The 138211-nt window shown below is 50.0% G+C and overlaps 6 protein-coding genes and 1 non-coding gene across 31 annotated transcripts in view; 4 read left to right on the top strand and 3 right to left on the bottom strand.

Annotated features, from left to right (window-relative positions):
- The first annotated feature begins 963 nt into the window (after nucleotides 1-963).
- Atg4d (autophagy related 4D cysteine peptidase) lies at nucleotides 964-10727 on the top strand. 3 transcript variants are annotated; one of them, XM_006987011.4, is made up of 10 exons: nucleotides 964-1389; nucleotides 2411-2494; nucleotides 2576-2749; nucleotides 3700-3976; nucleotides 4057-4121; nucleotides 6507-6637; nucleotides 9262-9340; nucleotides 9426-9502; nucleotides 9581-9700; nucleotides 10192-10727. In XM_006987011.4, exons 1-10 carry the CDS (start codon nucleotides 1155-1157, stop codon nucleotides 10372-10374), a joined length of 1425 nt encoding a protein of 474 aa, XP_006987073.1. In that variant the 5' UTR covers nucleotides 964-1154; the 3' UTR covers nucleotides 10375-10727. The 3 variants fall into 3 exon arrangements, with proteins under 3 accessions (XP_006987073.1, XP_006987074.1, XP_042136432.1); XM_006987012.4 differs by having other exon boundaries at nucleotides 9608-9700; XM_042280498.2 differs by having other exon boundaries at nucleotides 981-1408.
- On the bottom strand, nucleotides 10400-24207 carry Kri1 (KRI1 homolog). The gene is made up of 19 exons (XM_006987013.4): nucleotides 24043-24207; nucleotides 23875-23951; nucleotides 22628-22733; nucleotides 21574-21688; nucleotides 19340-19394; nucleotides 19216-19265; nucleotides 19008-19104; nucleotides 18801-18878; nucleotides 18164-18282; nucleotides 17621-17747; nucleotides 17422-17517; nucleotides 16556-16726; nucleotides 13793-13868; nucleotides 13623-13711; nucleotides 13275-13401; nucleotides 13053-13183; nucleotides 12643-12707; nucleotides 12478-12576; nucleotides 10400-11221 (listed from the first exon to the last, which is right to left on the bottom strand). Exons 1-19 carry the CDS (start codon nucleotides 24134-24136, stop codon nucleotides 10894-10896), a joined length of 2100 nt encoding a protein of 699 aa, XP_006987075.1. The 5' UTR covers nucleotides 24137-24207; the 3' UTR covers nucleotides 10400-10893.
- An 828-nt stretch (nucleotides 24208-25035) lies between these two features.
- Nucleotides 25036-27274, bottom strand: Cdkn2d (cyclin dependent kinase inhibitor 2D). 2 transcript variants are annotated; one of them, XM_016005545.3, is made up of 3 exons: nucleotides 27117-27274; nucleotides 26690-26847; nucleotides 25036-25545 (listed from the first exon to the last, which is right to left on the bottom strand). In XM_016005545.3, exons 2-3 carry the CDS (start codon nucleotides 26828-26830, stop codon nucleotides 25186-25188), a joined length of 501 nt encoding a protein of 166 aa, XP_015861031.1. In that variant the 5' UTR covers nucleotides 26831-26847; nucleotides 27117-27274; the 3' UTR covers nucleotides 25036-25185. The 2 variants fall into 2 exon arrangements, with proteins under 2 accessions (XP_015861031.1, XP_076431905.1); XM_076575790.1 differs by lacking the exons at nucleotides 26690-26847; nucleotides 27117-27274 and adding an exon at nucleotides 26389-26513.
- A 3543-nt stretch (nucleotides 27275-30817) lies between these two features.
- Nucleotides 30818-46697, bottom strand: Ap1m2 (adaptor related protein complex 1 subunit mu 2). 2 transcript variants are annotated; one of them, XM_006987008.4, is made up of 12 exons: nucleotides 46283-46697; nucleotides 43705-43861; nucleotides 43273-43340; nucleotides 40243-40373; nucleotides 40000-40147; nucleotides 39788-39914; nucleotides 36917-37065; nucleotides 36753-36824; nucleotides 34467-34625; nucleotides 32881-33006; nucleotides 31734-31809; nucleotides 30818-31224 (listed from the first exon to the last, which is right to left on the bottom strand). In XM_006987008.4, exons 1-12 carry the CDS (start codon nucleotides 46322-46324, stop codon nucleotides 31202-31204), a joined length of 1278 nt encoding a protein of 425 aa, XP_006987070.1. In that variant the 5' UTR covers nucleotides 46325-46697; the 3' UTR covers nucleotides 30818-31201. The 2 variants fall into 2 exon arrangements, with proteins under 2 accessions (XP_006987070.1, XP_006987071.1); XM_006987009.4 differs by having other exon boundaries at nucleotides 36917-37059; nucleotides 46283-46528.
- Nucleotides 46698-57283: 10586 nt separating this feature from the next.
- Nucleotides 57284-92126, top strand: Slc44a2 (solute carrier family 44 member 2 (CTL2 blood group)). 4 transcript variants are annotated; one of them, XM_006987005.4, is made up of 23 exons: nucleotides 57284-57421; nucleotides 73746-73794; nucleotides 76957-77030; nucleotides 77153-77237; nucleotides 77446-77530; nucleotides 77667-77777; nucleotides 77861-77921; nucleotides 78003-78126; nucleotides 78223-78306; nucleotides 78395-78507; nucleotides 81024-81155; nucleotides 81652-81751; nucleotides 81832-81924; nucleotides 82583-82667; nucleotides 83645-83907; nucleotides 83990-84084; nucleotides 84883-84986; nucleotides 85069-85142; nucleotides 85276-85346; nucleotides 85484-85572; nucleotides 89696-89780; nucleotides 90204-90375; nucleotides 90799-92126. In XM_006987005.4, the coding sequence occupies exons 1-22, from the start codon at nucleotides 57391-57393 to the stop codon at nucleotides 90329-90331; spliced, it is 2136 nt and encodes a 711-aa protein (XP_006987067.1). In that variant the 5' UTR covers nucleotides 57284-57390; the 3' UTR covers nucleotides 90332-90375; nucleotides 90799-92126. The 4 variants fall into 4 exon arrangements, with proteins under 4 accessions (XP_006987067.1, XP_076431906.1, XP_006987065.1 ...); XM_006987003.4 differs by lacking the exon at nucleotides 57284-57421 and adding an exon at nucleotides 73106-73265; XM_076575791.1 differs by lacking the exon at nucleotides 90204-90375.
- Nucleotides 92127-113957: 21831 nt separating this feature from the next.
- The window catches only part of Ilf3 (interleukin enhancer binding factor 3), a 41577-nt gene continuing 17323 nt past the window's right edge, over nucleotides 113958-138211 (top strand). For 5 of the 18 annotated variants that reach the window (XM_076575792.1, XM_076575804.1, XM_076575797.1 and 2 more), the window contains exons 1-2: nucleotides 114031-114172; nucleotides 138114-138211. The exon at nucleotides 138114-138211 is cut by the window's right edge and continues 2 nt beyond it. In XM_076575792.1, the coding sequence (XP_076431907.1) occupies nucleotide 138211 (1 nt within the window). In that variant the 5' untranslated portion in view covers nucleotides 114031-114172; nucleotides 138114-138210. Of the gene's footprint in view, nucleotides 114173-114460; nucleotides 114705-114801; nucleotides 114823-138113 lie in introns of those variants that run through there. The other 13 variants (XM_076575795.1, XM_076575809.1, XM_076575793.1 and 10 more) reach the window with 11 other exon arrangements.
- On the top strand, nucleotides 132790-132908 carry LOC121831264 (5S ribosomal RNA). The gene has a single exon (XR_006074636.1). It is a non-coding gene; the product is annotated as a 5S ribosomal RNA (ribosomal RNA).

Here is a 138211-nt window from a genome sequence, read left to right on the forward strand (position 1 = left end):
CCCCAGGGGTGGCATCTGTTCTGGGTTGATAGACTCTATAGTGACGTTCAACAAGCTCTTTTGTTCTCATGAAGCCAGGCTGGCCTCAAACTCTCCGCACAGTGGAGGAGGAGCATCTGCTCCTGCCTCCACCTCCTGAGTGGTGGGACTGCAGGTATGCACCCCCCCCCCCCCAGTTAATGGGGTTCTGGGAATAGAACACAGGGCCTCATGCCTGGGAGGCAGGCCCTCTACCAGCTCAGCTCCACCCGCAGCAAGCTCAGGCTTTGAGTCGCCCAGCACTCGGGAGGCTGAGGCAGAGGACAGCCAAGAGTTGGGGGTCAGGGTAGCCTACACAGTGAGTTCTCTGCCTCGCCACTCAAATTTCACTGCAGCTGGGGCCACATCTTCTGGGTGTGACACCTGGGGTTAGTCATGCCTATGGATGGCTTGAATACACGGAACTTGCTCTCCTCAAGCCAGAGCGGTCTAAGTGTTTTCAAAACACTAGAGAAGGGCCTTCAAATGTCTCCGCGGGAAAAGGTGCCTGCGGCCAGACCGGGAACCTGAGTTGGATCCTCCCAACCCTCAGGATGGAAGGAGAGAAGAGACTCCAGCGAGTTGCACGTATATATTCGAGCCCTGCAGAAACATGAGAAGCCCCAGGTGTCTCACCCAGCAGATGTGACCTCCGCTGCAGCGGGATTTGAGTGGCCCGGCGGGAAATCTCGCTCTGGAGCGAGAAAAAGCCCGATGTCCGCAGCCTGAGGTCAAAACCAGAGTCAGCGAGGCTTCAGAAGGGGGACGCACCGGGGGTGTGGCAACGTGCGTGACTTCCCAGGCTCTGACAACAGATAAGGCTGCAGGGGCTCGCCTCGCGCCTGCGCGGTGAGATAAGGTGGGTGTGGTGAGTCCAAGGGAGGAGGGAGAGCGCAGGGCGTGGCCTGTCGCAGGGCGTGGCCAGCGGGCAGGCCACGCCCACCCGTATCCGGGTGCTCTGGGCCGCCAAGATGGCGCTGGTTATAGAACCCCGGGTACCTGCAGCGGCCGGAGCCGGGCCCGGGAGCTCGGCGCCGGGGACCGAGTAGCGCTGTTCTGGCCACGGGGCTGCGCTCGAGGGTTCGCAGTTCCCCTGACCTCGGGGGACACCTGCGTCCTTCCTCCCCGGCGCGTCCATGAACTCGGTGTCGCCGGCCGCGGCGCAGTACCGCAGCGGGAGCCCGGAGGACGCGCGCCGGCCCGAGGGTCGCCGGCCGAGGGGGCAAACCCGGGTCCCGGATCCCAACAGCCTGGGACCTTCGGGGTCGGGCGGGGCAGCTCTAGGGTCATCTGGGACCGACCCCGCCGAGCCCGACGAGGTGGACAAGTTCAAAGCCAAGTTCCTGACAGCTTGGAACAACGTCAAGTATGGTGAGGAGGGGGTGCAGAGGTGGGTGTCCGAGGGGTCAGGGCGAAGCAAACCAAACCTTAGCCCTGTCCTGCGGGTGATCCCACCTGAGGGAGTCACCGGCAGGTCCTCCTTCCTGCTCAGTCGGGGACCCGGGACAGGTTGGATCGGAATCCTTTTCAAGCCCCGCCCATTGCTCCTGTTTGACCTTGGCCGGATTTCGTCGCTTTCTTGCGGTCTGTTTACTCCCCTTCTAAAATAGGTGCTATAGTAAGAACGGAGCTAGCAGGTGGTGTGGTTCACGCCTGTAATCCCAGCACTGGGCAGGCTGAGGCAGGAGGATTACCAAGAGTTTTAGGCTAGCATGGGCTACATAATGAGTTCCAGGCTGACTTGAGCCTCTGCCTCAAAAAAATCGGAAAACGGGGGCTGGAGAGTTGGTTCAGAGGTTAAGAGAGGCCTGACTGCTCTTCCAGATGACAGGGTTCACTTACCAGCACCCACATGGCAGCTCACAACTGTCTGTAACTCCAGTTCCTGGGATCCAACGCCCTCACACAGCCATACATGCAGGCAAAGCACCAAAGCCCGTTTAAAAAAAAAAAAATCAGAAAAGGGCCAGTGAGATGCATCAGTACTTAAAGGCATTTGCCGCCAAGCCTCAGGACTTCAGGTCAGGACTCCTGGACCCACAGGGTGGAAGGAGAGAACCAACTCCTACAAATGATCTACCCTCCAGACCTAAGGTGTGGCACTTGTCCACACATACACAAATGTCCACTCACACACAAAAATGAAATGTACTTTACACATTTTACAACAAAAATCAACAGTCAGAATAGAATGGCCCCGATTCCCCGAGTCATTGGTGGACCCTTATGAAGGCGTAACTAAGCACCACCTGTGTTTTAGACAGATGTGGCATGGATGTTGCACAGCTGCCCCTGAGATCCCAGCTAGGACCAGGCCCATTTCACCGTTGGGGAATGGAAGGCCCATACTTGAGTGCTTTAAGTTGCTGGGAGCTGTCCTGTGTCTCCCCAGGTTGGGCAGTTAAAAGCCGGACCAGCTTCAGCAAGCTCTCCAGTGTTCACCTCTGTGGGCGACGCTACCATTTCGAGGGAGAGGGTAAGATGTCCAATCTGGGACCAGGGTTGGGGAGTCTCAGGCTTCTCCTTGGTTGGCAAGCTGACCAGTTGGCTCTCATAGGTGACATCCAGCGGTTTCAAAGAGACTTTGTATCTCGACTGTGGCTCACATATCGCCGGGACTTCCCACCCCTGGCTGGGGGCAGCTTGACCTCAGACTGTGGCTGGGGATGTATGTTACGAAGTGGTCAGATGATGCTGGCCCAGGGCCTGCTCCTGCATTTTCTGCCTAGAGGTGAGTTGTGTATGTGTGCGTGCGCACGTGTGCAGGCTGCAGGAATAGTGCCAGGCTTTTGAGTCAGCACTTTAAGATTGCTTTCAAACTGAGAAGTTGAACAGTGCATTGGAATTCCAGCTCATGAGGTGGATTTTGAACTACAGTATCCAGTCTGGGTACATAGTGAGTTTCAGGCTAGTCAGGGATAAGTAAGTGTGTGTGTGTGTGTGTGTGTGCAATGTATGTATATAAGTATATATATATACACACACTTATATACACACATATATATACATATACACACATATATACATATACACACATATACATATATATATGTTAATAAAATGAGACTTTAGTCGGGTGTGGAGCTACAGCCTGGGGACAGAAGTGTAAGGTTAGTTCCCTGGGCTACATGAGAATCTGTCTCAAAAAATTAGATAAATAATTAAGGAGGCGTGTCCCACCACGCCTTTAGCCCCAGTACTTGGCAGCAGAGGCAGGTGGATCTCTGGGAGTTTGAGGTCAGTCTGGTCTACAGAGTGAGTTCCAGGACAGCCAAGGCTACACAGAGAAACCTTGTCTTGAAAAACCCAAATAAATAAAAAAAGATGGCTCATCTGTTAAGATCTTTGCTGCTCTTGAAGAGGACTCAGGTTCAATTCCTAGCACCCACGTGATAACCTCACACCCATAGGTAACAAGGGTTTCTGGGATCTGACACTCTCTTGTGGTCTCTTTGATACCAGGCTCTCACAGAGCTCTTAAATACTTGGAGGCAAAACACTTCTGCACATAGACTAAAAATAAATAAATTTTTATTTAAGAAAATGAGTTTTATGTGTGTTTCAAAATGGTAGGTCAATTTGGAATTCACGTGAGTATTAGAATTATGTGTCGAATAAGAGGAAGTAGGAAGTTGTCCCCCAAACACACTACACGTCTTAACTACAAATTCTCTTCTGCAGACTGGAGGTGGATGGGGGGCACAGGCCTGGCTCCCCCTGAGATGTCAGGGCCAGCCTCTCCTAGCCGCTGCCGTGGGCCTGGTCATCGTGCGCCCTCCCGATGGACCCAGGGTGCACTGGAGATGGAGCAGGATCGCTGGCACCGGCGGGTTGTATCCTGGTTTGCTGACCATCCGCAGGCCCCCTTTGGGCTACATCGGCTAGTGGAGCTTGGGCAGAGCTCTGGCAAGAAGGCGGGAGACTGGTACGGGCCCTCTGTGGTGGCACACATCCTCAGGTGAGGCCCTTTGCAGGGCAGACAGGGGGGAGCTGCTTGTGACCCCCGGGACTCAGGCCTGTCTGCTTCCCTGCCCTCAGGAAAGCTGTGGAGAGCTGCTCGGAGGTCCCCCGCCTGGTGGTGTACGTCTCTCAGGACTGCACAGGTGAGACTCGGGCAAACTTGCACCCGGACCCAGGGCTGCCCAAGGCCCTCATTCCTCGGGCTGACGCGAGTTCTGGGTGGAGGGACACGGACAGAGATTCCACACCTGTGGAGGTGCAGTCAGGGTTCCCTCTCCTGCAGAACCCAGAAAGTCAGAATGGAGGAGCCAAGACAGGAGCTCCTCTTCACCCTCCTTCATGCCTGGCTCACTTTGAACAATCTCCAGTTACTTGTTTGTGTGTTTGGAAACCTGCTTCACGGTGTGCGTGACATTCCGGGGGGTGGGTATATTCTCCTGCGGGTTCCAGAGATCAGACTTGGGTCATCGTCATCTTGGCAGCAGGACCATCCCGTCAGCCCTGCTCACTCTTAACTCGACGAAACTATTCTGGTGTGCTGGCAAGTCTGGGCTCCTCAGCCCATCAGGTGCCAGAGGTTAGTGACTCAGTGATCCAAAAAATCCTGGGTTGGCAAGATGGCTCCGTGAGTGAAGGCACTGGAAAGGCTGGCAGCTCGAGTCTGAACCCTGTGGCTGGCGATGAAGCTGTCCTCTGACCCTGTGTGTGCTGTGGAGTGTGCACTCCCAGCCCGGGTCCATACAGACACAGTCAATGCCTTTACGAAAGGGCGGCCAGATAAAGGCTCGTTTGGCAAAGCTGAGCCTGAGAAGTGGGTTGGATTCCTGAACCCCCAAGGTTGAAGGTGAGCACTGAGACATCCGAATAAATAAAACAGTGCTCACAGCAGATTGACCAAAGGTTAGCTATTGCTTTCTTCCCGATTGTCAGCGGGTTGTACTTAGGTAGCTTTGTTTATGTTGAGGTAAGGTCTCGTGTAACCCAAGCTGGCCTCAAAGCTGTTATGTAAGAATTGTGGGAATAACCTTGACCTCCAGACCCTCCTGCCTGTAGAGGATTGCAGTTTAAAAGGGGCCCTTTGGGACAGGAGTGGTGGCGCACACCTTTAATCCTAGCATTGGACGCAGAGGCAGGCAGATCTTTGTGAGTTCTAGGCCAGCCTGGTCTACATATGAGTTCCAGGAAAAACAGGGCTACATAGTAAGACTCTGTCTCAGAGTAAAAGGGCACTGCAGTGGTGTTGCTTTTAGAGAGGAGGATCTCTGTGAGTTCGAGGCCAGCCTGGTCTACAGAGTGAGATCCAGGACAGCCAGGGCTACACAGAGAGACGTTGTCTTTTTTTTTTTTTTTTTTTTTTATTTATTTATTATGTATACAGAAGAGGGCGCCAGATCTCATTACAAATGGTTGTGAGCCACCATGTGGTTGCTGGGAATTGAACTCAGGACCTTTGGAAGAACAGTCGGTGCTCTTAACCTCTGAGCCATCTCTCCAGCCCGAGAGACGTTGTCTTAAAAAAAAAAAAGAGAGAACAAAGAAGTGGTGGTGCCTCTGTGTGGAGTGAGGAGGTGGCTTGGTTGTTCGCAAGAACTGATTCCATCCCCAGAGTCTAGGCACGGTAGTAGTGTAGACGAGGTAGTCTCTGGAGTTCTCTAGTAGCCAGCCTAACCTAAGGCCTAACCCTCAAGCACCAAGGTGGGGCCGGGCAGTGGTGGTCACCGAAGGTCACCAAAGCCGGTCACTTGAGGGCAATCTAAATGAGACAGTGGTGGCGCATGCCTTTAATCCCAGCACTCGGGAGGCACTGGCAGTGGTGTTGCTTTTAGAGAGGCGGATCTCTGTGAGTTCGAGGCCAGCCTGAGCTACAGAGTGAGTTCTAGGAAAGGCGCAAAGCTACACAGAAAAACCCTGTCTCGAAAAACCAAAAACAAAAAAAACAAAAACCAAGGTGAGGTGTTCCTGGGGGACAGTACTCAAGATTGCCCTCTGACCTCAAGTGCCCCCCACAGGCATGTACACACACACACACACACACACACACACACACACACACACACACACACACACACACACGGGCTGGGTGGGGGCTGGGATATAACTTAATGTAAAGGGTTTACACTAATACAAAGCTCTGAAATTCACCACCACCACCACAAGAAGCACTCAGAACCCCCGCATCACTGGGTTATGGCTCAGCATGTATAAAGCCCTGGGTTTCATGCCCCACACTGTTCAAGCCACGTTTGGTGGCCCACACCTGTAATCTCAGCACTTGAGAGGTAGTAGCAGGATGACCAGGCCTCACAGTCATCTGGCTATTTCAGAGTTCTAGGCCAGCCTGGGACACATGAACTCCTCAGGTCCTCACTCACCCTTTTCGGTAATGCCTGGAGGCCCCAGGATTGTCCAGGACTTGGTGCACTGGGTGCATCCTCTGCTGATGAGGATTGCTCCTCAGGAGTTGCAGGTGGGATGTGCTGCTGGGGTAGAAGGCTGGTGGAAAGTGACCTGCTGCCCTGTCCCCGCAGTGTACAAGGCCGATGTGGCACGCCTGGTGTCCTGGCCAGACCCCACGGCTGAGTGGAAGTCTGTGGTCATCCTGGTACCTGTGCGCCTGGGTGGGGAGACCCTCAACCCCGTGTATGTGCCCTGTGTGAAGGTAAGCGCCTCCTGGGGGGTTCCTCCATACTTAACAGTTGGGGGTCAACCACGGGTGTCATTCTTGCGACCTGTGTGCTCTATCTGTGTGTGTGCACATATGTGCGCGCGCTTGTGTTCTCTGTCTATGTAAGTGTGTGTGGTGCATACACGTGAGTGTGTGTGTGAGTGTGCACACGTGGAAGTGATGGGAGACACAGGATTTCTGTTCTGTCACTCTGCTTCATTCCTTTGTGACAGGGTCTCACTAGCCTTGCAGCTGGGGTGGCAGCCAGCATCCCCAGTGATACCCCATTTCTGCCCCCACAGTACTGGGTAGGAGGCTAGAGGCGTGTGTGGCCGTGCCCAGCCCTTTCCCTAGGTCCTGATGTTTTGAACTCGTGTCCTTGTGGTTGGTGAGCAGGTGCTTTTATCCTTTGAGCCATCTCCCCAGCACCCACCTTGTTTTCTGAGACCGTTATAGTCACGTGCTACCATGCTTTTGGCACAGGTTCTGGGGTTGAACACAGGTCCTCCTACTCAGCGCTACCCACTAGTGAAAAAGCTGCAGCGGATCCATTTACTGTCCTGGGGGCTGGGAGCCAGACAGGGAAATGAGTAATGTTGGGTAGAGGGGACATTCTGTTTGAGAACAAGCTGGAATGTTCTGGAAGACTGGGGAAGGAGCTCAAGATGGAGCTCTGTGCCAGGTTGCATCCACACTTAAGTGTAATCCCAGCACTTGAATATATTTTCTTATTAAAAACAGACACATCTTCCCGTCCAAGCACTTAAGAGGCTGAGGCAGGAGGATCTAGACTCCAAACTCATTTACCCAGCAGGTTTGAGGACAGCCTGGGCAGTGAGGCCCCATCAACAAAATTTAATCCCAGCACTCGGGAGGCAGAGGCAGGTGGATCTCTCTGAGTTCCTGGACAGCCAGGGCAGCATGGAGAAACGCTGGCTTGATTGGCGCTTCCATCTGGACTTCAAGGGCAGGGGGTGGCTGCAGTGGAGCCAGAGGAAAGCTCCTCCTCGGCCTTCTAGAAGGATGAGGAGCTAGAGAAGTGTCTCAGGGAAGGGGCAAGTTCAGCGGAAAGCCCTGGCATGTTTGCGCTCAGATGGAACCCGACTTCTCCCTGTGAGATGAAGACACTGTCACCCTCTGCCCCCCTCAGCCCCAGCACGCTGGCCAGTGATGTTTTCAGCCTTCCTGCCCAGGCCCATCCCTGTGAGCTCTTTGCTGAGAAGTCTCTCTATGAGGCCTTTGCCTTATGAAAACTTATTTAAAGTTCTGGCTGTGGCCGGGCGTTGGTGGCGCACGCCTTTAATCCCAGCACTCGGGAGGCAGAGGCAGGCGGATCTCTGTGAGTTCGAGGCCAGCCTGGGCTACCAAGTGAGCTCCAGGAAAGGCGCAAAGCTACACAGAGAAACCCTGTCTCGAAAAACCAAAAAAAAAAAAAAAAAAAAAAAAAAAAATAAAGTTCTGGCTGTGTATTGGTGTGTGGAGCTGTGTCAAGTACTTTTGTAGCCTGTGCAAAGCCAGATTTCTTTCCCAGCACCAAAATAATTCATAAAACTGGGTGTGGCGTCCACTCCTGTAATCCTGGAGGTTGGGGCAGGAAAATGTAGTGCTGAAGGCCAGCCTGGGCTACTTAGGGAGACTGACTCAAACATCAGTCGTCTTGGTACACTCCTGGCACTGTAGTGTAGTGGATACAAGGAGGATCAGAAGTTTCTGGCAAGCCTTGGCTATAATGAGAGTCTTACCTTAAAAAAGAAAAGTGCTGGCATAATGGTGGATCCTTTAATCTCAGCACTCGGGAGGCAGAGGCAGGCGGATCTCTGTGAGTTCGAGGCCAGCCTGGGCTACAGAGCGAGTTCCTAACTTGGAAACAAAACAAAAAACAAAAACAGGTTAAAAAAAAGTGGTTAAGAGCAGTGGTTCTCAACTTGTGGGTCTTGACCCCTTGGGGTTGTCACAGGGGTCACCAAAGACCATCAGAAGTCACAGACATTTACCTAACAATGCATAACAATAGCAAAATTACAGTTATGAAGCAGCAATGAAAATAATTCTATGGTTGGGGGGACAACATGAGGAACTGTACTAAAGGGCTACAGCACTAGGAAGGTTGAGAACCACTGGGTTAGAGGTGTTCAGTGGTTAGGAGGGAACACTGTTCTTGGGAAGGACCGGGGTTTGATCCATAGCACACATGAGCTGCTCACAACTGCCTATAAAACACCAGGGGTCTGACACCCTCTTACACTGCACTCAGGTGCGCATGCTCACACACAGATACACAAATGTAGTTTCACCCTTTAACTCCAGCACTTGGGAGGCAGAGGCAGGTTGATACCGGAGTTTGAGACCAGCCTGGGCTACACAGTGAGTTCCAGGATAGGGAGGACTACATAATGAGACCCTCTCAGAAAAACAAAAAACATAAAATCTCTTAAGAATGTATGCAGCCATTTCTACAGTCTTCCATCTGACAGCCAGGTTTCTGCTCTAGAATTTCAGTGCTGGCAGGCGGGTTGGTCAGCGGGACAGCTGCTGTTGGTCCCCTGGCTTCCCAGACTCGCGCACGCGCGGACCTGCTGTTTGTCGAGTCCACCTGATGCCAGCTTTCTCCTCTACAGGAGCTCCTTCGGTCGGAACTCTGCCTAGGCATCATGGGGGGCAAACCCCGGCATTCACTGTACTTCATTGGCTACCAGGGTAAGCCACGGCCCCTTCCCTGGTCACAGCCCTCGGTCTTCCTCTTACCCACCCGTTTACACTTGCCCCTGCCCCAACCCCACAGATGACTTCCTGCTCTACTTGGATCCCCACTACTGCCAGCCCACAGTGGATGTCAGCCAGGCTGACTTTCCCCTTGAGGTGAGCTGGTGGCTGTGGGTGGGAGCTGCAGGCACAGGCACAAAATTGGGGTACCTCAAACCTCTCTTATCTGCCCAGTCCTTTCACTGCACCTCGCCCCGCAAGATGGCCTTTGCCAAGATGGACCCCAGCTGTACCGTAGGGTTCTACGCTGGGAACAGGAAGGAGTTTGAGACTCTCTGCACGGAGCTGATGAGGGTGAGCTGTAATCACTGGGGGGGGGGGGGGGGGAGCTGATGAGGGGGAGCTGTAATCGCTGGGGGGGAAGCTGATGAGGGGGAGCTGTAATCACTGTGGGGGGAGCTGATGAGGGGAAGCTGTAATCGTGGGGGGCGGGGGCAGTGGTGGTGTATCTTGGTGGTAGAGCCCTTGCCTACCATCTGCTAGACAGACACTGGGTGCCATGCCCAGTCCTAGGACAGTAACACAGTGCGCATGCTTGACAATGGCAGGGGACATCAAGGGACAGACTTCTTCAGTCCAGGAAGCTCAGCCCGGAACAGATGAGAGCAAAGTGAAGGGCGCCTGAAAAGGCTTGGGCCACTGCTGGGGGGTGGGGTACCTGGGAGCTCATCACAAGTTCCAGGGCAGCTGTTCACAGGCCGGGCAAGTAGTTGTGCATTGTCCAACTGCTGCAGCGGGTTCTGGAAGACCCTGCACTGAGACCACTCTCCTTCATCCTCCCGCAGATCCTCAGCTCCTCCTCGGCCACGGAGCGGTACCCCATGTTTACTGTGGCTGAGGGCCACGCTCAGGACCACAGCCTGGATGCCCTCTGCACCCAGCTCTCCCAGCCCACACTGCGGCTGCCTTGCACAGGACGCCTGCTGAAGGCCAAACGGCCCAGCTCCGAGGACTTTGTGTTTTTATAGTGGGAAGGGATGGGGAAAGATGCCAGACTATTTATTTTTTTATTTATGTCATGTCAGGTATGGGATCTAGAGCTCCGATGGCAGTGCTGGATCCCTGTCCTCATGTCCCCCATCCTCCCCAACAGCTGACATCTGTCTAGGCCCCCAGCTTGGGGCTGTGCCCTTTAGCTGCCCCCATGCCCCCTCAGGAGCCAGGGATGGAGAGTGGGCTCCAGGGCACTCACTCAGGGCCTGATTCAAGTTCTGTAGCCTGCACTGGATCACTGTACTCACTGGTCCCAAGGTCCCAAAGCCCCCGTCCTGGGAGAACTGACTGGCTGCTGGGTGGAGGCTGATAAAGATGCAGACTTGAACACGCTGGGGTTGCTTACTTTCCAGGCTGTTCTATACACAGTTCTGACAGCCTGTGTCCACACTGAGAAGAGACGGCCAGCACCCTTGCCTACAGGCAGATTACACAGGCTGGGGGAGGCGTCCAGTCAACAGCTTGGTTACAGAGGTAGCCTGCTCCCTCGGCCCTCAGGGGTGGCTCTGCTGTTTCCTCCTCTGGCGACCCAACTGGCGGAAGTGCAGCCGTTTTGGGTTGAGACCAAAGGCTTGCAGTCTCTGTCGGCTGAACTTGTGACCTCCAAGTGTCACCGTGGGACCCAACAGCCTGGCCTTCTTGTTCTTCTGCCTCTGGGAAGCCGGCTTCTCTGGGCAGGGTGTGTGTGTGAACTCTTCTTCCTTGGCTACTTGGAGCTTGTGGGAAGAGGCCAGAGACTGAGACCCATCAGCCACAGACAGCCTTGCCTGTGGGCCAGCCTTGCCCTGGGACTTCCCCGTGGCTTCTGTGGGCATTTCCATCCTACAAGAGAAAAAGTCAAAGTTCACGTCAGCTTGCTGTTCAGAACAGGCAGTGATTCCCCCATTTTTCTTTTGTTCTTTTTTTGTTTGAGGAGGGTATTGTGTAGCCCAGGCTACCCTCAAACTCTGTGTACCCAAGGATGCCCTTTAACTTTTTTGTTTGCTTGTTTTTTTGAGACAGGGTTTCTCTGTGTAGTTTTGGAGCCTATCCTGGAGCTCACTCTAGCCCAGGCTGGCCTCAAACTCACAGAGATCTGCCTGCCTCTGTCTTCCGAGTGCTGGGATTAGAGGCCTACACCACCACCACCCAACTACCCTTTAGGAGTGAGGTGTTGAGAGGGTCTCACTAATATAGCTCTGGCTGTCCCTAAGCTCACTGTAGACCACACTGACCTTGAACTCAGATCCATCTGGTTTATACAGTGCTGGGATAGAACCCAGGGCTTTGTATGTGTCGGGTAAGCACCCTGCCCAGCCCCAGCCTGTTTTGTTAAGATAGTCTCGTTATGGAACCCAGATGGCCTTAGCTTCCTGAGACAACTGTCATAAACATGACAGCCACAAAGTAGCTGGACCAGCCGAAGCCCTTTCTTTGTGTCAGGCAACTCCTTGTAACTTCAGTGCAGTTAAGAGTTATCTGTCTCGTCGGGCAGTGGTGGCGCATGCATTTAATCCCAGCACTCGGGAGGCAGAGGCAGGCGGATCTTTGTGAGTTCAAGGCCAGCCTGGTCTACAAAGCAAGATCCAGGAAAGGCTCAAAGCTACAGAGAAAACCCTGTCTCGAAAAACCAAAAAAAAAAAAAAAGTCTCACCTGAATTGGGGAAGGAGTGGCAATCATCCTTGTAATAGCTAACAAGCCTGTGAGGTGCTTCTAAGAATGTATTTTATCATGCTAAACCATCTCACCAGATGTGGTGTGCACCTTCAGAGCAGAGGGAGATCTCCCAGTTTGAGACCATCCTGTCTACACAGGGAGTGTCTGGTGTGACACAGTCTTCACTCCATAACGACAGGCTGTTGCTGTGGACTCGGGTGGCTTCAGATTTATCCAACTCAAACCCTGCCTCTGCCTCCCTAGTGCTGGGATTAGAGGTGCGTGTCCAAGTCCCCTGATCCTTACTCTGAGTGTTTCATGCATGCACTCAGACTGAACCATGAAGTCCCCTTACTGAGAGGGACAGTGACTGGTCTAAAGATGACATGGCCGGGTGTCAGCTGGCCGGGCTGCTCCATCCTCCCCAGGACCCAGTGCTTACTCTTCCTGGCACAGAGATTTGAAGATCTGCCTCTTCTTCCACAAGTTCTGGGCCTTCTGGCTGTATACCCGCCTCTCCTGCATCTCTTCCTGCTCCGACCTGTGTGTCAGAGGTGTTCCAGAACTGTCCAAACTGGGTCCCCCGCCCCCACGCCCCTGCTGTCACCTGTACATGCAGGTCTTCTTCAGGGAACACCAGCGGTTCAGCTCCTTGTCATCAGCTGCAAGGATCTGCATGGGAAGGAAGGTGTCTACTGTGGGCCTGGGGCTGCCTCTTGAGCCTCACTCACTCAGTGGGGATGTCAGCTGAGTTCAGGGTTTCCCTGTTGTTGAGACAGGGTCTTGTGTAGCGAAAGCAGGCTTGGATCTCCTGATTCCCCTGCACCACCATGCTGGCTCTATTTTTGAGGGTCACTGTATAGGTCAGGCTAGCTTGTAATTCTTCTCTAGTGCCGGCCTACATCAGCCCTATTTCAATTCCTCCTGGTTCAAGTTCAGACCTTGCCTCTCCACAGAATGTTCACCTCCTTCCATTCTCTGGTCTCCTCTACTTTTCCCATCTGCCCTGGTCCTAACCTCCTCAGTGCTGAGCCCAAAGTCGCAGGGCACCACAGTACGGTACTTGAAGCGACAGGGCAGGTCGTCGATGATGTCCTCATAGTCCAGCCGGTAGTACTCGTCCAGGTATTCCTCAAAGGTCTTGTCCCCTGCACATGGGACACAACACAGCCAAGGTATTGAGTGTTCAAGGCCCTGTGAGCCATGCTCCCACACTACCCATCATGCCTTGTGTCTCACCAGGGTCAAACGTGGGTTTCTGCTGCCCCACTGCAGCTGCAAAGGGAGACTTGCGCTTCTTCTTGCCTGAGGAGGGGGCCTCACGAAGCTTCTTCCGAGGTTGGCTGGGGTCATAGTCAGCATCCATCTATCAGGAAGCGCTGGTTAGATCAGGCCAGTTCTAATGCCCTCTGGGAGGCTCCAGACCCCTACCAGGGACACTCGTTGTTCTTAAGGTCTCAACCCATGCTGGCCTCAAACATGCTGTGCAGCCAAGCCTTGAGCTCTGCCTCTCAGACAGGGCTTTGTTCATGGAAAGCTTCTGCTCTGCCAACTGCACCCGCTTGGAGCTCAGCCAGTGGCACTCACGTTAAAGTCAGGGTCCTCACAGTGCAGCTCCTGCTGGCTCCAGGCTCCATCCTGTTCAGGTCCACCCCATGTGTCCCAGTTCCAGTCATCTGCTTCCACAGAGGACAAAGTGAGGACTGCACGTAGGCTACACAGCCGAGCCCTGGTCCCCGATTTCTAAGGACACCCACCTTCAAGCCCTTCCTCTTCCTCAAACTGTGGCTTCTCTTCCTCCGCAGTGCCGTAGAAGGCATCTCCAAAGCATTTCTGCAAGGGAAGGCCAGGCCTAAGGACAGCAGCACCTGCATGCTTACAGGAACTCAGCTTCCCCATGCCAACGCCAGCATGCCTCACCAGTCTACTGATGAGTGTTTTGAGGCCAGGCTGGCCTCAAATTCACTAGGTAGTAGAGGCTAGCCTTGACACTATGATCCACTTGCCCTCACCTCCTGAGTGCAGGGATTACAGGTGTATGAATGGCAGTTTTTTGCTTTTAATGAGACAGTCTTTTAGCCCAGGCTGGTGATCCTTCTGCCTCTGAACACGCCCAACTTTATGTGGCTCCTGTGCCTTCCAAGACATAGCTCCTTGAAAGGGTCTCCTGTGTGCTGGGATCCTCCACATCACCACCTGTTGTCTAGGTTGCATTTCACACAACTACACTGTGCTCCAGCTCTGCAGGATTCAGACCCTGCCATCATCTGTGCCCCATGACCTAACACTAGTCAGACTCAACTGAGCTGCCATCATTTGTGACAGGCCGAGAGGAAGTTTCCTCCAAGATCCTACTCCACTAGATAGGGTACACACCTATACTTAGCACCATGGAGGCTGAGTCCAGGAGATCATGAATGAGTAGCATTCTAGCCTAGGCTACAGAATGAGGCTGGAGCTCAGATGGTAGGGTGCTATCCCAGCATGCACAAAGCCGTGGCACCATCCCTAATACCATAGTCCACATCTGGAGCCACAGCTGCAATTAGGATTCAGGGAGGCGAAGGCCACGTATCACTATCACTCCCCTGATCCCTGCGTCTTCAGGGACATGTCAGGAATAGTGTAGGCTCTTGATGGCGAAGAGGCTGGGACTGGAGAAACTCTGATATCCACTGGGGCATGGCAAAAGAAAGCATTTCAGCCTTTACTTGTACTCTGTGTATGTGTGGGTGTTTTGCCTGCCTGTATGTCTATGCCACATGCAATCCTGGTGCTCCTGGAGGCCAAAAGAGTCAGATCCCCTGAGACTAGTTACAGACAGTTGAGAGCTGCCATGTGGGTGCTGGGAACTGAACCTTGGTCTTCTGGAAGACCAGTCAGTGCTCTTAACCCCTGAGCCGCCTCTCTAGGCCTGTCTGCATTTATTAAACACATTCTATATGCACAACCCTGAGCAGCTTCTCAGGGTGATCCTTACAGCCACCATGAGCAACAGCAACTGGCTCCCCTCTATTGAGAAACCAAAGCTGGGAACCGAGAAGCCCCTAAAATAGTAAGAAAGCAGACATCTCCACAGTGCTCCCCCTTGGTTTTTACCAAGCCTACCAATGCCCCTTCAGCCTCCTTCCACAACTTCCTAGGCTTGGCTAGTGGCCTCTTTGGGGCATATCACAGTGCCAAACCTTTTTTTTTGTTTTGAGACAGGGTTTCTCCATGTAGCTATGGAGCTTATCCTGGAACTCTCTGTAGACCAGGTGGGCCTCGAACTCACAGAGATCCACCTGCCTCTGCCTCCTGAGTGCTGGATTAAAGGCGAGTGTCACCACCACTTGGCTCCAGGCTTTTTCTTACAGATCTCTCAGTACCTGTTTCCAAAGCATGATGCTATGTTCTCCTAATACAACAAAGGTTAGTGGTTCAGAGGGACGAGCTGAAGGGCTAGGCTAGTCAGTGCATATGCAGGGGTTCTATGGTCCTGTCCCTACGTCACCAAAAACACACCACAACAAAAACACACTCAAGGACTATGAGATGGCTCGGTGGATAGAAGCACTTTAGTGTGATCCCTGGAACCCATACGGTAGCCAGAGAACCAGTGCCACCAAGATATCTGCCACATAAATGCCATGGAACATGTGACACCCCCCAACATGTCAATGTTAGATAAAATTTACAGTGAATAGATAAATTCAAGATTCAAGCCAGGCATGGTAGCACACACCTGTAACCCAGTACCTGAGAAGCAGAGGCAGGAGGTGGTAAGATGGAGGCCGGCCTGGATGTGTGGTGAGAGTCTTTCTCAGAAAACCAAAGGAAATCAAGATATCCTGATGTATGTCCATGACTCTGCCTGAACTCCTATCCTCCTTGTATCACAAAGCCAGGCTTGCAGAATTGTATCTAGTGCTATCTGCCTGGAACCCTCTGCTGATGGCAAACAGAGCGGTGACTGAGTTACAGCCTCCCAGCCCCATAGTCATTAAGAAAACAAGGCTCAACTGTGCTGTGTGCTACTCTGGGTTATTCATTAGCTTTGTGGAGTTTTTCTTGTGGCACTGGGGCTGGAACCCAAAACTAGGTAGTGGCTCTACCACAGCCACGCCCCAGCCCCTCACTGGGGGTTCTACCACTGGGTCACACCCCAGCCCCTCGCTGGGGGTTCTAGGCAGGGTTCTACCACTGAGTCACACCCCAGGCCTTCACATGCCTCCCCACTCCAGATATTATGTAGCCAAGTGCTGATCTCCAGCCCAATATGTACCCCAGGCAGGCCTTGAATTCATGATCCTCCTATAGCAGTGCAGGAACTCTGTATACAACCCACAGTTCCTGAGCATGGATCCTTCTATTCTTTCAGGTCAATTCCTCCCATCCATCCTTTCCTTGGCCCAAGGCAGTGCTCCAATAAACCTTACAATGCAGGCAGGGGAAAGGTTCAGAGAGGTCAAGTCATTTCTGAGGCCACATAGCCAGGAGTTGACCTCTGGTCCCACAGACAAGTTCCGGAGCAGTCGTACCTGCATGAGCTGGTCATGCTGGGCAGGGTCAAAGTCATCCTCCAGGTCCTGCTCCTCAAGGCCCAGGGTCTCGTTGCCAGTGACCTGCCGCAGCTTCTCCAGCTTGGCCAGAATCTCCTTCCTCTTTAGGTTCTTTAACTGTTTCAGCTCCTCCCGCTTCCTGGCCTTCTCCTGTGGGTGAAAGAGGCTCGGCATTCCTGAGGTGGAGCCCCGCACACAGGGCCTCCCAACACAAGCAGTTTGCTGTTTTGAGATGGTCTCAGGCAGCTCAGGCTAACACTGAACTAGGGATCCTGCTGCCTCCACGTCCTGAGCTCTGAGAATACAGGCACTGTCTGCTGTACCCGGTTCCTTCAGGGGTCCCCCCTTCAGGGCTTGGATGACAACTGTGCTTTGTGCACAGGCAAGCGCTCGAGCCACCGAGTGGTAGTCTGTGTTTTGTTTGTTTATGAGACAGGGTCTCACTATACAGCTCAAGATGGCATAGAACTGTCTGTAGACCAGGGACCCTGAGGTTGTGGTGACCTGCCTCTGCCTCCCAGTACTGGCAATACAGGTGCATACCACCATGCCAGCTTAGTTTTACTATTTAGTGTACTGTTATTTTTTTCACACAGGGTCCTTGTAGCCCAGCCTGGTCTAGAACTCAGAGATTCTCGTACCTCTGTCTCCTGAGTGTTGGGATTAAAGGTGTATGCCACGAGCTTCTTTTTACTATCTTCTGGGGAGATGGTGTAATTAACTGTTCCCCAGCTTGGCCTTGAACGCTCTACCTACCTCGGGCAGGCCCGAAGTTTTCAGTCTGTGCCTTGGCTCTAAAGGGCTGGGGATGGCTGGCATGCACCGCCACACCTAGCCACACTCACCCTCTTCTTCCGCTCCCTAGTCTCTTCCCTCTTCTCCTTCCTGCGCTCATCCTTGCGGCGCACAGACGATGCAATGCTACGTGGGTATGTCTTGACCTGTGAGCAGGGGAGGAGACCACAGGGACCTCAGAGATGATATGGGGTGAAGGGCCGGACCCAGGGCAGGCATGTCCTCCCTGACCCAGGCCTGGGCACACACTGAGGCTGAGTCAGGCTCCTCAAAGCGGAAATTGTACTTGTGTTCAAAGTCTTCCTGCTTCCTCAGGAACAGCTCCCCTTCATCCGAGGAGTCGTCCACTGCCAGCTGGACTGGGGGGCCCGGAACCCTGAAGGATATGATGGAGCAAGGCTCAGGGACACTGAAGACCCCGGTCAGACATGAACTAATTTTACCCCACAAGACTCTACAGCAGGGGATGGTGAGAGGAATCAGCAGGCGCTTGCTGACAAGCCTCAGAGTCTAAGTCAATTTCTGTCTTTTTTTTTTTTTTTTTTTTTTTTTTTTTTTTTTTTTTTTCAAGACAGGGTTTCTCTGTGTAGTTTTGGTGCCTGTCCTGGATCTCCCTCTGTAGCCCAGGCTGGCCTCGAACTCACAGAGATCTGCCTGGCTCTGCCTCCCCAGCCTCAGAGTCTAAGTCTGACTCCCACAGGTGTGTGCTGCCCCACCCTGCACATACATAGACCTAACGAAGAAACCCGAAATAACTGAGGCACACCCTGGGAAGAGGAGGTGGCTGCTCACCCCTCCTCCTCCTCCTCCTCTTCTTCCTCCTCTTCGTATCGTTTGTTGAGAATGTAATCCCTCAGGAATTGCTCCCCCTCGTCCAGTCCTGGGCTGTTCCAGTATTCCTTGAGGTGTGTCTGTGGGGAGAGAGGGTGGGCACAAGCTCAGTCCCTGGAGGGACATGGAGGTAGCCTGGGATGGACCTCAGGAACTGGACCTCCACAGCTGACCTGGCACAGGCCCCTTTCTCCTTTTCTACAGCCCAGGCTGATTCTGCACTGACTGCAATCCTGTGTTAGCCTCTTGACTGAGATTACAGATGTGGGCAACCACACCTGGCCTGTATTAGCCAGAAATTGTTCATCTTTATCCTTAAAGAATGTGCCTTTGTTTTTGGTGCTGGGGCTGGCACCAGGGCCTTGTGCATGCTAGGTAGGCACTACCCCTAAGCCATGACCAGCTGCTCACTGGAGGGTTCTGGAAAGATACTCTACCACTGAGCCACACCCCCAACCCCTCACTGGGGACTCTGGGCAGGGCATCTACCACTGAGCCACACTCTAGTCCCTCTAGTGTCCTGGGGTATCTGGAAGCGGAAGGTAAGACACAGTTATCACAGACCGTTTGGCCCTGGGGACTGCATCTGAGGACTTACCAGTTCTTTCAAGGACTCGGAGCCGTCAATCTCCTTCTGGCCCTTCAGCCACTCAAGGTAGTCCACTTCCTCCCGGGCCTGCGGAAGGCCAGCAGTGAGTCCCTTGGGAGTCCTGCTGCCTATCAGGCATCAAAGCAGCCGGGCGGGCAGGCAGGCACCCCGCTGGCCGGCAGGCAGGTGCCCCGCAGCCCGGCACTAACCACTAACCTTCTCTTCCCCACTCTCAGTGTGTCTCTGCAGCAACCCAGAGGCGCCCTCCCCAGCGCTGTCCTCGTCACCGCTGTCCTCCACGAAAGCACGGAAGCTACACACGGAAGCCACGGAAGAGACGTCGCTCAGTGACACAGCAGCACTCAGCTGCTCCGTCCCCCCTTCCGGCCTGTCCCTGTAGCCACCAACCCCCCCCCAAGCTCACCTTTCCTTCAGCTGTTTTTGTTCTTCTACGTAAGTCCTGGTTGCTGTTTCCTGCGGAGGAGGAACTGGTGTGGGCCTCGGGCCGGCCATGAGCCCTCGTGCCCTCAGCCAGCTGTTCCACCCACCTTGCGCCTGGGGTCAAAAGTCTCCTCATCAGAGTCGTCCTCGTCCACGTATTTGCTGTACAGAGAACAGGAGACTTAGGACAGTGACGGATGCACAGCAGCTCAACCCAGTGTCCTGACTTTACAATGGGTTTATTGGGCATTAGTGTCTACTTAGGATTTACTTTTGCCAAAGAAATCTTTTATATGTGAATGTATGTAATGTGTGTGTCTGTCTGTGTGTTGCATGTACATGGCTGCAGAGGCCAGAGGTGCTCCCAGAGCACTGTGACTGGAGGAGTGTGCCGCCATGCCCAGCCCCTCCCCCGATATTTGGAGTCGGTCGCTCTCACGGCTCACGGTTACAGCTAGGCTGGCCCCACCAATCTCCTGCAATCCACGGTCTCTGCCCCTCAAAGCTGGGGTAACAGGTACACGCGTGGCCATGCCCACATCTAACATGGGTGCCAGGGATCTGAACCAAGTCCTCTAGCTTTAACAGTAAGTGTTCTTACCCACTGAGCTATTTAAGTCTACCCCAGCCCCTGCCAGCATGTGGTTCCACCTGAACTAGTCTGGCTTCAAACTTATGACGACTCTGCTGCTCCTGTCTCTTACAGGTATGCGCTCCTGAGACTGGCCAGAACTCTTGAAATACATTTTTACTTCACAGTGTTGAGAGCAAACCTATAGCTTTCCACACGGCAGACAAGCAGTCCACTGAGGTCTATTCCCCGACCCTTGTATGCTTACTATTACTTACTTATGTGTGTGTATGTGCATGTGTTTATATGCCACATGAGTGTGGATGTCTATACAGGCCAGAAAAGGGGTTGGATCTCTTGGAGTTGGAATTACAGGCAGGTGGTAGCCACCTGATATAGGTACTGGGAATTGAACCCATGTCCTCCGGAAAAACAGCAAGACTCCCCGCCCGGCCCCTCCAGAAAGGGTTTCTCTGGGTAGCCCTGGCTGTCCTAGAACTGGCTCTGTAGACCAGACTGGCCTCAAACTCACAGAGATCCACCTGCCTGTCTCCCAAGTGCTGGGATTAAAGGCGTTCGCCAACAGTGCCCAGTTCAGTCAGGTAAAGGCTCTTAGTGCCAAACCTGCAGACCTGAGGTTTGATTACTGGACCCATAGGTGGAAGGAGGCAACAGAGTCCCAGAATTTATCCTCCAGCATGTGCTGTGGAAAATAAATAGATTAGGAATGTTAGGGCTGGAGAGGTGGCTCAGAGGTTAAGAGCACTGACTGCTCTTCTGGGGGTCCTGAGTTCAGTTCCCAGCAACCACATGGTGGCTCACAACCATTTATAATGGGATCTGGTGCCCTCTTCTGGCCTGCAGGTAGACATGCAGGCAGCATGCTGTATACATAATAAATAAATAAATTAAAAAACAAAAAACAAAAAACAAAAAACAAAATGTTAAATTGGGGGTTGGAGAGATGGCTCAGAGGTTAAGAGTACTAGCTGTTCTTCCAGAGGACCCAGGTTCAATTCCCAGTACCCACGCGGCAGCTCACAACTGTCTACAGCTCTGATTCCAGAGAATCTGGCACCCTCATACAGGCATACATGTAGGCAAAACAACAATGCATATTTTTAAAAAATGTTAAATAAATAAATAAAATTAAGAATGTAGCCGGGCGGTGGCGGCACACGCCTTTAATCCCAACACTCAGGAGGCAGAGCCTGGTGGATCTCTGTGAGTTCAAGGCCTATCTGGGCTACAGAGCGAGATCCAGGAAAGGCACAAAGGTACACAGAGAAACCCTGTCTCGAGAAAAACAAAACAAAACTAAAGAATGTTAAAAAAGACCAGGTACAGTGGCATATGCCATTAATTCCAGAACTCAGGAGGCAGAAACAAATGGATCTCTGAGTTCCATGCCAGCCTGGTCTACAGAGTGAGTTCTTGTTTGTTTGTTTTGTTTTTTGAGACAGGGTTTCCCTGTGTAGCTTTGCACCTTTCCTGGGACTCATTCTGTAGCCCAGGCTGGCCTCGAACTCACAGAGATCAGCATGGCTCTGCCTCCCAAGTGCTGGGATTAAAGGCGTGCGCCACCACTGCCCGGCTACAGAGTGAGTTCTTGGACAGCCAGGGCTATATAGAGAAACCCCATCACAAAACAAAACAAAACAAACAAAAAACCAGCACCAACAACAAAAAACTAGCACCAACAAAAACCCCCGAAACCCCTTCACAGTCCCTAGAAAGCTGGAGGCTGATGGGGGACGAGGGCCTCCTTACCCTTCTTTCTCTAAGATGACCTTCCTCTCATAGTCCTTCAGGTACATGGGCTGTACTTTCTTCTGCTTCCCGGAGGCTGCTGGCTCCTCCTCACTCTCTGAAGATGAGGTTTCAGCTGTGGGCCAATGAGAAAATACCTATTCCTGCTCCCAGCTTCCCTCTCCCCATGGGCAGGACTGGGAGCAGACATGAGTTCTGAATCCCTGCCAGCCACTTCCAACTGTAAAACAGCAAATCATCCTTACTCTACCCTGTATTTTTCCAGGGACAGAGTATAATGTGGACCAGGCTAGACTAAAACTCACTATGTACAAAAGAAAGAAACCAATCAACCAAACAAAAGGTATGGCCTCCCAAGCCCCAGGCGCTCTGTCCAATTTCAGTTATGTGCACACACCTGGAACCCCAGCATTCTGGAGGGGGGAGGCAGGAGGATCACAGGTTCAATCACATTCTTGGCTACATAGTAAGTTATAGGCTAGACTAGGTTGCATGGGAAACTATCTCAAAAATAAAAAGTAAAAAAGCATTTCTGACCTGGTATTTTAGACTTACAAATTCATAGAGGGCTTTTTTTTTTAATTTAAAAAATTTTTATTTTATGTGCATTGGTGTTTTGCCATGGGTGTTGTGTCCCCTATAACTGGGGTTACAGACAGTTGTGAGCTGCCACTGGGTGCTGGGAACTGAACCCGGGCCCTCTGGAAGATGGTTAAGATGCTCTCACCCGAGCCATCTCTCCAGCCCCGGGGTTTTAAGTGAGTGTGGATGCCAGGTCATCCTGTGTGTCACTCCTCACACGCCATCCACTCACTCTTTTTATTTTGTTTTTTTAGGCAGGGTTTCTCTGTAGTCCTGACTATCCTGAACTCACTCTGTAGCCCAGGCTGGCCTCGAACTCACAGAGATCCGCCTGCCTCTGCCTCTTGAGTGCTGGGATTATGGGTTACACTGTCACTCTGGTGTCTGGCACCTCCCTCAGGCTGGGAAACAATCCATTCAACAATTCAATTCCATCAACACTAAGGAACTTAGAGAAGCAGCCCCTCCATACCCGTTCTCTGATAGAAGGTAGCATCTTTCTGGTAAATTCGGGGGTCCTTCTTCTTCAGCAAGGACAGAGTTCTGTAAAAGTCTCTCTCCTGCTGGGGGTCAAACTCCTAGAGCAGGAAAAGGAGTGGGCTGACTTCAGAAGGCTGGTGAGGAGGACAGGAAACAGCGGGGACAGGCAACCCTGAGGAGAGTCCTTTGAAGAGAAGCAGGTGGGGGCACTGGACCTGGGCAGATGTGGCCAGACAGAGGGCAGGGGCCATGGGTAGAGTGGGGAGAGGAGGTACATCCTGAAAAGGGCAGGGTGGGCCACTGAGCAGGGGCACTCAGAGTGACCCTCTTGGGTGGACCACTACAAGGCTTGGCTACGTTGGATGAAGCCAAGATTAGAGCTGCCATGGGAAGGCAGTGGTGCCCCACGTGGTCTATGCATTACAATGACGACTCGTGGGTTTTAGAAATGGGAAGGGTGGTTCTCAGCGGACAGAAGGGTTGGTGGGGTCAATCTGTGATGATGGAGGACCGAGTGATCATAAAGTAGAGAGCATATGACAACCCTTATCGGCGGGTAGGGCACTGTCTGTCACTTAAGGGATGGAGGTGTCTTGGAACTACCTCAGGGCTCTACAGAGTTAGGGGAAGTTTCCTGCTGCAAACTGATGGGCGGCGTGCAGTCAAGCAGTGATGATTTGGTGTCTCCTAGACAGGAGGAGGGTACCGCTGGCAACTCAAGGGGCCAGGGCGTGGGCCACATGTGATTAAGGTAGGGTGCTCTGTCCTTCTGGGGAAGTAGGGAAGATTTGGCAATTCCCTAGGGACAAGAATGCTGCTTGTTACTCAGGGATTGGGATGCAGGTCTTGGGTGTGCCTAGGGGACCCCATGTGGTTAGGGTCAGACTCCCGCTGTGTACCTAAGCAGGGGTGCTGTGCCAGGCCTGTGGCCAATTTAGGCAAGTAGGAAGATTCAGGGACCACTGGGAAGGGGCTATCTGTCACTCAAGGGGTTAGGAGCTAAATCTGGAACCATCCCCGTAGGGTAAGGCACTCGGGTGCGTCCAGATGAGAGATCAGCGGATGGGAGGCTGGAGATCTCTCCCAGAAGGAAGGGTGTCTTTGGCGATCGCGGGGTTGGGGGGAATGCCTGTCATTCACAGGATGGGGGCGGGCCTTACGGCTCCCGGACAAGGCAGCGGGTCAGGGAAGGCCCCCAGGACGCCGGGAAGGACGGGAAGCCTGGCCGCGGAGGCTTACCACGTGCTCGTCGCTGGAGTCAGACTCGGAGCTGGAGTCGCCGTCGCCGTCGCCCGGATCCCCGTAGCGATCCTTCACTGTGGGGTACACACGGGTTCTCCACGGCCACCATCGCCGGATGCACCGCAGCCCCCCACCCCCCGGCCCGCGCGGGCGCCCCTCACTCACGCCGCTGCAGTTCCTCGCGCTCGCGGTAACGGCTGTAGCGTGCGGCGAACGCCGCGTTCACCCTCAGCGACCCAGAGCCGCGCGGTTCCGGCATGGCGGCTGTGTGGCCCAGTGCGCACGCGCGCCGGGCCCCTCCTGTGCGCCCTCCCGCGGCACGCCCACTGAGAGCCCGTCTTAAAGGGGCCGGTCCCCCCGACGCGACGCGCTCCACCCCCGGCTCTTCCGGGACCCCGTTGGCCTTTCGCTCCGCAGGCCACACCCACGGGCCAAGCCCCTGCGGGGAAAGGCCACAAGCCACCGCCCACCCTTCCCCACCCTGCCGGCTCCCGGCACCCAGCTGACATCTGGGGGCCCCTTTCTCCGCTCGCGGTTTCCTGCCTCCCTTCCGTTCCGACAGCACCCGATCGCTGCCCCACCCAGCCCGGTTACCCTGACGCCTTGGGAATGACCATGTCGCCCCTTGGCCCCACCATCCCTCGGTTTCATCCCACACGCACGCACGTCCCGGAACTCCGAGTACCCCAGCCCAGACTCCCAAATCGGAAGTCACCCTCACCGTCGTCATGCCAAAGTCTTAACTTAATGGGTCCAAACAGTAAATGATCACACAAAACCATTTCTTTCCATAAAGCAATAAATACATATATTTCAAACTCTGTACAACAGACTGGAAAACAAGCTTCCAAGAAAAAAAAAATCAACTCACGCTATCCTTTTAACTGATTCGAAATGTTTGCCCTCCCCCTCCCATGCCCAAAGTAGGTGGCTCACACTTCAGGGCTCTCTAAGCACAGCCTGCCAAGGTCACCAGCTTCCAGGAGCCCAGGAGGTGATGACCTCACTCTGAGGCTAGGGTTTTAAACCTCTGCCCTGAGGTCTCTGCAGCCGGGTGCGGGGAAAACTGAACCGTTTAGGTGGCTGTCGCCTGTCGGAGCCCTTCTCTGTCCAACACACCGACTGGGGTGAGAAAAACAAACGAGAAACGTCCCCCAAACACACTCACTCAAGAAAGCAACACCAATAAACCACAAACTGCTCCTCCCACTCCCTCCTTCAATGGACGGGAGTGAGGAGCGAAAGTTTCTTTCCTCTGTTGGTGACTTGTAACCCAGTGAGACTCTGGCTGGAGACAGTGGCCCTGGGTCACAGTGGGATCACCATGTGCCCCTGCAGGATGTCCATGAGGTTCTGATCCCCTCTCTGCCGGGCCAACTCCAGGGGGGTGAGACCCGAAGCGTCCCTGTGATAGAGGTCAGATTCGGCAGCGAGGAAGCTGACCACGGAGCTATGGCCCTCTCGGATCGCCAGGTGGATGGGGAGCGAGCCGGCGCTGTCCAGGACGTTGACATCAGCACCATGCTCCACCAGGACCTTCAAGGTGTCCAGGAACCCAGTGCGGGCTGCATCATGCACTGGACTGGTACCAGAGGCATCTTGGACGTTGGGGCTAGCGCCTTGCTTCAGGAGTTCCAGAGCAACTGCTGGACTTCCAAACATCATGACCTACGGGGTTGGGGAGCAGAAAGTCGAGAGGTTCCCGCTGGAAAATGGTCAGGCAGAGAGGTCTACCAGAAATCCGGAGTGCCACTGGACGCCCCAGGAAAGACAGGCCCCCAAGGACCTGTTTGGGACCTGAAAGAACAGGTTCTTTGGAAACAAGGACCAGACACACCCAAAGCTCATGTAACAACACAAAGACCCTAACTCCAAAAGTGACTCATGAACACTCTAAGCGGCCAGGCAAAGTGCCCACTCCCGTAATCCCTGCACTTGGGAGGCCCAGGCAGGGGGACAGCCTCCAATTCAAGGCCAGCCTGAGCCACAGAGTGAGACTTTGTCTCAGAAATAAAGAAGCAATGAAGAAGAAAGAGAATGGAAAGGAAGGGGAATCGGAAAGGAAGGGAAGGACAGGAAGTGAGTGCCAAGAGCCTCTCTCAGGGGCAGGGCTCTCCCATAGGGGAGATCACTACAACCCTTAGACCCCTCCAGACAATGAGCCCATTTTCTGAGAACTACTTAGAATTTTTAAGAAAAGAGATGCTCTAGGGAACTTGGGTCCCCTTTGTCCAGGGAAAACTTCTTTAGAGATAAACATGATCTTCAGAATTATGAGCACCCATGAAAAAAGTGGAACCCCCTACAAATGCCACCTCAAATTATGGGGCCTTCAAGCAATAGGGATTTTTTTTTGTAACCGAGACACTCAAAAGATTAAAAAAAAATCCACATCACTTTCAGAAATGACCTCTCCCCACCCCCAAATAACCAGAGACCCTTAAAAAGGACTCCTACAGGAAAAAAAAAAAAAAAAAAGGCTATCTCGCTTAGAGAAGACGCACATCCTACCTTCCTGAGATCGAATGTCCTTTTAGAAGCCCCAAGAAATGTGAGCTGTCCTCAAGGACTGGCATGAGAAGACACTGAACCCCAACCCGTACCCAGGGAATCAAGGTCTGCAGCGAAACCGAATCCTCTAGGCTTGAAGACAAGGGATTCTTTAGAGCCGAAAAGTGACCCCCTCCCCCACCCTCCCTGCACCACCCCACCCAACACTGGTGCAAATAAGGAATGGTCCTCAGGGGATCGCCAAGGCGGGTCAGGACGCGGGAGGGTGGGGTGTGGGAGCCGGGCGTCCGCCAGGCCTCACCTGCAAGGCGGTCTTGCCGAAACGGTTCAGAGCGTCGGGATGCACCAGCTCCCGGTGCAGAAGGCGGCGCACCTCCTGCACGTCGCCGCGGGCCGCTGCGCCGCTCAGCCGGTCGCCGGCGAGGACCTCTTCCAGGAGCATGGTGACACGGGCGGTCTCTGAAACCCACCGAGCCCCGAGCCCAGCCCCGGTCACGGCTGAGGAACCCGCGAGCGCAGGAGCCCAACACCGGGGCTGCCCTTCCCGGGGGCTGCGGCGCCACTGGGGCCCACTCTACGGCTCCTCCCCGGCCGCAGACCCTCCGCGCTCGGTCCCGCACGACCCCGGCTGTCGCACCCGGCTCCTCCCCCTGTCACCGTGAGAGGCGGCGAGGAACCCCGCCCAGCCCCCGGCGCCCGCCCCTTGGGCCGGGTCTCCCCGGACTCACCCTCCCTCCTCCGCGTGCGCGGGCGGGGTCTGCTCTGAGCCGGCTCTCCCCGGCCGCCGCAGTCCGCCGCCGCCGTTCCCGGCCCCGCCCAGAGCTGCCTTGTTTTCTTACGAACTCGCAACACAGTAGCCGGAGCCGGTGTGCCCAGCGCCCGACCTCCGCGAGTCCCGCCCACCGGCCACCCCAGCCAATCAGCGCGCGTTGCTGGGAAGGTTTGTCTCGCCCACGGAGGTGGTGCGGCTCGTGATTGGCCAGCGGGCGGCAGCCGGTGGGGCGGCCCGCCACCGCGGGGAGTTTGGTTTTTCAAACCCGACGGGCAGGCGGGCGGGCGGGAAAGAGAGGGAAAGTTTAACTGACCCCGGGAGAGAGGTTGGAGACCGGCTGGCGCGGGCGGACCCTGGATCTTTAGCGCCTCCGAGAGGAATGGAGGCGGGACTGGAGGCTCCCAGAACTGGGACGTTCTGTTCCTTTGTGTGCCCCGGAAGTCCTAAGCAGCGCTTACTACGCGGCGGGGAACTTAGTTCATCCACTCGACTGCTGGGTTAAAGGAATGAATGGCCTCTGGACGGCCAAGTGCGCGCCTGCTAACATCTTTTTGTTTGCTTTAAAGGTATGAGACAGGTCTCACTATGTAACCTTGGCCGGCCTGAATCTCACCGTGTCATCTGGCCTCAAACTCAGGTATCCACCTGCCTCGACCATCCGTGCCGGGATTAAAGGAGTGGGCTCCTTTTTTTTAAAAAAAAAAAATAAGAAAGGATCTTGGAAAACCGGGCAGTGGTGGCGCAGGCCTTTTGATCCCAGCACTCCGGAGGCAGAGCCAGGCGGATCTTTGTGAGTTCAAAGCCAGCCTGGGCTACAGAGCGAGATCCAGGACAGGCACCAAAGCTACACAGAGAAACCCCATGGGGGGGGGGTGTCTTGGAGCTGGAAAGATGGCTCAAGGGCTAAGAGCATTTGACATTCTTGTAAAGAAGCAGAGGTTCGGTTTCCAACACCCATGTGACAACACTCGGCCATACATAACTCCAGCTCCAAGGAATCCAACACTCTTTGGACCTCTTCGTGCACATACAAATACCCACATAGTCACATAATTTTCCTTAAGATTTTTTGAGACATGATATTATGTAGCTCTGGCTGTCCTGGAACTCACTATGTAGACCAGGCTGACCTTGAACTCAAACAGATCTGCCTGACCCTGCCTCCTAAATGAACTATGCCTGGCGATTTTTTTTTTTAAAATGTGCATTGGTGTTTTCCTTGCATGTATGGTTGTGTAAGGGTGTTGGACCCCCTGGAACTGGAGTTACAGACAGTTGTGAGCTGCCATATGGGTGCTGGGAATTGAACCCAGTTCTTCTGGAAGAACAGCCAGTGCTCTTAGCTGCTGAGCCATCTCTCCAGCTCAGCATTTTAATTTTTTTTTAAAGGGTCTCATGTATCCCAGGCTGGCCTCCAGCTCCTTATGTAGCCAAGGATGACACCTGAGCCTCCTGAAGGACACTCCCAAGTGCTTTACAGACTGTCCATTCGGCACTGGGGATGGAACCCAGGGCTTCATGGATGCTTTGCAAACACTCTGCTAACTGACCTATAGCCACAGCCCCTTAACATTATTATTTATTGGAACAAGTTCTTTTTTTTTTCTTCTTGGTATTTTTTAGACAGGGTTTCTCTGTATAGCTTTGGAGCCTGTCCTGGAACTCACTCTGTAGACCAGGCTGGCCTCAAACTTGCAGAGATCCGCCTGGCTCTGCCTCCAGAGCGCTGGGAGAAACCTGGGATTAAAGGTGCACTTAAAGCCACCCCACCCACACCCACCCCGGCTGAAACAAGTTCTTATGTAGCTCAGGCTGGCCTCTAACTAAGTCTAGACTAACCTCAAACATCTGATCATCTTGCCTCTACCTCTTGAGTGCTAGGATTACAGGTATATGCCACCATGTCTGGCTTAACTTTAGACTAAAGTTAGAAATTGTAGTTGGTGAGAAAAGAATCATGGTCCTCGGTTAATCATAGCTCAGGTTAAGCAGTCCTTGCTGAAAAGAAAGTCCGCCTGCTGTCGGCCATGTGAGGTTCTGGGAGGCAAGTCTTGCTAAGAAACTCCTGAGGTGGCCATGCAGAGAGCCCACTAGACACCCACAGTCTAGGCCAGGAGATGTGACTGCATTTTTTCAGAGTAGTAAATGTTGTGAGGTGATAAAGGCAGGCCATTAAACCTAGTAATCTTGGCACTCAGGAGTCTGAGGCAAGAGGATTAAGTTGTAGGCCATCCTGGGCTAGATAGCTAATTCTCAAAACTATATTGCCAAGTGTGGTGGTAGATATCATTAATCACAGCATTCTGGAGGCAGAGGCAGGTAGATCTATGAGTTCAAGGCCAGGCCAGTCTACATAGTGAGTTCCAAGACAGCCAGGGTTACATAGTAAGGTTCCGTTTAAAAATCCAGAAAAACAAGACATCTCTGTGAGCCTGAGGCCAGCCTGGTCTACAAATCCAGTTCCAGGACAGTCTAGATGGTTACACAGAGAAACCCTGTCTCGAGAAAAAAAAAAAAAAAAAAAAAGAAGAAAAGAAATTAAAAGAAAAATATTAGGATATCGGCTGAGTGTAGGGTCACTGCATATGCAAAGGCCCTGAAGTTTGAAAGCATCTGGTATAATACGGAAAGAAAGAATGGGAGGGCAGGAAGGTGGGCAGGTGGTGGAGTAGTGTGCAGACCACTATAATAACTACTTTTAAGAAGATGGGGAGAGATGGCTCAGAGGTTAAGAGCACTGGCTGTTCTTCCAGAGGTCATGAGTTCAATTCCCAGCAACCACATGGTGGCTCACAGCCATCTGTAATGAGATCTGGTGCCCTCTTCTGACCTGCAAGTGTATATGCAGACAGAATACTGTATACATAATAAATAAATAAATCTTTGAAAAAAAAAAAAAAAGAAGATGGGAAGGAGCTGGGCGGTGGTGACACACACCTTTACTCCCAGCACTTGGGAGGCAGAGGCAGGCAGATCTCTGTGAGTTCAAGTCCAACCTGGTCTACAGAGTGAGTTCCAGGAAAGGAGCAAAGCTACACAGAGAAAGCCTGTCTCTAAATAAATAAATACATAAATAAATAAGAATAAAAAAAGATGGGAAGGGCATCAGGGTTAAACAGGGCAATGATGTACTGAGATTTTACAGTGACCTTTGGTGGCTACAGAAGGGACCAGCGAGTGATAGGGAATGAAGGGAGGAAGCATCAGCATCTTGTTCAGACCTTGTCATCACTGTGGAGCCGGCCAGCCACCCCATTCTAAAGATGACGCCCATGGTAAGGGATGGGTTTGGGGCTAAACATGTCAAGTTTTAGAACTGTCCCAAACAGAGCATCAAAGTCATCAGTCCACATGCCCTCCATTTTTCCAGGGTGGAAAAGAATGGCAAGTAGGGCTGGAGAGATGGCTCAGTGGTTAAGAACACTGCTTGCTCTTCCAGAGGTCCTGAGTTCAATTCCCAGCAACCACATGGTGGCTCACAGCCATCTGTAATGAGATCTGGTGCCCTCTTCTGGCGGGCAGGGATACATGCAGAAAGGACACTATATATTATAAATAAATTAAAAAAAGAATGGCAAGTAGTCAGTGGACACGCCCACCTGGACACGCCCACCAAGTATGGTCATTCCCAGTCCATAGCCAAGAAGCACACTCACAGCTGTTAGATTTATTTTAATGACACCCTAAAACTCAGATGGAGGGCCAGCAGGGCCTAGGCTCAGCAGCTATAAAAGAGCCCTAGAGCTGCCCAAGGCAGGTCATTGCAAGAAGGCACTCACGGAGCGGGAGGGGCAGTTCAGGCCCTCTTATATTTCTTCATATAAAATCAGGATGGGAGAGCGCCAAGGCTGAGGGACACAACCATCCTAGACAGCTGGGAGGTACAGGGGGTGGGGCACTGGCAGCAAGACTGTTGTTAGTACCCCAACCCAGCATGAACGCACGCACGCACGCACGCACGCACGTCTCTCATAGTCTGAAGCTGTGATCTGAGAAGGAAGCCACATGTTCAACTCATGTTCAAAGCCCCACGTCTTCCTTCTAGCTGGTACGAAGTTGATAATCTGCAGAAAAAAATGAGTGGGGGGACCATCTGAGAATTGAGAAAGGGGAAAGAGTCCTCCAACACCCACAAAATCTATCCTGGGTCCCAACACACAAAATCACCCCTGGAAATATTTTACAATGCTTAGGGATACAGGCTTGGGACATGGGGTGGCTGGATGGTAGAATTCCTACCTATCATATATAAAGCCCTGATTTCTGTCCTAGTATCAAAAAAAAAAAAAAAAATCTTGCTTAGGTCAGGATGGGTTCCACACGTGAGCCTCCATCTGGTCAGCATGCCCGCATTGTATGGAGATGCTAAGCATCAGCATCTTGTTCAGACCTTATCGACACTGTGGAATGGCCACCCCATTCTAAAGATGTATAAGCTGATGCCCATGGTAAGGGATGGGTTTAGGGCTAAACATGTCAAGTTTTAGAACTGTCCCAAACATAGCATCCAAGTCATCAGTCCCCATGCCCTCCATCTCCTTAAGCTCACTGTCCCAGAGAGCCAGGCTCTTACCCCCACTCTGGGTGATGTAGCGGACCCAGGGCAGGGCCTGGTATCCACTCTTCTCAATGATCTTCATGTAACGGACCTGGAAGACAATAGAAAGGAGTGGCCAAGGACTAGAGATGTATCTCGGCATCAGAGCTTCCTTCTAGAGTCGCCTGTGAGGAGCTGGGTGTGACTCGTGGGAAAGGCCCTGCCTAGCATGCACCAGTCCCTGAGTTCCATCCCAGTGTGGGGGATAGTGGGAGGGGGAGGTGACTGAGAAGGAAAAGGGATGGCCCACGTCAAGAGAACATACAGGGCACCCGTTAGGATACAAAATGACACAAGTTGGGAGTCTCTGGGCGTGGCATGGGCAAAGAGGAAGTGATCCAAGCCAGTAGGGAAAAGGAAGTACAGAGGGAAGATACAGGACAGAGTTGGGGACAGGTCAAGAGAATGGAGAATACTCTGCAGGTGGGGGAGGCAGAGGTGAACAGTGACTGAGCAAGAGGACAGCAGATGCCAATGTGAGAGGTAGAGGGACGAGCCCCAGCCGAGAACAGAAGAGGCAGCATTCCCTAGGGGAAGACAAAGAGGTGGACACCCTGGCATGGGGACACATGACTTTCATCCTAGAGCTTGGGAATCTAGACAGAAGGATGTCATAAGTTCAAGGCCAGCCTGGGTTGTGCAGTGGGTTCAAGACCAGCCTGGATTCAGAGTGAGTCCTCGGCTAGCTTGGGTGACAAAGTACAAATGCCTGGTGTGGTGCACACCTCTGGTCTCCGCACTTGGGAAGCAGAGGCAGGCAGGTCTCTGCCTGAGTTCAATGCCAGCCTGGTCTACAGAGTGAGTTCTAAGTCAGTCTGGCCACAGTGAGACCCTGTCTCAAAAAAACAAAGGTGGTTAAGAGCTGTGGCTGCTCTTCAGAGGACCTGGGTTAGAGTCCCAGCATCTGGATGGTGGATTGCAACTCTGTAACTCCAGTTCTAGGGGATCTGACACCTTCTTCTGACCTCTACAGGTACTGCATACACACGGTACACAGACATATATGTAGGCAAAACACTGATACACATAAAATAAGAGCTCAAATGAATAAATAAGATGTGAGATGAGAGGTGACTGAAGCCAAGAGGGAAGAAAGCAGGGACTTCCCCCCCTTGTTCCTCACCTGGATGCCAGAAACCGTAAAGTATGGAATCTCAAACTTGACCCCAATGGGTGGCCGGCCCTCCACCTCCTCAGTTTCCACGCTGGGGAGCCCAAAGTGGGCACGCATCAAGTACTCTTTGCCGCCCTGTGGACACACAGAGGCATCAGACTCTCTGACCACCCTCTGTCTCTCAGATCTCTCTCACAACAACCTCCACAGAGAAGGTCCGTTACAGAGACTTCAAAGTCAAGAGTGTTCTCTGAGACTCAGAAAAAGTCTTACTTGGGCTGGAGAAATGGCTCAGTGGTTGGGAGCAGTGGCTGCTCTTCTGGTAGACCCGGGTTCAATTCCTAGCACCCACAGGGCAGCTCACAACTGTCCCATTTCCAAGGAAAAAAAGACTACTGACCCATCTCTCTCCAGTTCAGAAAAGGAAAAAAAAAAAAAGTCTAACTCTTGTCCTTCAGTCTGGAGGAAACAGATCAAATCATCCAGTGGCTGGGTTCAGTGGCAAAGGCCCATAGTTCCAGCTACTCTGGAAACTAAAGCAGGAGGATCAAGAAACCAAGGACCAGGACTGCAGAATCGTGGTAGAACACTTGCACAGGACGTTCAACCCTGTCTGGAAAAACTAATAAATAAATAAATAAAATAAATTTAAAAAGTCAGTAATAAATAAAGGGCTGTCAAGATTAAGAAGCAAGAAAGCACTTCCTGCCAAGCCTGCCAAGCTGAGTTCAATCCCTGGGACCCACGTGGGGAAAGAGAACCAATCCTCTAAGTTGTCCTCTGACCTGTACCCCATGGCGCGTGCGCGCGCACACATACACATGCACACTAACAATAAAGCCCTCAATGCTCAGATGTGGAGAATATGAGTCATAATTAGACATTATGGCACACACACCTTTAATCCCAGCACTTGAGAGGCAGAGGCAAGCAGATCTCTGTGAGTTCAAGGCCAGCAATGGCCATACAGTGAGATCCTGTCTAAAAACATCAACAACAAAAAAAACGTGGGTCAACTGTTACCCATCCCATTTCACAGATGAGCTGAGTCTATGAAGGAAAAACCATAGGCCATATCCCTGAAGGACTTATGGGAGTAGGGAGATGCTGTTTGAGGAGGCCTCAGTTTCCCCACCTTGGTTTGGTTTGGTTTAGGTTTTCAAACAGGGTCTCATGTAGCCTAGACTAGACTTGAAGTAGTTATGTAGGCAAGGATAAGCCTGAATTCTTTTGTTTGTTTGTTTTTTGAGACAGGGTTTCTCTGTGTAGTTTTGGTGCCTGTCCTAGACCTCGCTCTGTAGACCAGGCTGGCCTCAAACTCACAGAGATCTGCCTGGCTCTGCCTCCTAAGTGGTGGGATTAAAGGCATGCATCATCACTGCCCAGCAAGCCTGAATTCTTTATCCTCCTGCCTCCACCTCCCATATGGGAAGAAGACAGACATGGCCACACATCAAGTGCCAATCAAGAAACAGCCTGGGTTCCCCATTCATCAGCCCCCACAGATTGCCATGTGCATACTGATGAGGTTCTCTGAGGCCCCACCACCACTGAAGTCCCCTCTCACCCTGGGCCCCGCCTTTCTCAATACTCACAGGGAAGGACTTGATACTCCAAATGACAACATTCTTCTCAGGCACATACTTGGCACTGCCCACACTGGTCTTGAAGCGTGGGGAGTCTGCATCACTGGGAACAGGCACAGATATTTCCACGCCATTGGCCACTGACTGCTTCTTAAATTGCCCCTTAGCCTGCCAGGAGAGAGCAGGAGGCAAAAAGAATTTACTCCTGAGCAAGACTAGAGGTGGATGCTTGTGATCCCAGCTACTCTGGAGGCTGATGCAGGAGGATGTCAAGTTCAAGGCCTGTCAGGATTATAAAGAGAGTGTTCAAGTTCAGCCTGGATATAGACACAACATTCAAGGCTAGAGAGAGACCTTCTTCAGAGGTGTGGCCACTGGTAAAAAGCCCACAGCCCTGTAAATAACCCCCACGAAACTCACTGGGTCACAAAAAGAAAAAAAAAAAAATAGAAAATAGAAATGGGAATGGTTGGGAAGGAAGAGGTAAGCAGATTGGGAGGGGAATACAGGGTGGGGAGGTAGATATGATACATCATATGTCTTGGTTAGAGTTTTTATTGCTGTGAAGAGACACCATGACCACAGCAACACTTATGAATGAAAACATTTAATTGGAGTGGTTTACAGTTCAGAGGTTTAGTCCATTATCATCATGGTAGGACATGGCATAGTGCAGGCAGATATGGTTCTGGAGCTAAGATCCTACATCTTGATCCACAGGCAACAGGAAGTAAACTGAGACCCTGGGCATGGCTTGAGCGTATATGAGACCTCAAATCCCATCCCCACAGTGACACACCTCCTCCAACAAAGCCACACCTCCTAATGCCACTCCCTATGAGCTTATGAGGGCCAACTACATTCAAACTATCACATCATGTAAACTATGAAAATGTCATAAGTTGGGTGGTGGTGGTGGCGGCGGCGGCAGCAGCAGCGCACTCAAGAGGCAGAGACAGGCAGATCTCTGTGAGTTGTCCTCTGTTGAAGCCCAGCTGGTCTATTTGGCAAGTTGCAGGCAGCCAGGGCTACCTAGAGAGACCGTGTCTCAAAAAAAAAATAAATAAATAAAAACCAAATAAATAAATAAATAAAAACAAAAACATGAGGCTAGAGAGATGTCTCAGTGGTGAAGAGAATTTGTTACTATTGCAGAGGATCCAGTGTTGGTTCCTAGCAACCACAGGACGATTCACAACCATCTATAACTCCAGTTCCATGATACAGAACAACCTTTTCTCTCATGCAAGGGTACTAGGCCCACAAGGTGCACACACATAAATGCAGATAAACAGCTGGAGAGATGGCTCACAACCAAAAAAATATAAATGCAGATAAACATCTGTGGTAGTTTGAACGTAACTGGCCCCATAAGCTATTGGCACTATTAGGAGGTGTGGTTTAATTGGAGGAGGTGTGGCCTTGTTGGAGGAGGTGTGTCACTGTGGGGGTGGGCTCTGAGGTCTCATATGTGCTCAAGCTGCACCCAGTGCTCAGTTCACTTACTGTTGCCTGTGGACCAAGATGTAGGATTCTCAGCTCGAGCACCACATCTGCCTGCACCAGGACATGTCCCACCATGATGATAATGGACTGAGCCTCTTAACTGTAAGCCAGCATCAATTAAATGATTTCCTTTACAAGAGTTGCCATGGTCATGGTGTCTCTTCACAGCAATAGAAACACTAACTAAAGGCCGAGCAGTGGTGGCACACACCTTTAATCCCAGGACTTGGGATGCAGAAGCAGGCAGATCTTTGTGAGTTCCAGGCCAGCCTGGTCTACAGAGTGAGTTCCAGGACAGCCAGGGCTGTTAAATGGAGAAACCCTGTCTCGAAAAAACAACAACAACAGCCCACCCCCCCACCCCCCCCCCCACCCCCGCCAAAATAAATCTTAAACAAATAAGGGCTGAGAAGATGCATTCATCTCTAGACCCAGCCCTTAGGAGGCAGAGGCAAGCAGATCTCTGAGCTTGAGGCCATCCTTGTCTACACAGAGAGTTCATCCAGGGTTACACAGTGAGATCTTCCTTAAAAAAAAAAAATAGATCTGGAAAGATGGCTCAGTGGTTTGGTTGCTCCTCCAGAGGATTCCAGCTTGATTCTCAGCACCCACATTGAGGTTCACAAACATCAGTGCCCTCTTCTAGTCTCTGTGGGCACCAGGCAAGCAAGTATCGCACATCACACATACATATGGGCAAAACACCATACACACAAAATTATGGAAAAAAGAATTAGAAACAAACAGAAACCCTGTATGCCCAGCCAGGAGCCTTCCCCTAGAGCTCACCTTAACCATGATCTCCACTCGGCTGTGGGAGAATTTCTCAATGACCGACTCAATCCAGATCAGGGGTTTGACCTGCAGGCAGAGAAGGCAGTTACCACAGATCCTGACGTCAGCCCTCGGTCCACTGCCCACCACCTCTTTGTGTTGGGCTGGACGCGGCTCACCTGGGTGCTGAGGCGGTAGGACATGAGTTCAAAGTCCCCATCCGGGGGGATGAAGGAGATGGTGCGGTCATTGTCAAAGCGCGAAAGCCTCACACACTGGTGGAATTTCACATCTTCCAGTTCCACAGACTTGTTCTTGCTGCCTGAAACTCGGAGTGGAGCAAGCAGAGTGACCCTGGGGTGAGCAGTGCGCTCCACCCCACCAACCTTCTCAGGGTTTGCAGAGGACCCCAGGACCTGAGTGGTGGTGCTGAATCAGAAGCCGGGCCTGCCTCTCACCCCTGAGCTTCTGTTTTCTCTTTTCATTTCATTTTATTTCGAGTATATCTTTCTAAAAATTTTAGTAGGATTTTTTTTCTTAAATTTTGTTTTTTTGAGACAGGGTCTAACATAGCCTTGGCTGTCCTGAAATTCCATATGTAGACCAGGCTGCCTTCCAAATCAGAGAGATCTGCATGTGCTGGTGCTCACAGAGGCCAAAACATGGTGTCAGAGCTCCTGGAGTGGGGGGTTGGGGGGTGGGTTGTGAATAGTTGTAAGCCACCTATTGTAGATGCTGGGAACCGAACTCAGGTCCTCTGCAGGAGCAAGAAATGCCCCAAGTCACTGGGTTGCCTCTCCAGGCCCTAATTTTCCCTTTGTGTGCATGTGTGTACTCCGAGAATATCATGTGTATGCACGTACTATATGGTTTCATGTGTACATGTGTGCATTAAAAACCAAAGATCAATCGCTCCCTAACTTCTTCCCTAGATTATTATTGCATTTATTTATTTGCTTGGGAGGTGGGGCATGCTTGCCCCAGTGCAAATGGAGGTCAGAAGACGACTTGTAGAAGTCAGCTCTCTCATTCCACCATGTGGGTCCTGGGGATTGAACACAGATGGTCAGGTTTGCTGGCAAGTGTCTTCAGTCACTTTGCCTCTTTGTTTAACATATTGCTGTGGGTGTGTCTGAAGTGTACAAGCACAGATGCATGGCTGCCAGGCTTCTTCCCTCCGCCTTGTCAAGGATCACTTGTTTCTGTTCTGCGATGCCAACCAGTTTAACTAGGCTATGAGCTTCTGGAAGATTCTCCAGTCTCTGCCTCCACGGAGCATAGGAGCCCTTAGACTTCATGGGGCTGGAAAGATGGCTCAGTGGTTAAGAGCCCTGGCTGCTCTTGTAGAGGACATGGGTTCAATCCCCAGCACCTTCATAGGGGCTGACAACCATCTGTATGTAGCTAACTCTGGTCCCAGGGAATCTGACACCCTCTACTGGCCTCTGTGGGCACTGCAGACACAGTGCACATACATACATACAGGCAAAATACCCACACACAATAAACAAACAAACACTAAATAAATAAAATCTTTAAAAGGAATGCTGAGATTTAGATGCACACCAGCACTCCCAGATTTCTCTGTGTGGGTTTAGGGATCTCATTCAGGTGACTATGTTTGTGGCCAAGAGATTTCCCTGCTGAGCCTTCTCTCATTCAACCTGGAGCTCACCAAATGGCAAGCAGGGCTGGCCGGAGCACTCCGGGATCTCCTGCCTTACTCCTCCAGGTTCACAGAACAGATAAAGACCACCATGCTCTCCCTTTGTAGTTTATTTGTTTTGGGGGACAGGGTTTCACTATGTAACCTTGGTTGTCCTGGAACTCACTCTGTAGACCAGGCTGTTCTGGAACTTACAGAGACCTAGCTGCCTGCCTCTACCTCCTGAGTGCTGGGATTAAAGGCGTGCGCCACCACCGCCACCGCCACCACCACCTGGCCTCTATGTCTGCTATTTATTTATTATTTACTTATTTATTTTTAATTGCATGTGCATTGGTGTTTTGCCTGAATGTATGTCTGTGTGAGGGTGTCAGATTTTGGAGTGGCAGACAGCTGTGAGCTGCCAGGTGGGTGCTGGGAACTGAACCCGGGTCCTCTGGAAGAGCAGCCAGTGCTCTCAACTGCTGAGCCGTCCCTCCAGCCCTATGCCTGCTTTTTATGTCTTCTGGGTCTGAACTGAGATCTTCATGTTGGTGTGCAGGACTATACTGGCTGAGCCTTCTCTTCGGTTTCTTTTCTTGTTTGTATCATTCCTGCTTTTTTTTTTTTCTTTGTGTTGGTGTGATCTTTTGAGACGGGGTCTTATGTAGCCCAGAATGGCCTCAAACTTCATAAGTTGCTGAGAATTACCTTCAACTCCTGCTTCTACCTCCCAAGGTCTGGGGTCACCCTTATGTAACACTATGCTCTGCTCCACTTGGTTTTTGTTTGGTTGGTTGATTTTATTTTATGCTGTGTGTGTGTGTGTGTGTGTGTGTGTGTGTGTGTGTGTGTACGTACATTTGTATGTATGTGCACATATATACACGGACACCAGAGGGCAATACCAGGCGCCCTTCCTCAGGTGGCATCCACCTTGTTTTTTTGTTTTTGTTTTTTCCTGAGACAGCATTTCTCTTTTGGCATGGAACTTGCTGATTAGGCTAGGCTGGCCCCCTTGGAATTTCTAGTGAACCAATCATTTGTCTCTGCCCACATCTCACAAGGATCCCACTAACTTAAGGAGATGACATTGAACTGCTAACTCCCCTGCCTCAGCCTCCAGAGTGCTGATATTACAGCTTGGATTACTATGCCTGACTTTGTGAGATGTTTAAATATTATTAACCTGTCTCCTCCTGACATGAGAATGTCAAGGCCAGAAATGGGCTTGGTCTGCAGCCAGCTCTCATTAACAAAGGAAGCATTTCCTAGGTGACCTTTGCTGCTGAGATGCAAGGCTCAATTATCAGAGGGCTTGTGAACACTTATCTCAGAATTGGCTGCAGTCTAGGAGGCCTCAGTCTAGCCCATCCCCAGGAAAGGGTCCCCCCCCCAATCTTACGGCCAGTAAGCTCAAAGAGCACTCGGTCATTGAGGCCCAGCCGCAGCTCTGGCATCCCAGACAAAAACACCTTCAGCTTGATGGTGCCCACAATCTCGCTGAGCAAGACACTGCCATTGGCATTGACCTGCAAAGGGGGTATCCCAATATGGGGTGTCAGCAGGTACAGAGTTACCTCTCCTGCCCCCAGGACATGAGGCACAGAAACTCACCAGAAGGTTAACAGACTCTATGACGTCAATGAAGACCTCATTCTTTTTGTACTTGATCCCCTCGGAGCGCCATGAAACAGCATTGGTGACCGTAGGTGGCACTCGAGACTTGCCTGTCTCCAGCTTGTTGCCCTGTTGTGTGATGTACCTATTGGGAAGAGCAGTGAGGGTCTGCAGCTGAACCACGGACACCTACCTCAGAGGGACCAACCTCCCGGTCACAGGCGCCTTTCCCGCACTCACTCCTGCAGGATCTTGCTGTCCGTGGTCTGTGGAAAGCCGAAGTCCATGAGCTCATCCAGCAGCTCATACACAATGACAAAGTTATCTCGAATGCTCTCCTCCTCCAGCTCCTTAAAGTACTCACAGAAGACCTGGGCGTGGGGTCCCAGGGAACACACTCAGCCAGCCAGTAAGCAATTACAAACCATCTACTGTGAGCCTGGGCTGCAAACAAAGAGACAGGCTCTCTCCCAGGGAGCAATTTAACGAAGAAAAGGGATCCTTGGTGGTGGGTTCAACCATATCCAACGTGTCAGCATAGGAAGGAGAGAAACAGCAGCGGAAACCTACACCTTGAAGAATCTGGACAGACAGCTAGAGGGGGGTGAGAATGGATTTTCTAGGTGTGGGTACGATACAGGGGCTGGAGGAAACCAGTATCTCGATTTAGATCAGGACTCAACAAATGAGCAACACCCCCAACCCCTCACTGGAGGAGTCTATGCAGGGGCTTTACTGAGGAGCCACACTCCAGACTTTTTTTTTTTTGAGACAGTCTAGGTTGGCCATGAACTTTCCATATTCTTGCTGTAGCCTTTAAAGCTCTAGAATGAGAGGTCTGATCCATCTTGATCTCCCTAAAAAAAGTGTGGAGGCCAGGTATGGTGATTAGTGTCTTTAATCCCAGCACTCAGGAGGCAGAGACAAGTGGGTCTTCCTGAGTTCAAGGCCAGCCTGGTCCATATAGCCAGTTCTAGGACAGCCAGGACTCAAATAGAGAGATGCTGTCTCCACAAACTAAACAAAACAAAACAAAAAGTGTGGGGCTGGAGAGATGCTCAGTGATTAAGAGCATTGGCTGCTCTTGCAGAGGACCTGTGCCCCATGTTCAGTTCCCAGCACCAAAATGGCAGCTCATAACTGTCCGTAGCTCCAGTCCCGGAAGATCCAACATTCCGTTCAGGCCTCTGTAGGCACTGATTACATGAGGTACACAGACATACATGCAGGCAAAACACCTACATACATAAAATTAAAAGTAAATAAATCTTTAATAAAGTATATAACTTAAATTTTTAAACATCTGCATTCTGCATATACATCATGAATCTGTGTATCTGCCAGGTGATGTATAGGGGCCAGTGATGTGAGCAAATAGCTAAGAATAAATTGGAGCCGGGCGGTGGTGGCACATGCCTTTAATCCCAGCACTTGGGAGGCAGAGCCAGGCGGATCTCTGTGAGTTCGAGGCCAGCCTGGGCTACCAAGTGAGTTCCAGGAAAAGGTGCAAAGCTACACAGAGAAACCCTGTCTCGAAAAACCTAAAAAAAAAAAAAGAATAAATTGGAGTGCATGGATGTAATTCTCTAGCTCAGGAAAAGCCAACATCAAAACAAAACAGACTAGACCAGATGGCTCAGCAAGTAAAGTCACTTGTTACCAAACCCGGGGACCCTAGAATCCGTGTGCTGGAAGGCTAGCTGTCCTCTGATCTCCACATGTGCACCCATGACACACACACACACACACACACACACACACACACACACACACACACACACACGCAAGAACTAACTGAATAAATGTAAAACATTCCAATATAAAACAACTAGGTACACCTGTGATCCTGGAAGTTCAGGGTCAGCTGGGCTGCGAGAGAGCCTGTCTCAAAAATAAATACAGACATGACTACCTGAACTAAACTGAGCAGGCAGCATTAATGGGTCTTTCTTTCTTTCTCTGTGTGTGTGTGTGTGTGTGTGTGTGTGTGTGTGTGTGTGTGTGTGGTTTTCTGAGGGTTTCTCTTCGTATTCCTGGCTGTCCTGGAACTTGCTTTGTAGACCAGGCTGTTCTCAAACTCACAGAGATCCACCAGCCTCTGCCTCCCGAGTGCTGGGATTAAAGGCCTTGGACACCACCATCTGGCAAAAACTTTTTTTTTTTTAATGGCCTTCCAGAGGCTGTAAAGATGGCTCAGCCATTAAGAGCACTGGCTGTTCTTCCAGAGGACCCAGGTTTGATTCCCAGAACCCACATGGCAGCTCACAACCATCCTTTAACTCCAGTCCCAAGGGATCCAGTGCTCTCTTTAAGCCTGTTTGGGCATGTGGTTCACAGAAACACATTCTAGCACACTCATACGAATAAATAAAATACATTTTTAAAAATTTAAAAATTATCTTTTGTCAGGCGGTGGTGGCGCACACCTTTAATCCCAGCACTAGAAAGGCAGAGGCAAGAGGATCTCTGTGAGTTCGAGGCCAGCCGGGTCTACAGAGCAAGTTCTAGGACAGCCAGAGCTGTTACACAGAGAAACCCTATATGGGTGGGGGGGGCGAGAAAGAGATGAAAAGAAAAAGAAAAAAAAAAAGCCTTCCGGGTGGATAAGGTATACATGTATACATCAAACACAAACTCATTTCCTGAAGTCTTTGGTACTGTTCCCAGGATGCCTCACTACACATCTGTAAAGATTCTAACATCTGAAAACATCTACTATCCAGCACCAAACACACTGATGCTCAGCCTGCATCTCCTGGGAGGGGAGACACACTCGGTCAACATCTGAACCTTGCTCTGCTCAAATCCCTTAGCCTCTATAATTTACTTTATTTTTTCCTTCCAGAGCTGAGGACCGAACCCAGGGCCTTGCGCTTGCTAGGCAAGAGCTCTACCACTGAGCTAAATCCCCAACCCCAAACCTCTATAACTTACTCTATCCAAGCAACTCTCGTCAGACATACTTGTAAGTGTATTTCTAGTCACACCTCAGGGCCTTTCTGCCCTCCGCTGGGGACACGTCCTCCGCATCACTTCACCCCCCCAGGCCGCCTTTTCAGCTACCTCTTCTCCCCTTCCCTTCCCAGGCACAGAAACAAGGGACTTCGTGAAGGTCACACAGCACAGAAGTGGGATTAGATCTGGGGGAGCCTCTTCCTCACCCAGGTGTGAGAGCAGAGTGGGGAGGCTTTAATGAGCATGGTCAGAAGGTGGCAACTGACGGGTGAGCAGACAGACAGACCAGCTAGCCAATGGGAGGCCAGCACCTACCTCCACGGTCTTGTACAGAAAGGAATACACCAGGGAGGCGTTGGCGTTCTTCAGGGTGGTGGCCACCACTGGCACAGAAAGGTCAAGGAACAAGGCCTTTTCGAGGGAGGGGTGTCACGAGTCCCCTGTGGCCCCCCACCCCATTTCTTTTTTTTTTTTTTTTTTTTTCCCCGAGACAGTGTTTCTCTGTGTAGCTTTGGTGCCTTTCCTGGATCTCGCTCTGGAGACCAAGCTGGCCTCAAACTCACAGAGATCCACCTGCCTCTGCCTCCCCAGTGCTGGGATTAAAGGCGTGCGCCACCACGCCCGCCACCGCTGCCCCCCCCCCCCATTTCTACTGGCCCTTACACCACACACTGTGTAAACTCTGTTCTCAGTACCCTGCCCTCTGGATGGAGTTCTGGGCACTCCTGACCAGTGCGGGGTGGATGCAGTAGAGGTTGCTGTGTTTGATCCACAGGAAGTGCACTCGGCCATGGCTCAGCAGTGGGGCCAGCACCCCCTCCTCCTCACGCTGCATCAGCAGTGGCATGAAGTGGTCGATCTCCGTCATGGGCACATCACCTTTGTAGTTTCGGCTAATCAGGGGCTAAAGAGAGGCAAAGAGGAGTCAGTCACCACCAGTACCCAGACCTGGGGACGGGGCCTTAGGCTGTCCATTCTCTTTTCTCATAGACACCCGCCCTCTATTTTGTTTTATGGAGGGGATGGTGAGATAGTACCTCATGTCACCTAGGCTGGCCTTGAATACAAATGTAGCTGAAGATGACCTTGAACTCCTGATCCTCCTGCTTCCACCCAGCTAGAGCTACGATTACAAACCCTCTACCAAGTAAACTACATCCGTAGCCTGTCTTTTCTTTTCTTATTTATTAGATAGTTTTTCTATGGAGCCCCAGCTGGTCTCAACTCTCAATCCTCCTGCCTCAGCTTCCTGAATGCTGAGATTACAGGTGTTTGCCACTAGGTCATGCTCAGTGTCTAATTCTCACAGAATTTGTTATCTGAGGGGCCTAGGTAAGAGTTTACCTCTCTATGCCTTAGTTTTTATGCCTGTTAAGTGGGTGCACAAGACCCACAGCTAAAGGTATCCTGGTCCATACCAAGCCCTATCAACTTTCTACTAATGAGTGTTATGCTGGGCATAGGTTTGGGAGGTGGAGGCAGGTGGATCAGAAGTGCAAGGCCACCCTTGGCTACCCAGTAAGTTCAAAGCCAACCTGGGCTACCTGAGATTCTGCCTCAGAAAAGAAAAGAAGAAAAAGGATGGTGGGCTAGAGCACAGCTCAGCGGTAGTGGACTGCCTACCACGCACGAAGTCCTTGGCTTCATCCTCAGCACTGCGAGGAAAGTCAGTCATCATCAACCAGGAAGACTGGCTGTGCTGGACCTCGCCTTAACGAGGGCCTGCCATCCCAGCTGCTGTGGAGTCTGAGACAGGAGGATGGCAAGTTCAGCCTAGCTAAGATACGGAGTAAATCTGAAGCAGGCCTGGGTAACTCAACCACTTCAAAACAAGAAGCAGACGGGCCTGTGGGAGAGCTCAGTGGTGAAGAAGGGTCTTACCACCAAGGCTGACAGCCTGAGGTCCGCCTCCAGCACCCACACGGTGGAAAGACAGAAGTGAGAGCCGGGCGGTGGTGGCGCACGCCTTTAATCCCAGCACTCTGGAGGCAGAGGCAGGCAGATCTCTGTGAGTTCAAGGCCAGCCTGGTCTACAGAGAGTTCCAGGACAGCCAGGGCTACACAGAGAAACCCTGTCTCGAAAAACAAAAACAACAACAACAACAACAACTAAAGTAAGAAGAGGATTGGATGTGATTTAGTGGTGGTGTTCGGGCTTAGCTTGGGGTCTCTCCCCACCACTGAGGAGGAAGAGAAGAAGGAGCCTTTGCTAAGGAGTTCAGTGCCTGCCTCATCTTGAGGAAGGTGTCTTTGCCTCCATTTTCCAGACTGAGAAAGTGGAAGATTTAAACTGTGTCCACAAAAAGTAGACAAGCAAAACCGGACCACCCCTCCCGAGCTGTTCTCGTTCAAGGGTATTTTGTGTCTCTGTTGTAACCCAGGCTGTTCTTGAACCCTGGGCTCAGGGCATCCTTCTGCCTCAGCTTCCAGAGTAGCTAGGATGGCAGGGGCGTGGTACTAGATGTGGCTCTCTTGTCCTTATTTGTTGTTTGTTTGTTTTTGTTTTTCCAGACAGGGTTTCTCTGGGTAGCCCTGGCTGTTCTGGAACTCTCTGTGTAGACCAGGCTGACCTCACAGAGATCTGCCTGCCTCTGCCTCCCGAGGCGTGCATCCCTGCCGTCGTCTGGCTCCAATGTCGATATTGTTCGTTTGTTTTTACATGCACCATTATTTCCTGTGTGTGCATGCTGTGTGTGAGGCGGTGTGGGTCCGTGGCCGGTGTGTACGCGGTCAGAGGACAACCTTGTGGGTTGTCCCCTTTCCCCTTGCTTGGGTTTGAGGCTGAAACTCAGGTCTCCGAGCCTGGGCAGCCTGGACCTCGCCTTGACTCGCTGAGCCTGTTTGACTCTGGGGCAGTGTGTCCCCACCCCCTGGTCTCCTGAGCCTTTGGCCTCCGCCACCCAAAGCTGGGGGTACGGGTGTTCATGCAGTGCTCTGGGAGCGAACCCCGCCGGCTCACAACTGAGGCCCTTGCCCGGCCCTGCGGTTTTATGGCAGGGCTCTTGTTTTCCTCCACCGCTCTGGCTGACAGCGGAGAAGGGCGGGCGGCTTGCAAGGGGCCAGTCCAGGCCTTCCTTCCACTCCAGTTAGTCACTGGGCGAACTCACGAGCGCCATGCTTTGCAGAAGGGCTGAGCTCACTGGTTCAGGGCGCTCATACGGTAGGGATCGTCCTTATTCCCATTCTACACACCGGGAAACTGAGGCAGGAAGCGGAGCCCCTCGCCACAGACGCTGGCTGGAGAGGGTGGGTCCCCAGCTCGGGCCCTGCGCCCTGGGCCCGCGGCCTCTCCCGGGGTCCCTCGCCCCCTCGCCCCCTGCCTCACCTTGCCCTTGACGTCCAGAATGAAGACTGCCGAGGCCGACATGGTGGTGGCCGGGGAAGCTGAGAGGCCGGAGCGAGAGGCAGAGGCGGCAGGGCAGCTTCCTTCTTCCTGCGGAAGCGCGCTCACCCAGGTGAGCCGCCAGGTGAGCGCGTCTTAAAGGGGAGGCCGCCAGGTGAGCGCGTCTTAAAGGGGAGGCCGCCAGGTGAGCGGCGTGGTCGGCAGCAAACGCCAATACTGCTTCAGGAGCTGGGAAAGGCAGAACTTGAGGTGTGACAGCTGCTGTGTCTCAGTTTCTCTCGGCGATCGAGAATGCCTGGGTGGACGGTGAGGCCCCCACGACATTGATCCATTGATCCGTCTACTCGCCCACCGTGCCTCCGTACGTCTGTTCATTCATCCTCTCACTCGCCTACCCATTTATCCGTCCGTCCATCTACCCTGCCATCCACCCACTTACACGCGTACATCCGCATCCGCCCACCCAAGCACCGGTCCATGCACCAGGGCATCGGTGTATCTATGTATTGTTCTCTCTCCCACTCGTGCCAGTCTCCGCGGGACTTTGCCCCGACTCACTGGGGCACGAATAGAGCAGATTCTGTCCGCGCCCCAGCGCCCACCACCAGATGCTCAGTAATGTTAGCCCCTCTAACTCACTCACTCACACTACACATCTTACTACCTTGGGTTTGTTCGTTTGTTTTTGAAACACGGTTTCTCTCTGTAGCCCTGGCTGTCCTGGAACTCGCTCTGTAGACCAGGCTGGCCTCAAATCCGCCTGAATCTGCCTCCTGGGTGCTGGCATTAAGGGCTCCACCAGGTCTGACCTGCTTTTTGTATTGTTTTTAATTCCAGAAGGAAGGTTGAGATAACCGAGGATGAGCTGGCCATTGTGCGGTTCAGACCGGCCTCAGTCTTACAAGTCTCGAGATTACAGGCACGAGCCACCGAATCCGACTTTGTTTTTTGTTTTCTAACTTCATTTATTTATTTAATAGCCCAGGCTGGCGTTAAACTCAAGAACATCCTATCTCTACCCTCCAGTTTCTGGGATACCGTGTCGCGGAGGTGGGTTGGGGGCGGAATACCCCAAACCTCCCCGGAGCCGGGGGCGTGGTGCTCCTGAAGAAACGTTCCCCGCACGGCCGTCAGGGGGCGACGCAGCCCGCTTGGGCCTCGCTGCCGCACCCTCCCACCCCACCTCACCCTACCCCACCCGACCCGGTCCGCTAGCCAGTCTCAGACCTTTATCAGGCCAGGAGTCCAGATGAAGAAAAGTCAGAGATCAGCTACAAGAACCGCCCGCGGGAATTGTCCTAAAGCAGAGGCAGGGCGCCTGTCCGTAGAGTTGAACAGCCACCACCCGGGAAGAATCCGAGCACAGGCTGGCTCAAGGCCACACAGCCAGGTCACTAAGTCACAATCGTGTTGTTCTAGTTGTTTTTGCGGTCCCGTGGGGCGGAAGGCCCACCTTTGCGTGTGCCAGGCAAGCGCTGTACCACTGGGTTACACTCCCTGCCCTTAAAATGTTTTTGTTGGGAGCCTCCATGTATAGATAGCACAGGCTAACCTTAAACTCCAGCTCTTCCACCCCACCGTGCTCCCTAGTCGCTGCACCATCTTCAGGCTTGCCATAAATACCCCCCAAGAAGAAACCCGACAGATAATCACACAGACCTTTTTACAAAGGTCCATGGAGCCCAGGCTTTCCGATACAGCCAAGAATCGCCTTGAACTCCTGATGAGACTGCTCTCTACCTTCTAAGTGCCGAGATGACATACACACCCCACCACAGTCCGCTGACACGATGCAGCGGTGGGGATGGACCCCAGGGTTTGCGTATGCATAGCCAGCACTCTACCAGCTAAGCTACAGCCTCCAAGCACCTGGGCGGTGGTGACACAGGCTTTGACCCCAGCACTCGGGAGGCAGAGCCAGGTGGATCTCTGTGAATTCGAGGCCAGCCTGGTCTTCAGAATGAGTTCCAGGACAGCCAGGGCTACACCGAAAAATCCTGACTGAAGACAAAAACAAACAAACAAACAAACAAACAAACAAACACCCTGTGAGGGAAAAGGAGAGCTGCAGTTATCTTCCCCTGACAGATGGGGAGCTGAAGTTTGGCTCCAAGAGGGTAAAGTTTTGATTGTCTGATTTTGTGTTTTGTGTTGTTACATAGCCCAAGATGACCTGGAAGTCATCATCCTCCTGCCTCAGAGCTGGAAGAATCACAGGAATGCACAATCACGCTCAGCTTGTGAGGTGCTGGGGATAGAACCCAGGCTTCTTGCCTGCTGGGCCCCGCTGTACCAGCTGAGCTCCAGCCCTGAGGTTTTAGGTTGTCTCTGCTCACAGGAGACCTTCCCGATCATCAGCTGACTCGGGCAACCTGGGCTCACCTCATCCCTGCTGGGAAGGGAGGGTATAGATCCCTGGGGCTCCCTGACCAGCCAGCCTAGCCTGGCCACCGTGACACACACACACATACACACACACACAACACACACACACAACACACAATACACACACCACACATACACATCACACACACACACAACACACACACACATCACACACACACCACACACACACACACACACACACATACACACATTTTCAAAAAACAAGGTGTGGAGCCCAGCTGGCAGGCAGCACAGGCTTTTAATCCCAGCAACACCCCCCACCCACCCACACCCACACACAGAGGCAGGCAGATCTCCATAGAGAGTTCCAGGCCAGCGAGGGCTACATAGTGTTACCTGACTGAAAACAGAACAAAACACCAAGGTGTGTTTATGGGGAGGTGGTCAGTGAAATGATTCAAAGGTGCCTGTCTCAGAGAGAGAACCGACTCGTCAGCTTGTCCTTTCACACACACACACACACACACACACACACACACACACACACACAAACACAAATCAAATACAGTTTAAGGAAAGGTGGAAGGCTCCTAAGGGTGCATCGGGAGTTGTCCTCCGGCCTCCAGACTTAAATGTGCACTGCAGAGCCAGCAACAGTCTCCTGGGGCCTGAGATGCATTCACACGGTAAATGGAACCCAGAAGCCTGGGCCCGGCGCCCTGGAATCTGAAACTCAAGGCCTATTTAGCTAAAAAATTCATGAAACCAAGCGCTTCAGTGGGGGCAGAGAACAGACTAGCTCTGTCTTGTCTCAGCCAACCCAGCCCAGCCTGACCTAGCCCTGCCCACTCTGGCCCAGTAGCCACCACCATCCCCCAAGAGGTGGTGGCTTTGTCCCAGTTTGTCCGAAATATCTTGTCCTCCTCCAGGACCAGCTTCTACTTACCAGCCTCCTTCCCTTTTCCCTCCTTAAAAAAATTTAACTCACCGAGATGGCTCCCTGTCATACCTTCTATGACCCCCAACCCTGCATGGTCAACTTCCTGCTGGCCTCAGGCACAGGGTTTCACTACACCAGGGCCCCAGACTTAGTGACTCCCTCCCCTTCCTGCCCCTGACCCCCATTGCAAAATTCTCTAGCCAAAATGGCTGGATTATCAAGGGAAGAGCCTCTGGGGGAGGGGCAGCCGAGCCCCTGGGCCGGAGAGTTCAGAGTAGAGGGCGGGGTGTGCCAGCCATAGGCTGGACAGGTAAGGACTGAGGGATGCTGGGAGAACCAGGAGGCCAGGTCTGCTTTGATATGTTAAATAGGCACCTCAGCCAGTTGTCCTGGATTTGAGACTTAATATTCACCATCTTGCTTTCTTTGCATCATTCTTTGTCTGAGGTTTCTCTGTGGAGAGGTCCCCCTGACTCCCACTCTGTGTCCAGGGCAGGACCCTCTCCTCTGCGCTTTCCTGTGCCCAGCAGGCTTGTAATCATGAGCTTTGTTGATTTTTGTTTGTTTGTTTGTTTTTTGTTTTTCAAGACAGGGTTTCTCTGTGTAGTTTTGGTGCCTGTCCTGGATCTCGTGCTGTAGATCAGGCTGGCCTCAAACTCAGAGACTCGTGCCTGGCTCTGCCGCCCAAGTGCTGGGATTAAAGGGGTGTGCCATGACTGCCTGGCCTTGTTGATGGTCTTAAGATGGGGTCTCATGCACCGCAGACTGGCCTTGAACTCCTGATTCATCAGTTTCCACCTCCTACGTGCTGGGAAGACAGCCCTATGCTTGTACAGTATATTTTATATCTATTTTAAAGCATTTACGTTTTTCTTTTGTTTACCTATTTATTTGTGTGTGTGATGGGGCAGCAGGGGCGAGGGTGGGCTGTGCCAGGGCACACATGGGAAGATCAGAGAGTAACTTACAGCGGTCGGTTCTCTCCTTCCACCAGGTGGGTCTCAGGGATCAAACTCTGGCCCTCAGGCTCGGGTCTTGAGCCCCACCTCACCCCATTTGAAGATGGCTTGGTGGATAAAGCGCTGGCTGTGCACGCCTGTTGGATCCCCAGCACCCACAGGGAAAGCCAGGCATGGTAGAAACATGGTGGATCCCTGGAGCTGCCTGGCCAGTCAGTGCAGTTAAACTGGTGAGCTCAAGGCTCAGGGAGAGGCCCTGTCTGAAAAACCAGTGTCAGGAACTGTACTAACCCCTCAGATGTTCTTGTTGTGGTTAAGACAGGGGCTCACTTTATAGCTCTGGCTGGCCTGGAACTCCCTATGTATACCAGGGAGGCCTTGAACTCACAGAGATCTATTTACCTGAGTGCTGGGATTAAAGTTGTGCAATGGAAAAGATGAAATAAATCTTTTTTTTTTTTCCTCTTTCTTTCCTTTGTTTGTTTTTGAGACAGGTTTTCTCTGTGTAAGAGGGATCGCCTGGAGATCGCCTGCCTCTGCCTCCCAAGTGCTGGGATCAAAGCCACCACCATGCCCAGTCCTGAAATAAATTTTTTAAAAGTCTCCTTTGCACCTGCACTCCCAGGTTCCTGTCTCTCAGAAAACCATTATTTGTTCCCGTCATTTACAAACAAATATATGCACACATGTGATGTCTTCTCAAACTCAGTTTCTTCTCATCCACCGCCACCCCCAACACACCATATGAAACTAAAGGACTAAATATATAATTTGCCCAAAACCATGCCCAGGAGTCTGCTGCACAACCTTGGAGAGGTTCCACTTCCTGGGGTTCAAGTCCTTGTTCCTCCCTGTGCTCACTGTGTGGCAGGGGGGAAATTGCCTAACCTCTCTGAGTTCTTTCCCCACACTGGGAAGTTGCTATAAAGACGTCATATGGCTGGGCGGTGGTGGCGCACGCCTTTCATCCCAGCACTCAGGAGGCCCAGGCAGGCGGATCTCTGCGAGTTCAAAGCCAGCCTGGGCTACAGAGTGAGTTCCAGGAAAGGTGCAAAGCTACACAGAGAAACCCTGTCTTAAAAAAAAAAACAAAACACAAAAACAAAAACAAAAACAAACAAATAAAACAAGCATAAGGCTTCTATTGCCCAAAAGCATTTTGCCCTACAGGATACACAGCATAAAATATATGCTAAATGGAAAGATCTAGAAACTAATTGATGGGAAGGGCCAGATGGTCTAACACCAGGGTGAAGCTATACTTGTATTTTTTCAGAAAATGAGTGAAGTCCCACATGGCTCCTGCTCCAATGCATCTGACCAGGACAGCATCCCAGAGACCCCCAGACAAATGAAGAGTCTGAAGATAGACAACAAACCCATCAAGAAGAGACACCCAAGAGAAAAATAAGCCGATGATTAGGGAGAAAACAAAGACACAATACTACTGACCCAAAAATGATGCTGTGATGCTGTTGCCTTTACCGACTGGGAGGGATGACGACAAAAAAACCCAACTATCTTTACGGAAGATGTCCCATATAGTCAATCTGCAGAACCCATTTTTTTTTTCAGATGACAAAAATGTATTGTAATCAAGCCACTACTGATCAATCAGGGCCAGAGAACAGATTCAGGAGCTGAACTGTGACCCTGCTCCAGAATGTCACAGAGCTTTTAAGGCTGAAAATTGCAAACATCTGTGCCATGTTACAGTTCCATTTTCCACCAATCAGGATTCAGGGATAAGGAACTTTCCTAGGAACACTGCTCTGTGGCACATTTATCTTGTCTTCATTGCCTGGTTCACTCTAGTGTAGTTTGCCGGCTTACCCACCATTCACGTCTCCTCTTGCCAAACAGGATACCAGTGATGTCGGTTACCCAGGGAGGTCTGGGGAGGTCTGGGGAGGTCTGGGGAGGTCTGGGGAGGTCTGGGGAACTTAAACTTTACTTGACCCGTATTCAAAATAGAAGTTTTATCCAAAATGGCTTCAGTTTGGTTCCTTCTTATACTTCCAGCTCAGATACCACCTCTCCCACTGACAACAGTGTTCAGCCAAATAAATGGTAATGTGCACCCAACTCCTCGCTGTTCCCAGGCGGTGTAGGGTAGGCTTACGATTCTGGTAATGTGATTCGGTGGCTGGGCGGCGCCTTCTTTTGTGTTCTCAGGTCACGGTTTGCTCATTCGTCAACTCCTCAGCTGATCTTGCTTCCTCAGACTGCAGGCTGCAGGATTCTGAATTCATCTCCCGAATGGATCTCAGCTGAGCAGGTTGTTCAGTAGGGCAATCTCACCAACACCTCCAAGTTGTGGGGTTCTCAGGATTGACACCTGGGCCCTGGGTTGGCCTCAGGCAGAGTGTTCGGATCCGTCCTCTCTCTCTCTCTCTCTCTCTCTCTCTCTCTCTCTCTGTTTTGTTTGAGACAGGGTTTCTCTGTGTAGCCCTGGCTGTCCTGGAACTTGCTCTGTAGACCAGCCTGGCCTAGAACTCAAGGATCCACCTGCCTCTGCCTTCCGAGTGCTAGAATGAAAGGTGTGGGCCACCACCCCCCAGCTCCATTTAAGTTTTTGAGATGGTTTCATGTAGCCCAGGCTTTCCTGAAACTGGCTGCATAGCCCAGGATGACCTGGAAGCTCTGCTCTGTTTGTACACCATGCCCAGCTCCTCTTTGCTTCTTTCCACAGCCCATGAAACCTCACACTCTCCTACCAGACTCTCTACAGCGCATGCCTCTTCCTCTCCCTCCTTTTCTCTCTTTCTTTCTTTGCAGTATCTGGGGAAGGAGGGCATGAGCCTTACACATGCTAGGCAAGCGTTCTACCACAAAGCCACACCCTCTTCTTTCTCATTTTAAGCATTTTCAATTTTAACTATTTCTCTTACTTTTTGTTTTTGTTGTTGTTGTTGTTTTTCTTTTCTTTTTGTTTTTGTTTTGGTTTTTTGAGACAGGGTTTCTCTATGTAGTTTCGGTGCCTGTCCTGGATCTTGCTCTGTAGACCAGGCTGGCCTCGAACTCACAGAGATCTGCCTGGCTCTACCTCCTGAGTGCTGGGATCAAAGGCATGCACCACCACCTCCCGGCCTGTTGTTGTTTTTCAAGACAGGGTTTCTCTGTGTAACCCTGGCTGTCCAGGAACTCAGTCTGTAGACTAGGCTGACCTTGCCTCTGCTTCCAGCTCTCGAGGGCTGGGATTAAAGGTGTGCTCCATCACTGCCTGGCACTTTTACATTTAAAAAACTTGTCTGTGCCGCCATGCACGTGTGGTGGTCGGATGACAGCTTGCAGGAGTTTCTCTTCTCCTCTCACCCTGTGAGTTCTGGAGATGGGACTCGAGTTGTTACACTTTGTGGCGAGTGCCTTTACCTGCTGAACCATCTTGCTGGGACCCACTTTCCATTCTTAAATGTGACAAGTACTAAAGGGGCAGAAGCCAAGTCCCCACACAGTCAACCACAGTCCCTTGATCGCCTGTCTCCCGGATGTCCCACCAGGCACTGTCACCTGCAGAGCAGCTGCTGATCTAAGTTCTGTTGAGCATTAACCCTTCTTATTCTAGAACATTATGGCAAAGATGTCTTCTCCCGTTCAGCATAAAGTGTTTAACACTTCTTTGTTTTAAATTGTGTCTGTCAATGTTTAACCTTCCACTGACCAAAGAAAATTGTTTTTGTTTACTGAGACAGGTTCTCATGTACTCCAAGCTAGCCTCAAATTCTTTGTGTAGCCGAGGCTAGTCTTGAACTACTGTCCTCCTTCCTCCACCTCCCAAGTGCTGAGATGATAGCTGTGTGATATTAAACATGGCTACAATTTTTTAATGGGCCTCACGGCTGGGGCAGTGGGTTTTTTTGTTGTTGTTGTTTGGTTGGTTTTTGTTTTTGTTTTGTTTTGCTTTGGTTTTTGCTTTTGTTTGTTTGTACCTTTGTGAGTACGCCACATGAATGTCTGGTGCCCACGGAGGTCAGAAGAGGGTGTCAGATGTCCTGGAACTGGAGTTATGTATAGTTGTGAGCTGCCATGAGGTTGCCGGAAACCGAATCTGGGTCCTCTGCAAGACCAGCCAATAGTCTTAACAACCGAGACATCTCTCCAGCCCCTCCACCTTATTTTTTGAGACAAGGTTTCTCACTGACACTGGCACTGGCCAGTGAGCTCCATAACTCCTCTTGGAGGGTGAGTGAATTGGGTAGTTTTATGTCAACTTGACACAAGCTAGAGTCATCAGAGAGGAGGGGACCCCAGTTTAGAAAAAGTCTCCATTAGATTGGGCTGCAGGCAAGCCTGTAGGACATTTTGTTAATTAGTGATTGATGGGGAGGGTCCAGCCCGTGGTGGATGTTGTCACTCCTGGTCTGGTGGCCCTGGGTTCTATAAGGAAGCAGGCTGAACAAATCATAGGGAGCAAGCCAGTAAGCAGCACCCCTGCCCTGCTTGAGTTCCTGCCCCCACTGTTTTTGATGATGAACTGTTGTATGGAACTGGGAGTGAAATAAACCCTCTTCTCCCCAAGCTGCCTTTGGTCATGGTATTTCATCACTGCAACAATAACCCCAAGACAGAGAGATAGTGCAGCAATTAGAAACATTTGCTGTTTCCGTAGAGAACCTGAGTTCAATTTCCAGCACCCACATGGTGGTTCACAACTGCGTGGAACTCCAGTTCCTGGGGATCCATCACCCTCCTCTGGCCTTGGAGAGCAAACATACATGTAGCCAAACACTCATACCCATAAAATAAAAATAATGAAATTTAAAAAGCAACCTTTACCAATGACTTATTTTTATTTGTTTGTGTGTCTGTGTATGTACATGCATGTATTTTTTTTTCCATGTTTTTTGTACTAATAATCAAGGCTGGCACTAACACTCTTTGCCTCCTTTCCTTTCCATGGCTTCTCTCATGGCTTCGCCAGTGACACCACTCTGGGATGAACTTGGTTGGAATTTCATCTTCTTGCCACTTGACTATTTTCTTTCTTTTGTTTTTTTTTAATCTATGTGTGTGTGTGCACCCATGCACACATGTGAATGCAGTGCCTGTGGAGGCCAGAAGAGGGCATAGATCCTCTGGAGCTGGAGTTACAGGTGGTTGTGAGTCTCCTAATGTGGGTGCTGGGAACTGAACTCAGGTCCTCAGGAAGAGCAGCTAGTGCTCTTAGCCGCGAAGCCATCTCTCCAGCCCCCCCCCCTCTTCTGAGACAAAGTCTTGCTTTGTGTAGCCCTATCTGGTTGGCCCAGAACTAAAGGAGATCTTCCTGTTTCTGCTTCTCTATTGCTGGGATTAAAAGATTAAAGTGAACCACCATTCCTGGCTGACAGGGAATTTACCACTCCTCAGCTTTTTTTTTTTTTTAAGAGAACAGAAAAATTATTTATTATCTCACAGTTACAGAGCCAACAAATTTGAGGTCCAGTTGTGCACAGATTGGTTTCCTAGAGGATGAGCCGTAGCGTGTCCAGCACATCTCCTAGTTCTGGTATCCGTTTGCCGTCCTTGGTGTTCCTTTGGTAGCCTGTGTCCAGTTGACATTCTTCCTGTCTAGTGCTTTCCTTATCCTCAAGTGATTTCTTCCAAGATGTTCAGTGAATGCCTGAAATCACTGACAGTTCTGAACTCTACATTTTGTTTTTTTTCTGTGGATAAATTCCTCTGATAATATTCTTTTTTTTTTTTTTTTTTTTTTTTTGGTTTTTCGAGACAGGGTTTCTCTGCGTAGCTTTGGGCCTTTCCTGGAGCTCACTTGGTAGCCCAGCCTGGCCTCAAACTCACAGAGATCCGCCTGGCTCTGCCTCCTGAGTGCTGGGATTAAAGGCGAGTGCCACCACCGCCGCCCGGCCCATCTCTGATAATATTCTAACAACAACAACAAAGAACAATTATAACACTATCCTAAAGCCGTTGTCCTAATAACCAACTGGTTACTGTGACAAGTGGTAGCTAACCTACACAGTGTGGATATGTAGGACAAAGGGATAATTCACATGGAAGTTTATCACACAACTTGGTACATCGTATGACTTAAAACTTACTTCTGTCTGGGGTTTTCATGTAATGGTTTGACTCCAATTGAGCATAAGCAGCTGGAACCATGGGAAGCACAAAGCACCGCTAAGGAGGAATGTGGAGGGCACTTGCTCAGCTATGTTCATAGCAGCATTGTTTGTAATAGCCAGAACCTAGAAACAACCTAGATGCCCTTCAACTGAAGAATGGATAAATAAAATGTGGTACATATACACAATGGAGTACTACTCAGCAGAGAAAAACAATGACATCATGAGGTTTGCAGGCAAATGGATGGATCTAGAAAAAAATCATCCTGAGTGAGGTAACCTGGCTCCTCAGCTTTTATTCCTTTTTGACTTGTGTTCAAACTTTCAAATTCTTGCCAATCTGATGAATGAACACATGACAATTTTTTTTTTTTTTCAGTCCTCTAGCTCACAGTCAGCTCAGGACCCGGGACAAAGAATGACTTTCTGGGCAGTAGTGGCTCACACCTTTAATCCCAGCAGGCGGAAGGCTGGTCTACAGAGTGAGTTCTAGTCAGCCACTGCTACACAGAGAAACCTTGCCTCAAAAAACACAAAGCATACAAACAAACAAGAACCACTGACAAGCAAATGCCACCCACTAGCTGCGGATTGGAAACTGGAAGGTGGCAGCCCGGCCACTCCGGGCCCTGGCCACGCCCCCTCAGGCGCGGGGCTCCCATTGGCGTGCGCCCTGGGGGCGGGGCCAGCCGGGGCGGGGCGGGGCCTGCAGCGCGCGGTGTCTCCCGCCCGCCTGGGTAGGGGTCGTGCTGTCTTGGACCCGGCTCCCCTCCGCTTGCGGCCATGGAGGACGATCGGAAGGACGCAGTCTATGGTAGGAATCTCCTCCGGCCTGGAAGTCGCCTGTGCCCACTTGGGAAGGAGAGGGGTTTTGAGGAAGGACGACATCTCAGAGCCTTAAAACAAAACACTCGTGGCTGCAGCCGGGACGAAGGCCCTTCTGCCCGCGCCCTCAGGCCTCTGCATCCCGCGCTGCCTCAGCCAGAGCGTTTGGCCGCAGCCCAGGTTGTCCCTTCCCTAGGATCCTCAAGCTTGCTCCCTTCCTCCTGAGCGATGGGCCGAGGAGTACGGCGCATGCTCCTCCCCTGGAGGTCCCGTTATCCGGGCGGATTAGGTGGTGGGCGGGGGAGGGGAGGTGCGGCGGTCGTAGCTTCGGGTGTGGGCAAGAACAGGGCCCCGACCTCTCCACATGTCCCGTCTCCTCAAGAGCCCAATGTTCTCTGCATCTCTGCCGTTTACATCCAGAAGTAGCGATCCCAAGCTTTGGTGGGGAAACTGAGGCAAGGTTGGACGCACCTGTCTACTGGAGTTGGGCGCTCATCCTGTCAGGGAAGGGCAGAAACGAGGGTGCCTTAGATGAGGGACAAGCTGGGAGCAATTCGGAAACTTTCTCTGCCTAAGCGGATTATTGCAGGTGTCTGTAATTTTAAGGGGCCCGGGAGACCGGGACCCGTGAGGTCTGAGGGCGGCCTCAGCTACTTGAAGCTGGGGGTGGGGCCAGGATGCGGCTTTCTCACCCCGCCCGACTCCGGATTCCCACGGACCGGGTGTTGAACTCTGAGCCTCCTTCCTCTTATCTATTTTGGGTTCCCTGGGCCCAAATCTGTCATGAGCCTTAAGTGGCATGGCTGAGGCTATTGCAGGGGGGCTCTATCCCTCCCCCGATCTCCTACTTTGTGTGACAGGAACTTCCTGGAAACTGCTAGACGCTAGAGTCTTGGGGAGTGGGCCGGAAACGGCTCAAAAATAACTAGAAAAGCAAGTAGGCTCTCCCTGAGCCTCCTCCTCGTTCCCCATACTGTGCCCTAAAGAAAAACGTGAATGGGCAGATGAGAGAGGCTGCGACCCACCCTGCCCAGCCTAAAGGACCTGGCCTCCCAGGGACCTCCTGGGGTGCCTGAAGTTGCCAGCCCCTGACCACCAGAGAGGCTCGCTGCCTGAAGCCCAGGCTCTGGGGTCGCTGGTGCTGTGCAAGTCTTGGGTGTGGCTGGCTGTCTCTGGTGTGGGAATCTCAGTCTGGGAGCCTGAGTACGCTTGGGTATCGCACCTGAGGGTATCGTTGGTCTTCTTGAAGTATGTTTGGAATAAGAATGGGGCAGAGGGAACAAAGATATGATTTGCCCAGGCTTGAATTTGGCCAAAGGGTGAGACTGTTTTTATGTGTACACGTGGGGGGCGGGTGCAGAGGGAAGCTATATATTGTGCTAGGGTGGAACTCAGGTCCTCGCGCCTGGTCAATAAACCATGGGACTGAAAGCTGGTGGTTCTTTTGTGTTGAGTGAGAACTGGAACCCAGATGGTGTCGCGCATGCTCAGAAAGCACTGGGGGGGTGGTGGCGGTGGAACCCAGGGCCGGGACTTCAAGGTCTCGCGGATGCATTGCTGAAACCCAAGGCCTCAAGCATGTCCCGCAAGTGTCTGGGTCTAGATCTCATTCTGCTGCTCAGCCAAACACCCCCAATTTCAGACCTCCAAGAATGGAACGAACCTTTCACAGGCAATGGTCTGCCAGGGGACACAGCAGTCCACTAAGCAGAGAAACCCCAGACTGCGTGGGAGTGGACAAGAGAATGAACGTGTAATTGTAGGTTGTTAAGGTTGTAGAGCAACCGGCAAGACGTCCTGCGTGGAAGAGGCACTAGGGGCTATTTTAGGAGATGATGCTGGAGAGGGAAGGCCGGTGAGATGAATGGAGACGTGTCTTCCAGGCAGAAGGAACAGCAAACAAACCACAAGCTTGCTTAACATTTTCCTCTGCAAGACTTGGGGAGCCTGTGAAAGAGACCTACCTGCCTTCCAGGCCTCCATCCTACTTGGCTGCTTGCAAGTCGAATTTTTCTCTTCCTTCCTCCCTCCCTCTCTTCCTCCCTCCCTTTCTTCCTTCTTTATGGATACTAAGGATTGAATGAACCCTGGGCCTCAAGTATGCAAATTGTTGGCATGAGTCTTGCTGTGTAACTCAAATAGCCTTAAACTTGGCCTTCCCTTTGTGCCTCAGCCTTTACGAGTAGCTGGGATTTCAGGTCACCATGCTGTACTGTATATAGGCAGGATCTTGTTTTGCCTGTAACTTAGCCCACCTCACCAAAGATGAAAAACCTGGACTTCGTAGACATCCCCATAACATTTCTGCAAAAATAGTTTAAGGTTTCTCTCTAAATTCACAGTGTAGCCAAATGACTAATCCTCTTCCCTTCGACTTCGGAATTTTGGGATTATAGATGTGCACCACCACACCCAGGTTATTCAGTGCTGAGGAAGGAACCCAGGCTTTCCTGTGTGCTGGATAAGCACTCTACCAGTTGGGCTACAGCTCAGTGTCAGACTGCGCTTGGACACAATGGCTAATCCTACGTACGAGTAGTGACTTCCCATTCGTCACTGTGCCCAATGGGAATGGCTTCAGATAGACCCAGCTTCAAATCAAGGTTCTGGTTTTTTTTTTTTTTTTTTTTGGTTTTTTGAGACAGGGTTTCTCTGTGTAGCTTTGTGCCTTTCCTGGGACTCACTTGGTAGCCCAGGCTGTCCTTGAACTCACAGAGATCCGCCTGGCTCTGCCTCCCAAGTGCTGGGATTAAAGGCGTGCGCCACCACCGCCCGGCCTGGTTTTTGTTTTTTATTTGTTTGTTTGTTTGTTTGTTTGTTTGAGACAGGGTTTCAGGGTTTCTCTGCATAGCTCTGGCTGTCCTGGAACTTACTCAGTAGACCATGCTGGCATGGAACTCATCTGCCTGCCTCTGCCTCCCAGTGCTGGGCGCCACCACTTCCTGTTAAGGTTCTGATCTTTACATGCTCTATGACTCTGGGTGACTGGATGAGCTCTCTGAGCCTGCATCATTATGCATAAGGCTAATGGTTGGTTGTCTTTTGACACTGGATCACAGGTAGTGCAGGCTGGAATTGAACTCACTACTTAGCCAAGAATGACCTTCAATTTATCATCTTGCTCCACCTTCCAAGTGCAGAGATGACAAGCATGTGCCACCATGCCTAGCTAGACTGGTGTTTTCAATATCTGGGAAGGCCTTGTGTGGTCAGGTGACCCTGGGGCTGGTGTCATGGAGGACATAGCTTATCTATGAACTAATGAACAGGCACACCTATGTCAGGCAGAGTGAGGCATGACTGGGCAGGGCAGGAAGTGCCTTTCCCAGCAGATAACATGATTCTGGAAGAAGGTAGCAGGCTCCACAGGAAAGGGAAATGGCTCAGGGCCTGGCCCGTGTCTTTAATGGTACAGCCTTCCTGCCAGCCAAGCCTTGGTATAAGCAAGAGAAGATTCTAGAACTCAAAGCAGGGGAAACACATAGAAGCTTGGCTGAAAAGCAGACTTCTTTGGCTGGGTTTGTAGCTATTGGCACAGCTCTTGCCAGGCATACACGGATCTCCAGGTTTCAGCCCCAGCACCTCCTGAACCAGGTGGTGGTGTCCCAGCTCCCAGGAGGCGGGGGCAGGAGGATTAGAGCTCAAGGTCATCGTTGGCTACACATGAGTTTGAGGCCAGCCTAGGCTGGATGAAAGCCTGTCTCCAAAAAATTAATTAATTAATTAATTAATTAATTAATTAATTAAGGACCTGATCAGATAGCTCAGTGGTTGTGAGTGCGAAATGCACTGGCAGAGGCCTGAGTTTGATTCACAGCACCCGAATGGCAGCCACCACCTGTAACTCATTCCAACTCTATCGGCTTTCACATCCTCCTCCAAGTGCACCACACACTTGAACACAAATAAAAATAAAGAAATAAAAGCTGGCTGTGGTGGTGCACATCTTTAGTTCCAGCACTGGGAAGCAAGCAGATCTCTGTGAGTTTGAGGCCAGCCTGGTCCACATAGTGAGTTCCAGGACAGCCAGGGCTCAGCAAGTGTTCTTAACTACTGAGCCATGTGCTCAGCCTCATGATGATATTTTATAACACACATGATATGCTTTGATCATATTCACCCGTCACCCCCTCTCGTCTCCTCCCACTCCTTCTGATCCCTCTCTCTTTCCAGCCAGTCCCTTTTACTCTGTGTTTTTTCACTCTGTAGACCAAGCCGGCCTCAGATTCACAGAGATCCGCCTGCCTCCGCCTCCCAAATGCTGGGATTAAAGGTGTGCAACACCAGCGCCCGGCCCATGTATTTTCCGGTTTATGTATTTGTGTGTGTGTGTGTGTGTGTGAGAGAGAGAGAGACACACACACACACACCCCCAGTGAGTGGTGGGGGTGAGGAGTGAGGGCTGTGGGCTCCTCACCAGTGGCCACATCACTGAGGAAAATCTCTCCCTCCCCAGCAACGGTTGCTGCCTATCAATCCTCAGAGGGGCAGGGCCTGGCGAGTGCCCCCTATCCACATATATACTTTTGGGGGGGTGTGCTCATGTGTACATATGTAGAGACCACAGGTTGTCACCTGGTGTTTCCCTCTGTTTCGCTTTCGTAAGATTTTAAAAATACATTTACTCTTGCATTGTGTGTGTGTGTGTGAGGACAGGCCGTGGAAGTGAGTTCACGTCTTTCACAGCGTGAGTTTGGAGGATGGTGCTCAGGGCATCAGGCCTGGCAGCAAGTGCCTTTGTTGTTGAGCCTTCCAGCTCGCTAACTTATTTCCTGAGGCAGTGTCTGTCCCTAAGCCTGGTACAGTTTTCACCCCCAGCTTTTATGTGGGGACTGGGGACTGGAACTCGGGTCCTTATGCTTCAGGCTAAGGCTTTTACCCACTAAGCTGTTTCTCTGGGACTCCCCCACCCCCACCCCCACCCCCGACACATCTATATCTTTTTAGACTCATCATTTTTTATTTAATGTGCATGGGTATTTTGCCTGAATGTGTGTCTGCCCCACGTGGATGCTTAGTGCCCACAGAAGTCAGACGAGGGTGTTGGGTCCTCTAGACCTGGAGTCGTGGAGGGCTGTGAGCCACTGTGTGGTGCTGGGAGGGGGTCCTGTGCAGGAGCAGCCAGGGCCCAGTGAAACGCAGTGTAGCAGCCTGGGGAGCTGGCTCGGTGTCAGATCACTGGCTGCTCCTGCAGAGGACCCTTCCTTTCCCAGCGCCCACGTGGTGACTCACAACCGGGGACCTGGTTCTCTCTTCTGACCTCTGCAGGCACCAAGCTCGTGTCTTGTGCACAGACGTAAGACGAGCAGGCAAGACACTCGTGTAAAATAAAACGAATAGACCTAATGTAAACATTTTGGGCAGGCAGTGATGGCGCACGCCTTTAACCTTTAATCTCAATGCTTGGGAGGGATCTCTGGGAGTTCAAGACCAGAGTGTTCAAGAGTGAGTTCTAGGACATCCAGGCTACACAGAGAAACTCTGTTTGGGGAGGAGGAGGGCGATAAAAACAAAACAACAACAGAAAATTGTTTAAATATATACTTTTTAGCTTTGTCCAAGGAGGAGACTAGCCCTGCTTTGCTGGGGAGGAACAATATGCAGTTTTGTTACCGTGTGAATTAGAGTGTGGGAGGGGAAACTAGAGGTGTGGGAGAGACCCCGGGGTGAGGCAGTGCGACATTCCTTTCCTCCACCCCAGCACCAAGATCACGGTGCTTAGGAGACAGAGGGTTACAGATTTGCTGGGTCTGTAGCTGGAGACAGCATCTGGAGGGAGAGAGAGATACTCACCTCTCCCGGTACAGGAAGTGAGGGTAAGGGCCTGCCTTTCTGGTTTTTTGTTTTGTTTTGTTTTTTCTTTTCTTTTTGTTTAATTCTGAATTGAAGTGTCTGTGTGTGTTTGGGACAGGTTCTCTAGCAGCTCAGGCTGCTCTCAAACAGGACTGGCTTTGAACTCCTAACCCACTTCCCTTCACCTTCTGACGGCTGGGGTGAGAGGCGTGCAGCTCCCTGCCCCGCTGGTGTGGTGCCCAGGAGGAGGAAGGACCCAGGTTTCTCAGCATGCAAAGCCAGTGAAGCCCAGGCTCCGCCCATGACACCTGTAGCTTTTATTGTACTCATTTATTTATTTGTTTGTTTATTCATTTGTTCGTTTTCTGAGACAGGTTCTCTCTACTTAACCCTGGGTGTCCTGGAGCTCAACATGTAACCAGACTGGCCTCGAACTCACAGAGATCTGACTGTCTCCACTTCCTGAGTGCTGGGATTAAAGGCATGCGCCACTATGCCCAGCTTTTAATTGGCTAATTAATTATTAATTTTTTGGGAGAAGCTCAGGCTGGTCTAGGATTCACTCTGCAGCCTCAACTGGCCTCAATTTTACCATCCTCCTGCCTCTGCTACCCGAGTGCTGGGATCGCCAGCCACCTGGCCCTTTCCTCCATCCTTCTCTCTTCATACCTTCACTGCATGGGCACTGCCCCCAAATCCTTGTCAGAAGGACTTGTCTGAGCGGCTGAGATTTCCATTTTGTAGGCCAGGCCCAGACTCCTGGGAAGGCAGGGGCTGTGTAGGCGAGGCCTTGGACACTGGAGCCCTTGACTTAGCCAGTGTTTGGGAGTTGTGGGGGTTGGGTGTCACTTGATATCCTGGCAAAAGCATTATGACAGGCTGCCTGTGTGGGTTTCCTTATCTCCCCCACACTGCTTGGGTGGATGAGCCCTCATGCCCAGCCTGGCGGGACCTTCCACACTGTCCCCACAGGCCAGCCTCCCCCTCCCCCGCCACCATTGCCGCTCCCTGAGACTTGGTCTGGTTTCTTTTGCTCTTAGCCTCAACAGAAGACTAGGTAGATTACACAAAACAAGGGTTAGCGTCCAGCTTGCTCCAGGGTCACGGGCCTTTATCTGATGGTTTTCTGGCTAGAAGAGATCCAAGAGTCGGGGAGCTACACATATGTGTGCTGTTTTTGTTCTTACTGTGACTAGGGCTCGAACCCAGGGCCACTGCCATGGGGGGCAAATGCTCTCCCTTAGAGCCACAGCTTCAACTGCTCACTGGGGGATTCTCAGCAGGAGTTCCACCACTGAACCACACCCCCATACCTTACTGAGGGATTGTCTTAGTTAGGGTTACTGTTGCTGTGATGAAACCCCATGACCAAGAGCACCTTGGAGAGGAAAGGGTTGATTTGGCTTTCATATCCTGAATCACAGTCCACTGACAGAAGCTGACTTCAGGAACTCACTGAAGAAGGAACTCAAAGCAGGCAGGAATCTGGAGGCAGGAGCTGATGCAGAGGCCTTGGAGGGGAGCTGCTCACTAACTTGTACCTCATGGCTTGCTCAGCCTGATTTCTTATAGAATCCAGGATCACCAGCCCAGGGATGGCACCACCCACAATGGGCTAGACCCTCCCCCATCAATCACTAGTTAAGAAAACGCCCTACAGCCAGATCTTACAGAGTCTGTATTAGGATTCTCTAGAGTGTAGAGTAACAGAAGTTACAGAATGAACTTCTCTATATGCGTACAAGGGGGATTTATTGGAATGACTTACAGGCTGCAGTCCAGCTAATTCAACAATGACTGGCTGTGAACAGAAAGTCCAAGAATCCAGTCGTTGCTCAGTCCACGCGGCTGGATGTCTTAGCTAGTCTTCAGTATACACTGGAATCCCAGAGAAGTCAGCTCCGATGTCTGTGGAGGAGTGGACTTTCCAGCACAGTAAGATCAAGCAATGGAAGAGCAAAGTCTTCCTTCTTCCATGTGCTTTCACAGACGTCCAGCAGAGCTCTCGATCCAGATTAGATCTGGGTTAAAGGTGTGTCTTCCGACCTCAAAGATCTGAATCAGAAGTGCATCTTCCAGCTGGGCAGCAGTGGCACACACTTTAATCCCAGCACTCAGGAGGCAGAGCCAGGCAGATCTCTGTGAGTTCGAGGCCAGCTTGGTCAACAGATCGAGATCCAGGACAGGCACCAAAAGTACATAGAGAAAACCCTGTCTCGAAAAACCAGGCAAAAAAAAAAAAACAAAAAAAAAAAAAACAAACAAACAAAAAAAAAAACAAGTGCATCTTCCTATTTAAAATTAAGCAAAAAATTCCTCACAGGTATACCCTCTATTTTGGGGGGTTTAGTTCCAGATGTAGTTAAGTTGACAACCAAGAATAGCCATCAGAGAGGCGTTTTCTCAGCTGGGGTTCCCTCTTAGATGACTCTAGCTGTGTCAAGTTGACATGAAACTGGCCTGCACAGGGACACCAGGCAGATGCTCTACCATGGAGCCGCACCCCCAGCCCCTCAATGGTGGATTCCAGGCAAGGGTTCACTGCTGAGTCATGTGCTTGTGCTCTCTCTTTCTCTCTCTCTCTCTCTCTCTCTCTCTCTCTCTCTCTCTCTCTCTCTCTCTCTGTTTTGAGATAGGGTCTCACTAAGCTGACAAAGCTGACCTTTTTTTGGGGTGGGGTACAAGGAGAAATTGTTTATTTTGGATCACAGTTCCCGTCCATCCCATGGGGAGGGTGAGACAGCGGAGCCTGAGGTGGTCGCATGGCACCCACTGTGTGGGAAGAGAACGGTGGCCGCATTAGGAGTGGCCTTGCACTCTTCTGTGCTTGAACTTGTCGTCCCCCCTGCTCAGCCTCCTCAGTAGCAAGGGTGACAGTCTTGTGCCACCACCAGACCCAGCTCTATTTTAAAGCCACTGGGGCTCAACTCGGAGGCACACTTCACGTTTCCTAATCACCTCCCAAAGGCCCAACTGTCTGCACTTAGTCATTGTCTTAATACCTCCCAGTGGGGCCGGAGCTGCAGATGGACAGGCTGCATTCAAACCCACATGCAGGAGCTACCAGAGAATTGCCAGATTAGACACTAAAGGCCTCTGTCTATCCGATCTATGTCACTCACCAGCTGTGTCGATAAACCAAATGGCCTCAGTTTCCCTCCCCATCAAGTGGAATCATACTTACATTAGCTCTTTTGCTCTTTCTTTCTTGCTTGCTTGCTGGCCTCGAACTACAGAGATTCACCTGCCTCTGCCTCCCGAGTGCTGGGATTAAAGGTGTGCGCCGCTACTGCCGGTCTACATTAGCCTTTTCTTATTTTCATTTTATTTACCACTCTACCCCGTGTGTGTGTGTGTGTGTGTGTGTGTGTGTGTGTGTGTGTGTGTAGGAGAGAGAGAGAAAGAAAGAGAAAGAGAAAGAGGAAGATGGAGGGAGGGAGGGAGAGGAAGAGAACAGCGTCTAGCAAGCATCTGCGTGAGCAAGAGCTAGAGAGCAGCAAGCACCAGAGGAGGCCAGAGGTGTTTGATCCCCTGGAGCCAGAGCTACCGGAAGGAACTCAGAGTCTCTGTAGAACAGTGTGAGCTCTTACCTACTGAACTATGTCTCTAGTCTCCTCGTTGCTTTGCTGACAAAGTCGCACGTACTCAGGCAGCTTTTGAAAAAATTTTACCTTGCCTGGTATGGTGGGGCACGACTTTTAATCCCAGCACTCAGGAGGCAGAGACAAGTGATTCTCTGTGAGTTCTAGGCCAGCTGGTCTACAGAGCGAGTTCCAGAACAGCCAGGGCTATGTAGAGAGACCCTCTCAAAAGAACAGAAAAAAAAATTATTTATTGTATGCATGTTTGTAAGGCCGAGTGCAACCTGCAGGCCTCCGCTCCTCTGGGCCATCTCACCAGGCCAAGGATGGCCCTGATACATACTGTTTTCCTTTTGTGTGTCGTGTGAGCGTGGAGTACCAATGGCAACCCAGAAGCCACCTGTCACACTCCATTGATGACTGAGGTGACAGGCATGCAAAGCTATGCCTTGCTTGCTTGCTTCCTTCCTTCCTTCTTTCCTTCTTTCCTTCCTCCCTCCCTCCCTCCCTCCCTCCTTCCTTCCTTTCTTTTTTTTAAGGGTGTCATATGTAGTCCTGGCTGGTCAGGAACTTACTGAGATTGATGGTGTGTGTCACCATGCCCAGCATGTGCCTGGGTATAACACTATTTCTTGGGGAGAGGAGACACTACTCACCCCAGAGAGGGAGCCCACATGGACTAACTTGGCGAGCCAATGAGGTTTTTTTTTTTTTTTTTTTTTTTGGTTTTTCGAGACAGGGTTTCTCTGTGTAGCTTTGCGCCTTTCCTGGAACTCGCTTTGGAGACCAGGCTGGCCTCGAACTCACAGAGATCCGCCTGCTTCTGCCTCCCGAGTGCTGGGATTAAAGGCGTGCCACTACCACCCAGCATGCCTCACTTCTTAAATGGATTCTCAGAATTCGACCTGGGGTCTCCATGGTTGGTATCCAGGGCTCTTACCCTGTTAGCTGTAGCCCTAGCCAGTGACCTTGAACTTCCGATTCTCTGTCTGTTTCCCAGGGGCTGAGATGGCCAGCATCTACACCCTATTTATTCAACCCGGAGAATGGAGCAGGACTTCCTGCCTCCTAGGCAGGTGCTTGGCCACTTCCTCCTCCCCTCTTTCACGCTCACTTTCTGTTCTTACCATCTGGCATTGTGGTTGCGAAGACCCAGCCCTTTCCCATCCTGTAAGTATTGGATCAGCCTTCATGATCAGAAACTGTTAGCTTTTGCGGCTTCCCACCTTTCTCATCCCCAAGTAGCTGAGCTTAATGAGAGCGACTAGAACCCATTAGATGGGAACGTTCTGTTTTTTCCTGAGAGGCCTCAGTGCCAGGCCTGAGCCAAGCCCATTCTGGATGCCTTCTCTACATTTAAACAAAGTTACATTTATTTATAATGTGTGTGGGGGCTGCAGGCAAGCGCTGCTCACTTCATAGCATGCACACGGAAGTCAGAGGTCAGGAAAACTTACAGGAGTCAGTTCTTTGCCTTTAGTATGTGGGGCCTGGGGATGGAACTCGGGTCATCAGTCCTGGCGGCAAGCTCCTGTACTTCTGAGCCATTTCACCCCTCCCCGGGTTCTGAATTCTGTCTGAACCCGAGTTCCGTCTGTCCCTGAGAGGGAGCTGTCTGCTGCAAGGTAATAGACTCCCGCACACTCTCTCCCTGGATAGGCCTTTCGTTCTTGCTCCGTCACTCTCCATGGCTCCCGCTTGCCCGTCAATCCTAAATTGGGGTGGACACTTAGAGCTGGCAGGGATGGGTTTCCCCGGGGGAAGTGGATTGAAAGGTGTCAGCAATGTCTCTCCGTGCGGCTGTTCCCCTCGGCCAGGCATCCCAGTTGACACTAGAAACATCTAGTGCTCCCTTATCTTGCCTCCCACTTGCCCGGCCAGCCTTCCTATCAGAGACGCAGTTTCCTGGAGCTTCTTCATGCTTCTAGTTGTTTGAGGTTTTATATATTTGTATGATTAATTCCTGTGGAATTTGTCTGCCTCTGAGTCAGGGCTATTTTCTTCCACTTACATATCAAGCATACCAACTTAAACATTTTTGCTTTATCTGTGGACTGGAAATTTGTAGCTGAGTTTCACTCTCAGTTTACTATGTAGCTGAGGCCAGCCATCAACTCCAGGCCTTCCTAAAGGCACTGTTCTTCTTCTTCTTCTTCTTCTTCTTCTCCTTCTTCTTCTCCTTCTCCTTCTCCTTCTCCTTCTCCTTCTCCTTCTCCTTCTCCTTCTCCTTCTCCTCCTCCTCCTCCTCCTCCTTCTCCTTCTCCTTCTCCTTCTCCTTCTTCTTCCTCTTCTTCTCCTCCTCCTCCTTCTCCTTCTGCCCAGTTTTGGAGACAGAGTTTCTCTGTGTAGCCTGTAGCCTTGGCTTTTCTGGCCTCGAACTCACAGAGATCCACCTGCCTCTCCCTCCCGAGTGCTGGGATTGAAGGAGTGTGCCACCACTGCCCAGCGAGGGCACCTTCCTAATGCTGGTCACAGGTGTGTGACCCAGGCCAGCTTTAAATTCTTGGTGTGGTTTGGCTTCTGTTTTTGACAGTATCTCACTGTGTAACACTGACTGACTTAGCACTTGCTCTGTAGACCAGCTGGCCTGGAACTCACAGAGGTCCACTTGTCTCTGCCTCCAGAGCACGGGGATTAAAAGTGTGTGCCACAGTGGCCTGCTCAAAGTTTTAAAATGTTTAAAAAATATCTGTTTACTTTTACCTCATGTGCATGCACGAGTGCCTGCAAGTATATAGTACATATGTTCACCGTGTACCTGGTGCCCTGAGAGGTAGGAAGAGGTGTGTGTGTGTGTGTGTGTGTGTGTGTGTGTGTGTGTGTGTGTGTGTGTGGAGTTTCAGGAGGAGCTGTCGTGTGGGTGCTGGGAACTGAACTCCAGTCCTCAGCAAAAACAGCCAGCGCTTCCAACCCCTGAGCCACCTCTCCAGCCCCAAGTAGTTATTTTATTTCAGCCTGGGTTTAGCTATGCCACCCAGGATGGCCTCAGCTCAAGGCAGTCCTGCTTCGGCCTCTCAAGTGCTGGGGTTGACGCTTGTGGGACACCAAGCCCAGGATTAGGGGAAGAGGTCCCTGGGGATTGAACGTAGGGCTTTACAGGAATCAGACTGCTAAGCACTCGATCTCAAATAGAGGAACTGGATATGAAGCAAGACCCCTTGGGCTCAGCTCTGAGCCCAGCACCAAAGGAGCAGTCATCACCCTGCTGGGTCATGTTGAGAGACAGGGGTTTGCAAATGACCTTCCCAAGAATGAGATGACACTGAGGCCTCCAGCAGCAGGGCTCAGGTGAGCCCATGTGAGGGAGCCATGTGAGGGCTGTCATTGAGGATGTGGTGGTTGGGGACACTTTGTTTGACTGTCCACAGGGACTGTCTAGCTTGGAACAGAAGCAGCTTGTTGCCTGGGACCAATCTGCTCCGTCCACTGCTAAATCTGGGTGAGGGCTGCTCTTGAGGCTGCTGGGGGCTCCAGGAAACACAGGGTTTCTTTGAGAGTCCTGGTCAGCCTGGGTCAGCTTTTAGCCCCGCCTGTTTGCTGAAGCTGTGGCTCTGGGGTCAGGCAAGGCTTCCTTACAGTGAGCCAGAGAAGGGGAGGTGGCCTTTCTCTGGGGACAGCTGATTAGAGAGCAGAGCCCGGCTGGGTGTGCTAGACTCTGAGGTGGCAGCTGCAGGTATTAATAGTTTTTGTGTGAGAGTACTCAGCTAGAACTCATGCCTTCCACATGTTAGGCTCTCACTGAGCCACGCCCCAGCCCCTCACTGGGGATTCTAGGCAGGGGCTCTACCACTGAGTCACACCCCAGCCCCTCACTGGGGGATTCTAGGCAGGGGCTCTACCACTGAGCCACACCCCAGCCCCTCACTGAGGGGTTCTAGGCAGGGGCTCCACCACTGAGTCACACCCCAGCCCCTCACTGAGGGATTCTAGGCAGGGTTCTACCACTGAGTCACACCCCAGCCCCTCACTGGGGGATTCTAGGCAGGGTTCTACCACTGAGTCACACCCCAGCCCCTCACTGGGGGATTCTAGGTAGCAGCTCTATCACTGAGTCTGCCTCAGTGTGGTTTGATGGTTGTTTTGGGTGTGTACTGCAGTGTACAGTAGTGATGAGGGGTACAGACAGGGACTCTCACTATGTATGTTGGGTGCCCTCATAGTACACACATATGATGGCATACACATTATACCAACTGTATACCCTGCTTCCGTGTTTTGCTTTTTTTTCTTCTTTTTCCGAGACAGGGTTTCGCTATGTAACCCTACTTGTCCTGAAACTAGCTCTGTAGACCAGGCTGATGTCAAACTCACAGAGATCCGCCTGCCTCTGCCTCCCAAGTGCTGGGATTAAAGGTGTGCGCCACCAGCACCTGGATACCCTGCTTCTTCAGTATACTTCCTGGTGGATTAAATGCCCTTATGGAGATGCACAATCTATACCTCCATGCCTACTGTATAATGCGACCCCAGCTGTGCCCCACACTGACACCTGCTGCGACCCCACCACGACTGAACACCCGACAGCTCACCTTTTGTGTCCTTAAGCCCAAGTGCTGGCTGCACACCCCTGGCATCCTGTGCCTGATCCCAGAGGCCAGGATTGGCATTTTTTGCTGCTGCTGCTACTGCTGTGTGAATCTCAGACTGGTCTTGAATCTCATCTTTTTTAAAAATTTTTATTTATTTTCATTTTATGTGCATTGGTGTTTTGTCTGCATGTATGAGTGAGGACATCAGGTCCCCTAAAACCAGAGTTACAGACAGCTGCCATGTGGGTGCTGGGAATTGAACCTGGGTCCTCTGGAAGAGCAGCTAGTGCTCTTAACCTCTGAGCCAAATCTCCAACCCTTGAACTTGATCTTACATGTGGTCTAGCCAGATTTTTTTCTTGTTTTGAAAGAGATTGGAGAGGCTGACCACTTACAGCACCTATAGACAAGCGAAAATTACCCACCCACATAAATAGAATTATTTTTTTCCGAGGCAGGGTCTCACTGTGTAGCTCTGGCTGTTCTGGAACTCACTTTGTAGACCATGCTGGCCTCAAACTCACAGAGATCGGAAATAAAAATTTTTTTAAAAAAAGAAGAAAATCCAGGTATAATGGTGTGTGCCTCTCACCCCAGCATTCTGGAGGCCAAACCAGGAGGATCCATGAGAGTTAGAGGCTAGTCAGACGTACACAGTGAGACCCTGCATCAAAACAAACACACACAGGAGGGACTAGAGAGCCGGCTCAGTGCTGGCTTCGTGCTCGCTGCTCTGGGAAAGGACCTGGGCTGCGTTTTCAGGACTCCCATAGTGGGTGGCTCACCGCAGTCTGTAACTCCAATTCCAGGGCATCGAGTGGGTGCCCTCTTCTGACTTCAGTGGGACCACGTATGCACACAGGGCACATATGTGCAAACAGGGAACACTCATACACATAAGATGAAATAAATAAATCTAAAGTCAATTCAAACTTTTAAAGAGAGATTGGAATTGAACAGCTTAGCAGTGCAATTGTCAGGATAGCGAGTTCCAGCCTGGTTTACACTGTGAGATAGAGGCTTCCAGGCCAGCCTGGGCTAACCAGTAAGATTTTTGTCAAAAACAAAACCAAACCCATCTAATCAGGAATAGGGGGTGGGGTTGTAGCTCAGTTCATCAATTGCTTGCCTAGTAGGTGGGAAGCTCTAGGTTCCATCCCCACCTCTGAATAAACTGCATGATTTAATCCTAGCACTGGGGAGGCGGAGGCAGTGAGTTGTATGCCCGCCTAAACTACATAAGACTCTAAAAAATAATTAAAAAGCGCCAATAGACCCCTGCCCCATTCCATCCATTTATTTGAGTTTTAGCCCAAATATATTCTCTTTGGTTGCTTGTTTTTTGTTGTTATTTTGTTTTGTTTTCCGAGAGAGGATTTCTCTATATGTCCTAGAACCCGCTCTGTAGACCAGGCTGGCCTAGAACTGGCTGGGATTAAAGGCTTGCGCCCACGGCCCGGATATCTGCCTGCTTTCTGTCCTCTCTGTGCCTCAGTTTCCAACTTGCATGGTGGAGCAGTCAGGATGATCATTTAGGGTTGAGGATTGTGCTGGATGCATTGTCGCTTGGGTGGGTGGAAGGTGGATGGATGGAGGAGAGGCCAGAGCCCCGAGGAGCCACCTCAGGCTCCTGTGTGGGGGCTGGGTGAAGGTGGGGGCGGGGAGGGCTAAATCTGGCCTTCCAGTGAGTGGCAGGAGCAGCTGCGGCCCCGCCCGGCCCGGCCCCCTGGGTGGGTCCCTCCCCTCTTGGTTATTTGGCTGGGGCCTGTCTAACCGGTTTGGGCCGTCCCGCCTGCCACTCTGCTTGGAGGAACTGCTGCGGGTGGCGGCTGTGTCCGGGAGGGCACGGACCGTCAGGGCGCCGTCGGGGCTGCACGGGGCTGCACCGCAGGGATGGGGAAGGATTCGCAGCATTACTACGGGAAGCACGGTATGCGAGCCCTCCGTGTGCACCCCGGGGAGAGCAGTGGGGACCTTAGACTGTCAGGGAAGGTTGCAAAAGGGAGGGGGAGTAATTGCACTTGAATCACAGCCCCCCCCCCCCCGTCCCCGCTCCCCGTCCCCCCTCCGCGGGCGTCCCATGTTAGCTCCGACAGCTGCCTCAGACACCGGTCCACTCTCCCGGGCCTGCACCCATCCCCAGAACACCTGCATCTCTCCGCAGTGGACTTCGCGTTCTTTGCTCTGATCCTTGTAAGGTTCCCAGGCATTTTTCCTGGGACAGTAAGCTGATCCATCAACTGGTTACCCCCAGGGACTCTAGTTCCTGCTCTGGTCTCTGATGACCTCAGAGTGTGAGGGTAGTCCCCGGAGGTAGGATGCAGATACAACTCAGCGCTTGGGGACCCTGTGTCCCAGCTTCCTTGCCTATGTCTTCTCACTTACCCCGCTTAATCCTGTTGACTTTCAGGGACGCCTCAGAAATACGACCCCACCTTCAAAGGACCCATTTACAACAGGTAGGAGGCCTTACCTTCCTGGGGAAGAGGGGGAAGAATGGGAGAATGTCTGTGTCCCTGCGTTCTCCAGCAAAGCGGGGTAAACCATTGCGAAGTGAGTCAAAAGCTAATTTCCTTAAGGTTCTGGACTCCTCCCGGTGGGGCTGGGAACAGAATTGAGCCTCACACACCGGAGGCTTGCGTTGTGCCCCTGCCCTTGCGTGGATCCTTTTCTGTTTTTACATTCATGTGTATGTGTGCATACGTGTCAGTATGTATAGGTGGGGTGTGCATGTGTCGCTGTGCATGTGTGGAGGTCAGAGGACAACTTGCATGAGTTGGTTTTCTCCTTCTATCATGTGGTCCCAAGGATCCAAAACAGTTTGCCCCCATCTGCTGAACCATCACCCTGACCCCTCCCTCTCTCTGCCTCAGTGCTAAGCAAGGGCTCTACCACTGAGTGCCAATCCCACCCCTACTTTTTGTTTGTTTGTTTAGTTTTGTGGGGTTTTTTGTTTTTGAGACAGGGTCTTTCTTTGTAGTTTTCTTTGGCCCGTCCTGGAACCCTGTATGTAGTAGACCAGGCTGGCCTCGAACTCACAGAGATCCACCTGTCTCTACATGAGCCTTGTACACATAAACAAAATTTTATTTGAGCTGGATGTGGCTTCCCGTCCTGTGATCCCTTAGGAGGCAAGAGGATCAAAAGTTCAAGGCCTTGGGGGGAGGGTAATACAATCATAATATATTGCAGGGAATTCTCAAATTATTAATACAAGTATTTAAAAAAGAGAGTCCTTGCCGGACAGTGGTGGCGCACACCTTCAATCCCAGCACTCAGGAGGCAGAGCCAGGTGGATCTCTGTGAGTTTGAGGCCAGCCTGGGCTACAGAGCGAGATCCAGGACAGGTTCCAAAGCTACACAGAGAAACCCTGTCTCAGGAAAAAAAAAAAGAGCCCTGAGCCTGGTCCACAGAGCAAGTTCCTGGACAGTCAGGGCTACACAGAGAAACCCTGTCAGAGTCCTGGGTTAAAGGCATGTGCTGCTACACCCAGCTTCTACCTAAATTATTTTAGATTTAATTTTATGTGGACGAATGTTTTGTCTGTGTGTGTGTGTGTGTGTGTGTGTGTGTGTGCGTGCGCGCGCGCGCGTCATATGGTGGTTGAAAGAGGGGCTCAGATCCTCTGAAACTGTATTGTTGTCTTGCTTACATTTATGTCTATGGTTTGTGTGCCTGCCTGGTGTCCAAGGAGGCCAGAATGAGGGGTTGGATCCCCTGGGACTAGGAGTCACCAGGTGGGTGCTGGGAATCAAACCTAGTGCTCTTAAACCTCAAGCTGCCTCGTTATCCACTCTCTTTTTATTTTGTGACTATTATTATTATTTTTTTTTTTCAAGATAGGATCTCTCTGTGTAGCCCTGGCTGTCCTAGAACTCACTCAGTAGTCCAGGCTGGCCTCAAACTCACAAGACATCTGCCTGCCTTTGCCTCCCGAGTGCTGGGATTAAAAGTGTGCACCATTGCCCAGCTAGTGACTATTAAAAGAAAAAAAGAAAGAAAGTTCAAGGCCTGCCTGGATGGTGATCTCATTTCAGAGATCCTTTCTCGGTTTTAAATGGATTTGTTTTATTTATTTTATGTGTGTGTTTGCCTGCATGTATGTCTGTGCATCACATGCATGCTTGCCTGCTGCCTGTCAGAAGAGGACGTCAGATCCAGTGGATCTGGAGTTAGGATGGTTGTGAACCACCATGTAGATGCTGAGAACTGAACCTGCATCCTCTGGAAGAGCAACAGTGCTTTTTGTTTGTTTTGTTTTGTTTTTGAGACAAGGTTTCTCCTTGTAGCTCTGTAGACCAGGCTGGCTTTGAACTCCGACATTCACCTGCTTCCACCTTCAGAATGCTGGGATTAAAGGTGCATGCCGCCACACCCAGCCTACAACAAGTGGTTTTCACTGCTGAGCCATCTCTTCAGCACCTCAGATTTTTGTTGTTGTTTTCCAGACAGGTTTTTCTGTGTAGCTTTTTGGAGCCTGTCCTGGATCTCACTCTGTAGCCCAGGCTGGCCTCGAACTCACAGAGATCCATCTGGCTCTGCCTCCTGAGTGCTGGGATTAAAGGCGTGCGCCACCACCGCCTGGCAGCACCTCAGACTTTTTTTTTTTAAAGCCAGGACTGGAGATGTAGTTTGGTTGGTTGGTAGCCTACTTAGTACTTCGCTAGAATGCAGGCAGCTCTGTGTCCACTTCAGCACTGAATTAACTCACTGGGTATGACCAGCCCACCTTATAACCTAAGCACTCAGGAAGTGGAGGCAGGAGGATCAGGAGTTCAAGCTTGACTACATAGCAAGTTTAGGGGAGCCTTGAGTATGTGGGACCCTGTGTTAAATAAGTAAATAAAAAGTTAAAAGGGCGGTAGGGTAGCTCAGCAAGTACAGATGGTTCAGAGTAGGCTGATGATCTATCCCTGGCAACCACACGGTAGAAAGAGAGAAGAGAGAACCAGTTCCAGAAGTTGTCCTCTAACCCAGACACACACACACACACACACACACACACACACACACACACACACAGTACACACACACACACACACACACACAGAGTACACACACACACATACACACACATACACACACACAGACACACACACATACATACACCATACACACACACAGACACACACACACACAACCAGGAAATAGAGAAGCAGCAAAATGCATATGACCTAGGACTGGAGCAATGGCTCAGTCTTTAAAAGCGCTGGTTGCTCTTTTAGAGGACCCAGGTTCAATTCCCAACACTGCATGCAGTTCAGGGTCCTGCTGCCCTCTTCTGGAGTGCACAGGCACTAGGCGCAAACACAGCTCACAGATGTGCTATGCAGGTAAGACACCCACATGTATAAGTACAAAACTTAAAAAATGCACATAGGCCGGGTGTGGTAGCGCATGCCTCTAATCCTAGCACTGGGGGGGGGGCAGGGGTAGGTGGATCTCTGTGAGTTTGTGGGCAGTCTGGTCTACAGAGTGAATTTTAGGCTAGCCAAGGCTACATGGTGAGAACCCTTTTCAAAAAAGGGAAAAATAAGGCACACGATCCTTAGCCCACCCTTCAGGTTCCTCATAAAAGGTGTGTGTAAGTCAGATGTGCTGACGCTGCTGTCCTCCCCAGGGGCTGCACAGATGTCATTTGCTGTGTGTTGCTCTTCTTGGCCATTGTAGGCTACGTGGCTGTGGGCATCATAGGTAAGTTCGGAAAGGGAGAGGACTTGGGCTTCTCTGGGAGGGGCCAGCTCAGCCTCTGGGGTACAGAGTGGCACTGTGGCTGGGAAGGGACAGAGCCTCTGTATCCCTGGGTCTCTCCTCAGCCTGGACCCATGGAGACCCTCGGAAGGTGATCTACCCCACTGATAGCCGGGGCGAGTTCTGTGGGCAGAAGGGGACAAAAAACGCGTGAGTTTATTTATTTATCTGTGTGCGTGCACTCAGGCCACAAACACCCATGTGGAGGTCAGAGAATCTGTACTTGCCTTCCGTCGTGTGATTCCCAGGGATGGAACTCAGGTTGGCAGGCCCGGGGCCAGGTGCCTAACCCTCTGAGCCATCTCTGGGCCCGAGAGGTGAGAAGCTTGACCAACTCTGTTCCCCTCCGCCAACCCAGGGACAAACCCTTCCTGTTTTATTTCAACATCGTGAAGTGTGCCAGCCCCCTGGTCCTGCTGGAATTCCAGTGTCCCACCCCTCAGGTGAGGTGTCCCACCTCTCCCCGTTCCCTTCCATGCTAACATTCCCATAACCCTGTCCTCGTGAACATCAGGGACCTCTGCCCTGGATGGGGTCTCAGTGTCCTGATTCCACATCCCCTTCGTCCCACTCCCCCAGATCTGCGTCAAGCAATGCCCGGACCGCTTTCTCACCTTCCTGAACGCACGCAACTCTCATGACTTTGATTATTACAAGCAGTTCTGCGTGCCCGGCTTCCAGAACAATAAAGTGAGCAGAAAGGGAGGGCACATGGGAGGGGACAGAGGAGGGTGCCTGCCTCAGGAGTTCACTTCTTCCCACTCTGTCTGCAGGGGTTGGCTGAGGTGCTCCGAGATGGGGAGTGTCCAGCCGTTATCACCCCCAGCAAACCGCGTGAGTATTGGGGACCCCACCGGATCGGGAGACACTGGGGAGTCTGCAGGGCTGGTGTGATAGTCTCTTCTGCTCCCACAGTGGTCCGGCGGTGCTTCCCAGCCATCCACGCCAACAAAGGGGTCCTCATGGTGGGCAATGAGACGACCTATGAGGATGGACATGGCACCAGGAAGAACATCACAGACCTAGTGGAGGGCGCCAAGTGAGAAGGCAGCCCTCTAGTAGACGGCGCCTGGGCGTGCTGGGTGGGGCTGGAGCTGGCTTCTCTGGGTATGACTTGAGTCTCTTCCGCCCCCAGGAAGGCCAACATGGTTCTAGAGGCCCGGCATCTGGCCATGAAGATCTTTGAAGATTACACTGTGTCCTGGTACTGGATTGTGATGTGAGTTGGAAGGAAGGTGGCTGTCCCCGGGCTGCCACACCTGTGAGCCTAAGGACAGTGTCGCTCATGCTCCTGTCTTATTCCCCAGAGGTTTGGTCATTGCCATGGTGCTGAGTCTCCTGTTCATCATCCTGCTGCGATTCCTGGCAGGCATTATGGTCTGGGTGATGATCGTCATGGTGATCCTGGTACTTGGCTATGGTGCGTCTCCCCCTTCCTCCTACTCCTCCCTGAGTAAGGTCTGGGAAGGGCCAGTGCCTTGTGCCCTGGTGACAGCTCATCAGAAATGTCATCTTGGCCGGGCGGTGGTGGCGCACGCCTTTAATCCCAGCACTCGGGAGGCAGAGGCAGGCGGATCTCTATGAGTTCGAGGCCAGCCTGGACTACCAAGTGAGTCCCAGGAAAGGCGCAAAGCTACACAGAGAAACCCTGTCTCGAAAAACCAAAAAAAAAAAAAAAAAAAAAAAAAAAAAAAAAAAAAAAAAAAAAAAAGAAATGTCATCTTAAGCCTTCAGATGTTTGTCACTGTTTAACTGGCATGCTTGTGAAAATGTTCTCGCTGCTGTTGCTGTTACAAGAGAGCTTGCTGGGACTAAGCCTGAACCTCAGGCATTTGCCCATCCATATCCCCCAGTGAGGGGCTGTGATTGCAGCTCAGTGGTAGATGCCTGGAATGCCCCCAGCCAGGGGCTGGTGTCCTGGCTCCGTGTGACAGTGCCAGCACATGCAAGGTCCCCTACCACAAAAAAAGAGAAAAGAAAAACAATTTCCCTCTGAACTTTGAGAACCAGGGCCCTGGTTGGTATTTTTAATCAACAATAAAAAACATGAAGACATCCACTTAGTCCAGTGAGTAGGCTTGTGCACTGTAGTGCCTAAGGTGCTGGGTTCAAATACTAGCTTCGCTGCTTCCTAGCTCTGTCCTTGGGCACATGACTAAGCCTCCCTATGCATAATTACTTCCACCATCTAGTGGGAATAATTAATGTTTCCTAGTTGGAGACTTAATGAGAAGGTGGTGATGTAGTAACCTCGTGAAGGTCTTATCAAGAGGAGGGCCTGGGCAGGGCGGAGGCCTGGTGAGGAACCAGTGGCTCATGTTCTGATTAAGTTTTCTTCTTTTGTGTTTGTTTGTTTGTTTGTTTGTTTGGGGGAGTAGTTTTTCAAGACAGGGTTTCTCTGTGTAGCTCTGGCTGTCCTGGAACTCACTCTCTAGACCAGGCTGGCCTCGAAATCAGAGATCTGTCTGTCTCTGCCTCTGGAGTGCTGGGAGTAAAGGCCAGTGTCGCCACTGCCTGGCTCTTCTTTTGTATTTTTATATTACGTTCATTTATTGTGTGTGTCTGTGTGCACGCATATGTGTGTGGATACACGTGCACCATGATGCATATGTAGAGGTCAGAGGATAAGCTACAGAAGGGGTTTCTCTCCTTTTCCCACGTGGGCCCCAGGGATTGCACTCAGGTCATCATCCACTGAGCCCGATTCTGATTTTCTTCCTTTTAAACTCCCTGAAATGATAACTGCTTGGGAACTCAGTCTGAAGATCCAGATCCCGAAACATTTGTGTTAGCATGGTGGTACGTGCCTGTTATCATCTGCCGAGGGAGGCGAAGTCAGGAGGATCATAAATTTGAATATAGATCCTGCCACATAGTAAGAGCTTGTCTCAAAAATAGAAAAAAATAATCATTCATGTTAATCATTGTTCGAGCTGTTGTTGGCAATTTAGGTGACTTTATTTTTGTTTTGTATTTTTTTTTTTTTTTTTTTTTGGTTTTTCAAGACAGGGTTTCTCTTGTGTAGCTTTGCGCCTTTCCTGGAACTCACTTGGTAGCCCAGGCTGGCCTCGAACTCACAGAGATCCACCTGCCTCTGCCTCCCAAGTGCTGGGATTAAAGGCGTGCACCACCACCGCCCGGCTTGTTTTGTATTTTGAGACAGGGTCTCAGTGTCTATAGCCCTGGCTGTCCTGGAACTAGCTGTGGTCATAATATTGTGTACCCTAATAAACTTTACCTGAAGATCAGAGGACAGAACAAGCCACTAGATTAAACATAGATGCCAGGCAATGGTGGCACATATCTTTAATCCTAGCATTCAGGAGGCGGAGATCTGTTTGGATCTCTGTCAGTTCAAAGCCACCCTGTACTACACGAGATTGACTCAGTCTAGGAGAGAAACAGAGCCAGGCAGTGGTGACACACACCTTTAATGCCAGCACTAGGGAGTCACATGCCTTTAAAACCAGCACTTGAGAGGTTGAGACGGGAAGTGATATGGCAGGAAAGAGAAAGGTATAAAAGGCCGAGGAGACAGGAACTAGAAGCTTTTCAGGCTGAGGAGTCCTAGAGGTAAGAGGTGGCTTGTTCCTTTGTCTCTCTGACCTTTTAGCATTTACCCCAATTTCTGGCTCTGGAGCTTTTTTTATTAAAAGACCATTTTAAGATTCGTGTTACAACTAACTATGTGAAGATCTGCCTTCCTCTGCCTCTCGAGGGTGGCTTTAAAGGACTGAGCCACCATACCTCTCTGGCTGCAGGTTGTCATCAGGTGGGCATCCTAACACCCATTCATTCTTTCAATCATGTATCGATCGAGAGCCTGGTCTTATAGCAAGTTCCCGGCCAGCCAGGCCTACACAGTGAGACCCTGTCTCAAAAAACAAAAAAAAAAAACAAAAAAAAAAACTACTGTCTGGTTGTGGCTCTCTGCAGGTGTATTTCACTGCTATATGGAGTACTCGAGACTGAGTGGAGAGGCAGGCTCTGACGTCTCCTTGGTGGATCTTGGCTTCCAGACAGACCTCCGAGTGTACCTGCACTTGCGGCAGACCTGGATGGCCTTCAGTGAGTTCTGTCATCTGCCCCCAGGCTTGCATTGTGGGAAATCCTGGAGGGGTTAGAGTGGGCTCCCAAAAAGCTTACTGTCAGTTCTTACAGAAATCATTTAATTGTTACTTTATTTATTTTTAAATCAATTTTTGTTTGTTTTGTTTTTCGAGACAGGGTTTCTCTGTGTAGCTTTGCGCCTTTCCTGGAACTCACTTGGCAATTCAGGCTGGCCTGGAACTCACAGAGATCTGCCTGCCTCTGCCTCCCGAGTGCTGGGATTAAAGGCGTGCGCCACCACCGCCCGGCCTATTTATTATTACTTTTAATTTTTAAAAATTCTGTATTGTATTTCTTTGTTGGGAGGGGACATCTATGCCAAAGCCCTGATGTATGGAGGTCAGAGGACAACTTTCACGAGTCAGCTCTCTGCTTTCACCTGTGGGTTCTGGGAACTGAACGCAAGTGTCTTTAGCTGATGAGTCACCCGATGGCTGCCCACCTTTCTCCACAGTGATCATTTTAAGCATCCTAGAAGTGGTTATCATCTTGTTACTCATCTTTCTTCGAAAGAGGATATTGATTGCCATAGCCCTCATCAAAGAAGCCAGCAGGTGAGGCCTGGAGGGCCAGGGATGCGCCTGGCTTCTCAGCCTGGGGCATCTGGCCCTGATGTCTGTCTGTTTCTCCGCAGAGCTGTGGGACATGTCATGTGCTCCATGCTCTACCCACTGGTGACTTTCTTCCTCTTGTGTCTCTGCATTGCCTACTGGGCCAGCACCGCTGTGTATCCACTGCTGGATTGTCAGTCTGGGGTTCCCAGGGACAAATGTCCCTAAATGTCCTGTGGCTAGGGTGGGATTGGACTGTGGTTGGGGTGTGTGGTCCTTTCCCCATGGCTCTCTTTATTTTAAAATTTTCTAGGCTGGGCGGTGGTGGTGCGTCTTTAATCCCAGCACTCGGGAGGCAGAGTCAGGCAGATCTCTGTGAGTTCAAGGCCAGCCTGGTCTACAGAGCGAGTTCCAGGATAGCTAGGGCTACACAGAGAAACACTGTCTGGAAAAACAAAACAAACAAAAATGTTATTACGTTTATATATTTTGGGTAAAGGGGCAGCAGTATTCAGAGGTCAAAGACAACTTGCAGGCGTCAGTTCTCCTCTGTGAGTGGGTCCTGGGTCTCCAGCTCTGCATTCAGCACTCAGCGTGGCGGCGGGTGCTTTATCAGAGGGGCCATCTCCCTGCCCCTTTTTTGCTTCTTTCAGACAGAGCCTTACTCTGTGGTTTAGATTTTCTGGAACTCACTGTGTAGCCCAGGCTGGCCTCCAACGCGCTGTGATTCTGTTACTTCTGTCTCCCAAGTCTTGGGATTGCAAGGGCGGCCGCTGCTCCTGGCTTCCTCCTTGGATTCTCAGTGGCAGATTTGTTTCCTTAACGAGGCTGCAGCTTCCTGTCTACCTCCAACGAGGCCGTCTACAAGATTTTTGATGACACGTCCTGCCCACTTGTGGGGAACACCTGCAAGCCCGAGGTGGGCACCCCTGTCGTGGGGAGGAGGCGTCGCCCTCACGGCCTCTCCTTGAAGATAATTCAGCAAACGTTTGGCACTTGATCTCTGTTTGCCTCAGTGGGGTGGAGCTCTCAAGCCATTGCTGGATTTGGTAGTTTTTCAGGGCAAGGCAGGAGCTGATCACCTTGGGCTATCCCTACCCTGCATGCTGAACGATGTACCTCTTTCCCTCTCTGTTGTCACTCTCTGTCCCTCTACCCTTTTCTTGACTTCTGGTGTGCGGGTGTGTGGTGTGGTGTGGTGTGGTGTGTGTGTGGTGTGGTTGTGTGGTGTGGTGTGTGTGTGTGGTGTGTGTGGTGTGAGGTGTGTGTGTGTGTGTGGTGTGGTGTGGTGTGGTGTGTGTGTGTGCAGTGTGTGTGTGTGTGTGTGTGTGTGGTGTGAGGTGTGTGTGTGTGTGTGTGTGTGTGTGGTGTGGTGTGTGTGTGTGGTGTGAGGTGTGTGTGTGGTGTGTGTGGTGTGGTGTGTGTGTGTGGTGTGGTGTGTGTGTGTGTGTGTGGTATGTGGTGTGTGTGGGTGTGTATGTGTGGTGTGGTGTGGTGGTGTGGTGGGTGTGTGTGGTGTGTGGTGTGTGTGGTGTGTGGTTGTGTGGTGTGGTGTAGTGTACGTATGTGTTTGTGGAGGTGCCTTGCTCTGTATTTCTCAGCCTATTTCCCCCAGACGGTATCTCTCACTAAAGCAGGAGCTAAGCTACCGTCTCTGCTCCTTAGAGCACGGAGTCACAGGCGCGCACAGGCCACGCCCACTATTTACGGGCTGAGTGACGAGGCTTGAACTCGCGTCCTCATTACGTCCCCTTACCTGCTGAGCCATCTCCCTAGCCCCCATTACTTTTGTAATGAGTAGTCTTGTTTCTAGGACCTGCCCTGTGGTCCAGCCTCAGCCTACTCTGACTTCTAACTGACCCTGTGTCCTGTCGGGGCCCCTCACCCCTTCCCCAGACCTTCCCCTCGGCCAATGAAAGCCGCCAGTGTCCCGGTGGCCGCTGCCAGTTCGCCTTCTACGGTGGCGAGTCTACCTATCACCGTGCCCTGCTGGGCCTGCAGATCTTCAATGCCTTCATGTTCTTCTGGCTGGCCAACTTCGTGCTGGCTCTGGGCCAGGTGACCTTGGCGGGAGCCTTTGCCTCCTATTACTGGGCGATGCGCAAGCCGGATGACATGCCCGCCTTTCCCCTCTTCTCCGCTTTTGGCCGAGCTCTCAGGTAAAGACGGGTGTCGGGATGGCAAGGGAAGGCACGCAGGGCCTCATCTGGCGGGACCACTGATCGCCTCTTTTGATTCCAGATACCACACGGGCTCCTTGGCCTTCGGCTCGCTTATCCTGGCCATCGTGCAGATCATCCGAGTGATCCTGGAGTACCTGGACCAGCGTCTGAAAGGTGCGGCCGCCTGCCGCTTCCGCTAGGGTCTGGGCTTAGTCCCGGCTGGGTATTGCTTGGGGGTGGGGGCCAGAGTAAGCCTCTACTGGGGTTCCGTTTGAGGAAGAGGTGGAGCTAAGAGGCAGAGGAGGAGCTAGAAGAGCCAACTGAACTGATTGGAGTTCCTGTTGTTGATGGGCAGGTCCAGGAGGAGCGGTGGGCCATTGGCTCTGGCTAGCAAGGCTGGGCTGGGTTTTTGGTTTTTCGAGACAGGGTTCCTCTGTGAAACAGTCCTGGCTGTCCTGGAACTCACTCTGTAGACCAGGTTGACCTTGAACTCACAGAGATCCACCTGCCTTTGCCTCCCAAGTGCTGGGATTAAAGGCATGTGCCACCAATGCCTGCTGGGTTTTAGGTTTTTGAGACAGCTTTTTACTGTGCAGTTCTGGCTGACCTCAGACTCGGTATGTAGACCAGAGTGGCCAGAACTCACGGGCCCACCTCCTCTGTCTCCAAGTGCTAAGATTGAAGACATACATCACCACCCCCAGCTGTCTTGACTTAAAAGGCTGGCATCCACCTCACTGAATAGCCAAGGATGACCTTAATTCCTGATGCTTGGAGATTCCTTTTGTGGGTCAGCACCTGGATTGATTGATTGATTGATCTTGAGGCAGTCTCACTAAGTTGTCCAGGTTAGCCATGTAGTTCAGGCAGGCCTCAAACTAGTAATCCTTAGCTGTCTTGGTGGACTCTAGGGATCTCCACCAAACCAGGCCAGTCTCTTGCCTCCCCTACATCCTTTCTATTCTCTTCCAGCTGCACAGAACAAGTTTGCCAAGTTCCTCATGGTCTGTCTCAAGTGCTGCTTCTGGTGCCTAGAGAAGTTTATCAAGTTCCTGAATAGGAATGCCTACATCATGGTGAGCGGCGGGGCTGTGTGCTGTCCTGGGTGGGCGTCCCCCATGTCCATCGCACAGGCCTCGGACCTTCTCTTCATTCCAGATTGCCATCTACGGCACCAACTTCTGCACCTCAGCCAGGAACGCCTTCTTTCTGCTTATGAGAAACATCATCAGGTTAGGGGACATCTTCTCTCGCCCAGCCTCCCTCCCGCCCTCGGCCCCTTTCCCAGCCAGCCTTCCGCTTATCCTGCCTCCTCCCCCAGGCTTGGAGTCCACATTCACACTTACCCTTTACTCTCCCCTACAGGGTGGCTGTCCTGGACAAAGTTACCGACTTCCTCTTCCTGTTGGGCAAACTTCTGATTGTGGGTAGTGTGGGTGAGTGGCACCTCTGGGCCTGTCCCTGCTGGGTATGGAAGCCTGTAGGGAGTGACCCGTAGACTGGTGTCAGGCTCAGGTCATCTTCTGCTGGGTCGTGTTTGAGGACTCAGCCATCTTGCTTCACCCCATCTTAGGCATCCTGGCCTTCTTCTTCTTCACGCATCGGATCAGAATCGTGCAGGATACAGCCCCGCCTCTCAATTATTACTGGGTCCCGATACTGGTGAGGACCTTGGGGGACCGATCAGGGTCTGGGTAGAAGCAAGGGTGGGGTGGATTTGCTTAGATTCCCTTGGTGAAAGCTAGAGGTGGGCCAGTCATTTGTTACTTGGTCCCCAATATTTACTGAGTACCTGCTTCATACAAGGCACAGGGATGGGGGGCTTTTCCTTAAGGGGTGCTGCTGGTGTTCTTCACTTGTTAGTTTGTGTGGGTGGGTGCACTTGTGGAAAGTCAGAGGACAGCGTGTGGAACTGGTCTCTTCTCTGACCATGTGTGTTTCGGGGATTGACCTCAGGCCTCTGGCTTGGTGGTCAGGGCCGCCCACTATGCCAGCCCTACAGGTCCGATTACTAGTGTTGTTATAGTCGGGTATTCAGTGTGCCGCCGTTATCCAGCCTAATTTTTTTTTTTAAAGATTTATTTACTTTCATTTTATGTGTATGGCTGTTTTGCCTGAATACATGTCTGTATACCACATGCATGTGTGATGCCCATTGTGGCCAAAAGAAGGCATCTAATTCCCTGGACCTGGGATTACAGATGGTTGTGAGCTGCCATGTTGGTCCTGGGAATTGACCCAGGTCCTCCCGAAGAGCAGCCGGTGCTCCTTCCTGCTGAGCCAACTCTCCAGCCTCCCTCCCTGCCTTCTTTTTTCTCCTTGGTTGAGATAGTTTCCCGCTGTGTCGCCCTGGCTGGCCTGGAATTTACTATGCAGACCAGGCTGGCCTTGAACTCAGAGATCTGGCAGAGAACTTTGGATCTTCCTGCCTCCCTGGCCTAGGATTACGGCCAGATTTTATCATGCCAGGCAGGGCCTTACAGTTTAGATGCATAGGGACATTACCTAGTGATGTACTGATGGCACATGCCTGTTGTCCCAACGCTAGGAAGTGCAAGCAGAAGAATCAGAAATTCAAGGTCATCCTTAGCTACACAGTGAATTCAAGGCCAGCCCTGGCCACATGAGAGCTCAACAACAACAAAAGTGTAGAGACTGTCTAGGCAGAGGGAATAGCAGAGACCCCGAGGTCTGGCTCCCCCAGAAACAGTGAGGAGACCACTGTGGCTTGTGTGGGAAGGTAAGAGAGAACCGAGGATAAGAAGCCAGACCCAGACCACAGATGTTTACATCAGCTCCTGTCTTTGCAGGTTAGAAGTGACTCAAAAGAGGAACTCCAGCTGGCAGCAGTGGAGCATGCCTTTAATCCCAGCACTCAGGAGGCAGGCACACAGCCAGGGCTACACAGAGAAACCCTCTCTCAAGAAACAAACAAACAAAAAGAGTAACTCATTTTTTGCATATGTATATGCCTGTTCATACATGTGACAGCGCATGTGTGTGCATATAGAGGCCTGAGGTTAATATCAGGGTGAATTCCTTGATGGATCTCTTTATTTATGGCAGGGCCTCCTGCTGGAACCAGAGCTCCCTGGTTTTTGGTTAGTCTAGGTAGCCAGCTGGCCCTGGAGATCTGCTATCATCAACCCCAAGTGCTGGAATTACAGGTGGGGCCACCACACCCATGTTCATGGGTGCTGGGATTCGAACTCAGGTCCTCAGTTTTGCACAGCGAGGACTTCATCCACTGACATCTCCTAGATATCCCAGCCAGTACTGAAACTTGCCATGTTGCTATGCAGACCCAGGCTGGCCTCAGACTCAGGCTGTCCTTGCATTGGAGCCTCCAAAGTGCTGAGATTATAGGCCCAATGGAATGTGGGATTCAACTCCGTAATGCCCCAAACACACATAGAGCCGCAGCTGGATGAAGCCGCAAGGGGATGTACACAGAGCTAGGACAGTGTGAAGTGGGGTCTAGATATCAGACACAGCTTCCAGAGACGCGTACCTGAGGACTTGCTGGGAGAGTTGAAAGCAGGAGGTGTGTGAGCTGCCGGGCGGTGGTGGCGCACTTCAATCCCAGCACTCAGGAGGCAGAGGCAGGCGGATCTCTGTGAGTTCAATGCCAGCCTGGTCTACAGAGTGAGATCCAGGACAGCCACCAAAACTACACAGAGAAACCCTGGGGGGGGGGGGAAGGGGAGGGCGGCATCACAGGAAAGGAGTGTGAGCTATAAACTGAACAGCATGTGCAAAGGCACTGAGGTTGGAGAAAGAAAAAAAGCATTGTGTAGCTGATTGGTTTGGTTTCTCCTAGCTGAGGTGTGGAAGATGCTCCTTCAGGTCAGTCATGGAGGCTCAGGCCTGTTATCCCAGTCCTTCAGAAGCAGAGGCAGGAGGTCAGGAGTTCAGTGTCATCCATGGCTACTTGATATTTTGAGTTCAGACTAAGATGTATGAGATAGTCTCAAAAAGAAAGAAAGGAAGAAAGAGAGAGAGAGAGAGAGAGAAAGAAAAAAGAAAATCTATTCCAGAGAGCTAATTGGACTGGGTGTGGAGGCTCCTGCTGTGGCAAGGGAATCGTGAGTTCATGGCCAGCCTGGCCTCAGAATGGTACACACAAGCAAACATACCATGTGTACATCTGTAACTCTAGTCATGTGCAGATCCCCAGAGCTCACTGGCCAAACATTCCAGCCAATCAGTGAGCACCAGTTTATCTCAAACAGCTAAGGTAAAGGTCCAGCAGGGTGGCTCAGGAACTTGTCAAACCTGAAGATGTGAATTCCGAGCTTTGGACCACATGGTGGGGGGAGAGAATCAACGACCACAGTTTACTTCTGACCTCCACTTCTGTACCGTGGTATGTGCACATACCCTGCAATGTATGTCCATTATATATATATATATATATATATATATATATATATATATATATATATATATATATATATATTATACACACACACACACACACACACACACACACACACACACACACACACTTAAGCTAAGTGGGGGAGGGACTCCAGACACTGGCCTGGCTTTCACACACACCGGCCACCAAAGAGGACTCAGCCCCCACAAAGCTGAGGCAGCCTAGACAAGTGGCTCTGCCGCAAGGGGGCGCGAGGCTCCTGCAGAGGACTCAGCTCCTAGCAACTGCTTTGGGCTGCCTGTGATTCCAACTCCAGGGGATCCAGTGCCCTCTTCTGGCCTCCCCAGGCAATTGCACTCAGGTGCATGTGTGCATATATATAAAATAAAAAATAAAGGCCGGGCGGTGGTGGCGCACGCCTTTAATCCCAGCACTCGGGAGGCAGAGCCAGGCGGATCTCTGTGAGTTCGAGGCCAACCTGGGCTACCAAGTGAGCTCCAGGAAAGGCGCAAAGCTACGCAGAGAAACCCTGTCTCGAAAAACCAAAAAAAAAAAAAAATAAAAAATAAAAAATAAAAAATAAATCTTTTTCACTGGGGAAAAGCAGGAAAAGATTTACTCAGTGTAGTCACACTGACATGATAATAATTTTTTTTTTTTTTTTTTTTTTTTTTGGAGACAGGGTCTCACTATGCAGCCCTGGCTGGACTGGAACTCTGTGTAGACCAAGGTGATCTTGTGCTCCCAGAAACCTGTCTGCCTCTGTTTTCTAGGTGCTGTGATTAGGCATGCACCACCACACCAGACAAAAATAAATGTTTTAAGGGGCTGGAGAGATGCCGCCGTTGCAGTCAAGAGTGCTTGTTGCTTTTGCAGAGGACCTGGGTTCAGTTCCCAGCATCCACATGGTGGTAGTTCACAACCATCACTCAAGTCTCAGGGGATCTGCTGACCTCTCCTGATGTTCATGGGTATCAGGCACACACATGATACACATACAAGCATGCAGGCAGAACGAACACTCACACATAAATCTTTTTTAAAAAGGTAAAAAGAGGCTTGGAGAGATGGCTCAGAGGTTAAGAGCACTGGCTGCTCTTCCAGACGTCCTGAGTTCAATTCCCAGCAACTACATGGTGGCTCACAGCCATCTGTAATGAGATCTGGTGCCCTTTTCTGGTGGGCAGGCATACATGCAGGCAGAACACTGTATACATAGTAAATAAATCTTTTATTTAAAAAAAAAGGTAAAAAGAATGTTTTAAAGATGAGGCAGGAGGATTGCCATGAGTGCTACAACCACCGACAGCCTCTGGGCTCATGAGAATGAGAGGTCTCTCATCCTAGGGAGGACAGAGTGATGGGTAACTGTAACGAGCTGTAACAATGTCTCCTCTTGAATAGACGGTGATCATTGGCTCCTACTTGATCGCACATGGCTTCTTCAGCGTCTACGGCATGTGTGTGGACACATTGTTCCTCTGTTTCTGTGAGTGACCCCTTTACCTCAGCCCACCAGGGGCCCTGACCCCCTTCTCCCCACTGGACAAGGAAATCCACCCCCCATGAAAGCACCATGGTCACCCCGAGTTCCCGGGGCCCTGGATGTCCCTTCTACGAGGCCCCGCATGCCTTTCTGCTTCCCACCGTGCTCCCAGCTAACTGCCTCCCCTCCTCCTCCCTGAGCGGAGCCGGAACACTCTCCCCGGGTCTTTGGCTTTGAAATCTCTGGCTTTGTTGGGAATTAGAGCAGGGCCATGGCTGCCACTAACTCTGGTCTCCGCGTGTCTTCTCCCTCTTTTCCTCTCCCCACGCCTGCTGGCTTCTTCCCTGTTTCCCTCTGCCCCCTTTCCCGCCCCCTCCTTTCCTGCCACCCCATTTTTCACCCCCTGCTGGTTCCTGGGGGGCCCAGGTGAGGACCTTGAGAGGAATGACGGCTCTCAGGAGCGACCCTACTTCATGTCGCCCGAGCTGAGAGACATCCTATTGAAGGGCAGTCCGCAGGCGGGCAAGCAGGAGGATGTGGAGGAGGAGGAGTAGAGTGAGGGAGACTGGCAAGCGGGCCGGGGGCCTCTGGAGACCGGGTTTGTGCATGTGATGGGGCTTCCTCGACTGGGAACGCGGGGCTCCCGTAGTCATTGCCTACCCCTCCCTCTCTTTCCCAAGACTAGGCAGTCCACCTGCCCCTGAGCCACGCCCCAGCCCCTCACTGGGGGTTCCAGGCAGGGGCTCCACCCCGAACTGTGCCTCCAGCCTTGTTTACTTTTTATTTGGGGACAGTGTCTCATTCTGTTTCCCAGGCTGGCCTTGGACTTACTGTAAACGCAGGCCTTGAGCCTGGAGTTGTCTCAGCACCTTGGTAACGGCCTTTGCTCCACGCCCTGCTCTCCCGGTTGCTTCCTAACCCGAGGCTTCTCTGCAGCCCTCTGACCCCTTCCCTGTTCCCCATCCCCACCCCTGCCTGTCGGCTCCCGCTCATGGCGCCCGCTCTGGGGCTCTGTCCACAGTGGAGGACCTGGAGAGAAACGACGGTTCCGCTGAGAGGCCTTACTTCATGTCTTCCACTCTCAAGAAACTCTTGAATAAAACCAACAGGAAGGTAGAATCCTAAAGACGTCTGCCTCTCGGCCCTCTCAGGAAGCTGCGATCCGGCGCTTGCCAAGCGGCTGGGTCAGAGCCCCCAGCTCATCGGACTTTGCCTAAAGTCACATCACTGCCTCTCTGCTACCCTCCCTGAATTCTCATTTCCAAGGACCCAGAGGATTTGGGGCATCTCTTTCCTATGCCCCAGGGCACTTGGGAGTTTTCAGTGGAGCCCTGGGAGGTGGGACAGAGTGGGTCCCTCCAGTCCTCAGTGGCTCAGATGGTGCCAACATAGTAAAGTAACTTGAAGTCGAGGGTGGGAGATGGCCCCGGGATGTCTGCAGCAAGCTTCTTTGTACTTCCGGCGCCCCTTCCAGCCGAGAGGGAAAGACTGGATGAAAGAGCCCCTGCAAGTGGGCTCCGTGAACCCCAGCTCCAAGCCCTGCCTGCCCCAGCTGGGACAGGGTTGGATCTCCGCGGCGGCAGATTCAGCCCAAGGGCCAACAGATGCATTTCTCATTCTTACTACTTTTTAATCTAGACTACAGTAAGGGTCTGTCTGCTTTTAGTCCAGCAGGCTCCACGGCTGGATGGGGCCACCGAGTGCCTTCATTTGTAACCCCACCTCCAGCCGGGGGCGCTGGGGTCCCAGGAAGGAGGAGCACACACCCAGAACTGAAGGAATCTTCCTGATAGAGTCAGTGTGGGGGGAGGGCCTGCTGCAGGGAGCGAGAGTGGTTGGAGGTGGTTGTGGGGAGCAGGCCTCTGGGGTCAGGTCCTCCATTAAGTGGCTAATGGCTTCTTAATGGAAACCTGAGGCTCCCGGTCCAAGCTGGAGAATGAATGAGGAAGGGCCTGTGCCCTCGGCCAGGAAGCCACACTGCTGTCTTTTTAAGAGGAACGAAGCTCAAGTTCACCCAGGGGATGAGCTGGGTGTGTTGTGTTCCGAGCTGACCAGGCCCACTCTGTTCTTTCACCTGACACTAGAATCTTTTTGCCAAACTTGTTGACCTTGGGAGCCAGGTGACTGAGCCTCCGCTCTACTTCTCAAGCTCAGACCTTCCCCTCACCCCTACTTTGCCTGTCAGTGAGATGCCAGACTCTAGGGAACAGAGCCCAGCCTGGGGTCCCGCAGGTTCCTGTGCCTGCCTCGTGTGTGCCATCCCACTCAGCCTTGTCCTGTGTGCCCAGCCCTGTGCTTACATGACTGCATTCCAACCATCTAATAAAGTGCCTCTCGTACAGACCCAGACCTGGTGTGTTTGTAGTGGGAATGTGGGAAGCTGCTGGGGGGAGCCAGGGCGTGCGGTGCGCTGGGCATCTCTGAGCTGTGGCGGCTTGCTCAGGAAGAGGAGGGACCAGAACCCAGCCCTGCTTAATCGCACCTCCAAAGCCGCCTCTGCCGCTTCTGTGAGGACTCCTGTAGGTCCCTAAGGAACAAGGTTCTGATTAGAAACTGTGAGGACTCCTGTAGGTCCCTAAGGAACAAAAGGTTCTGATTAGAAACTGTGAGGATGAGCCGGGCGTGGTGGCGCACGCCTTTAATCCCAGCACTCGGGAGGCAGAGGCAGGCGGATCGTTGTGAGTTCGAGGCCAGCCTGGGCTACCAAGTGAGCTCCAGGAAAGGCGCAAAGCTACACAGAGAAACCCTGTCTCGAAAAAACCAAAAAAAAAAAAAAAAAAGAAACTGTGAGGACTCCTGTAGGTCCCTAAGGAACAAAAGGTTCTGATTAGAAACTGTGAGGACTCCTTCCTGTAGGTCCCTAAGGAACAAGGTTCTGATTAGAAACTGACCAGGGGGGTGGAGAAACAGCCGCTTGCTTTCCTCCTCCTCCTCCTCCTCCTCCTCCTCCTCCTCCTCCTCCTCCTCCTCCTCCTCCTCCTCCTCCTCCTCCTCCTCCTCCCTCCTCAGTAACTTCCCTGGACGCAGTCACCTTGCCCTGTACCTGGTGTCTCACAGTTGAGGAGAGCTGCCTTTGTTTTTAGTTTATGTGTGTGTGAATGTTTTCCATGTGAATGCAGTTGCGCATGGAGGCCAGAAGAGGGAGCTGGAGCCCCTGGTGCTGAACTTAACCGTGGTCAAGAACCACGTGTGGGTGCTCCTCTGCACGAGCAGGATGTGTTCATTGTTTAGTTTTTGTGTGCATTTGGGGGTTTTGCCTGCACGATGTGCGTGCCTCCTTGGTCTTGGAGACCAGAAGAGGGTTGTGGGTCCTCTGGAATTATAGACAGTTGTGAGCCCTAAAAAATGTTTGTGTTTGTTTGTTTCTAAAGCTGCAAGCTGAGAGGGTGTGGGAGCCGGAGAGGTGGCTCAGCTGTTAAGAGTACTGGCTGCTCTTCAAAAGGACCTGGGTTCAATGCCCGCTCCCCAAATGTCACTACACATGTACAATAGTTAAACAAACAAAACCCCCAAAACAACAACAACAACAAAAATAAAATAAAATAAAAACAACTACAGGGCTGGAGAGATGGCTGGGGGTTATGGGTGTATTCTGCTCTCACAGAGGACCTGTTTGGTTCCCAGCATCTTTGGCAGGTAACTCACAACCTCCTATAACTTTAGCTCCAGGGAATGTGACACCCACTGGCTTTCGTGGACACAGGCACATATCCACACGCAGACCCAAACACAAGTAATTTTAAGAAATGCTAACTTTTAAATTTGAAAAATATGTGTATGAGTGTCTGCATATGATATCTATGTATATAGTTGTTGCCTGCAGGGGCCAGAAAAGGGCATCATATCCCAGGGACTGGAGTTACAGGTGGTTGTGAGTCACCCTGTGGGTGCTGGGAATTAAACCACATCCTCTGGAAGAGCAGCCAGTGCTCTTAACCAATGAGCCATCTCTCCAGCACCTTACATTTATTTACATTTATTATATGTGTGCGGGTGTGTGTGTGTGTGTGTGTGTGTGTGTGTGTGTGTGTGTGTGTGTGTGTTTGGTTTTTCCAGACAGGGTTTCAGCCCTGGCTGTTCTAGAATTCACTCCGTAGACCAGGCTGTTCTCAAACTCACAGAGATCCACCTGCCTCTGCCTCTTGAGTGCTGAAATTAAAGGAGTGCGCCATACTGCTTGACTACATTTATTCTCTCTGTGTGTGTGTCTCTGTGTGTGTGTGTATGTGTGTGTGTATGTGTGTGTGTGTATCTGTGTATGTGTGTGTAAGTATGTGTGTCTGTGTGTGTGTGTCTGTGTGTGTGTATGTGTGTGTGTCTGTGTGTGTGTGTCTGTATGTGTGTGTGTCTGTGTGTGTGTGTGTCTGTGTGTGTGTGTATGTGTGTCTGTGTGTGTGTGTCTGTGTGTGTGTGTGTGTGCGCGCGCGCGCACGCGTGTCCTCAGGTTCAGCAGCAAATCCTTCAGCCTGGCCGTCTTTGGGTAGGTCTGGCTGCCAGACGGCAGGAATACTGCTGCCCCCTGGTGTCTGCTTTTGTTACTGCTTCTAGCTCCTGAAAAATCTATCAACGGCCGCCATCAGCTGTCTCTGTGTCTGCTTTTCTTTTTTTTCTTTTTTCCTTTTTGTTTGTTTTTCGAGACAGGGTTTCTTTGTGTAGCTTTGCGCCTTTCCTGGAACTCGCTCTGTAGCCCAGGCTGGCCTCAAACTCACAGAGATCCACCTACCTCTGCCTCCCAAGTGCTGGGATTAAAGGCGTGCGCCACCACCGCCCGGCTGTGTCTCCTTTTCAGTACAGAGTATTGTATTGAACAGGACCTTTGCTCATGCCAGGCAAATGTCTTACCACTCAGTCATACATCCAGCCCCATCTTTTTTTTGGGGGGGGCGGGGGGGGAAAGTGTCTCATGTAGCCCAGGATGGCTTCTGATTCAATATGTAGCTGAAGACAACCTTGAACTTCTGACTCTCCTGCTTCCGTCATTCTAGCAGTGGGATGGCAGGCCTGTGACACCACGCTGCACTTACATGATGCTGGCGTTAAAACCAGGGCTGGGTGTATGCTGGGTCAGTTCCCTACCAAGTGAGCACATCACCAGCCCTCCTTTTTGAATATTTCTTTAATTTCAAATTTACCTTGACTCCAGCCCACCCCACCCCCCCATTTTAAAAACATTTTTGAGACAGGGTCTCACTATGTAGATCAGGCTGGCCTCAAATTCACAGAGACCCACCTGCCTTTGCCTCCTGAACTCTGGGATTAAAGGTGTGTACCAATACTCCCAGCCCCTAATTATTTTTGGAAATGGGGTCTACCTAGGTAGCCCAAGGTGGCCTGAAACTTACTAAGTAGGCCAGGTTGGCCTTGAACTTACAATCCTAGTTCAGGCCCCCTAGTGGATGACTACGGGCACAGTCCATCACTCTGGCTTTAGATAGTTTTTAAGAATGGCTGTGGGGCTGAGGAGAGGGCTCAGGGCTGAGAGTGTTGGCTGCTCTCACAGAGCAGCCAGGTTTGGTTCTCCGCACCCACGCGGTGGCTCACAACCACCAGTAACTCCAGCTCCGCGGCATCGGATGTCTTCTTCCATGTTCCTCTGGAACCCCGCAGGCACATGGTGCACAAACATACATTCAGGTAAAACACCCATATGTACAAAATAAAATATAATATAAAATATAATTGTTATGCACAGGTCGCAGGGACTCCCAAAAACCACCACGGAGACCGAATCCTGCATGTAAAAGCAAAAAACCTTTATTTTTCAAGCTCCGGGGCTTGGTCTCTCTGTCTGTCCAACACAACACTGAGATCAGAGAGCCCTGAACAGACCGAGAGACCAGAGCCCAGGTGGGGTGGGGTTTTTAATCACAGCAGAGGTTGGGGTGAGGGGATTTTCAGGGTTCAGGACCCCGATTGGTTGATGTTTGTCTAGGGTACAGGGAATATTTGGAATGTCAGGTATTTCCTCTTAGATGCAGGCCCCACTGGCCGGGTCATCTTATGGCTTTTCCTGGGTCCAGGTGTTGCCTGCCAGAAGCTGTGTCTGGGCCTCTAAGCCTGTCATGGCAGCTGTGTGGTCCAGCTGTTTGGGGCCCCCCACATCTGCCTTCCACAAATACATGAGCAAAGGAGAGGAGACAGTAGCAGACCTGGCCCTGGGTTTGAGTCCATCTTCAGTATTAAAAAAAAACAGAGTAAGGTCATTAGGTCACTAGCCATTATTGAAGGGTGAGGGGATGATGGGCGTCTTGGGAGGAAAGCTCCAGCAATCATCTAGTTGTCTGGAAGACAGGGATGGCTTGGGAGAAGGAATGTTGGAGTGATTGTTTGCCTGTGTGTTCCCCCAGTTCCTCCAAAGGCAGCATGTCCATGAGGGCCGGATGGGTGGGATGCTGAGGGGCTGTGCTGAGACTGGAAGAGCCATCTCCTGAGATGGAGATCCCAGGGGCCTGCTCTCCAGCTCCTTTTCTCAGGGATGGAGATGGAAGCCAAGAGCTCCATTACATCAACCATTTTGGCATTTGTGACTCTGGTGCAGAAAGAAACTTCAGAACTAATTGGTTTATGATGAATCGGAGAGTTTTATCAAAGTGTTTTTATTTTTATTTATTTTTTAATTTTTTTTTTCTAGACAGGGTTTCTCTGTGTAGCCCTGATTATACTGGAACTCACTCTGTAGACCAGATGGACTTGAGATCTGCCTGCCTCTGCCTCTGCCTCCTGAATTCTGGGATTAATTTTTAATTTTGTGAGTTTCTTTTTTTTTGAGTTTCATTTATGTGTGTGTCTTTGCCTGTGTTTTGGGAATCTTTCTGGTTTTTTGTTTTTCGAGACAGCGTTTCTCGGTGTAGTTTTGGAGCCTGTCCTGGATCTCACTCTGTAGACCAGGCTGGGCTGGAACTCACAGAGATCCACCTGGTTTTGTCTCCCAGGTGCTGGGATTAAAGGCGTGCACCACCTCCACCCGGCTTAGGAATCTTTCTGGAATAAGCACTCTGACGCCAAAGGGAATGGAGGACAGATGTCACGGGTGGACCAAAGCCAGGATGCCCCTGAAAGGCCTAGGTCCTAAATCCAGTCTGTGTTCTCATTTTATTCTCTGAAACCAGGTAGGGGTGGGCAAGCAAGTGGCATTTTATAAGAGCCTGCTTGGCGGGCAGCAGGTTGGAGCGGGCAGCAGGTTGACAAGGCAAAGACCCATTGTTTCAGCTATTCCCAGGTCATTCTGTCCAGGTAGCAAGTGAAGTCGGCTGGGATCCAGCTCCAGCAGGCTTCAAGTCCCAAAGAGGAGGTGTGGAGTTGGCAAAGGGAAGGAGGCAACGGACTTGATCAGGATGGCTGCCTGCCTATTGAAAAAATTGTATTCTATAATTGCACAGTAGGTTAGCCACAGGCAAAATTGAGAGCAGATTTAATGTTTTATAGCATTTTCCCTGAGACAAAAGCACTGAGTTCAGTCGGGCAGTGGTGGCCACGCCTTTAATCCCAGCACTTGGGAGGCAGAGGCAGGCGGATCTCTGTGAGTTCGAGGCCAGCCTGGGCTACCAAGTGAGGTCCAGGAAAGGCGCAAAGCTACACAGAGAAACCCTGTCTCAAAAAACAAAAACAAAACAAAACAAAACAAAAAAGCAGTAAGTTCAGCAAGTATCTATATGCCTGTTGTTTTCTAAGGTTCAGTAACTCCACCAGGCATCCTTTACATCAATGGAAGGGTCACAAGTTCCTCCTGCCAGAGATAAGGAGAACTGCTGCTTTTAGCAAGCAGGAACTTTCTTCAATTCCCTGAGGGAATGGAGGCCCTTATCCAAATGCCTGACCTTGGGGAAAGGATTTCTTCTGGGGACCAGACACTCCAGTACAATTTAAGAGCAATTTTCAGTCCTCAAGAGACACGACGCAGCATTTGTGCAGTATTTGCGCCCTGTAGGATCCTAAGCACTGAGCTGTTTCTGAATTTTGTTCCCTTGTCTTAGTCTTACTAAATGGGCCTGTTCCACTCCTACACTCCCAAAAGAGAAGGTCCTGGTGCCTCGCTCTTTTCCCATGCTAGGGCACCATTCCGATGCCTCTACACTTGTTAACTGAACTTTTTGCCCTTTAATGGCCTCAGGCTCTGCATCTGGATTGCAGGCGTTTCACCCTTGGGGTGCGGTGTGTCCAGTGAGTCAGTCTCTAACTTTCCTGTTCTTGGTGTGATCAGGAGGGCACAGTGGCATTGCTCGGTGCCAAGTCAGCACACCGTACGCTTCCACCTTCCACGTAGTGGGGACTTTTTCCAAAGAATTGTGTGGTGTAAACAGGCTGCCATTTTATACATTTTCATCCTTCAAAGCCCACACAGAATTTCCCGAAGGAAAAGGCATAAGAGAAACTCCCTCAGCACATAGTGAGAATCATTAAAAATGAAAGCAAGAAGAGAGGGAGGAGGGATTGTGTGAACAAAGGTGCTCAAGATCATGACAGGAAACCCACAGAGACAGCTGACCTGAGCTATGGGAGCTCACGGACTCTGGACCGACAGCTGGGGAGCCCACATGGGACCGAGCTAGGCCCTCTGCATGTGGGTGACAGTTGTGTAGCCTGGTCTGTTTGTGGGGCCCCTGGCAGTGGGATCAGGAGCTGGTACCCGGAACCTATGCCCCATGCTGAAATGCCTCAACCAGACTTGATGCAGGGGGAGGAGCTTGGCCCTGCCTCAACATGATGGGCCATGCTTTATTGACTCCCATGGGAGGCCTGCCCCTTGCTGAAGGAGGAGTGGATGGGGGTGGGAATTGGGAACTAAAGAAGGGAATGGGAAGAGGAGGGAGGAGAAACTGTGGTCGGTATGCAAAATGAAAAAATTTAATAAAAAATGCTTGATATAAAAAAAGGCAGTTCAGCTATTAACCTTTAAAAAAATGAAAGTAAAAGGTGCTGGAGAATTGTGATCTGCGATGCTGATATGCTGGAACTTTGTCCAACAGCACTAGCTGCCATATGGTCCATGCCAGAAGTCATGCTTGGTAAATAAAATAGACAGTACAAGTAGTTGTCGGGTGCATCGTGTAGTGCAGGTAGATTGAAGAAAGAAGGCACTCCAAGATATTATTTATTTATTTATTTATTTATTTATTTATTTATTTATTTATTTATTTTTGGTTTTTCAATATAGGGTTTCTCTGTGTAGCTTTGGAGCCTGTCCTGGATCTGGCTCTGTAGCCCAGGCTGGCCTCGAACTCACAGAGATCCGCCTGCCTCTGCCTCCCTAGTGCTGGGATTAAAGGCGTGCGCACCACCGCCCAGCCCAAGATGAAATTTTAAGGCCCAAGTGGCAGCAGAAAGGTCCAGCCTCTTCTGATGGACTGAACCCCAAACGGCCGTACAAAGGCGTATTTATTGAAAGTTATACGGAGTATTTCCTCATACCAAGGTCCCTAATCTAATTTACATGTCTTTCTAAAGGAGAGCATCACAGGCCCACAGGACTCCAGTCGTTCATGGTGTGTTGTTTGCAATACACAATAGTACAAGAGCCTCAGGTGTGCCTGCGACGTCTTGTGACCAAAGTCATGGCATGGTTGCAAAGCCCCTTCAGCAAAACAATCACTATTTCCACAAGGATTCCTCAAGGTCAAAATACTTTTAAAAAACAGCTATTAGCCGGGCGTGGTGGCGCACGCCTTTAATCCCAGCACTTGGGAGGCAGAGGCAGGCGGATCTTTGTGAGTTCGAGGCCAGCCTGGGCTACCAAGTGAGCTCCAGGAAAGGCGCAAAGCTACACAGAGAAACCCTGTCTCGAAAAAAAAAAAAAAAAAAAAAGGAAAAAAAAAAAACAAAAAAAAAACAGCTATTCATCCTAATATCTACCCCGATACAAGGACTCTGTTAAATTCCTACAACAAGCAGTGCTTAAGTGAATCACTAAATAAATCACTAAATCAGCATCTAATGATTTGTTTTCTGCCTTGTTCTGTTGTATCCCTCCACTTCACCGTCACAGCACCTCATGAACCTATCCTGAAGAGTGTGTTAGCACTCCTGGAGTATCATCTGCATTCTATTCCACTGGCTGCCTTTTGTACCTCTAGCATTAATCCTTTTAAATAACTTTGGGCATTTCTCTCATACTATTCCTGACTGGTTTGCATAAAAACAGCATTTCTCATTAAAAACCATGGATATGGGGGCTGGAGAGATGGCTCAGAGGTTAAGAGCACTGCTTGCTCTTCCAAAGGTCCTGAGTTCAATTCCCAGCAACCACATGGTGGCTCACAACCATCTGTAATGAGTTCTGGTGCCCTCTTCTGGACTGCAGGGATATGTGCACTGTATACATAATAAATAAATAAATTAAAAAAAAAAAAACAAAAACATGGAGCCGGGCGGTGGTGGCGCACGCCTTTAATCCCAGCACTTGGGAGGCAGAGGCAGGCGGATCTCTGTGAGTTCGAGGCCAGCCTGGGCTACCAAGTGAGTTCCAGGAAAGGCGCAAAGCTACATAGAGAAACCCTGTCTCGAAAAACAAAAACAAAAACAAAACAAAACAAAAAAAAAAAACATGTATATGCCTCCCTTTCCAGTGGTAATAAGTCTAATCCTCTATGGTTTTGTAGGCTGAAGTTTCCTGTCCTGATTGCCTGCTCCCAAATAACTCATAGACAATATAAATGATCGGCCAATAGCTCAGGCTTGTTACTAACTAGCTCTTACAACTTAACCCATTTCTATTCATCTGTGTGCTGCCCTGAGGCTGATGGCTTTTATCTCTATCCCGTTTGTGTGTCCAGTTGTTCTCCATCTGGCTGGTGACTCCTCTGACTCTGCCCTTCCTCATTCCATCATTCTGTTCGACTTTCCCACCTAACTTTATCCTGTTCAGCTATTGGTCAGTCAGCGTATTTATTAAACCAATCATAGTGACATATATTCACAGTGTACAGAAGGATTATTCCACAGCAGGTTTTGGAAGACCATTTCTGTCAATGACGTCATCTGATTCTGAAGAGTAACTATGCTTTCTTACTTTCCTGAATAAGAGTTAAACAAAAGTTTTTCTTGATCTGCGTAGAGAGCTGGCTACGCTGGATTTGTTGGATGCCAACTGCAGGAGCATTGGTGCCATGGACCGTGTCAAGGCCATTCCTAGCTGGACTGGTAAAAGTACAGGAACTTGCTTTTCTTTCTTTTTGGGTTTTTTGAGACAAGGTTTCACTGCGTAGCCCTGGAGAATTTTCTTACCTCTTGACTCTGAGGGGTGTAAGTACTGCTGACCTCACTTCCTGGAAGCATATCTAAGTCAAGGGCCAAGAGTCCAGTCTGCATCTGTCTCCCAGGGAGCAGGTGTCCATGTTATTTTTCCAGGTTTTCCCCTGTAAGGCCCTTTGTGGCCTTAACTCCTTGACCCTCTGCAGGAGCTCCCTACAGGCCTCTTTCATGGTGAAGTTCACATGTGACCAGTATTTAAGATAGTTCCCCCCCACAATTGTTCTTTTGTCCTCTGGCCACTCGCCCCACAGGCTGTCACTAGCTGGGGCCATCTTCAAAAGCAATCGCAGTCTGCTGTGCTGGTGTGGGCAGTTCCACTCATCACAGCATGATGCCATCCTAGGGATGAGCTGTGGCTGACGTGTCCCCATCAACACCACCGGAAGGGCACGTCAGAACCCCTGTGGGGGCAGTTGCTTATATTGGTGGGTTTCTAGGAATTGGAGTTGTCCTGGGACAAAGTTGCTCTCCAGACTGCTTCATGTGACAGAATCTGAGAGGCTGATTGGGGCTGCCTGGACTTGCATCTGGAGGACCAGGAAGGATATCAGGAGTCAGAGTAGGAGGTGAGCTGTCATCCCCATTCTGAGGTCATTTTGAGATGGTCAGTTCAGACGCTAATCTCTCCTGGCCCACCCCTGGCTTGAGTTCACAGCAGCCTTGGCTTGGGTGTGGTGTGCCCACAGCTTGATCCCTGCAACATGAAGAGCTGAGGGAGTGGGCAAATTTTGTACAGTGTCATCCAAATCTTTCAAGAACTCTAGAGGTGGGTGTACCCACACTCTTGGAGGTCCCCTGAGTCCTTTGGGAGCAGTGCATGGAGGTGGGGGCCAAACACAGTCTCAAAATGTACCCTAAATAATACAAGTGACGGATTTCTGGCCACGGGAGACCTGTTTCTTGGCAATGTTGGGCTGGTGCTGTTTGTTTTTTTGTTTTGAATTTTCAAGACAGGGTTTCTCTGTGTAGCCCTGGCTGTCCTGAAACTCACTACATAGACCAGACTGTCCTAGAACTCACAGAGATCCTCCTGCCTCTGCTTCCTGAGCACTGGGATTAAAGGTGTGCGCCACCACCATCTATCTGGCTCAATGTTGTTGTTGTTTTTGGTTTTTCGAGACAGGGTTTCTCTGCATAGCTTTGCGCCTTACCTGGAACTCACTCTGTAGACCAGGCTGGCCTCGAACTCACAGAGATCCGCCTGCCTCTGCCTCCCGAGTGCTGGATTAAAGGCGTGTGCCACTACCACTCAACCGCTCAGTGCTATTTTCTAAAGTCCTATTTATTCTGTCAACTTGGCATGAAGATGAAAGGCAGATACCGTGTGTGTGGGTTCCAAGTTAATCCTCTGTGTGGGTAGCAAAGGCTTCTACCTCTAAAAAGCGCACATCACAACCAGCAAGCATTGGTACTCTCTGCTAATGGAGTGTCAGTCAAGTCCACTTCTAGATATTCAAATAGGTAGGACACCTGGGTTTGTGTCAGCAGGGGCCTTGGGTCTCTGCTTGGGATTGTTCCCAAGCACACTGCAGACATGTGTCGCTAGCTTTTTAGGCCAGTGTTGCAACCTCAGGACCACCAAGTATCTTTGTAACAATTCTTGTTGGGAAGCTTTTCCAGATGGGTTGTTCCATGAGCTTGCCAGACTAGGTGGGGAGCAGTCTTCTCTGGAATTATTGTCTTCTGTCTGTGGTCATCAGCCAGCCCTCCTGGTTTTCAGGAGTCCCTTGTGGGTTGCTCTTTTTCTTTCTTTTGGCTTCTATGAGGGAGCTCTGGGAGCAGCAGGAATATAAACATACTTTCTGGGGAGGGGGTAACAGAGGAGACTGCAGGGTTGTATGTTCATGGACTAGACCTTGGCTCTTTGTGTGTGCCTGGCAGAGCACCAGTGCCAACAGCCATGGTGTGTGTGTGTGTGTGTGTGTGTGTGTGTGTGTGTGTGTGTGTGTGTGTTAGAGACAGGCAGCTTCTAGGAGCTTGAGGATTTGGTCTCTGTGTTAATTTCGTTGCTCCCGGAGGGAAGCAGCTAGCTCCCTTTCTCCACATGTAGCTGCTTTGAGCCTCTTGGTGTTAGGGCCTGTCCCCCTGTGCGGGCATCAGTTCCCAGCAGTCAAAAGTTTCCTATCCGAATTGGGAAGCAGATCATCCTTTCAGTTTGGCCATGGGAAGAAAATCTCTTATCGTTTCTCTGCAATCATGGAGGGGTTCTCCCTTCTCTTCAGGCAAGCATGTGACTGAAGTTAAGTCCTAGAAATGTTGCCATGTCTTCCTGGATGAGTGGAGAGCCCGGCATTTCCCTCAGTGGCAGGGTGGATGCTACTGAGCAGACAGCATCAGGAGGTCTTGTGATGGCTGTGGTGCTTACCTGTGGTGGGGACAATTGGAGCTTGCAGGGAGGCAACACTGTGGGTCAAATCATCCCCTTGGCCACTGGAAGGGAACCCCAGAATCCTTTCTAGTTCCAAAGACTCCCAGTGTGCTGAGAGATGCAGAGCATCAGTCTCTTTTGACCAATTTGGTCTGGTAAAGATCTCGCTGGGGGCTCTAGAAATGTTGTAGGAATCTTTCTGGAATCAGTACTCCAAAACCAATGAGAGTGGAAGAGAGGAGAAATCATCAGTGGACTAAAGCCAGGATGTTCCTGAAAGGCTTCAGTGCTGGGGCCAGTTTGCATTCTCATTTTCTGTTTTAAAAACCACAAGGTGGGGCAGGGAGACAGAGAAAGCCATGTGACAGCAGGTTGTTAGGGGCAGCAGTCCTGCCCTTTCTCCAGGCCATTCTTCCCCAGCTGGTGTGTGGAGTCACATTTGGGAAATTGGCAGTGCAAGCAGTGCTCTGAGTAGATCACCGAGTAAGTCAATAAACCGGGGTGTACTATTGGGTCTTTCCTGCTTGCTTCTACTTCGCCTGCAAGGGTGTCTATGCACCAGGTGCATGCCTGGTGCCTGAGGTCAGAAGACGGTGTTGCATGGCCTGGCACTGCCTTTACAGGCCACTGTAAGCTGCCATTTAGGAGCCGTAATCAAACCCAGTCCCCGTCAAGGGTAAAGAGTGCTTTTTAACCGCCGAACGCTTTCTCTGGCCCAAAGTGTTGTTGCTCTTGTTTTTAGACTGGGTCTCACTATGTAGCCCTTACTGACCTTGAACTTAGAGATTTGCAGGCTTCTGCCTCCTAAGTGCTGGGATTGAAGGCTTTAATGTCTATACCTAGCTAAAGATGTATTAAATTTTACTTTATTTTCATTAATTTACGTATGTTTGTTTGTTTGTACCTGTAGAGACCAGAAGAAGACATCAGAAGAGAATTTGAGTTACAGGTAGTTGTGAGTGTATTGATTTGGGTGCTGGGAACTAAATTTAGGTCCAGTCCCTATTAAAGATATACACACATACATACACATACAGGGTTTTTCTGTGAAACAGCCCTGGCTCTCCTGGAATTCACTCTGTAGACCAGGCTGGCCTCGAACTCACAGAGATCCACCTGCCTCTGCCTCCTGAGTGCTGGGATTAAAGGCATGCATCACCCCTGCCAAGCACTAAAGATAATTTAATATGGGCTTAAGCAAAGAACTGGCAGGTAAAGCTCCCCAGTGAGAATTTCCTCCAAGCACCCAAGGACTAATAAGGAACTGAACACAGGTCCTCTGCCAGAGTAACAGGTGCTCTTTTTTTTTTTTTCCCGAGACAGGGTTTCTCTGTGCAGCTTTGGCCTTTCCTGGAACTTGCTTTGGAGACCAGGCTGGCCTCAAACTCACAGAGATCCGCCTGGCTCTGCCAACCGAGTGCTGGGATTAAAGGCGTGCGCCACCACCGCCCGGTGCTCTTAACCACTGAGCCATCTCTTTCTCCAGCCCCTGTTTTCAATTTTACAAGTTGTGGTACAAGCTGGATGTGGTGGTACAGGCTTTTCATTCCAGCATCACAGAGGCAGAGGGAGTTGGCTCTATCTTCCGATCTGAGCTCAAGGCCAGCCTGGGTGAGAAGCTGTGTTACAGGGGCTGGTGAGGAAGCTCACTGGGTAGAGGTGTTTGCTACTAAGCTTGAGGACTTGAGTTTGATCCCCGAGGTCCACCTAGTAGAAGGGGAGAACGGACTCCCGAAAGCTGTGCTCCAACCGCCACACACCCTTTTTTTTTTTTTTTTGGTTTTTCGAGACAGGGTTTCTCTGTGTAGCTTTGAGCCTTTCCTGGGACTCACTTGGTAGCCCAGGCTGGCGTCGAACTCACAGAGATCCGCCTGGCTCTGCCTCCCGAGTGCTGGGATTAAAGGCTGGCGGAGCCACATACCCTTTACACCCCAGGAAGTGAACCAATACAATGTAAAAAGAATGTTTCAGTACCACACCCCGCACGAACTTGCCTTTCAAAGCCAGGCGCACTGGCTCGGCTCCTTTAGCCTGGGCGTTGGACGCTTAAGCCTGGGTTAGAAAGCGACAGGTCTTGAAAGAAAGAAGAGGGAGGGGCTTTTGAGATGAGTCAGTGGGTAAGAGTGCTTGTTGTCAAGCCTGGATTTGACTCCAGGACTCACATGGGGAAGGAGAGAACTGACTCCCCCAAGTTGTGCTCTGTCTCCACTTGTGCGTGTACACACACACACACACACACACACACACACACACGCACACGCACACGCACACGCGCACACGCACACAGGCACGCGATGGGCTGGAGAGATGGAGCGCTTGTTCTTGCTGAGCACTCAGGTTCGATTCCCAGCAGGCACGTGGCAGCTCACAACCATCTGTAACTCCAGTTCCAGTGACCTGACACCTCTTCGAATCCATGCTGCCTCCTGTGTGCATGTGGTGTACATACACACCCTTAGGTGCAACCCAGATGGACATAGAATAGACAAAATGTAAACAGAAAAATTGCCATCTGAAAAACTGTTTAGATTTATTCCATGTGTCTGGGCGTTTTCCTCGAGTGCATATCTGTGTACTCCATGTGTGTCTGGTGCTCACAGAAGTCAAAAGAAGGTACTGGATATCCTGGGCACTCTCTAGCTCCCAGTCATCTTTTTATGTTTTTGGTTTTTCAATACAGGGTCTCTGTGTAGCTTTGGAGCCTGCTCTGGAATGTTGTGCCCAGATCGTGACCCCCAGAGAGACCAACGAGGACAAGTGTACCAGAATGCAAAAGCAAGGTTTATTTCTGCTACAAGTCATGGCAGGGAACTCATCTCAACTCACTGGCAGTGAGGCAGGGAGGGGTGCTGCGGGCCGCAGGAATATATCATGAGAACTCAGCTGGTTATGGCAAAGTCACTACCTGGAGGGACCAGGGAATTCCTCCACAGGAAGCCAAATCCCAAGGAGTTTTTGGTGTTACTTGGCTTGTTATATATCAGCTGTATTCTGTTATGAAAATCATGTGTGCCTTCATAGCTTTCCCAATTGACTTTTCCCTAAGAAGGGCTAACAGTGTGAACTGAATACTCTCTGGACATACACATTCCAGGTATTTGGAGAACAGCCTCAGGAAAGGCTTTCTCTGGAATCAGATTCTCCCTTGGCCACTTTCAAGGATTAGCAGTAATAACAGTCCACATGCAAGTCTCCTGATTTAAGGTAAATTCCACAAGGAGACACCGCCTAGGTCAGGTGGGCGTTAAGTAATAGCTTTACACAATTCAGCTCGGACCCTCCTTTCTTACAGCCTTACTAACTTTATAGACCTTTAACTCTTTACCTAACCACTTCTAGGAATATTTAGATAACCTTCTGTGCTAACAGCTATGCTCAGCCAGAACCCCAGTTCAAGCCTCCCTGTAATCATCATCATTGGCAGCATCTGGCCAGGTCCATCCCCAGATGGAGGACAGTACCTTATCAGAGATACCTCTGTACTAAGAACAGACTTAAGCATCCAGTCTACCTGTTTGAGAAGGCCTGGCGGATGTGCCAATTAAGCTTAACTTCCTCCTTTCCAAATCTTACCTCTGGTTCCAGATCTCCCTTTAACTATCACCAGAGGCATCTAGCTGTGCACAGGTTGTCTAGTGACTGAGCACACTTTCCCCCACCCCGCAGAAAAACGGCAGACAGCTTGGACAGATAGGAGCCACAGGAAAAAAGAAGACAGTTTTATTTTCTCCCATTGACTTAGCAACTTATAGATTCTTAACATTTTTTTACCAATCACGTTTAAGATTTTTATAGTTGAGCACATAAGATCCCTCTTCTTAGATATTACCTGAATTTAGCCTTTAGTTAATTCATTTCCCCATTGGTCACTTCCCTTTGGGGTTGCAAATGATAATTAACAGTTATTGTCTCTCAATGTGATTCTTATCACCCCTCCGTTTGACCCTGGAAGCCTAGCTTTATATACCAGGACTTCCAGGGCACAGGAGGACAGAGAAAAGAGAATAGAAGAATTAGACAGGTAAGAACTTGAGAGGAACAAACTGAGATGGGAAGAACTAGATTGAAGGGCTAGAAGAGAGGACTAGGGGAACGAGATGGAAGATGAGGAAGAGCCAGATGGGGAAGTACTAGCTGGGTAAGAAGAAGGTGAAAAGGACCTAGATGAGGCAGAATTAAGATGAGAGAATTAAGATAGTAGATAAATATAGTGAGAAATCAGGCAAGACAGGAGCCAGACAGAACAGAACTGAAGCTGTGTATAAAGGATGTTATGCCACAGGAATTAAGGCAAGTGGACTATAGAGCTCGGTGTGCTGAGATTCTGTTTCCTGAAAATAGTCCTCGCCGTTAGTAGTTCTCTCTCCTGAGCTCCTGGGATGTATAATATTAAGGCTGGTCCCTCTAGTATTATATAAGAGAAGAGTTACTCTTTCTTGGGGAAGTTAGTTTTTATAGGCAAAACCCACAAAATTTCTTAGAGGGGAGGGAGTTAGTATGGGTCCATCCTTGATTGGTCCAGTTTTTCCTGGGCCTGCACTTTGTCTTATTCTAGCTTATCTGTTTGTCCTCTCAGGAGTTTTACAACCCATCTCCGGGTTCTGGTCATGTTATCTCCGGAGAGGGGCATCTCATGGTTAATCGGTTACCATCAGACATCCTGACTCTGTTCTTTTGAAAATACCTGACTTCATCCTCTCCAGGAAGAGGGAACTGACTCAGATTTGTTTATTTTTAAGATATCTCTTTCCTCAGCTCTTTTGGGTTTCTGGGGGAACTGTGTCTGGGTCTTTGGTGGGGGTCTTTCAGGAACTCACTCTGTAGCCCAGGCTGGCCTCGAACTCACAGAGATCTGCCTGCCTCTGCCTCCCAAGTGCTGGGATTAAAGGCGTGTGCCACCAACGCCTGGCCCCAGTCATCTTTATAGTTCTTATTTCTTTAAAGTGTGGAGTGGTGGTGTGTTGTGGAATATTAGTTGAAGATGCGTTTGTTACATTTGTTTATGCTGTGAAACATTTGTTTAATGATGCAAAGATGTGTTGCATTCTTTTATGTTGCATTTGTTTAACTGAAGCTGTATGACTTTGCTTGTTTAAAACACCTGATTGGTCTAATAAAGAGCTGAACGGCCAATAGCTGGGCAGGAGAGGGATGGATGGGGCTGCCAAGCAGAAAGAATAAATAGAAGGAGAAAAAGAGAACAGGGGGGAGCGAGAAGAGGAGAGAAGCTGCTGAGGGCCAGCAACTCAGCCACACAGCCAGACATGGAATAAGAAGGAAAGAGAAGACATACAGAAATAGAGAAGGGTAAAAACCCAGAGGCAAAAGGTAGACAGGATAATTCAAGTTAAGAAAAGCTGGCTAGCTGGGCGGTGGTGGTGCACGCCTTTAATCCCAGCACTCGGGAGGCAGAGACAGGTGGATCTCAGTGAGTTTGAGGCCAGCCTGGGCTACCAAGTGAGTCCCAGGAAAGGCGCAAAGCTACACAGAGAAACCCTGTCTCGAAAAAACAAAAAAACAAAAACAAACAAAAAAAAAAAGAATATGTCTCCATGTATTTATTTGGGAGCTGGGTGGTGGGCCCCCAAAGAGCAAATAGTAAACAAAACAAAACAAACAACCCCCCCCAAAAAAAAACCAACAGTGCAGTTTGAACTCAGGACCGCAGGTATGTTAGGTCAGTGTTCTTCTGCTGAGCCACACATGTTAGGTCAGTGTTCTTCTACTGAGCCACACATGTTAGGTCAGTGTTCTACTGAGCCACACATGTTAGGTCAGTGTTCTTCTGCTGAACCACACATGTTAGGTCAGTGTTCTTCTGCTGAACCACACATGTTAGGTCAGTGTTCTTCTGCTGAACCACACATGTTAGGTCAGTGTTCTTCTGCTGAGCCACACATGTTAGGTCAGTGTTCTTCTGCTGAGCCACACATGTTAGGTCAGTGTTCTTCTGCTGAACCACACATGTTAGGTCAGTGTTCTTCTGCTGAGTCACACTTCTGAGCTTCTGCATTTAGTCATTTGAGTTAGCTCTCTACCATGGTCACCTTACATTTATAAATTCTACTAAAAGGGCAGGAAAGCAGTGAGCACAGAGTAGAAATGAACAAACAAATACACAATTACAAAAACCACCCCAAACCACCCGAACAAGCCGAGTGGTGGTGGTGCACACCTTTAATCCCAACACTCAGGAGGCAAAGGAAGATCTCTGTGAGTTCGATGTCCACAGATAAACCCTGTCTCAGGAAGCCAAAGAAAAAGAGAGAAAGAAAGAAAGAAAGAAAGAAAGAAAGAAAGAAAGAAAGAAAGAAAGAAAGAAAGAAAGAAAGAAAGAAAGGAAGAAAAAAGCACCCAAACAAACAACAAGAAGGGAACCATCAAAGGACCTAACACACCCAGATGGGGCAGATAGCTCAGCCAATGTATTTGTTTAGTTTCTATTGCTGTGATGAAAAACACTGACTGAAGGCAACTTGGGGAGGAGAGGGTTTATTTGGTGTACAGGAGTCTGTTTGAGACAGGCTAAGGCAGGAACTCAGCACAGGAGCCCGGAGGCAGTGCCTGGATCAGAGAACAGGCAGAAAGCTGCTCCCTGGCTTGCTTCCCTGGCTTGCTCGGCTACCTTTCTTACCGAGCCCAGGAGCACCTGCCTAGGGATGCCACTGCCCACAACGGGCTGGTCGATGACCAGTTAAGAAAATGCATCCCAGCCATGCCTAGGCCAGTCTATGGAGGAATTCCTCTATTGAAGTTTGAAGTTCCCTCTTCCTAGGTCACTCGACGTTGTGTCAACTTGACAAAAAATCGCCAGCACGGTGGGTAAGGGCAGTCGCTGCCATGCTGCCAGCCGCAAAAATATACAGAGTAGGCTTTCAGCTGACTATGGCATGCTACACTTGGAAGAAGCCGAGGGCCTTCCAGAGGTCAGGCTGAGGCCCAAGGAGCCTTGGTGATATTTGGCTTTTGATTATCAGCCGTTTCCTGCTATGAGTTTCTCGTGTGCTATTGTAGTTTTCCCATCATTTATTGGGCACCATTTCCCCTCTACTAAAGGAATATTTAGATAACCTTGTGCACTGACAGCGATGCACACCCAGAACCCCAGTTCAAGCCTCCCTGTAATTATCATTGGCAGCATCTGGTCAGGTCCATCCCCAGAGGGAGGAAAGTACCTTTTCAGAGATACCTCTGTACTCTTTAAGAACAGACTTAAGCATCCAGGCTATTTTGAGAAGGCCTGGCGGATGTGCCAATTAAGCTTTACTTCCTCCTTTCCCAAATCTTACCTCCAGTTCCAGATCTCCCTTTAACTATCACCAGAGGCATCTAGCTGTACACAGGTTGCCTAGCGACTGAGCACACTTTCCCCCACCCCGCAGAAAAACGGCAGATAGCTTGGACACATAGGAGCCACAGGAAAAAAGAAGACAGTTTTATTTTCTCCCATTGACCTAGCAACTTATAGATTCTTAACATTTTTCTACCAATCACGTTTAAGATTTTTATAGTTGAGCACATAAGGTCCCTCTTCTTAGATATTACCCGAATTTAGCTTTTAGTTAATTCATTTCCCCATTGGTCACTTCCCTTTGGGGTTGCAAATGATAATTAACTGTTATTGCCTCTGAATGTGATTGTTATCACCCCTCCATTTGACCCTGGAAGCCTGGCTTTGCACTGCCAAGGGATTACTGCTTGTAAGTGGAAGAACTAGATGGGTAAGAACTTGAGAGGAACAAACTGAGATGTGGAAGAATTAGATTGAAGGGCTAAAAGAGAATACTAGAGAAATGAGATGGAAGATGAGGAAGAGCCAGATGAGGAAGAACAAGAGGAGGAAGAAAAAGATGAGAGAAGGAGATGGGAGAGGAGCTGATATGGGAAAGAACTAGATGGATGACAGTCTAGAAGGGACAGAGCTAGATGAAGGAGTTAAGATAGAACCTGGGGACAACTGATAAATGTAAAGAGAAATTGGGCAAGAAAGGAGCTAAATATGAGAACAGAGTATAAGCTTGTAGAGAGAAAATTGACAGAATAATAAAATGTATGGACTAAGGAATTACATGTACATAGATTCATTTCCTTTCTTCAAAGATTGTCAGCTGGTTGTAGATTCTTCCCGGACCCTGGGAGGGGACTATTGAGGGGCTGGACCCCCGTAGTCTCCGATACTGCCAAGCCTGAGAAAGTGAGTTTGAGCCTTGGTGAAAGGTGAGACCTGAGCCGGGTGGTGGTGGTGGCGGCAGCGGCGCATGCCTTTAATTCCAGCACTCGGGAGGCAGAGGCAGGTGGATCTCTGTGAGTTCCAGGCCAGCCTGGTCTACAGCCAGGTCTACAGCTTCACAGAGAAACCCTGTCTTGAAAAACCAAAAAAAAAAAAAAAAAAAAAGTGAGACTGATACAAGTTGCCTTCTGACTTTCACATGAGCACACTATTTGTACACTCAAGTGCACACACACAATAAATAAATACATGTAATATAAAGCGTTTCAAAGTCGATCTTTGTTTTATAGGGGTAGTGGGAGAAGTCTTTGCAGCTGAGAACAGTAACTAGAGTAACTGGGGTGTAGCTGTTCATGAAGGCAGACTAGGAGGACAAATGGGAGGGCATGTACAGCCGTGGTCACCAACGAGGACCGTGAGAGAAGGGGGCAGGGAAAGTTTATTAAGGGCAAGAGGCAAAGAGTGGCACATGGAGACCATAGTGAGCAGTGCCTGGACGGGATGATGCAGGAGGGTGGCAAATGGCACCTAGTTTTTTCAGCATTTATAGTGACTGAGGGGGACATGGACGAGAGGGTGAAGGGAGCAGCTTGTCCCAGTGGCCAGCGCCTTAGGTAGGGTGGCTTGGGCCTTGACAGAGGTGCGCTTTTTTTGAGATTGGTTCTTTTTGTTTGGTATACATGCGTTCACATGTTCCTTTGCGCACGTGGAGGCCAGAGGTCCATGTGTTTTTTTTTTTATCACGTCTTTGCTCTGACTCACTAATCCCAGAGCTAAGTCAGCTGGGTGGGCTGGCTCAGGAGGTCCAAGAGCTCCTCTGCCTCCACTTCCCCAGGCCTGGGTTTACAGGTGCGCACTATCATTGCTCAGTTTTTACATGCATACCTGAGTTCCAAGAGGAGAAGGTAGAAGGAGATAGACCTCTGTTAAGGCCTCTGAACTTTATACATTGTGTGGCTACACACATATACACACAGAGTCAGAGAGACACAGGCACTGAGAAAGATGGAGAGAATGAACTCACTAGTATCTGTCCGCAGAGCCTGGGAACGTGGCTGGAAGGTAAGAGCACTGGCCGCTCCTGTAAAGGATCCAAGTTCAATTTCCAACACCCACACGAAGGCTCACAACTCTCTTAACTCCAGTTCCAGAAGATTCAACACCCTCTTCTGGGCACCAGGCACACGTGTGGTGCACAGACACATGCAGTCAAAACACCCATACACATGAAGAAAAAATTCATCCGCACACCCACCTCAGGAAAACCTGGTAGCCCACCACTTGGTGGCGCTGTCAGAACAGGCATGTCATTTCAGATGGCCTCGTTTCCCTCCTGGGTCAGAAGCGGCTTCGGTCTGTCTGGTTGAGATCTCAAGCCACCTAGAAAGTGATTTACACATTTTCCTTCAATTTCAGCCTTTGGGTGAGACATATCCAAGACCTGTAACCGAGTGAAAAGACAAAGTTGACACCAACTCGTGTTACCTATTATTTATTGGTATGACGGCAATAAATTCCTGTAGATACACAGGATATGAAGGAGGGGGACCTGGGTGGATGAGTTTTGTTCTTTCATATTTTGTCTGGAATGTGGCCTTTTATTATTTATTTATTTATGTATGTATGTCTGTGGTACTGGGGTCCGACCCAGGGTCTCCTGACGTTAAGTAAGCACTCATCACCGAGGCAATGTATATAAACCCTGGGTAGCCTGGTGCCATGGCCTCGTCTGGAATCCAGCTACATCAGTTCAAAGTCAGCCGGGGCATCCTAGCGAAACCGCTTATTTTAAAAGAACAAAGAGGAGGCCGGGAGACGACTCGGCAGCCCGGGGATGTGAGTCTGCGCCCTCGGCCCGCGGCGAGGAGACCGGGACCAGTGCGATCGCCGCGCGCACGGGCCAGCCTCCCCGTCCACGGTCCCGCAACGTCCCGGCCGGAGCGGCAGGGCGCATGCGCACGCGTGCGACCCGGAGCCAAGGAAGGGCCGCCCCTGCTCCACTGAGTCACATGATAACGGTCGCTTGGAAAAACCGCCATTGGGAAAAAACAAAACAGATGAGTCTCATCAGGTGATGCCGGTCTGCCAATAGGGGAAACCAGACACGGAACGACAACAACAAAAAATGTCCCTGTCACATGACGAAAGCGGGGGGTCCAGCCACTGTCATGTGACTCAGCAAACCCGTGAGGACAGAGGCCGGGCACTGACGTCACACAGCCGGGCGCAGCCCCCGGGCCGGGGTCACGTGGCGAGGCCCCGCCCCCTGGGGGCCGGGCCTAGGCCGGTCGCCCACGTGACGCGGGGGCGGGGCCGGCCGGTCACGTGGTCCCGCACCTCCCCGGCGCGCGCCCGCCCGCCGCTCGCCCCCGGCCCCGGCTCCTCCTCCTCTCCTCGCCATTGCAGTTGGGACTGGAGCAGCCCCGGCGAAAACCGCGTGGCCCTTTTTTTTTTTTTTTTTTTTTTTTTGAGGGGGGTGGTGAAGACTCCGGACGGCCGGTGGCAGGAGGGCGGCGGCGGCCGAGGTCGAGGGCCCGGAACGCCGACCAGGTAAGCGGCAATGTGGCGTCTCCCGCCTCCGCCCCTCCCCCGCCCGTGCTCCCACTTGTCAGCGCAGGCTGGGCTGCGGGGACGCTGGTGACAGGGCCGCTGCCGCCCCGCCGGCCCTGTCCTCCGCTCGGATCTCCCGCTCCTCGGCGTCTCGCTCCTTCCTGCTCCTCCGGCCCCGCTCCCGCGCTCGGCCGTTATTCTCCCCCATTGTGCCGAGGAAACAAGATGGCGGCGGCAGTGCCCCTGTGCGCGCGCATCCGTTCTCCCCCTTCGTGGCCCCCTCGGCCAGGGCCGCGGCGCCGCTCTCGGGGGGGTGCGCACGCACTGCGATGTCCCCCGCTCCCCGGGCCGCTTGCTCTCCCCTAGGCCCGGCTTTTGTCTGTTGCTTGGGCCCCGCGCACGCGCGCACGTGTTGGAGCACACACCCCCTCACATCCCGGGCCTCCCGGCGGGCGCACCAGGGTCGCTCCCCTTCCTTTAACCGCTTTCTCTCCTCGTCAAGCCACATCCCTGGTCTCCAGGAGCATGACAGGTTCATCCCAGTTCCCAAGGCGGGAAACAGCTCTCCTTTGTCTCGAGCTCGGTCCTCTCCCTAGACCATGGTTGCGGGAAGCATTTATGGATTCACTGGGTCCTTAAAGCCCGGATCTGTAGGTTTCCTCCAGATCCAGACCCAAACTTAAGACCGTCCTTCTAGCCCGGGTGGTTTTCATTGATGGTGTTTCTCGGGTGGTTCAGGTTCTGCCTCCAGTCTCCAAAACGGTGATGTGGTTGGTGTTGGGGACTCTGATCTTCAGGATTGGCATGCTTGAAGTCTTTCGAACGTGCGTGCTTTAAATTTTCTTTATTAAAGTAGTTGAGTGATGAGAATTCACCTTAGGTTATTCCACAATTCGGATAAGCCATTTGGAGTTTATAACGGTCTATTTGATTCCCCCATTACGAATCCAAACTGGGAAGAGTAAGCCATCTCTTAGTAAAATTGCTGGTAAGTTGCTGCTTAGGACACGTGGTGGATCAGCACAGAGGCTTTAGTTTCTGTCCGTGATATGCTTCGCTGTTGGGATTCGAGTATTCTGGAAGTATCTTTCTGGTTCAAAGTTGTGTTGTATTTAAAGTGTTCTGTATGATGATGTGTCTTCAGAAAAAGGAGGTGTTATTCAAAGTTAGGATTCGTGTTTAGGGCTTCCCCGGTGTCTTTCCCGCAGGTTCTTGTGGATGGGACTTTGTGGACTGACCAGAGTTGTACCACACTGTTCTTTGAGTCAGTCACTCAGCCTGAGAATAAAGTGTGGGGAACCACAGCTTCAAAAGAGAAAGGCCACTAGTAGATGCTGCTACTCTTGTCTAGTAATGCTGAGGGGCTTTGCCCCTTAGCGTGCATTGTGGGTAGCTCCTGGTCACTGAGACTTCTGCAGGCACTGTGTATTGGCTGGAAGTCTGCAGTCCAGATGGGAGGCTGGTCATGAGTGCAAGACTGGCTTTGGCAGCACTGGGTGCTGTATCAGCCTCTCTGCTTCGAGTGTGGACTAGTGTGGGGATCCCCTCCTTAGGGAGCTGGAAAGTGCCTGATTGTTTTCAGTTTTTCTGATGGATACCTGTAAACAAAAGTTCTTTTGTCTCCTTTTAGTAGTTTTCTAGACTAGTTTAACTGTGAATAAACTGTGCCATTTCTTATTTTTCTCAAATTCTTCTGATCTCAAAGTCTTACAAGAATACTTGCTCAAGTTTCTCACTTTTTTTTCCTTTTTTTTTTTTTTTTTTTTTTGCCAGACAGGGTTTCTCTGTGTAGCCTTGGCTATCCTGGAACTCACTCTGTAGACTAGGCTGGCCTCGAACTACAGAGATCTTCTGCCTCTTATCTCCTGAGTGCTGGGATTAAAGGTGTGTTTTCACCACCGTCAGCTTTTCTTTCATTTTTGAAGTAGTGGCTCACTATGTAACCCAGGCTGGCCTTGATTTTGGAATCCTTCTGCCTCAACCCAGGCTGGAATTATATTTGTATGCCACCACATCAGGGTCTCCGCCATCCCCAGCATTTTGCTCTATGGAGAAGGCATCCAGGCATGGTGAGGATCTGTTGGAGGAGTAAGGTGTAGATGTGAGTTAGAAGAACATTTCTTTGGACAAGGTCCCTTTTAACCCTTGGAGATCCACCTGTCTCTGCTTATTGAGTGCTGGGATCAAAGGTGTGTATCATCACGTGTGGCTAGAAGTTCTCTCTGAACTGGGACAGCTTTACCTGTGCTCTCACAAGGAAGTCCAGACTGGTCTCAAAGTGCTTTAAGCCGAGTGCTGGGATTACAGGCTGTGCCAGTATGCCTTTATTGATTTCCTTGTTATTTTTCTTCTTATTATTATTTTGGTTTTTTGAGACAGGGTTTCTCTGTGTAGCTTTGTGCCTTTCCTGGAACTCACTCTATAGCCCAGGTTTGCCTTGAACACACAGAGATCCGCCTGCCTCTGCCTCCCGAGTGCTGGGTGTGCCACCACCGCCCAGATTTTTTTTTTAAAGATTTATTTATTCATTATGTATACAGTGTTCTGCGTGCATGTATGCGTGCAGGCCCGAAGAGGGCACCAGATCTCATTACAGATGGTTGTGAGCCATCATGTGGTTGCTGGGAATTGAACTCAGGACTTCTGGAAGAACAGCTAGTGCTCTTAACCGTTGAGCCATCTCTCCAGCCCCAGGAAGTGGTTCTTATCCTGAAGAAATAAATGTAGATTTCTCTTTCTCTTGCTTATGCTGCCTTTTTTTTTTTTTTTGGAGACAGGGTTTTTCTGTGTAGCCCTGGCTACCCTGAAACTCACTCTGTAGATCAGGCTGGCCTCCAACTACAGCGATCCTCCTGCCTCAGCATTCCTAGGGCTGGGATTATAGGCGTGCACCGCTACTGCTGGCTAACACACTCTGCTACTTTTTTATTGTAAGCGATACATTTACTTGCTTAGAGTCAGGATCTGCTACATAATACCCAGTTCTTGATTACTTGAGCCATTCTGAAAGATGGGTAATCTCATCATTAAGTATATATGTATGGCCCATTAACTTGTGACTTCTGCCCCTATTCAGGGTCTCTCTAGGTAACCCTGGCTGTCCTGGAGCTCATCCTATAGACCAGGCTGGCCTCAAACTCAAGAGATCCACCTGCCTCTGCCTCCAAGTGCTGGGATTAAGGGCGTGGTCCAACTCTGCCCTGCTTAATTTTTCTTTCTGAAACAGGTCATGTGTTGTAGTCCAGGTTAGCCTAGATTCAGGCCCCTGGTTTAGACTTTATAGTGGTTGGGCTGCCACCCTGCGGGTGATTGAGTATTTTTTGTTTCTTTGGTTTTGTTTTGTTTTTTAAAACAAAATCTCAATTGTTTGATTTTACCAATAAAGACTCGAGGAGCCAGATGCTGGAGTGAGAGCCTGCCAGCTCAGAGAGGCAGAGAAAGCACCCAGCTGAGCTTCCTCCTCAGCCTCTCTCTTCCCCTATGCCTTCTCAAATCAAACTCTTCAAACTGAGTGTCCTCCCTTTCTACTTCCTGTGTGTCTGTCTGTCCTCCTGACTCAGTCTTACTCTCTCTGCTCTTGTTTTAATAATCCTAGGTCCACTTCCTGTCAACTGCTCTGCCTCTTGACCTGTGGTTGACTTTATTTAATCCTGTTTACAGTATTCAAGCAGAAAGCTCTAGGATTAAAGGTGTGTGCTAGAGCTGAGCCACACCACAACCAGACACAAGTTTTTCCAGTAAATAATGCAATCTTGGGGTTCACAGTATGATCAAATTATCCTGCAACATTTCCCCCTTTTTGTCTAAATAAAAAAGGAAAGGGTTTTTTGTTTGTTTTTTTTCCCTCAAGACCGAGTTTCTCTGTTTAGTCCTTGCCATCCTGGAACTCACTTTGTAGACCAGGCTGGCCTCAAACTCAGAAATCTGCCTGCCTCTGCCTCCCGAGTACAGGGATTAAAGGCGTGCGCCACCAACGCCTGGTCTTTTTTTTTTTTTTTTTTTTTTTTGGTAAAAGTAAATCTAACACAGTAAAACTATTTACAGTAATGAAGCTGTTTCTGCCAAGCTTTCCGCAGTGTCCAACTTGGTTGTATTTGGCAGTCTTAAGATTTTTAGCTTCAAAGTGCTGTAAAATGTCAGTCTCATGAACTCAGCAATTTGAATGTCCTGAGCAGTTTGTAGTCAGAAGCTGATCTTTGGGTGGTGTTTGTTTAGTGGCAATTTTGACTAGGTAGAACACAGCAGTCAACCCAAAGGTATCCATTATTTGCATGGTGCCAGAAGAGGCATGGAGCAGTTTTGCCCAGTGGTTAGCGTTACCACAATCAAGGTGGATTCATCTTTTCAGGGCCCCATCATTTTGGAGACCTCAAAGGTTACTGTTAGGAATGGTCACAGTTTATTGTAGAAAGCTTAAACATTTTAAATGCCATATTCAGCAGCTCTCCGAAAGGTTTGAGGACTACAGTCTATTGCGTACATCTAAGGTACACAAACTTAGTTCCTAGTTACCTGCTTCAGACTCAAACCCAAAAACACGTACAGGAAGTTAGAGGAAGCTTATTTCTAGAATTAGTACTCTGTATGACTACTGGTATCACAATGGAAAGTTTATGTATGCATCATAATCTTTCAGATTTTGAGATATTTATACCTTAAGATGTTTTAGAGAGTCAAATGAAAACAAGATTATGGTAAGATTAGTGGCAATAGAATAGTCCCTTATTTTTTGTGTTTTCTTCTGTCCCATACCCGGTGGCTCTTCTGATATGAGACAGATTTTTAGATTTTACTTTAACAAGCATGCATGGGTTTATTAGAGGAGAGAGCAATGCTCCAACCCCAAAGCCAGCTTTAAATTTTTTTTAGGAGATTTATTTACTATGTATACAGTGTTGTGCCTGCATGTATGCCTGCACACCAGAAGAGGGCACTCACTAGACCTCATTATAGATGGTTGTGAGCCACCATGTGGTTGCTGGGAATTGAACTCAGGACCTCTGGAAGAGTAGCCAGTGCTCTTAACCTCTGAGCCATCTCTCCAGCCCCTGCCAGCTTTAATTTTTAATTGAATTGGGACCACATAAAAAACCATTTGTCACTCATGTCTATAGAGGGCAGCAGCGACAAGCTTTTGGGAGTCTGCCATGATTAGACCAGCCACATGGGGGGAGGGGAGAAGGGAGCACCCTCCTGGTTCTGCCCCAGACCCCTGATGGTTGCCTGAAGGGAAGGTTGTCTGGTGGGAGAGGTTAGCCGCTCAGGCAAGATGGTGGAATGGGTGCCAGCTCTAGCTAGTCTGGGGCTATGAGCCAGGATTTCAGGCCAGTTAGCTGGAGGTGGGTGATACTGCTTGGCTCTTTTACTCTTTTTCTTAGGACATTTTCTCTTGATTGTTCTTTCTCTTCAGATGTTTCACTTGTCCATGGTCTCTGGATTCCTTAGTTGGATGCTTTTATTCTCCTGGATAAAAGCAAAACCCTGCCCCAACCTTAACTCTGGGAGGTTCCTTTTTTGGCAGACTATATCTATCCTAGGGAAAAATGTTTTTTTTTTTTTTGTTTTGTTTTTGTTTTTTTTTTGGCGACAAAGTATTATCTTTCATTTGAAAATATTCTTTTGAAAGTTGGAAAAAAAATCCCTTATTATGTGTGGATAAATATACCTGTATTCACCTTTGTCTTTATATATAAATTCAAGGTTTAAGTGTATTTATTTTTAGATCATAAACATTCAATTTGAATTTCAATCTACCTTTTGCAAGTGGCTTTTAAATTTAAACCATTATAATTCTTATGTGCCTGCCTCTGCCTCCCAGGTGCTGGGATTAAAGGTGTGAACCACTGCCTGGCTATGGATTTGTAATAGTAGATATTCTCATAGGGTTGTCTCCATCTCCCCTTATTTTTTAGTGTTAGAGGTAGACGTTGAAGTTTTTTGAATGTGTAATCTGTCATTCTTGTTGATTTATTCTGAATTTGTTCCCTGGCAAAATTTAATATCCTAGTTTTAATTAAATATGATGCTAATTTGTCCACTATTTTATTATTTTCAGACATTTTGTCTGTCTTGCCTGTATGAGCTACATAAAGTTTGACATCTTTTCTAAGTTTTGCTAGGTTTTGCTGTCTCCATCCATTCTTCCCATGACCAGGTATCTTTACTATTTGTCTACCAGTGAGTGGTTTCCATTTTGATGACCACATAGCTGTACCACTGCACGTGCACCATGAAATGGGGAGATGGAGATTTTCCTTTTGCTTTCCTGGTTGTTTGTTTTGCATAGCCAGTAGTGCTGTGCTGATTTTGTCGTCCTTCCTCAGGATTGGCCATTCCATCATCTCCTGGTCTGTAGGCCGCCATCCAGTAAGTTTTGGTTCCATCAGTGGTTGATGAGCAGTCAGTAAACCATGCCTTAGCCAAATGCTGTGACCATTCTGTTAGTCCCCACAGTTCAATAGGTGCCTCTCGGGGAGGGGTGAGCAGTTTAGGGATGGGGCTTAAGGGCATCTGAGCTATTTCCTCAGTGCGGGAAGGCACAGACCCCTTTGCTACCACATCCTGGTCACAAAGAAATTCAGATAGGTACCGGTTCCACTGTAATACCTTTCCTTCTATGGCTAAGCCTGAGAAGGACTCTGCCTTTGAACTGATCCAATCCATCATTGTAAGAGGTGCCCTTATGACCCTAGGGTGGTTGGCAATGACTTGAGTATAACGTTCTCCAAGTCTCATAAGATGTCCAGATTTGTTTCTCAAAGAGAGAATATTTATTTTCCATATATGGAAGGAAAGTGTTTGCAGTAGAAGCCAACAGGCAAATGTTGATGGATTTCTTTTTGCTTTATGAAGAGCCCCCAGTTTCCAATTCATCAATAAATATAATATCCACAATTAGGGTATACTTGGGTTCAATATTGGTCAGGGTTACATGCATGGAGAAAAGCTTACCGGCTGTCACAAAAGCTGTTCTTTGTTCCTGTCCCCTGTCCTCATTGGAAATTAGCTGACTTTTTAGTAACCCTGCAGAGGTTCTGTGCCCATCCCATCCTGTGTCCCCCACCCCGCCCCTGTTTCTCTGTGTAACTTTGGGGTCTGTCCTGGAACTCACTGTGTAGCCCAGGCTGGTGTTGAACTCACAAAGATCCACCTGCCTCTGCCTCCCCAGTACTGGATTAAAGATGAGCACCACTGCCCGGCTTTTCTGATTTTTTTTTTTTCAGGATTTTTATAATAATTTGTAAATAAGATACGTGATTTCTCTCGTGTAAATGTATCACTTAGGAGCTGTATCAGAGTTTTGTCCCTGGGTGGTGGGAATAAAGGGGTACACCGCCACTGCCTTGTTCACTGTACCTCTAGAATTCAGAAAACAACTGATTATAGAGATTCCCCGTCTCTGCTGGAATTAAAGCTCAAATATTTTAGCTTCAAATCACTCCACCTCTTAGAAATTTAGAAAACAACTATGAACTGTAGTAACCCTTTGAATTCACTTAACATATTTTAAATCTCTTAACTGTGTTCTTAATACCAAACAACAGAAATCCCACCCCACCCCCCCTTTTAGTTTTTTTGAGACAGGGTTTGTTTGTGTCATCTTGGTGCCTGTCCTGGATCTCATTCTGTAGACCAGGCTGGCCTGGTCTTTAAGCAAATTTTTTAAAGTGCTATTAGATTTTTCTATAACTGCTTGTCTTGGAGGATTTTGTGATTGATTATACCTGTAATATGCTTTGTATTGTAATATGCAAAAGCACTACATTTTACTAGAGACAATGCTGGAGCATTGTCAGTCTTAATTTGTACAGATATCCCCATAATAGTCATAATTTCTAATAAATCAGCCCTTGCAGAACTTAACGTTTCCATTAGGCATGATGAAAACATTGTATAGATGGAGGGAGAATGGTGATGGTTGACTCATTAGTATTAAAGTCCTTAATACCCCTGAACTGTACAATTAAATTGTTAAAATGAGAAGCTTTTATGTTATACATGTTTATGATATAAAACAATGTGTTTTTTAAAACAAAATCTCAATTGTTTGATTTTACCAATAAAGACTCGAGGAGCCAGATGCTGGAGTGAGAGCCTGCCAGCTCAGAGAGGCAGAGAAAGCACCCAGCTGAGTTTCCTCCTCAGCCTCTCTCTTCCCCTATGCCTTCTCAAATCAAACTCTTCAAACTGAGTGTCCTCCCTTTCTACTTCCTGTGTGTCTGTCTGTCCTCCTGACTCAGTCTTACTCTCTGCTCTTGTTTTAATAATCCTAGGTCCACTTCCTGTCAACTGCTCTGCCTCTTGACCTGAGGTTGACTTTATTTAATCCTGTTTACAGTATTCAAGCAGAAAGCTCTAGGATTAAAGGTGTGTGCTAGAGCTGAGCCACACCACAACCAGACACAAGTTTTTCCAGTAAATAATGCAATCTTGGGGTTCACAGTATGATCAAATATCTTGCAACAATTGAGCCTTTGAAGGGATTTGAACTTAATTTTCCCATGTTCTGTATATTTGGTGTCCTCCCCCCCATCATAGCAATGTCTTGGCAGAGAAAGATTTATTTACTGTTTGCAGTGGTTTAGAGTTAGAGCAGACAGGCTTGACTGAAATCTCCATAGTGATGAAGAGGGCTCTGGTCTCTGGAGAGATGGACTGGACTTGAGTCTTGCTGCAGCCTTCTGCAGCTGTGGTGGCCTCACCTCCCTTCTTCATTTGCAAGTGTTGGAGGGTACAGAAAGGCGAGGCTGTGTGAGCCTCATTTGTACTACCTTTTCTAAGTACCTAACAGTTTGGATATGTTGGGTCCTTGAGAGTTTTACAAGACATCATTGTCATAGGTGATCCTATTGATAGCAGTGGAAAGCTGGACACGTGGAAATCACTGCTTTTTCTGTATGTGTGGATGTTTTGCCAGCATATGTCTGTACCACTTCTGTGCTGATACCTGAGGAGATCCTGTGAAGTCGGAGTTATGGATGACTGAACTGCTTATGTCCTGTGCAAAGGATGTCCAGTTGAAACTTTGTTTCTCTTATTTAAATGTCCAAATAATGAAGATACTGAAAATACAGCTGAGGGCAGGCAAGATGGCTCAGTGGGTAAAGGTACTTGCCACCAGGCCTGACAACTTAGTTCTGGCCCTCGAACCCACATAAAAGGAGGAGTCCCCAAAATTCCCTGACCTGTGCATTTCTGCTGTAGTATGGATATATCCACACCACATACACAACGAACAAATGTAATTTAAAAAAATTTAAAAAACACAACTAGGTTAGTTAGTTTTGTCTTGCCACTTGTACTTGTGTATGGTTTTGGGAGCTGGTACCCAAGGCCTTGGGCATCAGGTTCTAAACTACTGGCTATGCTTTGCAGCCCTTCAAAGTAGAACTACTTTGAAAAGAAAACTGTATTTATTTATTTAGAATTTTTGATACAGGGTTTCTCTGTGTAGCTCTGGCTGTCCTGGAATTGACACTGTAGACCAGGCTGGCCTTGAACTCAAGTGATTCTCCCTGCTTCTGCCTCCTGTGTGCTGGGACTAAAGGTGTGAGCTACCATCAACAGGCAAAAAAAAGTATTTATTATTCAATGGGTTTTCTTTCTTTACATTAAGTTCTTTTCTAATGTCTGTGTGTGGGTACGTGCAAGTGAGTACTGGTGGCTGAGGGGCCTCAGGAGTTTGTTGGGTTACCCTCAGCTGAAGTCTGAGGCAGTTGTGAGCCACCACCCGTTGTGGCTGCTGGGATTCAAGCATGGGTCCTCTGCAAGAGCAGTGTGAGTTCTTAACCACTGAGCCTTCTTTCTCCAGTCCCTCAAGGTCTCTGTCCCCTTTTTTGAGTCAGGGTTTCACTGTGTAGTCCTGCCTGGTCTGGAAATACTCCTGCCTCCACCTGCTTAGTTTTGGGTGTGTGGCAACTTTCTTTTTTTCTGTTTGTCTTCCTTCCTTCCTTCCTTCCTTCCTTCCTTCCTTCCTTCCTTCCTTCCTTCCTTCCTTCCTTCCTTCCTTCCTTCCTTCCTTCCCTTTTTATTTATTTTTTAAATGTAACCTTGCTGTTCTGGCACTTGCTATGTAGATCAGGCTGACCTGATCTACTCACATAGATCTACTAGTCTGGGATTACAGGAGTGGGCTACCACACCCAGGTTTTCTTTCTTAAAAGATTTATTTTATTTGTGTGTGTGTGTGTGTGTGTGTGTGTGTGTGTGTGTGTGTGTGTGCGCGCGCGCGCGCGCGCATGTATGCATGTGGGTGTTGGGTGTTTTCAGAGGCCAGAAGAGAATGCTGGGTACTCTGAAGCTGGAGTTAGATGGGTGGTGGAAACTGACCTTAGGTCCTCTGCAAGGGCAGTACATGCTCTCAATCACCCTGCCTCCTCCCTTCCTCCCTCTCTCTTTTGAGACAGGGTCTCTCTGTGTATTTCTGGGTAGCCCAGAACTCACTGTGTAGACCAGACTGGCCCCAAACTTATGAATTCAGATCCACATGCCTCACCCTTTTAGAGTGCATGTTGGGAGAAAATAACGTGCCCCATCCCACCCAGATATTATCTTAATTTTTGAAACTGTATCTCATTTTATAATTCAGGCTGGCCTCCAACTCACAGTCCTCCTGCCTCATCCTCCGGAGTATAACTACAGACATCTGCTATTATGCTTGGCAGGGTCATTGTCTCCTGGGCCACATCTAAGCACCAAGTATCATTTAATTCTGTATCCTGTCATTTGGGTCTGCAACTGTGTATGACCCTGGGTGGTTTAGTCTGAAGTGGCTCCACTGGCATTTTTGGAGTGCATGACTGGGTTCTCAGGCATGCTGCACAGCTGTCGCTCGTCTTCATGAGGCCTGGTTGGCTCAGCACTTAGGTGTGTGTGTGGGATCATTAGTCTTTCTGACTGCTCTGCTGCTGCTTTCCCTGTGACTGCTAACACTTGGTTTCATTTCAGTGTCTGTATGCTTGGTTTGTGTGTGTTTCTTTAATTTGTGGTGTGTGTGTGTGTGTGTGTGTGTGTATGTGTGTATGTGTTTGGTTTTTCGAGACAGGGTTCCTCTGTATAGCTTTGAGCCTTTCCTTGTTCTCACTCTGTAGACCAGGCTGGCCTCAAACTCACAGATCTGCCTTCCTCTGCCTCCCGAGTGCTGGGATTAAAGGCGTGCACCACCACCGCCCAGCTTGTGTGTGTGTTGAGATGGTCTCATGCAGCTCAGGATGGCTTGCAGCTTGTTGTATGATTGGGATTGGCCCTGAACTCCCGACCCTTGTCCTCTGCCTCCCAAATGCTGGGACTTCTGTCTCTGATCACCATGCCTACCTTGTGTGTAGTTTTAAAGAAAGAAATGTTGCCAGTTAGATTTGCTTCTGGGTGTAGTGTTTTAGAGTTTTTGTAGTTTAATTCTTGCTCTTTATTCATAATTTATTTAAAAAGCCTAAGCCAGAGGACTAGGTCTGTAGTTTGAGGAGGCTGTGAGCCCAAGAGCTGGAGGGGAGCAGAATAAGACCCATTTAAAGTGGTACCAGAGTGTGGATGCCAGCATTGCAGAAATCAGCCGCTCAGTCTCCGCACACAGGGATTTGGGTAGCCTTGCAGGAAGGGGTCTCTGGTCACTGTTCTTGGGTACTGCAGGATGCCTGACCACAGCTGTACAATTAAGGTGGGTAGCTGACAGGTGCGGAGGGGAGCTTGAATTGTTTTTGGTGTTTACTTGAACCTGTTATTTATTCACCTAATTTTCTTGTGCCATTAAAAATGAAACCCAGGGCTGTTGTTGGAGGGCTTCTCTCCAGGTTCCACCAAACCCCGCAGTCCCACAATCCACGTATAAAATAATCACTCAGACATTCATATTACTTATAAACTGTATGGCTGTGGCAGGCTTCTTGCTAACTGTTCTTATATCTTAAATTAACCCATTTCTATAAATCTATACCTTGCCACGTGGCTGGTGGCTTACTGGCTTCTTTACATGCTACCTGTCCTGGCGGTGGCTGCAGTCTCTCTCCCCCTTCTTCCTGTTTCCCCAATTCTCCTCTCTCCTTGTCCCGCCTATACTTCCTGTCTAGTCACTGGCCATCAGTGTTTTATTTATATAGAGTGATATCCAGAGCACAGGGCTCCACACATGCAAGGCAAAGGTCTCATGTAGCTTAGGCTGGCCTTGACTTGCTGATCCTCTGCTTTACCTCCTAAGTGTTGGTGGCAAAGGCGCATAAAGCAGTATGGAGGCTGAGACAGGAAAGTATCAAGTTGGAGGTCAGCTTGAGCTACCAAGTGACACACTGTCTCAAAGCAAAATGACTGGGACAGTGACACATTCCTTTACTTTTAGCATGGAGGAAGCAGAGGCAAGTGGTCTCTGTGAATTGGAGATCAACCTGGTTCATTGTAAGTTCTATTCCCCCCTCCTCCCCCTAAAAAAAGTAAAGATGGCTTATAGTTAAGAGCACTTTGTGCTCTTCAGGACTTGATTTCAGTTCCCAGTACCCAGGTCTGGAGAGTACTCCCAGTTACTGAAAGTTAAGCCCTGCAGACCAGCGCTCTGCCGACACCTGCACACATTGGACATCCACTTACACATTTTCTTTCTTCCTTCCTTTTTTTAAATGTTTTGGTTCTAAATTATTTCTTTGTTTGTTTGTTTTTTACATCCTGACTAAGTTTCTCCTCCCTCCCCTCCTTCGATTCCTCCCCCTACTCCCCCATCCACTCTTTCACTGTTTCTCTTCAGATACAGGTGAGCCTTCCATGGATGTCAGCCAGCCAAGGTATATCAAGCAGTAGTGAGACTAAGGCTCCTCCTCTTAAGACTGGAGGAGGAGTGGGTTCCAAAAGCAGACCTCAGAGTTAGAGACAATGTAATGTGGTCTCTGTGAGACTCCACATACAGTTAAAAAAAGATGGGCCTCTGGGGTGACTTGGAGGGCTAATGGCACTTGTTACACAAGCCTAATGACCTGAGTTTGATTTTTGTTTTTGGTTTTTCGAGACAGGGTTTCTCTGTATAACAGCCTTGGCTGGCCTGGAACTCACTCTGTAGACCAGGCTGGCCTCATACTAAAGGATCCATCTGCCTCTCTTTGCCTCCCAAGTGCTGGGTTTAAAGGCGTGTGCCACCGTTGCCTGGCTTGGCTTCACTTTATGTGAGATGTATGCTTGTGTGTGCACCTGTGTGTGCATCTGTGCACATGTCCACTGAGGCCAGAGGGCGGTCGCATGTTTGGCTGCTGTATCATTGTTGCCTTGTTCTTGAGACAGGTCTCACTTGGTAGCCCAGGCTGGCCTCGAACTCACAGAGATCCGCCTCCGCACTGCTGGGATTAAGGGCGTGCACCACCACTGCCCGGCTCTACACTGGTTCCTTTTGCAGTTCTGGGAAGCAAACCTCTCCACATAAAGATTTGTGCACTCTTGCACCACAGCCCCTGTCCATCCTTAAGAGTCTACCCCTCTGACCCCTCTGTCACATTTCATCTCTGGGTTTTCTTCCCATTAAAAAAATAACATTTCTATGTGTATGTTTTGCCTGCGTGTATTTGTGCATTGAATGTGTGCAGTACCCAAGGAGGCCAGAAGAGGGTGGCTGATCCTCTGGAACAGATTGTTGTAAGCTGCATGTGGGTGCAGTAACTGACTCTTGGTCCTCTGCAAGAGCAGGCAGTAAGTGCCCTTGACCACTGAACCATCTCTTCAGCCTCTTTGAGGTTTTTTTTTTGTTTGTTTTTTGGCTCGTTTCTTTTGGTGGTACTAGGGATTGAATGCAGTGTCTTTATATGCTGGACAAAGCTCTGCCATTAAGCTGTGTTCTGGGCCAACATCTCCAAAACCCACCTCTACCCCCTTTTTTTCTGGTCTCACTGTGTATCTCTCAGAAATCCCCCTGCCTTTGCCTCCTGACATTTGACAGACCCTCACTTGATAGACCCTCCCTGAAGCTAGAGTTGTAGGGAGTTGTCAGCCACTCAGTATGGGTGCAGGGAACTGAACTTTGGTCCTCTGCAAGTGCAACAACTCTCTTTTGAGACAAGGTCTCTTGCACCGGAGGCTTGCTTGAACAGATGCTCATGCCTTCACCTGAGTGCTGGGATTACAGTGCATCCCACACAGCTCAGTCATTCAGGACATTTTAAAAACAAAGATAGAGTGGCATGGTTTGTCAGTTTAGATTGGTGGCAGCTGGCTGGACTGCTTTTCAGTTGTTGGGGGATCTGTGTGGGATGGAAGGTGAAGGAAGGAGCTGCTGAGTGCTGCACAGTGCTGTCAGCTTAAAGCCCCGTTTCCTGTAAGACCATGCTTCCCCACAGTGTCTGGGAAGGAAGGCTGGATGGTTTTCTGGTTTGTTCTTTGGCAGCACAGTGTTGCAAGCCTTACCTTATATATAATTAGAGGTGGAATGATGGCTAGCATATCATAGCCTTGTGGTGTAGACTTGCAACCTTGCTTCAAAAATAAAGGGAGAGACCGTGTTTCTTGTCCCTGACTACTTGGAAGTGGTTTTTTTGTTTCTTTGTTTTGTTTTTTTGAGACAGGGTTTCTCTGTGTAGCTTTGGCTGTCCAAGAACTAATATCTGTAGACCAGGCTGGCCTCGAACTCACAGAGATCTGACTGCCTCTGCCTCCTGAGAGCTGGGATTGTAGAAGTGCACCACCACTGCCACCCAACATTTGGAAGTTCTTTTTTTTTTTTTTTCTTCTTCGAGACAGGGTTTCTCTGTGTAGCTTTGCGCCTTTCCTGGAACTCACTTGGTAGCCCAGGCTGGCCTTGAACTCACAGAGATCCACCTGGCTCTGCCTCCCGAGTGCTGGGATTAAAGGTGGGCCGCGGCGGCGGCCCACCACCACCTGGCCATTTGGAAGTTGTTTTTTTTTTTTTTTTTTTTTGGGTTTTTCGAGACAGGGTTTCTCTGTGTAGCTTTGCGCCTTTCCTGGAACTCACTTGGTAGCCCAGGCTGGCCTCGAACTCACAGATATCCGCCTGCCTCTGCCTCCCAAGTGCTGGGATTAAAGGCGTGCGCCACCACTGCCTGGCAATTTGGAAGTTCTTAATCTCCATCCCTCATTCACCCCTTGGCTTCTCAGAGAGGCTGGTTGGTGTCCTGGTTCCCTAGCTTGAGTCCCAGCCCTGGAGACAGGTGTGGATTTTGTGTGGAATGATGTGGGCTGTGGGCCTCTAGCCCGCTTTGTTTCTTCCTAAGAACCTTGTATTTAGGAAGTCTCTGCCCCTGGGAAGGCTGCTGGTGAGCTCGTGAGATGCGAATCTGGGCTCTCAGACAGCGAGGCTTGCTTTGAGGATGTGCAGGGCAGCCCAGCTCTGGGTATTGGAGACACTGGCATTATTAGAGATAACTCGTCCTTTTGTTTGCTTTGTCCACCTGAATCAGAAACATCTCCATGATAGTTAAGTCTGAAGGAAGAGGGCCCAGGGAGAGTGCACCACAGGCTGCCTAGATGTGGTCTTTGGCAAGCTTATGGTGCCTCCTGAGTCACCGTGGGGGGCTGTCTGTGGCATCAGAGGATGAAGTTTAGGCAGCTGCTGTTGTTTCCAAGGCAAGCCCATGACCTCTCCTCCACACTGATTGTGGTAAGCTGCAGTTGACAGTAGCTGCTATGAAGACAGTACTGGGCTGGTGCTCCCTTGATGCTGTAGCTCACTGAACACCTAGATTCTTGTTGGTTCCAGGTGATCCGTTGTTTTTTCCCCCCCTCTCCTTTCTCCTTTCTTCTCTCACTTTCCTTCTCACAGTGTCTCAGCTATGTAGCTGAGGCTGGCCTTGACCCTCGACCTTCCAAGTGCTGAGATTACAGGCTGCTGCCACCTCACCCAGCTTATGCCGTGCTCTGTGGGAACCCAGGGCCTCCTGCATTGCTGCACCAGTGCTCTCCAGCTGAGCGCCAGCCTCCCTCCAGTAATGTTTTATTAAAGATCCGTCAGTCAGCTGGGCCACTTGTCCTCTTGTATCTAAAAAGCATTCAGAATACAGTGCAGTGAGTTGTTTTCCTCTTTTCAGTATCTTTGTGGACTTGTAGATTTGTATTTGGCCGTCCTGAACCCCTTTTCTGTATGGTTTTGTAACTTGTATGTAAAAACATTCAAACAAAACGGGTTCAGGTTTGCAACAGAGAACTTCCTGTCCCAGAAAGCGTAGCCGAGTTGCTCACTGACGGTGCTGAGCTGGCCTGGAGTCGACTGTGTACCATCTGTAGGTTCTGTCCATCCCTCAGGTGTTCCAATTCTCCCCTTTTTATTTTCTTTGGTGTGTATGTGTATGTGTGTTCATGGGTTTGCTCACTCAGATACATGTGAAGGTCCAAGGCTAGTGTAAAGTTATCACCCTCAGTTGTTTTCCACCTTAGTTTCTGAGATACTCTCACTCACAGAACCTGGAGTTTGCTCTTTCTGCCAGACTGGCCTGCCAGCGTCAGGAATCTGTCTGTCTCCCCTCCCAAATGCTGGGGTCACAGACGTGCACTGCTGTGCCTTTCTTATGTGGGTGCTGAGGATCCGAACCTAAGTCCTCATGCATTCAAAGCAAGCCCTTGACCCACCCAGCCATCTTCCCAGGCCAACTCTTCATTTAAAAAGATAATTTATTGTGTGTAAGTATGTTTGAGTGCAGTATGTTCGTGTGCATGCCTGTGCATGTGGATGCAGATGGCAGAGGAGGATATCAAGTGTCCTGTTCTGTCACTCTTGACCTTATCTCCCTTGAAAAGGGTTTCTGAACCTGGAGGTAGGCTGGAGGCCAGCAAGCCCTGGGATCCTCCTGTTCTCACCTCCTACAGCAGGGGTTTGTAGGCGGGATAGCTATGCCCCAGCGTCTTGCATGAGTGAGTGCTGGGCTCCACTTTGAGATCCTCGTGCCTTGCATAGCAAGCACATGTGACCATCCAGTGACCATCTCACCCAGCACCTCCTTTATTTTATTAATTTTTTTAGTTTCTTTATGATGCATTTAAGACCAAGGAGCAGAGTGTTGCCACCTTACAAAGTTATTTGGAGTTCAGTATTTATTTGCAGTTCTTCTAATTTGAGATGTTTTAAGTTTTGTTTGTTTCTGAGACAAGATGTCATTTAGAAAAAAAAAACTTTATTTTATTTTTGTGGGTATTCACTTGCACATATGTGTACCATGTGTGTGCAGTGCCTGCAGAGGTCAGAAGAGAATGTTGGATCCCCTGGAACGGGAGTTACAGGTGTGTGAGCCACCATGTGGGTGCTGGGAACTGAACCTGGGTCCTCTGTAAGAGCAGCAAGTGTTCATAAGTGCTGAGCCATCTCTCCAGCCCGATTGTTTTTCTTATTAACATTGATTCTGCTTTATCCCAGTGATACTTTATAGTGTCTCCTAGGATGAAAAGTTTGTGGCTGGAATAAATGCTACATTAAAGTTTAGCATTAGTAGTTGTTACCTAAGAGCCATCTACTGGGAGACAGGAGAGCCACCACCTCTGCAGGAGCAGCAGTTAGGGCCATTGGCTCACCTCACAAGTCCCCCTGTCCCCAGCCTGCAGGCAGTAGTCTGCCTTATCTGTCACTAACCTACTGTTGGACCCAATAAAGGAGATAAACACTGGACAAATAAAGTGGCACATACTTGTTTAACTAAATGACTTTGAGGCCTGCAGAGATGGCTCTGTTGGTAAAGTTCCTGCAAGGAGAAACTTGAGTTGGGTCCCAAAACACGTATGTCTGTGCACTACGTTTGTGCTTGCTGCTGCTGCTGCCTGAGGAGGCTGAAAGAGAGTAGATTTCCCAGAACCGGAGTTACAGAAGGTTGTGAGCCACCATGAAAATGCTGGGACTTGAACGGGGGTCCTCTGAAAGAGCAGCACATACTCTTAATTGCCAAGCTACCTCTCTGGCCTGCATAAGTCTACTACTACTACTACTACTACTACTACTACTACTACTACTACTACTACTACTACTACTACTACTACTACTACTTCTTCTTCTTCTTCTTCTTCTTCTTCTTCTTCTTCTTCTTCTTCTTCTTCTTCTTTAATGGAAACAAGCCTTTATTAAGTAACTTTTAATATCAGAAAAAATAAAACATAAATGTACTTCTTAAATAGAAGCTTCATGATCGTGCATTCGTGAGATTTCACAAAGATTTGGCTTGATTGATAATGCTGTATATGGGACTTGGGTGACAGCCAGCTACAGCTGAGGTATTTCCTTTGCCTGGCAGAATCCAGGCTGTGGTTGGTTTCCTGGTCTTTGGATTTGTTTATAGTTACTTGCCACTGGCTGTGCTTTATCAGAAATACCTAAGTTTATTATGCAGTAAAAGTAAACTAATGGGGCTGGTGTGATGGTCCAGTGTGTAAAGCACTTCTTGCCGAGCCTGATGACCTGAGTTTATCCCCAGGACCCACATGGTGGAAGGAGAGAACCAACTCTGACCACCACAGGCACACTGTGGCATGCATATGTGCCCACCTCCCTTCCAGTTCCACCAAAGACACACAAAATAGATAAATTAATTAAACAACGAGTGGTGTGCACTATTGCACACATGTATCCCCAGCATTTGGGGAGGCTAGGGCAGGAGGGGGTGGATTGAAGGTCCACCCAGGGGAAATTGGCAAGATTTTCTCAAAATAAAAAGTGAAAAGGGGTCTACGGCCATACCACCCTGAACGCGCCCGATCTCATCTGATCTTGGAAGCTAAGCAGGGTCGGGCCTGGTTAGTACTTAGATGGGCTCTCGCCTGGGAATACCGGGTGCTGTAGGCACCCATGCTAAAAAGTGAAAAGGGACCAGGCTGTGGTGGCGCACACCTTTAATCCCAGCACTTGGGAGGCAGAGGCAGGAGGATCTCTGTGAGTTCTGAGGCCAGCCTGGGCTACAGAGCGAGATCCAGGACAGGCTCCAAAGCTACACAGAGAAACCCTTTTTTTTAAAAAAAAAAAAAAAAGAACAGAAAAGGGGCTGGGGACACGACCAGTGTAGAGCACTTGCTCAGCATGCCCACAGCCCTGGGTTTCATTCCCAGTACTGCACACCAGATCTGTCATGAGTTTCTCAAAGGAGCACAAATGAGCTCCAGGACAGCCATCTCCCAGGTTTTCTTTCCCCTCTAGGCAGGGTTTCTCTGTGAAACAGTCCTGGCTGTCCTGGAACTCACTTTGAAGACCAGGCTGGCCTCGAACTCACAGAGATCCTCCTGCCTCTGCCTCCCAAATGCTGGGATTAAAGGCATGCACTACCATGGCTTGGCCAGTCTCCCAGCTTTAGCTCTGCCCAGTGCCTTGCAGTTTTACTCATCCTTTTGTATTTTCTCTCCGGAATATTTCCGGGAAACAATAGGCTTGTAGTAATTTTAGCCATGTATTTATCTGAACTAGGCATAACAGCTCAAGGCATCAAAATACCATAATTATTTTTTTGCTTTTTTTTTTTTTTTTTTTTTGGAGACAGGATTTCACTGTGTAGCTCTGGCTGATCTGGACCCTGCTTTGTAGGCAAGGTGGCCTGAAATTGAGCTATCCACCTGCTTTTGCCTCCTGGGTTGCTGGTTTAAAGGTATCTTTTTTTTTTTAAGATTTGTTTTAATTTTTTATTTATGTGTGTCTTTAGTTATGTTTAGTATGTGCATCTGTGTGCAGGTGCTGTGGAGTCCATAAGAGGGATGTCAGGTCCCCTGGAGCTGGAGGGAGATGCTGAGAGCAGAACTTGGGTCTGTTGTTTTGTTTTGCTTTTTGAGACATAGCCTTGGCTTCCTGGTATGTAGATCAAGCTGGCCTCAAACTTAAAGACCCCCCTGCCTCTGCCTCTTGAGTCTTGAGCTTAAAGGTGTGCTCCATTATACCTGGCTCTAACTTGGTCTTCTTGAGAACAGCAACTGCCAAGCCGTCTAGTCCCTGGTTATCACATCTAAGCATTAAATTAAAAAAAAACATCTTTTTACTTTCGTGTATGTATCTGCTGACCTGTATGTGTGTGTGTGTGTGTGTGTGTGTGTGTGTGTGTGTGTGTGTGTGTGTGTGTGTTGGTGTGTAGATAGTAGGAGAGGATAGATGTTTGTGGAGATGAGAAGGTCGCCTGGGCTGGAGTTAGAGAAGGGTGTAAATCACTGAATATGGGTGCTGAGAGTTGAACTCCAGGACTCAACAAGAGTAGCCAGTGCTCTTAACCATAGTGTCTTTCCAGCTCTCGAGTATGGTTTTTGAGATAAATTTTCACTTAACCTAGGCTTGCTACAAACAGGATCCTGATCCTGCCTGTACCTCCCAAGTGCTGAAATTATAGGTGTGCATAAGCATCCTATCCAACACAGCTATGTATAGTTGACTTGTAGTTGAGTTCCAATCTCTTCCTTGACATGGGAAGAACCTGGATCAGCTGGTCACAGCAACAATTGTGAATAGGAGCTGCTGACACTTAGGGGTCAGAGGGACTTGGGTTTCATGGCTTAAGTAGGCTGGTCTGCTTAGTTTTCGGGATGTTGAACTTCTAACTTGGCAGTGTTTGGTAGGTAGTCCTGACGCCCTTTGGGAAGGTCTCTGGCCAGTCTTGGCAGTTTGTCCTTGCAGCTTATACCTTTTGAGAGTTGTGCCTACAATACAGTCTTTGTTGGAACACTGTGGTTGGAGGGCCTCACTGGTGTGATGGAGCACAGTGCTGTGGAAGGAATCAGCCGTTGGATGGTGCACAATTGCAGGCTGGACAGGCTGTTTGTAGGGTACCGGAGTGGAGTAGGTTGTAGTTTGCATGTGTTCAGAGAGTTTTTTGCCCTGCAGACTTGTGTTACACACTTGGGTGCCTTAGCTTTTCCAAAGTTGAGTCCATGGGGTATCTCCTTGGTGCACTTGTTTCTACCTTTTAGCTTTTCCACATGTTACTTTGTCTTTTAATTATGTTAATTTTTTATTGCTTGGGGGCGGGCACATGCCATGCCTGAGGAGGTTCAGAGGACTATTTGGGGGAGGAATTGGTGGTCAATGCCCTTATCCCTTGAGCCATCCTGCTGACTCCTCCTTTTAGAAAGGTTTTTCAACAGTTCTGTACATGTGTATAATATATTTTGATTATTCCTGCTGAATCCCTTTCAACAAGTCCCCTCTTGCCCCAGGGTTTTTTTGTTTTTTGTTTTTTTTGCTTTGTGTGTTATTGTTTTGTAGCCCATTATCCCTAATTAGGGTTGCTTGTATACGTGTGAATGTGTGGTGGTGGTGGTAGGGGTTCCATACTGGAGCATGAGCGACTTCACAGTGGCTTCCTTCCTCCCTGAACAAAATGACTGTCTCCCTCAGCAACTATTAACTACCTAGAGCTCCTCAGCAAGGGTGGGGCCTCATAAGCTCCTCCTTCACCCATGCTAAAAAGTTGATGAGGCCCTGCATAATGTAGCTCCTGTGAGGCTAGCTACAGCTGCTATGAGTTTGTGCGTGCAGTGGTCATGCCGTCCAGAAGACACGCTTTCTTTCACAGTACTCCTGCTGCATCTGCCGCTCTCCATGGTCTCTGCTCTCTCCTGTGATGTTTCCAGGACCTTGTAGTGAGTGAATAGATGTTCCATTTAGGGTCAGTCACTCACGCAGTAATCACTTACCTTTAGCATTTGGACTGGTTATATGAGTCTGCATTAACCCAGGCCCACTGCAAACAAGGCTGAGAGCTCTCCTTGTTTGTCTGTGTGACAGAAGCTCTTTAGGACCTTCTGTCTGTCCCTGTAGTGTCCTGTGGGTCAGAGTTCCCACCTTTTTTTCCTTCTCTAAACACATAGAGTTGATATTTTGATCTTTTTGTATATGTGTGTGTGTGTTTGATTTCTTTGTGTGCTTGATGTGTGTGCATGTGTGTGTGAGAGGAGAGGACCCAGAGGAGGAAGATAGTGTGTGTCCTGATCTATCACTCCAGAGACCTTAGTCCTTACACAGGCTCACTCACTGAATCTGGAGCTAGGCTGTAAGCAGAAAGCTGTAGCCATCCTCCTGTCTCTGACCCACACACTGCTGGGATTACAGACTTAGTACATGAGTGTTGGGATTCACCCCCTGGTGCTCATGCTTGCTTAGCAAGTGCCTTTATCCAGTAGGTCATGCCCTGCTCTGTCTGTCTATTGAGATAAGAGTTTTGCTCAGTAGCCTAGGCTGGCCGCAACTTTTACACCCCTTGGCCTCTGCTTCCTGAATACAGGGCAACAGGGGAGTATTGCCATTTCTAACAAGCAGTTTTCTTTTCTTTTTTCTTTTTGAGACAGGGTTTCTCTGTGTAACCCTGGCTGTCCTGGAATTTGCTCTGTAGACCCAGTCTATCCTCTATCACACAGTACTCCTTCTGTTCCTGTCCTCACAAAGTGCTAGGATTGTACAAGAATAGCACCCATATTTTGATGAACATTTCTACTTGCAACATTTTTTTTGTAGCTTCTTAATCTTATGTCTTATTTGATTTTTCAAAAAAATTTTGTTTGAGACAGGGTTTCTTTGTCTAACAATCCTGGCTGTCCTGGAACTCTAGACCAGGCTAGCCTTAAACTCACAGAGAGCCTCATGCCTGTACCTCCTGAGTGCTGGGATTAAAGGTGTTCGCCACCATCAGCTGGCTGATTTTTCAGATTTTTGTATTGCATTTATTTGCACAGGGAGGGATGTGCTATGGCACACATGTAGTCAAAGGACCACATGGATCTATCCTGTGTGGGCCCTAGGGTTTAAACTCAGGTCATCAGGCTTGACGGCAACCCATCAATCCATCTTGCTAGTCCTCCTCCTTTGTTTTTCGTTTTGTCAGGATGTTGCCTTGTAGCTCATTCTGGCCTTGAACTCTAGACATCCTACCTGGATCACTTACGTGTGCCATGATGCCCTGTTACATTATGTTTTGAGTTTCCGATTTAGTGCTGGGATAGCACCCAGTGCCTGCAGTAGTAAAGCTAAGCACATGCTTTACTACTGAGCAACCTCTGTTTCGCCTCCTGCTTCGGTTTATTTATAAAGCCCAGCATGCTTGGGTGGCGGAATATAGGCAGTGAAATGAGCATGTGCTTAGCTCTATGAGTCTCTGTGGTTGAGTCTGGAACTTCAGACTAAGTAAAATTTTGATTTCTGTAACAAATGCCTCTAATCTAGCACTTGAAGGTAGGGTAGAGGAGAATCCAGAATTGAAGGTCATATTCCCCTGTGTAGCAAATTTGAGACCAGCCTTAGCTACCAGAGATCCTACCTTGAAAAACCAACCCTGGGAGGGAGATAGCCTGATGGATAGGAATGCTTGCTGCACAAGCATGAAGATCTGGGCTAGAATTCCCAGTGTCCTCGTAAAAAGCTGGACTGGACATGGCCTCAAGAAGGATGTAGCCCTACTGTGTAGGTGGGGCAGAGACAGGAGGGTACCAGGGGCTTTCTGAGTGCCAGCACAGCTCTAGGTTTGGTGAGAGGCTCTGTTGCAAGGGGATAAAGTGGGGAATGATAGAGCAGGACACCTAAAGCCTTCTCTGTCCTTTCACGTGTACCCACAAAGACTTGTGTGCATGTACCACACATTTGCAAGATTGTCAGTGGTAGAGCATATGCCCATAGGAATGCTCTAGAACTGCAGAAGAGTCCAAGCTAGGCTTGATGGTGCACACCTGTACTCATGGCACTTGGGAGGTGGAAGCAGAAGGATTTAGACTCGGGAGCCAGCCTGGGTTGCATAAAATCCTGACACCCTCTCTGCTGCCCCCCAGCATGCTATATAGGAAGAAATGAAACATGGGCAAGCAGAAACCCCCTCAGTGTGTGGCTGGATTCAGATAGGTCTTCTGGAATCCTGCTGTCTTCCTGTGAAGGGAAATTGGAGTGAGTTGCTTGGCTACCTGGGAAGACAGATGTGTCCTGCTGTGATCCAGCCCTTTGTGAGCTGTAGCCTTCATTCTTACTACCAAGTATATGGCTGTTGAGAGCACGTGTCTCTGGGGTATTTAAAACTAAAAAGTTTTTCTGGTCTTATAGATAGTTGAAGTATTGGTAACACCAAGGAAAGCTGTCACAATTTGAAAAGATAATCCAAGACTGATTTCCAGACACTACAAGAAAAAAGGAAGGAAAAA

The sequence above is a fragment of the Peromyscus maniculatus genome, chromosome 7 (assembly GCF_049852395.1).
Source record: "Peromyscus maniculatus bairdii isolate BWxNUB_F1_BW_parent chromosome 7, HU_Pman_BW_mat_3.1, whole genome shotgun sequence".
In the NCBI taxonomy this organism is placed as follows: domain Eukaryota; kingdom Metazoa; phylum Chordata; class Mammalia; order Rodentia; family Cricetidae; genus Peromyscus; species Peromyscus maniculatus.

What these genes read in the sequence shown, in the direction of transcription:
- Slc44a2 (XM_006987003.4), top strand. Translation starts at nt 73,229, where the DNA reads ATGGGGAAGGATTCGCAGCATTACTACGGGAAGCACG. An exon ending in CCGGCTTCCAGAACAATAAA is followed by an intron (nt 77,778 to 77,860) that starts GTGAGCAGAAAG and finishes CTCTGTCTGCAG; the next exon opens with GGGTTGGCTGAGGTGCTCCG. An exon ending in ATAGGAATGCCTACATCATG is followed by an intron (nt 84,987 to 85,068) that starts GTGAGCGGCGGG and finishes TCTTCATTCCAG; the next exon opens with ATTGCCATCTACGGCACCAA.
- Atg4d (XM_006987011.4), top strand. Translation starts at nt 1,155, where the DNA reads ATGAACTCGGTGTCGCCGGCCGCGGCGCAGTACCGCAGCGGGAGCCCG. An exon ending in TTGGAACAACGTCAAGTATG is followed by an intron (nt 1,390 to 2,410) that starts GTGAGGAGGGGG and finishes GTGTCTCCCCAG; the next exon opens with GTTGGGCAGTTAAAAGCCGG. An exon ending in TCTGCACGGAGCTGATGAGG is followed by an intron (nt 9,701 to 10,191) that starts GTGAGCTGTAAT and finishes ATCCTCCCGCAG; the next exon opens with ATCCTCAGCTCCTCCTCGGC.
- Kri1 (XM_006987013.4), bottom strand. Translation starts at nt 24,136, where the DNA reads ATGCCGGAACCGCGCGGCTCTGGGTCGCTGAGGGTGAACGCGGCGTTC. An exon ending in AGGAGCCTGACTCAGCCTCA is followed by an intron (nt 17,518 to 17,620) that starts GTGTGTGCCCAG and finishes CCCTGCTCACAG; the next exon opens with GTCAAGACATACCCACGTAG. An exon ending in GAAACCCACGTTTGACCCTG is followed by an intron (nt 13,184 to 13,274) that starts GTGAGACACAAG and finishes TCCCATGTGCAG; the next exon opens with GGGACAAGACCTTTGAGGAA.
- Ap1m2 (XM_006987008.4), bottom strand. Translation starts at nt 46,324, where the DNA reads ATGTCGGCCTCGGCAGTCTTCATTCTGGACGTCAAGGGCAAG. An exon ending in TTCTGTACAAGACCGTGGAG is followed by an intron (nt 40,374 to 43,272) that starts GTAGGTGCTGGC and finishes CCCCACGCCCAG; the next exon opens with GTCTTCTGTGAGTACTTTAA. An exon ending in CCTACCGCCTCAGCACCCAG is followed by an intron (nt 36,825 to 36,916) that starts GTGAGCCGCGTC and finishes CTCTGCCTGCAG; the next exon opens with GTCAAACCCCTGATCTGGAT.
- Cdkn2d (XM_016005545.3), bottom strand. Translation starts at nt 26,830, where the DNA reads ATGCTCCTGGAAGAGGTCCTCGCCGGCGACCGGCTGAGCGGCGCAGCG. An exon ending in TCGGCAAGACCGCCTTGCAG is followed by an intron (nt 25,546 to 26,689) that starts GTGAGGCCTGGC and finishes CCAACCCCGTAG; the next exon opens with GTCATGATGTTTGGAAGTCC.